The sequence below is a fragment of the Calonectris borealis genome, chromosome 13, assembly GCF_964195595.1.
Source record: "Calonectris borealis chromosome 13, bCalBor7.hap1.2, whole genome shotgun sequence".
NCBI lineage: Eukaryota > Metazoa > Chordata > Aves > Procellariiformes > Procellariidae > Calonectris > Calonectris borealis.
Genome location: NC_134324.1, coordinates 10,987,672 through 11,110,030, shown reverse-complemented (window position 1 = coordinate 11,110,030; position 122,359 = coordinate 10,987,672). Strand labels below are relative to the sequence as shown.

Here is a 122,359-nt window from a genome sequence, read left to right as displayed (position 1 = left end):
GATGAGCGCAGTGATAATGGAACCAGAACGGACCTCAGCATGTAACAGTCCAACACCACACACCATCTCTCTTGCCCTGAAAGACTGTTATGACAGATGGAACCCGAAGTCATGGACTAAATGAACTCAATGGACATTTTAGAGCGAGGGCCTATGGACAAAGGGAATGATATCTGTGTGTGTGTATATATATCAAAAGGCAGGAAAAGTGGTGATGATTAATTGGAATGTATTGGGAAATGTGAGACCTGGGCATGACATAGATGGTATAGAATAAGGGGTGGATACTGTCCTGGTTCCGGCTGGGACAGAGTTAACTTTCCTCCCAGTAGCTTGAGGGGTGTGCTGTGTTTCGGGTTTGGTATGAGAGAAGCATTGATGGCCCATTGATGCTTTGGTTGTTGCTGGGTGGTGCTTGCACTGGGGAGTTTTTGTTTCTCTTTTCGGCCTCCCATGCCCTGCCAAGTGCAGGGGAAGCTGGGGGAGGGGGGGAGCCTAGCCGGGGTGGTTGACCCAGCTGGATAGTGGGGTATTCTATACCATGTGACATGCTCAGTATAAAAACCAGGGGTGTGGGAGGGCTTGCCCCATTCGTGACACGTGGTTGGCGGTCAGTGAGCAGTTGCATTGTGCATTGCCTGCTTTGTTTATTCTGTTATTGTTGTTGTTGTTATTGTTATTATTACTGTTCTACTTCATTTTATTTCAATTATTAAACTGGTTTTATCTCAACCCACGAGTTTTCCTACTTGTGCCCTCCCAATTCTCTCGCCCATCCTACCGGGGCGGGGGGGTAAGCAAGCGGCTGCGTGGGGTTTATTTGCTGGCTAGGGTTAAACCACGACACAGGCAAATACATATATTTGAATAAAAGTCAGCACAAATCTCTTTGCAAAGGTTATGTTGAAAGAGGAACAGTGCACAGATTGCTAGCCGTGGTTTGGGACTTGCTGAAGTCTTCCTCCAGACCGAAGTGAGTGGGACAGGGAGGTCTGTGTAGAGCTGAAATCACAGTATCTTGCAAAAACAGGGACTGATGCCTTCTGCAGTCATAAAACAGCCCAGGCACCTGACTGAACAGATTTCTGCATGTTCTGTCACATACACAGGACTGATGTCAATAGGCCACACCAGGCTCTTCCAGGAGCAAACTGAAAGCTTGCCTTATCTTTCCCTACCTCAAACACAAGAGATTCCTTTGCTAATCCTAGAGTTTCATGGCTGATACCTCTCCCCATCTTCCTTAAGTTTTCCCATTTCCCTTCTGTGTTATCCCAGGCAATTATTCTGTCTGTAATTCATATTCTCCACAAGAGACCTCATGCTGATGCTGCTTTGCCAGGCTGGACAGAGGACTGCTTGTATTTTTCGCTCTTAAGTCCATGTCCTGCTCCTTTTCACTGCATCTCAGGGGCAGCCTGCATCACAGGCTTCTCAATGCTGTCATTGCTAAACCTGCTGAAGACTAAAGATGCAGTTCCTTCAAGTCCTGTGACAGTTGTACAGGCACAGCAACCTGACTTGCAAAACAAACAGGTAGGAGACATTTCAACAAACTAAATGTAACACCCCCTCCCGCTCAGTTATCAAGACTTCGGGGTAATGTGAGTGTTAAACTAATTTAAATTGTATGCCCAGTCTGCAAATGGGTGTGCAACAGTTTCTATTATCTTGGATGAGATAATGCATGAAAAATCATGCTTAGGCATTACTGGGCAGGGAGCAGCTGCTACTATTTACATAATACAAACAGGATTTTCAGACAGAATTTAACTTGTTCAATGGAACTACCTGCTCTAGCTGAGAGGTTCTTGGGGACAGATCAGAAAGGGTTTTCATCTCCTCTGGTCCCCTGTTCAGACCCTAAGAACAGGTTAGAAAGCATCAGCCATGCTCTTCTTAAAATGGGAAGAATGCCTGTCATAAACACAGGGAAGGGAGTTCCTGGTTCCTTCCTCTCTGAAGTGCACACTGGGCCTTTGTTTTGCTTTATACACTCCTCCGATTGTGGAACAGGTGACAGAATAGGGAAAGTTCTCCTAGAACCTGCTGAAGTGAAACATAAGGACTTGTCTTAGAGCAGCCGTACACTTTATAAGCAACTTCCTTCTGACATCAGTCATCAGCTATTGCAAAACGGAAGAGGAGGAAAAGCCAGCACCAAGATGGAAGCCAAGAGAAACACGGCAAGACTTGTGCCGCTTTTTAAGTGTCCATCTTTGTGTTTGCAAGTGACAGCAGCTTTAAGACACCAACAGGAGATATTCCCCCACAGTTCGTGTCATAGAGTGAGTGGTTTTGATGCACAAACTGCAAAAGGTACAGGACTCTCTGTTGTTGTGGGTTGACCTTGGCTGGATGCCAGGTGCCCACCAAGCCGTTCTATCACTCCCCTTCTCAGCAGAATGGGGGAGAGAAAATAAGATGGAAAAGAACTCGTGGGTCAAGATAAAGACAGTTAAATAAAGCAAAAGCAAGGCCGCGCGTGGAAGCAAAGGAAAACTAAAGATTTATTCTCTGCTTCCCATCAGCAGGCGATGTCTGGCCACTTCCCGGGAAGTAGGGCTTCAGTAGGTGTCGCAGTTGTTCCAGAAGACAAATGCCGTAATAATGAATACCCCTCCCCCTCCTCCTTTCTTTTAGCTTTTATTGCTGAGCTGACGTCATATGGTATGGAATATCCCTTAGGTCAGTTTGGGTCAGCTGTCCTGGCTCTGTCCCCTCCCAAGATCTTGGAGGGTGTGTGGGGGAAACATTGGAGAGACAGCCTATTCCATACCATTTGCATCATGCTTAGGTCCCACATAATTTAAAACATATATATATCTTCTAACCATCCCATTGATTTTAATTCTTATTACTGAAATCCCTTCTTACCAGCACTTACAACTGATACTACATACTTAAACCATCTTTATACCCAACATACAGATTTATACATTCTCATTAACTACTATCCCCTGTCCTTTGACAGATAGGTATTATTCTCCAATTTCATGGGCTTCCTCCATTTCTCACCGATTGCCCTCTTGTGTCTCTAGAGAAAAAAGCTGACAACCTTCTTGGGTGGCTCCTTCTTAACAGCGGTCTTCCCTCTCAGGTCGCATACACGGGCTTCCAACTTAAAGGTGGGTTCACCATCCCACTTCCTCATGTCCTCCCCCTGGTCACGCAGGTAGAACCAGAGCGTGCCACATGGCATGCACCTGAAGCTCCCTTTCCCTCTGATGGGAGCAGGAGGGGACTGACTTCTTGGGAAGCCCCTGACAGCCAAGGCACTGGCCTGCAGGGATGAGGAGGGACAGAGATTTTCCTCAAAGTTTTGGAGCCAAGAAGACACTCTCTCTACAGTTGGTGTATCCATATCCGGGCAAAACATTGTTGACAAGCTGTTAGAATATGACGCTGGGGCACTTTGAATCACCTTCCTCCACAGGGCCCATGTGCACAGGACATCCTCTGGATCTTTGGAGACCTCATCATTGTCTAGATCACTGTAGATGACTTCCAGCACCGCTAAATCTCTCAGGTACTGGATGCCTTCATCTGCGGTAGTCCACTTGCCTGGGGAGTTCACAAGATCTTCCTTGAATGGTTATCTTGCCCTCACACTTGAGAGGAGCTGTCTCCAGAGACTGCAAAATGCTGCCTCTTTTCCAATTCCTCTCTCAATTCCCTGGTTTCTAGCAAAGGATCCCAGCTGTTGGGCTTCCCTACCTTCCAATTGCTGACTGTCGGCCCCATTATCCCAGCATTGGAACAGCCAGGCAGCAATCCACTCACCTGGCTGGCGGCTGCAATCTTTCCACATCTCGAAGTTCTGATGAGGTCAGAGACCAGCTAGTTCCGCTTCTTGACTGAATTCCCTCACGCCTTCCTCCAATTTCTTTGCCAAAGGACCAGCTTCTTGATCAAACCCTCTTCTTCCTCCTGCCTTACTAATTGATGATATGGACCCCTCCTTGTCCACTGTTTCTTTTTCACTGTACTTTTTCATTACTGTAGTTGTTGTTTGGGTCCCTATCTCAACCATGGTGTCCTCAGATGTAGTTTGGGTTCCTATCTCTACTATCATGTCCTCAGATGTAGTTTGCACCCTGGTCTCAGTCAAGGTATTCTCAGAGGTGGTTTGGGTCCCTGCCTTAACCACAGTCCTCTGATAGTACTGATCTGTGGCTCGGTAGTCACAGGCCAAGCCCCAGTACAGTCTAGAAGCTGCTGGTTTTCATTGGTGTAGACAAGGCACCCTTCTATCAGGTGGTGCATCAGTTTGCCAGGGTTACTTGCCTATTCAAGTGTAAAGTCCCAGGCTATGGGAAGTGAAAACCGCCCTAGGCACCTGCCCAAATCCTTCCACAGACCCTGCCACCCAGGGACCGGCCGCCTCAGGGCACATTTCAGTATCGCCTCACCCAAAAGTTGTCTTCTCTTACACCACGACGACACCAGATTCCACAAACCCCATAATATGCCAACAGTATTAAACAGCTTGTATCAGGGTGAAAAAGGATCTCAGGAGCCTGCATAATAAAACCACCCACATCAGTCCCGGCTAGGAAGATGTATTCCCTCATCCTCTCCACAAGATAGCTCCCTCAGCACAGCAAGGCCATCAATGCCAGGGCAAAGCACGTAGCCATTGTGTGTACTAACATGTTCCCAAGCTCAGCAAAATAAAGAGGTAAGCAGTGCAGCCAACAAACTCCGTGACTCGCACAGAAGCTTGCTACTTAATAACTACTGTAGCTGTATCATGCTTAATACAAAACTGCTGTTGTCTTGTGCCTCATGTTGGGCGCCAAAAAAGACTGTTGTGGGTTGACCTTGGCTGGATGCCAGGTGCCCACCAAGCCGCTCTATCACTCCCCTCCTCAGCAGGACAGTGGGGGAGAAAGTAAGACGGAAAAGAACTCGTGGGTCAAGATAAAGGCAGTTAAATAAAGCAAAAGCAAGGCTGTGCGGAAGCAAAGGAAAACAAAAGATTTATTCTCTACTTCCCATCAGCAGGCCGTGTCTGGTCACTTCCTGGGAAGTAGGGCTTTAGTAGGCATAGCAGTTGCTCCAGAAGACAAATGTCATAATAACAAATGCCTCCCGCCTCTTTCTCTTAGCTTTTATTGCTGAGCAGATGTCATATGGTATGGAATATCCCTTAGGTCAGTTTGGGTCAGCTGTCCTGGCTCTGTCCCCTCCCAAGATCTTGCCTACCCTCAGGCTACTGGGTGAAGGGGTGGAATGCTGGAGACAGCCTTGATGCTGTGGGAGCACTGATCAGCAGTAGCCAAAACACCGGTGTGTTATCAATACCTTTCTAGCCAATACAAAGCATAGCACTATAAGGGCTGCTAGGGGGAAAATTAACTCCATCTCAACCAGACCCAATACAACTGTTTATTTAAAAAATTAAAAGAAACTTTTAACAAAATCACGCCGAACAGTGAGGATCTGAAAAGCCAGGCAGCACTGGGGGCATCATAAAGAGAAATGCTCTGCAGGCCCTGACCAACCCAAGGGCTAGATGTGCACACAAGCACCTCCAAGTGGATGATAAGACCTTGTTCCACTTCTTTCATCCAAACAGCAACACTGCTTTGTAAGCAGATAAGGTTGTAAATTAGAAACTTGAATGTCTTGTGCATCCCCACAAGGTGCCCAGGCACCTGGATAGCTCTGATGGTGGTAAGCTTTTAAGAAGTTCCATTTGAGAGCAACCACGCCTGCAGTCGCAGCTTGGAGGACGCCACCCGCTTAGCTGCAATGTGAAGAATATGTCACAGCACAAGGTGCGTGTGACATGCTGCATTTCTTCTTACCCAGAATCCTGCAGAGCTGTCCATTTTTTTTTTCCCTTGTTGCCCTGTATCAGCACAGAACATCCTCTCTAGCCCAGAAGGAAGGGGAAATGAATACTTGTATATCCACAGTCTAAGGAGGGTCACCTTTTGCTGGAACGTGGATCTCACTCCCTACCCCAATCCAAAATGCAAGAACAGGGCTAGCTCTGGAAGGACAGAGCCCTCTATGAGCTAGGACCCACAAGGCAATTAATAGATCGCAGGCTGATGATTTGCCTTCTGCATCTGAATGATCTTGCCAAAGCCACCTCTTCCCACATCGTAGTCTGTCCGGTACTCATCTCGCACCTGGGGCACAGCAGTAACACAGATATTAGTACCCTGCACTGCCTGTCTCCTGCTAGACTTCAGAATCATCATTCCCTCCTTGCTCAGTTTGTTGGGAACTGAAGTTCAGGTTAGAAGCACTTTGACTCGTTTGAAATCTCTTCAAATAATCCACCAGAAAGGTGGTAATGGTGGTGAAAATGACAAATGAGGATATATCTGATGGCTGAGGTCTTTTTAGACAAGAAGCAAAATATTTTCACTCAGCTTTGCAGTCCAGCTTTCTGAATTGCCAGGCTTGGCCTCCAGAACATTTTCTCCCCTCCACGCCGGAAATCTGCAAAGGAACCTCACCTTCACACTGGGGCAAACTGCTGTGTTACGAGATTGGCCTAGCAGCTACACTGTCCCCCTCCATTCAAATTTTGCATCATTTTAAGAGTACTAGCTTGGATTACAGAACATTCTGCTTGCATTGCAGGAAGACAGAAATGGCCTTAAGTTCTATTTCTAGCTTTTAACACCAGGCATCAGTTACCAAAACAATCTGGGAGTGGCTAAAGTTCATTATCAGGTCTTTACAGTCTACACATTGTTCTGCATGACAAAAAACTAGCAAAGCAGTACAGCCTTAGGGGGATCAAATTCAAGGTATGAACTGGTATTGCTTTTACCTGTCCTCCAGTCTTTCCTCTTCCATACTGTCGCCCCTCCTTAAACCCTGCATCCCAGTCAGTTCGAATGATGCGGTCGTCTAGTCGTGTGCCGTTGATAAATCGCATTGCGTGTTCAGCGTCTGTTCTTGTGTAGTATCTAAAGCATACTGTAAGGAGAATGAAGTGTGCCATTTTGTTGGGTACAGGGAAAATAAAAAAGAGAACTATTGTATTTGAGAAGCACAAAACCCCTGCTTTCCAGCCTTTTCTACTCTTCCTGCTCTTCTCTATGGGATCAAAAACTGCATTCATATAAATGCAAGCTAAAAACTTTCCTTCAGAAAGGATTCTGAACTTTAATGTTAGTACCTGCACAGACAAGAAGTAGCTTTGGATCACTTATTTCATAAGTAGATGAAACAAACACGTTAAAGCCTTGCTAAGGGCAAGAAATCTGTAATATGCTTTTTTATACTACCTGAAACTTGACTGAATTTGAACAAGAGGGGCAGGCCTCACAGGAGAGCTTTGCAAAGACAGTTCATGGTACAACTTGTACAAGCGTGTACCCCGTGCTTGGGAATACCGCCATGGCTTATTCTGCTACTTCATTCAGGTGTAAAGTTAAGGTGAGAAAGTGAACACGTGCTCTGGCCACGCAAGAGCTCAGACTGACAATTGTAACAGTTCTCATTTTGGCCCTAAAGTAATTAAAAAATTTTAAAAATTAAAGGAGCTCTCTGCCACCTCCAGAAAGTACAGCAGCAGTAGCACTTTTCACCTACGGCACCGCTGTACAGTCTGTCTCTCAATTAAGGTGGTGGTGGGGAAGTAGCAAGGTTGGAAGGAAAGCGCCTGGTAGAAAGCACTTGACTATCACTTCTTTTCAGGTTTTCCACAGCACTACAGCTAAGCTTGCTGTGCAAAGGTGGCAACCACACACGGGCTGACAGTAGCAGAGAACCAGAAAGGATACTCGACAAAGCAGAAACCGCAGGGGGTTTTCTTGATCTTGTCCAGCCCCATTACAATCCTCTTGACGTCTCCGCACTTGGAGAAGAGCTCCTGGATCTGCTCCTCGGTAGTGTAGAAGGACAGGTTGCCAACATACAACGTAGAGGAAATTTTCAAGGATTTCTCCTGCAGCTGCCTGCTACCCTGAGGGCAGAGGGGAGCACGCAGCGGGGTCAGCACGCCTGCCGCCCCGCTCCAGGCGCCAGATACCGGTGGGCACCTCCCGCCGCCCCGGAGATGCGGTACCCTCCCGCTCGCCGGCTCCTCGCACGGCCTTGCCCCGGCAACAGCCCTCCCCCTCGGGCGCTGCTCCACCTCCCCGCCCCGGCCGGGCCCCGCCGCCTCGGGCCCCGCCGCCCCCAACCCCGCGCCTCAGGCCCCGCCGCCGGGCGCACCCGGAAGTGCTGGTCGCGGTACTGGCTGATCTCGCAGTAGGAGTCGCTGTTGAGCCCGCTCAGCGTGGTGTGGAGCAGCCCCGACATCTCGCTTGCGCCCGGCCCGGCCCTGCTCCCGGGATCCTTCCAGAACCGCTGCGGCGCCCACCGCACGGCAAGCGGGAGAGCCGGTCCGCCGCCCCGTCCGATTGGTCCCAGCCCCTGTCGCTCGGGGTGGGAAGGCGGGGCGGTAGCGCCGAAAAGCCAATCGGCGCGCGGATCCACTGGGAGCGCTGGGTTCGGCGCGGCAGGGGCGCCGGGCCCGGCATGCTCCGCGGGCGGTGCGCATGCGCAAGCGGCGCCTTTTCCTCGCCGCCGGTCCCCTCACAGTGCGCGGGCGGCACTGTGGGGCGGTTTTGGTCATGGCGGGGGCGTGGCTGGTGGCGGTGGAAGTGGAAGGTACCAGCTGCCGCGGGGCGAGGGCTCCCTTCCCGATAGGGGCCTGGGAGCTGCCGCCTGTTGTTGGGCTGTATCTCTCGCCCTTCTCTCGTCCTGTCTTACAGGGCTGGTGCGAGAGCTGCTGAGGGAGGAGGCGCCGTCCCGCATCGCCGCCCTCACCGAGGAGCTCTTTCAGGCGGCGGGGAGCATCTCTGAGGAGGATGGGAGCGCGGATGAGGTAGAGCCTCAGGCTCCCGGCCCGGTGCCCCTCTCCAGCCCGCCTGAAGAAATGGGGGTTTCACGTGCTTCACACCACGCAGCAGCGCTTGCCCAGGTTGGTGGCTGCGGTTCCTGCAGCTCTGCGAGCACGTGCTCGTTTCCCATCTTTTGCGCTGATGCTAAACATTTAACTCTAGCGCTATTGGAATGTAAACAAAACAGTTTATTTTTTCATCTTTTATAGCATGAAAGTCCAAAATAAAGTGGAAAATGTTACATTTTAAAAGTCAATGCAAAATGTTGATCCTAAATGTAAAAGTGTGCATCCTAATGGGAAAAGATACTGGTGTCTTAGTGGTGCTAAAGTTTTTATTATTTCAATTGTCAATCTAATTGTAATTTCAAGTGAAAATGCAAGCATAGAGTGCTGATGCATTAAAAATTTGGTACTGGTTCAGAGGAGAGATCCTCCTCATCCTGTCCATGGATTCCGATAATGATAGCAGATACTTGAGGAAGAAGAAAACAAGCAAGCATGTCGTTTTAACTGCCTGGTACACCTAGTACATAATATTAGAGTGGGAGTTACTCATTTTCATACATTATAAAAGTGAATTGTTGTTTATAATGTTTTTAATTTTAGTTTTTTTTCCTTCTGTATATTTCTTCTAGAGAAGTACTTATAAAGTAGTAAACGTCTACTTTAAAAGGTCTTTTTCAAAAAGAAGTCTGATGAGTAATACATGAATCTGGAATAAAAACAAGACCAGCCTAGATATTGTCCAACCTTTTCCTGCAGAATTATGTTTTGAAGGGAGATTTAACTCATAGCGATTATCATCTAAGGAAGACTGATTTTGAAAGTCCTAAATTTGAGACAGGGAGCAGGATAGGTTAGCAAGTGTCAAAACAGAAAGTATGCTTAGTGCAGTCTATGAAGAAATACAGGAGCATAAAACTGGTATCCTTCAGTTCTTCCTAAATCAGTTGGGCTAAATTATTTTTAAAGAAAGGAGAAATTAATTTGTAATCTGATCTCTTCAATAAAAGGGATCATAAAATGTCTCCTAGGTAGGCAAGAGTATATTTGTAGGCAAGATCTGCCATGGAAACTAGGATTTGAAGTGATGGAAAGTGCAACCCTTGAAGGTGGGTTGTTAAATGAGCTTATTGCCTTTATGTGGGACTGCATCATGTTTTTAATGAGTATCTAGCAAGTAGCCTTTGTTTGTTTGCTAATATCAGAAGATTCCTGATGTAGGTATTTAAAACAATTAAACTACTTAGTTTTCTTTTTGATAGGCAAAAAAGCTGAAGCCTTACTATAGATATGTTTTCAAACCTGATACAATTCTTAAAGCTCTTTTCCAATCCCTTGAAATTTTTCAACATCTGTTTAAAACGTACATAGTGTATTCTGAAAGCTGCCAGTGAATCAGTTGTATTTTGGACTTGATGATGTGCAGTTGCACAAATTTTGTATCTATGAGTGTTTGTGAGAAAATTTCATCCCAGATGGATAGGGTAAGTGAGGTCATGTTTTGCTAAGTTTGGAAATGGACTTGATAGAAACATAGGTTAGGACATTGCAGTAATATGACAGATTAATGGGATTTGTTTAGGAACGTATTTGAATGTTTCTGAAGTCCACCACTTCACTTACAGAATTCACTATAATGCATACTTTCAAATTGGAGCTGAAGGCAATGTAAATGATGGATGATGTGACATACATCATATTGGTCATATGATTAATTAGTTCTTTTTAGTTTCAGGTCTTGTCAGCCTCGGATTTACACAGTCATGTTCTTTCTTACCTTGCTTCGTCTTAGAAGTGCTCTCATGTTTTTAGAAAATGTGAAATAGTCTTTTATAAGACTGAATATATCTTATGAAATATACTTATGAAAAGAGCATGTGCTTCCTGCAAGCTGCTTACAATTGTTCTGAAATGATGGATCTATAGAAAAGAATGATCCATACTTTTAGCTGAAGAAGTGCTATGTGGTCCATTCAGCATGCCTGTTTTCAGGTCACTATCCCATATCTCCCTGTGGGATCATGTAACAGTTTCGTAGAAAACTCACACTTTTGACTCCAATATAAAAGGAAGTTGCACAAACATGTAGACAGGTCATTACTGTGTTACACATGAAGGATGGTTCCTTTTCCAATAGTAAATTTCAATGTGACCCAAATCCAGGACAAAATTAAATCTAATGGAATTCTCCTACTCAGGTTGAAGAGAGTGCAATAAGCCTGTGGAACTGGGCTGTGACTAAACACACGGGTTCTGTTGTCAATGATGAGCAAAGAGCTAAACGTACGTATGTGTTCTATACCTTCCTAAATGTGTCTTGTGTGCTGTAGCACAAAAAGGAAAAACTGCTGAGAGGTATATATGTAGTGCTGTAGATTTGTTTGGATCTTTGCAGATAGGGTGTAGATAGAGGAAAATACACAGCTAGGCTTGTATAAACTGTTCAGGAAAGAGCATCTTGGTGTAATAGTGATCTCGTGACACAGAATCAGTGTAGGCATTCTTATCACTCCCCCTTTCCGTGCCAGAGCATCAGTAAAGAGGTGGTGTGACCAAAGGAAGCTGTAATTTGCCTTCTAATGGTATGGTTTTAATCTAAAAATGTATGGAAATAACACAGATGTAATTTTTAGACTGTTGGTCACTTAATTTATATCAAGTGAGATAGTTACAATCTCATCAATGTTTACATACAGAAAAAACTCTAAATCCTCTCTTTACTAACCTGCTTTAGCCAGCTACACAGCTGGTGGGTTTGCTTGGAGCCAGGAGCAGGGCTGGGGGAAAGCAGAAGTGAGCTTTTGGTCTTTTCCCTCAACCTGTTCTTTATGTGGTTCTGCAGGATTGCAATATCTGGCCTACATTTTTGTCTTGAGGGATTATAGTCAAAATTATGTATAATCTGCATCATATAAATTACATCAGGTAAAGGGAGAAGGGTAAGTTTACACAAAATAAGTAGTAATTGTAGAGTGTAGCGTTCTCAGATCTTATATCACAGCTGAAGGGCCAGGGAGGGGCTATTTTAAATACATTAAATGCTGTTTTTTCCATCCCTGATGTATAAGGAAGGCCTGAAAATATTTTTGCTTTTTACTTTGAAAATGTAAAGATTATTAAACTTCATTTCCCTATTTTGCTGAAGGCTATTTTGAGGCTCTGAAGACATGTTACTGTAAGCATCTGCAATATAATTAAGTCTTTGAATACCATGTGTTTAACTTAAACTCTCTCTAAAGTGTTTAATAGGTATTTTGATGAGAATATCTTTTTTTTTTTTTTTCCTTACTGCCTAAAAAGCAGTTTTAAGCAGCTTGGCTAAAATTCCGACTGTTTTGACTCCTGAGGCTTTCAAATTTTTCTCTCTTGTAATTTAAAATGGCAAACAGTCTTTCAGATATGACAGGGCCTGCCTTTCAAAAAAAAAAAAAAAAAAAGAGAAAAGGGAACTGACGAATGTCTGCACTCTTTTCTTGCAGTACGGTTTGTTGCTTGCAGACTGGTGTGCCTTTGTGAAGGCAGTGATCCTCCAGAGGGAACTATTCGAAGACAGATTTTGGTAAGCCTAATGGTGGGTGAGCAATGAAGTACCGTTGATCATCAACGGAAACCTTCAAACCCTGTTATAGTTGCTTTGGAAAGGGAGTGAAATATACCTGTAGTTCTGGGGAATATACATGCTGAAGGGGGACCTGTATTATCACAGGGATACCTTGCTGAGCCAGTACAGTTAGGAATTTCTGGACAGTGTGGTTAGCATTACATCTTTGTCATATGGTAAAATGTTGTATGAGTAGCATATTCATTCAGTATCTTATAATATTGTCTAGTAGGGCACCATAAGTCTTATGCTGCATCTAAGTGTTAAGGACTTCATTCAGACGTGAAAGGTGCTTGTTGGAAATTGAAGAGCTGAAATATCCCTCTCCTATGTTAGATATGTGCATCAACGAGAGGAGAGCTAACATTCCTTTCTTGAAAGTGACTGTATTCTCACAAAGCACTCGCCATTTTCTCCTTCAGATGTGTATGAAAACTGGGAAAGGATGGATAGATATTGGAAAAGCTGATCTTGCAGATGGATTTCTAGAGATTGCAATGAGTGTAAGTTCTTTTCCAGTTTTAATTTCTTATAAGCACACCTATTTGTAAGTTCCATGGGTGATGCCTATGCTTTGTTTTCCAGAGTATAGAAAAACTATATGCGAAGTTACTTAAGGGGAGCGATGGTGAAGCAGATATTCATGTGCACAAAGCTGATGTGGAGAAGAACCTCTTCAAAGTACTTTCTTATCAGGCGGAATCAGTATGTGTTCTTCCCAGTTTTCCTTATAAGTCATTAGGGGTATAGAGGGAAACTCTGACCCGGTTACTAGATGTATGAATGCTTGGCATTGAAGACTTGCTGAGGGATATATTTCCTTTACTCAGATGTAAGATAGCAGCTGTTGTGTTTGCATTCAGTGTTGCAATCATTTAATGATTTTTAATTTGCCTAATTTATAGCAGTCATTTCTGCTGTGGTGTTTTATATCTTCTAGTTCAGATTTGTTGCCCTATGATTTGGCTAGCATGGCTGTTTCTAAAACAAACAGCTGCCTTTCTGAATCATAAATGTGTCAGTTCCAAAGGTGTCCTGTGCTTGACTGAGGAAGGGCGGTAGGACTGGTGTAGAGCCTGGGTCCCCCAAACTGCATTTATGTATTCATGTATATTCGTATACATAACAAGACTAGTCACTTTGGAACGTTCATCATACTGCGCTAGTATTTGCAGCTAGGCCGATTGAAAGTATATGAAGGTAGTATTCATCATGGCTGCAGATAGCCAAGGTTCATATCTAACAGGTATTATAAGCCACATGTGCAAAGTCTTCTGTAACTTACAACTTTCATGACTCTGCAAACTCATGAACATCATCAAAGCTATTATTATTATATACCATCACACGTACATGAATACCTTCTCTTCCATGCCCTCATACATGCTGCTTTCCACATATAAAGGCTTTAAACCTTGGGAGAATCAATATAAAATTACAAGATCTGGAAATAGTGAGTTCCATGACATTTGATATTTTCTTTAAAGTTTCAACCTCTGTCATCATACAACTGAAGTAAGAATCGTGGTGATAATTATAGAAAAAAAAGCCTAGTGCAATATGAGAGAAGTCTGAAAATGTGCTAAAGGTTTTCTAGGGGATCAACAACACAAATTACAATAATTCAAAGTATGTAATTTAGAAATACTAAGTTTTGTGAGGCATTGTTGTGCCTGACTGAAGTTTCTGAGTACTTTATCAATGCTATAGAGTATCACAGACATATGAGTGTAAATACGACAAAATGTAGTTGCCTGCATTTGTTGATAACACCACTGACCTCAGTATCTAGAAGGGGAGTACTATCTCCAAAATTCTCAAGAGCTTCCCTAAGCAGGCCAAAGGAGCGGCCAAAATTTTTAATTTGATCATGGAGACAAAAAAGGACCTTAAATTATTGCAGAGGTTGTTTAAGATTTGCTGAACTGTTGTATCATCTTAACATCTGAATGAACTTGTCCCATGTATCTGGCCTTTTCACACTACCTAAGGACTGCAGTGTTTTTCTGGATGTCTTTATCATCTGGCAATATAGAGAAATATACAGAATTATTGTAGCACTGTAAGGACAGATATCTAATTCCAAACCTAGCTTTACTGAATGGGGAAAAACCCAAGTCCTATTTTAGAGAATTAGCCTTTTAATGAATTTTAAGGACAAGTTGCTCACTAACAGTTTGTTGGCATGCTGTACTGCTTTTTTAGGCAGTTGCTCAAGGGGATTTTCAGAAAGCAGTGATGTGCGTGCAGCGCTGCAAAGATATGTTGATGAGATTGCCAAAAGAGGTAAGTGAAATCATCCCTTCTTTATTATTCCAAACTTTGAAAATGTGCTTTCCTCTCTATATATTAAAGAATGACATACACCATATAACATTTTGAAAAGTACTCTGAACTGTGTATCTCTTCTGTGGTTGGTTGCTTCTTTGAGATTTTCTTACTAAAAATTTTGCATGGAAACAACAGTTTTTTTCTTCAAAGTTCATTTTTTTTTTTTGTTTCTCATAGTTTATAATTTGAAATAGCATGATTAACTCTTCCTAAAGAATGAGAGAAGACAAATCGGCAAGCAAGGCAAAAAGATTTCTAAATTGAATATGCCACCTACTCTTCTGCAGAACCAGCTGCAATTTACATCTTGATCTTGTATATTGGTTCTTCACTTGTACCCATGTGAACTTTTGTTTGGAGACAGATGGAACAAGAGAAGAGCTGAGTTACTAAGTTTTTGATATGCAAGTCTGTCACTACCCTTAGTACTCATCTTCGTCTTCATGAAGCTGTAGAGCTATGAATGGAGGCTTCCCATCGCACTAAACTGTGTTTTTTGTAGTTCTTGTGTCATAGAACAATGTCCAAAGAAAACAAACTCTAGCATATGCAGACTAGTTCTTTCTTTGCAAAGATGAAAGTCTGATATGTTTATATCGGAATAAACTTTCCCACATTTATTTTCATCTGCTTACTTTAATGTTTTCCCAATATTTAAGAAATATTTTGTTCCTGTCTCTGTGGTACAGGTAATAAAATTCAAAGGGGTAGATGTGAATTCTGAAAGAGAAATATTGTTGGAATTTAATTGGGTTTTTAACCAATTAAACTCCAACCAATTTTAAATTGGTTTTTGTGATCTGCAGGCCTTGTTCAGTGCATCTGAGTGACTAAGTCAGTTGCAGGGGTCTAGCTTTGATTTGAATCATAAGAGCAGAGCTTCTCACTGTGAATTGTTGAAAATGCTCGCTGGGATCTTTGCATTTCATTTTAAATGAATTTCATCTCTTCATTTCATTTGAAATGAATTTCATGCTTTCTGCTTAAACTCCTGCATTAAATAATATTACACTTCTCATGATGAATGCCCTTCACAAACCAGGAGCACAAACAAGGACCAGACAAGGAGAAGGTTTCTGATCATGAGAGATACAATTTACTTCTGGTTTAAAGAGTGTTATTTAAACAATGGGAAAAAAGGAAAGAGCTGGTGATTGCTGAGTGACTTGGAAATTTTTGGGCCACTAGGTCGGTCCTTAACTCTTCCAGGGTCCCATTGTACCAGAGAGCACTTGCAGAGCATCACAAGGAGGTTGTTGCGTTATGGTAATGTATGGTAGCACGATCAGCTGGAGAGGATTTGCAGCTTGTGGATCATCAGCGGTCTATGAACCGTAACTGGGAACTCTTGCCCTACAGAGTGAAATGCCAAAATTGTTCCAAACACTTCTTGTTCAGAGAGGTGCCAGGTTTATGGGGATGTTTAGTGTTATGCTTGATGCCTGGAACATAGTCATTCACTGAAATAGTATTTTAATTATCCTTTGAAATACATCTTTTCCAAGCATGCAAATAAATGACTGGGGTATGCCACAGTATGCCTACTTTCCATGAAACCCTCTCAATACAGTAAACTTTATGTTCTGGAAAGAAAACGTTCACAAATGAACTTATGAAAAATAAGGGTTTCTCGTCTGAGAATGATTTTTTTGTTGTTGTTGTTGTTTTGTTTTCTTTTGTTCATGCATACTGAATCTCTGCTTTTGTCTCTGGATTGCAATGAGATAAACAATAAATTTGAAGCAAGGTGTTGGGTTACCTCTCTCATTCTTGCCTGAGGATTTGAAATGTGTAGTCACTTGCAAGAAACATCATTTATACTTGGAAAAGAAAGTTACTTCAGAGGCAAAATGGATGTAAATATTGGCAGCCTGTTAGCATATAAAATGGCTTTTCTGTCTCTTCTTTCGGTGACATATGACAGCTGCAAATCATTTCAAAGGAAAGACAAGTTTTTATGAACAGACATTGTTAGGGCTGACTGATAAAGCAGAAGACAACAGTGCTCTGAATAACTGAGCATTCAAAAACAGTTTTCTCCTAAAATTTGTAATGTGGATGATCCTTTTTTAACCCCAAAGAGACATGCTGGGAAGAAGCCTACCATGGAAGAGGTAGAGTCCTCTTCACTTAACTGTGTAAAACTTTTTTGTCATTTTTAAAAATGAAGTTGTAATATTCCAGTTTTTCCTCTCAAGTTTTAATTTCTGTTTGTTTACTTTACACAGTTCTAGTGCTTTCAGCATGATTACTTGAGGAACTATTCTACCTCATGTGTTTCAAGAATCCTGCTGTTTTGCGTGTCCTGGACTGGTTAATGATGCTTCACTTTCCCACACAATTATGATTCCATTTTAGTCATGTTCAATATCCCCTTGTATAAGGTCAGAAGTGATAACAGTGGATATATCTTTAAAGTAAAATGCATTTTAAAGAATCTGAGACTGGAGCGCAATAGATCTAATGGTGTTTCTACAAGAATATTATAGAAGCAGGAGTCTTGTATTGCAGACTTGTTACTTGTCAATCCTCTGTTACAATTTTGGAGTGGAAACCTATGAATGGAAGAGGTATGAACAGAGCTCCTTCTGGCTCAGGTAATGTGCAAAGGCAAACAAAATAAAATCCTGCTTTTGAGATATAAAAATATGTGTGAAGGGGGGGGAGGGGGGGGCAAGGGAAAGTAAAGGTTTAATTAAAAATGTGAGAATACAAAATTTTAGCTGAATCAAGTTAGCTGAGCAAATACTTAGTGACTGTCTTAACTCAGTTGCCTAACGTTTATGTCTCCTTTCCACATTGATTTTCATGTCATTAGAAGGAAAGTCGTCTTTCCATGGTTCTTGTCAATTCTCTCCCTAACACTTCTTCCGAAGAGATTATTTTTATGAAGAGGCTGTTCCCAGTTCTTGTGCAATTCATAAGTGATAGTGAAGGGATTTGAAAACTTTGGAAAAGAGTAGATGAATTCTTCTGACCAGTTTTAAATGGATTTGTTTTAAACAGTATTTGAATTTCTCATAAAGGAGGTGCTTCACTGAGAGCAAGTTCCTTGAGTGGTGAAAGACACAAACTTCAAGGTGGAAAAGGAATAGTTAGAGATAGTTTGGGTAGGATCCAAATAAGTAATGTGGTACTGCTAAGGAAGAAAAAATGTAGGCTATTGGGAAGAGTATCCTCATGCCAAGGTCACAGCCTCAGCTCAGAAAATTTGTTTTTATTTCTTCTTGTTCTTTTTCTTTTAAATAGTCAGAAGAAAACAAATGGCAACATGTAAAATTCAAAATAGTTATGGTCACAGTTGTCAAAAAGGATTTGTAGAAATGCTTAGAATTAATTACAGCTGGTGCTTTGGAGATTATTTTGTATTTTATTCTTGTGGAAAATTACCGAGTCCTGATGACAAAATTTGAGGAGGAAATAAACCTTTGCAAAGTGCAAATAATTATTTGGAGAAAGAGATGTAGCTCCATCTAGTGGGTTAAGATTTCCCTGTACTGAGAATATAATAGGTTAGGAAACAAATGCCTAGTTATTATTTTTCTTTCTAACAGTTCTTCATTCACAGCATTTGCAATTGAATCTGGTTTTGTAGAATTACCACTACGTTTTCTCCTGGGTGGTCCTTTGTACTGTCATTTGACTTTTAGAAAAAGAATGGGGAGTCATGACTCCCAGGTTCTGTTTCTGTCTCTGCTATTGATTTGCTGTGATCTTGAGACCAGGTCATGTATAACTTTTGTGTATGACTGTATTATATGTCAGGTGAGAATGACAACACTTGCTTCTTCAAAACCCCTGTGGTTAAAACTGATAAAGCCTACTGAAGTGTTTGAATAGAAGATATTATAGAAGGTGGTGTAACAGGTTGAAGAAAGTGATTGAGTGCAATTTTTAATGTGAGGATTTAGAAAGAAAACAAAATTTTCTGTTCTCTAGTAAGAATGTCTACTGAGATTAGTTTGTGTGATGTACGTGGTTTCTGACTGGTTAAGAAGTGGGAAAGGATAGGAATGTTGCACATATCGGAAGACTGGATGAATTTATCTCTGTCATCCCATTTAATTCTAACTTTCACTTATCATTGATAGCCAGAGTTATGACATTGGGAAGATGGACATGAAATATTCTGTTGGCAAAGAAATGCAGGTAAGAAATAGCGAAATTGTTGTTTACAAATAGGAGGATTTTGTTAACCTGGCTCCACTGTATCATCTGCCTCTGCTGTGCCAAACCTGATTAGTGATTCTTTGGCCTTCTCTTTAGTACTGTCTGCTATGAAGTTTGGCAAATCTGCAAGTTCAGTTGCTGAGTGTCAGTCTGAGAGTTCAGTCACTGATGGGTGCCCTTAAATCACATTTGAATCTACTATTTCACAGAAATTAAATTGTAGAAAATAAGGCTGAAGTAGACCCTGAAAGGCCATCTCTTCTTCTCTTCCCCCTCTTCTTTCAAGGCATCCTCAGTTACATCTGTACCATTTCTGATAGATGTTTGTCTGTCTCATTCATAAGCCTGTTACTCCTTTTACTACCCACAGTGGATATGGAGAAGATTTTAATCTCTTCCTCTTTATATAAATCATTTATATATTTGAAGGCCATTATCATGTATGTCTTCGTGTTGGTTTTTTTTTTCTCTCAGTGAAGTTTGTACCTCCTGTTCCTTCAATTTGTTCTTTCATTTTGTTTTTTCCAGATCTCTGACTTTCTTTGCTACCCTTCTGTTCTCCTCTGAACTCTAGTTGATTCATGTCCTGTGTGAATTGCAGTGCTGAGACTGGATACGCTTCAGAACTGAGCAATCACTTTATATGTCTGATACCAGGCAGGCATTCTTTTCACTCAAAGAGTTTTTATTTTTCATGACCTTAAATTTTAAGTCTTTTGTATTCACATGTATGTTCGTGTGTGGCTGGTTTTTTTTCTGCTCTTCAGATGGCATTTAAACTTCCAGTTTGTTTTTCTTTCCAGGCTAAAGTGCTGCGATTGTTAGCTACAGCCTATTTCGAGTGGGATTGCAATCTGTATCTTGACAAGGCATTGAAAGCTATAAGCTTGGCAAATCAGGTAGTAATGTGTTACTGTATTTATAGTGTATAACTATGTTTTGACGTTCCCAGCTTTTTTATAGAGAATTACTTCTTTGCATGTAGATGTACAGCTGTCTTGCTCCCTCATATCTATTAATAGTAAGGTCCTTTGATAGTGGTACAATTAAAATTTCTTTGGCACCTATTCATGAAAATTGTACAAACAGAATAAACTACAGTGTGATCCACCTGAGATTTATAGCAGCTGGCTTTTTATGCACCAGACCTTTTGTCTTGCTTTGGTTATAATGGATATGTCCATACTACATTTTGAGTTCCCATCTCATTATCTGTACAAATATTTGAGCAAGCGCCAGAGTTCGGTTTTGAAAGCTGTGTAGCCATGCTACATCAGTCTTATTTCAGACGATTAATTTAGCTATTACACTTTACTAACATGACTGTATTTCTTCTGGAACCTGAAAAATGAGCTGTATAAACATACCAGCTACCCTGAAGAAAGTTCATACCTCTCTAAGCAGTCACTATAGTGAGGTCTCTTGCTCTTGTACAAATTCCCTTTCCCATATAAAGACTTGAATTAATTTTGTGCTTCTATCTTTTCAGGTTAGTTACAGTGACTTAAATTTGAAAAATTTGTATTGGTCTTTGGTTGACCATTTTTAAATTTTCATTATCTGTTTCATATAAAACAAGTTTTAAGTATAAAATCCTGCTTAAATGAAAGCTCACATTCAGTTTTCTACATGCTGTTAAAACTTTCAGACAGATGATGATGCACGTGCTCTTGAGATCAGGATAAAAGGCAGTGTATTTTAATAATTCAATAACATGCCACCACAGTATCTAAGCTCTTTGCAGTTTTTATTGTATTTACTTTCGTAAAACCTTTTGAGGTGGAAAGTGTTTTTATCATCATTTTTGATAATGTACATTTTGATGTTGTATGAGGGTATGGAAAACTAGAAGAAAATTTTTATTCTAGAGTCTGAAATGTGCAGTGTTTTAGTGAGAACTCTAGTATACAGTCTTTGTTATTTCTATTTGCTCTTATTGTTGTTTTCTCCTAAATTTCGCATTATTATAAGCTACTTTGAATTCTGCTCATATTAATTCTGGTCTAATCCAGACAATTCACACATAGAAAAGCAGGAAATGTTTCTGTCATTCAGTGTTGTTCAGCTTCTATTTAAAAGTATCGGAAATGGGCCACAGCAAAATGAGAATCATGTATCTCTTGCTTTCGTTGTCCTTGTGGTCTTTTGGAAGTATAAGAATAAATAATAAAGATGCACATTGCATTTGAGAAGAAAATATTACCAGTTGCCTACCTATTGCTTCAGTCATTAAAATGGAACTGAAGAATACAGTGGAGTGTATGTGATTTCCTAATATTTGTCTGTGTTATGAATGTGCTGGGCTCTCACGAGATCTGTATTCTACAAATAGCTGTCCAAGTAATGTAGTATTTTTCATTGTGCAGGAGAATTTGCATCCAGCAGGGTTTTTTTTGAAAGTTAAAATTCTTCTAAGAAGTGGAGCATCAGATGAAGATATCAACTCAGGTATCACAGCTCTGTATATGTTTCATAGTAAGGTCATACTACTCCATATCCAAGAAGATGGCCTGAGTTGTAGATAGGGATTTATTTTTTTCTTTTCTTTCTCTTGTGTTTTGGATGAATCTTCATTAGCTAAATGTCATTCTGGTTTTAGAGTGTGAGACAGAGTAGTCAGTGCTAACAGAGGAGTTACCCAGGTGCTAATGTAAGTTTGAATTAAGCATTATTTTATTTTTGTTGAGAATGTAAATAGATTTGCTGGAAATAGGGAAGGGGGAAGACTGTGAAGCCTGTTAGAATGAAGACAGTGAAAATATAGCAATGTAAAGGTATGGTTTATTTTAGACATATGCCTAAGGTTACTCAAAAAAGGTGAAGGTGGATTGTCTCTTATGCAAGTCAGCATAGAAGAAAGGCTTGTGAAACATTGCTATTCTCTGTGTGTGATTTTGCAGATTTTGTCCAAGAAACATCAAGTGCTGATCAGTGTGTTGTTATAAACTTGTGTTACCAGAGTTTACTTAGTTTATCTAGGGCATATAAACTCTTTTCTCTTTATTCCTCAAACTTGTCATTTGAAGAGAACTGATTTTTCTGTTGGCATGAGAGAGAAGAAAGTTTTGGGGGGACTTTAATATAGGAAAGGAAATGTATCAGGAGAAATTTATTTCCATAAATAATTAAATCTTAAGGAAGAGAGGCTTTGTACTCTTCATGGTTGGAAATGAGTGGATGTCTGTCTTTTCTTGTATGACTGGCAGAAAAGAGTGATGTGAGCATGCACTGCAACTTCTCTTTCTTTTGAGTGAAGATTCCTGCTAAGTTTTAGGCATTTGACTAAAATCTTGTATTGTGCACTTGTACAGAAGTGCCTTAGAAATGCTTCCTTTAACAACCGTTACAGTCATGTCCCTATGTGTTTCTTCTCTGATCTCATCCAAGCTTCAAATGTATAAATCTTGTTATTAACCATCCAGCACAGTCTAGCAATTTTTAAACTTTATCTGAATGGTCTAAAACTTATACCTGTTTACCAGCACCAGCTGATGCTAAAGGCATTAGGCTTAAGTAGTTCCCATTGCAATGTGATACCACCACACAGCCTGTGCACTGACCTCAGTCTTAAGTGGTTCCTGCTGGATAAGGATAAGACATTTTGATACAAAGCAGCTTGAGGCAAAAATTTGTGCTACTAATGCCTATGCTGTTCCTGTTAAAGAGACAGAGGGCTAGAATTCCAGGGCTATCCGTCTGTCACCTTTCTGTAGTATTACATTAATTGTACAGCGAAAGGAAAGTCAAAGCACAATAGACATGTTTTATTCTTCCTTTTGTTTTAGAACTATCATATTGGGTTTGGTTTTTTTGTTTTTGGTTTGTTTTTGAAGCTGTAACAGGTAAATGGTAAATTGAGCAGTTAAGTGTCTAAGTTGATTAAATAATCTCAACTGCTTTGTGTTCTGTCTAGCTGTTGCAGAATTCCTGCACCGTGAGATGTCTTTAGACTTTTGTTTGAATACTGCCAAGCTGCTGCTGGAGCATGGAAGGTATGAAAGCATCGCTAAGTGGGGTGAACACAGTATTTGGGCTTTTTAGGTGTTCTTTTATAAGCAAAGAACATCTGTTATACAATGATGCTTTATTTTAAATAAAAACTCCCAGAGGTAGCTAAACAGTTTTGAGAGGGAGCCTGTCTTTTCTATAGCAAGGTGATGCAGATTATGGCAGCAGCAGAACAAGGTGTGAAAGAATGTCGGGTGGCAATTTGCAGTGCTGTAGCCTTACTTTGGAATGATTAAGATTCTCCCTATGTAGTTTTAATATATATATGGAATAATATATCTGGAATAATATATGTATGAGCCTGGAATTATCTGAAATCTTTCTTCCATATTAACTAACCAACCCTCAGAATGAAAGAGTTTGGAGTCCTAGAATCATTCTTGTGAAAAACAGTATAAGGATGAACAAGTTACTGCAAAATAAATTGAGGCATGAAATTTCACAGTGTTGAATGCTCCATCACGATTACCTATGTATATGCTTCTATCTTGCAGTAAATTCTTATTCTTTCATTGTAAGGAGTAAACTCTCCTGTGAATACTGTGGAACAAGCATGTGCTAATAGGAAGTTACTACTAAATAGGTGAACTGCAGTAAATTCATACCTTGGCTCACTCTGTCAGTGTGATTGTGTGCCAGTAATACTAATGAGAAACATGGTGTATGGTCTGAATATGTTATTCTTTAGAATGGAAAATTAACAGCTCTTCTTGTACAGCCTCTTAAAAATGCATCTGTGTGAATAGGGAATCAGTTGGTTTTGATTTTCTGAAATCTCTTCCTGAACGATTTGAATCTTCACCTGACCTTGGAAAAATTACCCTGCTCCACATCGAGTTCCTGTTGCAGAATAAGAGGGAGCTGCTTGCTAAGCAAAAGGTTGAAGAAATTATTATAGGTCTGTATCCATCTTTTGCTGCTGTTTACCGAAAGCTGGATTTAGTTGGCTAAAGTCTTGAGTTCTGATTTTCACTTTTTTGCTTATTCTCATCTTTCTTTCTATTTGTGTCTGTTTTCCCTTATGTTTCTTTTGCGTGGCAACTGTCAACTTCCATAATGAATGACAGTCATGATAAAGCTCAGGGTTAAATTCACAGTTCCTCCTCAGTGTAGACTGTGTGTGTCTGATACATGTGGGATTTGAAACATTTATCAGAAGTTCTGTGTAATGTTAATACTTTGTCCATCCAGCCCAATGTGTTTTTGTTTGTAAGTATTAAAACAGGTTGCATATCCTTGTTTGAGCAGCTGAATAAGTTTCTTTTTTTAAGGTCTGTTGCACCTGTAGCACTGTAGTTATTTTTTGACTGTCAGATTGCTAGAAGTCAGACCATATTTTACATAGCATCAAGCTAGGTGCAAAAGCCACATTTACATTGTTCAAGCATTAAAATATTTATTCTCTTACCCAGTGTTTTTTGGGGTTTTTGGTTGGTTTTTTTTTCAGAAGCAGAATATGAAACACTGGATCCTGGCTGAAACTATTGCTGCGTCAGTGTTTTTTGTTGTAGGCTATGGGACAGTCTTTCTCAGATAGTTCTTAGGTGCTTCTCAGTGTGCTGCTTAAAGTTCTTGTAAAGTGATGATTTGCAGTATCTTTTCAGGTCATTATACTGGGAAACAGCTGTTGCCTGAAGCCTTGAACCAACTGCACATCATCTTGTGGGACAGAGCTGCCAAACATTATGAGGTTTGGGACCAAAAAGCAGTGTTGTTATTTGTATCAATGAAAATGAAGGTCTGCTTTTTTTGACCTCTTTGGTATGTCTATTTTTGGTTAGAATGCAAGGTGCTACTAAGATCCCTGTTCCAGTTGGCACTAGTTTTATTTTCATCCAGCTGGGTGCTGTTTTCCATTGCAACATCAAGTTTCAGGTAGCCTCATCTCAAGGTTTGTACATGGGAACAGTTATGGCCAGAACAGATCAGCCAAGGAACCTGTGCAGCCCATCATTCTGGTTCTGTCCTGGGAAGGGTACAAAAAACTGAAAATACTCTTTACATTGAGCTGTTTATTTTACAATTCTTACCCTCTGATGGTCAGTTGTTGCTTTAAGGAGCATGAAATGTTATCATTTGTACATTGATTTTCTTTTTAGCCTATATAAAGTAGCTTTGGATGCTTACATTGTATCTTAGTTCATATACATTTGTACTGTGAGTATATATAAGTTCTATTATTCAAAACCAGACACCTTATTCTTTCCGTATTTGGAGAAAATGAGCTCATATTCTACTCTTGTATTTCTGTCATATGCTCGTTTCTTGAATATATAAAGAAAAACACGTGCCATTTTATTACCTCTCATCTGTGTAGGCAGGAAGGAATTTTGCTAATGATACAGCTTCTGTCCTCCTCATTTTAAAATAAATTCTCTGTCCAAATTGGAACTAGAGTAGGGAATAATATCTTCAGCGTAGTATCATCAAGGTTCATAGTCTAAATGGGATAAACACTTTTGTCTTTTTCTCTTAGTTTCAGTTGCTTTGTATCATGACGAGAGAGGTTTTTTGAAATAATATTTGTGTTTTGTATTTAGTCATAAGAATGTCCTTTCTGGATCAGATGAATGACCCATTTAGTCCAGTGTCCTATCTTTGATAATGGCTGTAAGAATAAGGGAAGAATAGGAATAGGTAAAGCGTCAGTTCTCCTAATAAGTATTATCTGCATTGTGGGACCAATGATTGCTCTTCTGGGGGAAAGATTACACTAGAGTATACTTGAGTATCTAAATCTGTCATTTCCTATGACCTTTTTTTTTAATTTGGGAAAACATAGGCAGTTTAATCACCCAAATAAGGGTGTGTTTGGGGTTTTTCTTTGTGTGTGTGGTGTGTTTTTTTTTTTTTAATTTCCTAGGCAAAAAGCTATTCTGAAGCTCTTCACTGGTACAATTACTCTGCCAGCTTCTACACACCTGGGCAGATAGATCAGAACTTGGCTAAGCTGCAAAGGAACATGGCCTCTTGCTATCTTCATTTGAAACAAGTTGACAAGGTATATATAATATATATGTATACACATTTATTTATTTATTTGCATTGTTTTTATTTTTGTAGCTATGTCATTGGGACTTAATTTACACCTTTGTTACTGTACCTCTTTTGCTTTGAGAGAGGGAACTGTCTTTGCCTATTTGCATCATTTGGCAGAGAGATGTTGTTCATCTTAGCTGCTGTGGGGGCCTCTTGTATCACCTATTATTCTAATGGGGGAAACAGTCCACAAATTGTGTGACCATGCCTCAGTATATCAGGTTTCCTCTCAGAGGTGGTCCTCTCTTCAGGGCAGATGAGCGCTGGCAGGAAAAATGTTTGATATGTCTCACTAGAACTTCCCACAACAGTGTGTTAGCTCTCACCTCTGCAGAGAAGTGCACCTGCTTTACCTGTCTAGGCCTTCTGGTTTGGGGGTGTTAAACTTCACAGTTCAAAATGGCAGAAGGGAGTTCAATTTTTCAGCATTCTGAGGGCTTCTCTTGCTTTCTGATTCTGTAGCACTAATTTTGGCTTTTTCCTCAGTCTGGTCATTGTCAGTCTTTGGTGCCATCTTCTGCTCTCATCGCTTTAGTTTTCTTTCCAGGGAAGACGTTGCCAAGCCAAACTTCTTGAGTCATTATGTAAATATCAACAATGTAACCATTAACATTTTGTGTATCTTTTTAGCTCTGTTCTATCACAAATTATATTACTGATTTCAAGATGTCATTGTACTGATTTCTTTTAATCTATTCTGTGAATAGGCTAAAGAGGCAGTTAAAGAAGCAGAGAGATGTGATCCAAACAGCATCTTTACTAAATTCAGTGTCTATAAGATTGCAGTGATGGAGAAAGATACTGATAAAGGTAGAACTTGAAAGATAAAGGGTCCACTACAAGGAGCAGAAGTGCTGAATATATTAGAAAATACTAAGCAGATTTGGACTGTTCATCTTGAGAAGGACACAATAGAGGGAAGCTAGAAGAAGGGTCTGTAAAGTCATTGAAAGTGTTGGGCTGTAGATTTAAACTGTTGGAGTGGGATGCTTTTTGCACACAATATGTAAGATGTGGAGTCCATTGCCATATCTGATATTGTCTGGATGGAGCCTCTGGCTAGGAAGTCTCTAATCTTTTCATGGGCAGAAGCTATAGTAGCATCCCAGGATGAGAATCATTGTATACTTACTGTTCTAATATTCTTTTGTATGCAGATACAATATAAAAAAAGGATACTGAGCTATTGAACCTTAATGGAACCATTATTGCTGCTCTTAATTTCTCTGTTACCTGAAGTTACCAGAAAATACATGAATTACTGAAATGACTTAAAGAATAACATATCTCTGTAGACTCTTTTCTTCTTTATAATGAGTTCTGCCATTTCATATTTTAATGAGAATCTTGGTTCAAGTAATAAAAATGGAGAAATACAGTCTATACTTACTTAGAATACAGAGTAACATGCAGAGCTTATTTTCTGATGAGTTCTGTGCCAATTAATTGTTCTCTGCACATCTTTTTAATGACAGCATAATTTGTTCACATAATATAGAGTGGGAACCACAGCACAATGTGAACATAAAAGCAGCAGCACCCTTAGCATAAGCTAAGATGTGGGAGCATTGGAATCATGCCCAGACAATGTATTAGAGAAAGTCTTCTGTCTTCGGTGACAAACAGTTATTTAGCAGAACAAAATTAAGGATGTGAGATAGAGTTTCATTTGTATGGCATCCTTGTTTCCTTAGATTAGTAACTTGGAAAGCCTTTCTAGGAAGAAATGCATAATTTTGGAGAAGTGCTGGTATGGTCAGGTTTTCTTGTCTTGTTTTTTCATATAAAAAAGAATTATAGCCTTTCATAAGTCGTTTCTAAAGCCTTGCTAAAACAGTAGAACTTTCCACCTTCCAATTGCTTCTATAAAAAACCCTGAATTTTTCCCTATGTGTATTTCAGCTGTGGGAGCAGTTATTGAAATGGGGAAGCTAGCAGAAAAGCCATCTCAGTATGAAGACAAGCTGAGAGTGGATGAAAATACAGGCACTAACCTCCTGAGTTTAGCTGCCCAAATTGCTTTAGAGGTAGAGCAGATAACGTCTTTACTTTGCTTTATTGATATAAGTAGGACAGCTGTAACCTCTGTAACCTGGCCTGCTTTTAATATTTCTATGTATTTCATGCATTTCTAAGTATTTCATGCTTCTATGACCAAGGTCTCACTGAAATGTGTTGTGTAATGCAAAGTAGAGATTAATTTCACATATAAAGAAATCGTATTTTTTAATATTTCTTCAGGAAGATAAAGGATTCTGAGTTATAAATGTTGCTATCTGGAAATGACATGGTGTATTTCTGTAAAATTCTCCTTAGCAAAATGTTACATCTTTTTCTGCCTCTGGGATTTGATCTTTGATGTGCTAAGGGGAACCTGTGTACAAAATACACATAAGTCAATGATGAAAGACTGAAAAGTCACTTGTCCCTCCTAATTTGCCTCTTGGTTGGTGACTTGAGTGATGTCTGAACTGGCTGATTACATTGGCATAATTAGAAGAGGCTTTTGGTTGCCTTTTAGGGCTTTGTTCATAGCACTGTAAAGTGCTGAAAACCTTGCCAACCTGTACTGATCTTGTTCTTGCCATAGCCTCTTTGCGCATGGAATCGTATGATCTCTCCTTATGGTTTTCTCTTGACTCTGAGGCTCTTCTGTGCAGAGTCCTTTGTTCTTTTTCCTGCTAGTAGACTGCGCAGACTTTTGGAATATGCTGTTGCTTTGGGGTTTTTTTGGTGTAACTGAGGTAGTGCAGTTTATACAAATCATGTTTTAATTTCTTTTCAGAATGAACAACAAGTTGTGGCTATCAAAGCTTTGAAGTATTTGTCTGAACATTTACAAGACTGCCGACAATTATTTGCAGCTTTAAAGTGAGAATTCAATATATTTACAAGGAAAGAGAAATCTTTCTGGTTTCTTTTTCAAAAAGAATTTATTATATTGAGGAAGGTGGAAAACAGAGTAGATGAAAGATTAGTTAGCGGTCTTTTTGGTGCTGCAGATGTACCTCAAGCCTGAACTCTTAATATCTACAGATGTTCCAAGTCTCTCCCAAGCAAATAGTATTAGTTGGTCTGAATTTCATGATTACATTGTGATTTGAACAGATGACCAATAGCAACTCTAATGAAATTGCCACAATACATTTGGTGAAAATACCAGTTTGTTTGTATCCTCTGATGAAGCGGTATCTTCTTATTGAAATATTCCATCATGTTTATAAAAACAAATATTGTGAGACAGATGTATTTATTCCAATATTTGCTTAAAGCCTTTGTTAAAGTACATTTATTTACTTACTATTACATGATTTAACAAGGTGATATATAAAATAAGGCAGTAGGATGGGAATTAGTGTGATCTTACTCTCAGTTTGACTTCTGTGAGTTCCATGGGCTGATAGTGTAAGGAAAGTGGGATCCTTTCTGGAAAATAAGGACAAAGTACACCGTTAGAAAAAAATTTCTTGCTTCTTCATTGCTTGTTTTTCTCATATTTAGATGTTTGGTTCGTCTTATGTTGTCAAAGGTCATGGCAGAAAATGAAGAGAAAAGGTGAGTCCATTTGCAAAACCATTTTCTTATGGTGGATATGTTGGACAACTGGTGTAATATTTTCTTGCTGGGCATATTTTCTTGCAGAGTAATCAAGAGATTAATTTTTATGCTAGTAAAAAGTCTACCCAGATCACATAGGAACATCTTTTCTACTTCTACCTTTCCTTTAAATATTTGCTCTTTGCCTTCCTCTTTTATTAATGCATAAGACTGTCAGGTGTTTTTGATGGGGAATGTGAGCTAAGCAACCTCTTTAACTTTGACAGTAGGATGTGATATCTTTCAGAAGTTCTGAGTGAGAACTTCAGAGTGCGACCTCCCTTGCTGAAGACTAGCCACTTCACAAATGGTGTGTTGGCTTAGAAGTAGAACTGTACTGCTGGATTTTGACTGTCAAGAAAACAGTGTAGTGTCCGTGGGGTTTGAAGTTTAACTTGCAGCCCCACAACTGAGAAAATCTCCCGCTGCACTTCTACAATGACCTTCGCTGCTGCAGATCAATAAAAATTTTTACAGGCCTTCAATATTCCTTCTGCTTCTTCAAATGCTAGAAGTTTCTAATGCCCGAGATGTTTGTCAGGGGAAGAATGATTATATCCATAATTACGGAGATGATGTATTCCAACATAAATAATGTCTTCTGTTGTAAGAAAGTTAATCAAACACTTTCTAAAACTTAATTTTTTTGCCATTCTAGAGATGAAGATATCAACTCAATGCTGACTTACTTGACTTTGGGTATGCTTTTGTTTTATTTACATTTTCTGTAGTTCTTCCATCTGTGAACATTTTATTATATGATTAGGTCCATACCAACCAAATGTTTAGACTTCTTATTTCAGTCTAGGTTCCCAACTTCCCACTGAAATCAGTGAAAATTAAAACTGGAGATTCAACAGTGTTGTGAAGTTGGATCTCAGTGCTACAGGTTTTTGCTATGGAAAGCTTGCAGGCTAGTGTTGGGAAAACTGTTTCTAGTAAAGCCTGTACTTGGGAACTTCTCTCAGACAAAGGGGCGGTTTCTTCTAGGCGGTTTTCCTTTAATCCTTCATAAGGCCATGCATGCAAACAACAGATATTTGAGTACAAGCCACAGCCTGGGTGGCCTCAAGTGACAGTCTCCTACTCTGCATTGGCAGGAACAAAGTTAGTATCTTTAGTAGCAGGGTTACCACAAAAGGAAGAAGTTTGGTTTTGTAAACTGAATTAACAGTGTAACTTTCTGCTGGCATTAATTAAATGTCAATGGTGGTCTTTGCTGTTCTAGCTGTTGAAAAGGGAACGTTTTTTAAATTAAGTTAATGCTATTTTTTTTGCCCTGTAAGGCTTAGAAAACTGCAAGAAAATAGCAAATTGCTGAAAGACGGGAGAGGCTTGTCAAAATTGGTTCCCACTTTTAAGTTGTGCTGTCCTTTGAAAAAGAATTGTCTTGTTTGCATTGGAAAAGGTAAAGGAGTTTTACAGAGGACTTTTCTCCATCAGAAGAAATACTTATTTTCGCTAAATCTTTTTTACCCCTCTCTTCCTATCTTGGGCAAGAAAGTTAATGAGATTGTAGAACTTTTTCTGCACTAGCCATTCTTACTGCAACTAGGAGAAGAGATGAAGACTAAAATTAAATTAATTAAAGGTTCCTTGAAGAAAGGCCTCAAACCTGTTATTAAATTTAAAAACCCTCCACTTTTTGTGATATTAAGTAAAACTCCTCTGCATTAGACTACAGTGTCAGTAAACTTTGAAGAGGCAGTACTTGTTGCAGCCTTATATATCTTATCTAAAATGCTGTTTGAGGCACCTTTTATGTTTTTTATAAGCCTCTCTGGTCAAGCATATTAGATTTCAGTTGTGAGAATAGCTCTTCATCAGGAATTATATGGAAGTTTTGGAAACCTCTGTTTTGTAGTGGTGTTATTAGACTTGGAAATATTTTTATTCTGCTCAGAAAGCGTTACTTATGTATTGGAACAACATATTTTCTGCAGCTCACAAGAGACTTGCTGAGTCTTTCACAGAAGAGAAATTCACAGGGGAAATGAGGATCCTTGAAGCTCACTGGTTTAGAAAAGTTGGTAGGTTGCACTCTCAAAATCTAAACTGAATCCCCTCCACCTCCACTTAGCCAGACTTTAAGGAAGAAACAAGTGTTTAAAGATGTAGTAGATTTATAAAACTTGTCATCTTTGGCAGTCGCTGCCTTAACTAGTCTTAAAGTTCTGCTGCATTTTCTGTTTTCTGATTATCTGATTCTGTTATCTGATACGGCTCATGTTTTAAGTCAGTTATCAAGACAAATACTCACACAACGTCTATTTGACTGATGGGATAGCTGATACATTATTCCTTTCACGACAGGAATTGTTGTATGTGTCCATGATACAACTCTTCAGAGTTCACCATTTTTCTCTTAGCCCTTCACTACCAAGACTCTGTTACAGAAGTAAAATTTAAGATCAAGCAAATAGAAAGAATAATGGTTTTCTTCAATGTCTGAAAAAAAATGCTACTAAGAGCAATAAAAAAACCTTACTGCCGATCCTGAGTATGCATATTCTCATGTAGGCAAAATAAAAATTAGGAAGTTCAGATGGGCGTACTGGTGTGGTTGGTGCAGGATGAGCTTACCTCTGCCACTCAGATAGACTGTCTTCATTAGTCGCTTAAATCAGCAGTCCTGGAGTTTGCCTTAAACTACAGTATATGAAATCTGAACAGCAAACATTATCATAGATAAAGTGTTTCCTAGTGGGAAATGCAGCTCCCATGGAGCTGTCCTAAGCACTAACTGTAGCGTGTCTCTGGATCCTCATTTAGTAGTCTTTGTCACACTGTTTTGGTAAAGGAGTCAGTGCATCTGCTGTTCATAGATAAAAATATAAGCGTAGGGTAATGGGTTGAAAGAATTTTTTAGATTCTTGCTTCTGCCAGAGCATACAGGAGAGAAGATAGTTGAAATCAATAACAGAAGACATCTGCCATGATTTTGCACACATCCTCACAATGTAGCAATGCTCCAATAAAGAGTAGCAAAGGAGGGAGAGAAGCAGCAGAGGTCAAATACAGTAACACAAGTGTGAATGGAATCTGTGGTGACCATGACCTTTCCAAGGCAACATTCTCACTCACAGAATAAACAATTCGGAGACTACAAAAACATGTCCTAGGGAGTAAATTAACATGAAAGTTAGAATCTGCAAAGTCACTGTAGAATCTAAACACTTAATTGGGTCAGATTCTCATACATACATCATTTGATTGTCTTTAGATGGCTCATCCACTTACTAATCAGAATTGTGTGCTTAATTGCCGTGTACTTGACCCTGCTGGGGTAAAATGGAGAATGTTTCAAATTCTTGTGGATTTTTTTCCTTTTTTTTTTAATTTGTCTTGGGAACATTCAACACTTTTATTCAGATACTAGTTTTGTTTACTAATGTAAGAAAATGCTTCTTCCAATTCATGCTCTTGTGGGTAAGGTATGTGGTAGAATGGATACTTGGTTGTGATGAAATTATTAAGACAAAATTTGAAAGCATGAATAAGATATTTTAACAAATCACTAATAACGGTATTTCTTGCTGTTGTTAAATGAGCTGTTGATGGTATTTTGATTAAGAAATTGAATTGTAGAATGTGAACTGCTTTATTACTAGAGATTAGATGGGCATACCTGTAATGTTGAAGATTTTTATTCTAGTCTCCATTTTTTTATGGCTTTGTTAGCTTGGAACTTAGCTGTACAGTTCAGGGGCTGCCCTGAAAAGATGAGGGATTTTTTTCTACTCTCTTTCAAGGTACGTACTCTTGCTAATAGTATCTCTGATTGAGGAATATTGTCATCTGTCTAGTTGTGTTAGAAGTTACATCCATGTGTCAGGTATCTCCTTGGAGACATGCGTGTATGCTCTGAAGATGGAGCACTTCTGTCAGAAGGAGATTGACTTGTAATACAAAATGTAAGCATTATTGTCACACTTTACATTCTGTTGCTTAAAAATGTCATAAGAAACTTAGACTTCAGTGAGGACTTTCTAAAATAAATGGATTCTGATGTTTGCAAACTGTATCATTAATACAAACATGTTAAGTACTGGAATCCTAATCTCCATACAGAATTTCTACCAACACTGTCAGTCTTGTATGTGTTTGTAGAGAGGGAACTCCAACACTGCTTTACACTTAAGTAATCTTCTTGTGTAATTGTACAAGTAAAATTGCAATATGAATATATACTATTCATGACTGATTATTAAAAGTGTCACAGAGGAGACGCAGCAATCATCTGTTCATGAGCAAATTGATTTATAGGGGCAGAATTCTCATTACCTTTTCCTATTTTTGGTGTCAGCTGTCCCAGTTTTGTCCTTCTGACAAAGCTGTTCTAATTGCTCAGAAGACGTGCCTGTTAATGGCAGCTGCAGTTGATCTGGAAATGGGGAGACAACAAGTAACACCTTCTAAACAGGTGGGGCATTGCTCTGTTAACTGATTCTGTATGTATCAGTGTAGCATTTTTTTTCTTTTGATTTTGAAGTCTTAGTTGTTTCACTCAGAACAGGATATTGAGAATGTAAGCATGGGAACCTTTCATAGTTAATTAGAATCAATGCACCTAGTGTTTTCCAGACAATTGTAAATGTTGGATTTCTATAAATTAGTTCTGTTGACTTCCGTGGATTTGAACAGATATATGTCAGCAAAGGGTCATGGCAGTACCTTCTCTTAGAGGAATTTCAGTCTACCTTATATATTATGTAAGGAGTCTGCTGCTAAACATGGGTTGGTCCGGCAGATAATTACTGCATCTTTAGGATTATGCCGTTGCTGAAAGTAGTAACCACTATGGTTGTGATAAAGCTCACATTTTTTTTGTTTTGTTTTTTATGCATATATCCTTTTTTTTTGGGTGTTGTATTTACTGTGGTAAGAAGATTAAGGAAAATGTACAGTTGTTATGAAGAAAGTACGGAAGTCTGCTGTACAGTGATTGTTGTAGAAAGTTACTTTTGTGGAGAGCAATGCAGAGCAATTTGTGTTGTGCGATTTAGTGGTTTGTCAGTCTCAATAGCACTATTTTATGCTTGGAAGCTAAAATAAATGATGTCCCATAGGAACCCATATGTTTTTTTCTGGACCAATGGAACATTCAGTGTGAAGAGGCTTTGTCTGAGATGTGGAGGTCTTTGAAAAAGAGAGAGAACCTCCCCCCCCCCCCCCCCAACAATAACTGGTGTAGATGATGTACTAATTAGGCTGATTCTTAATTTCATTTATAGTTAGGTATGAAGATCCTGTTAGTTGTGACATGTATATTCCTTTTGCTTTTAAAACTATGACAAAAATAACTTCTTAAATTTTGTAAAATAGACAGAGCTTTTGACTCAGGCCCTTCAACATCTTCAGGCATGCAAGGAGATATGGGAAGTTCTGAAATTAACAGGTAAGCTACAAAATGTGTCTGTTCAGCACATGTAACTCTTAGACTTAGTCACTGTATTAATGAAAAGTAGAATGGAATTGCTGTCTCAGCTGAAGTGTGTTGAAGCAGATACATAGCAATATGATAAAAGAATTGGCAAAGCCAACTATTGTTTTTTGTATGTCGTTGCAGGCTTTTTATTGTATAGGTGCTGTGAAATATGGAACAATCTTTCAGAGTGAAGTTGGGTTGATTGTTCTGTTTTAAAAATTAAGAAACTCCAGGCTTTTTGCTCTAGAGTGGAGTTGCTCTTGCACTGTTTTAATAGTTTTACTAGCCTCTTCCCATATAAGGCATTTCAGAATACAGAAAGTCCTGCTACCATACTTCAAAGTGCCAAAACCCATCCTGTGTTCCCTGACTATTCCATGTCAAGTTAGATCAGATATTACTGGAGACTGGCATGCTTTCAGCTGACAGCTGAGATGCTGAGTGACTGTTAGCCTAGAGGATGCATGCTTCACTTTTTTGGTAGTATATTGGTAGAAAAATTCCATTAGGCATTCCTTGTCTGGCCTATGGTCTGGTTTCTTTTCAGTTATAGGTTTGGGACACAGTGGAGTTTGCGCTGTAAGATGCACTAGTATTAAACTTTTGTCAAGAAATGTACTTGCTATTTTTTTTTCCCCTTAAGATTTCAGAATGAAAGGTTCATTATATGGCCTGGATTTGGGATTCTCTGCCCTTGTACACTGAAGGCAAGATAACTCAGGAAGACTTCTTCCCTTTTAATTTTCCATCTTTAAAATCCCAAGGGGTTAATTATCTCAAGACAGGGACATATTAGAGTTTCTCCTGCAGAGGTTTGTGGAATGCTAGCCTGGTGCTTCCTTCGCTTCTTCACTAGACCTTGGCCAACATGTGGACAAGTCTGTTGCCCTCAAGGAAGCTGAGAATGTCTTTTAGATGTAAAAACAAAGGTCTTTGTGATAGTTCAGTAAAGAATTGTTTGGCATTTGTATCAGGTTTATACCTTCCTAGCAGTTCTACTGTTCTCCCACCCTTCTTCTGTGTTTAAGGATTTTCTGAGGGCTTTTTTACAAGAAAGGGAACAAGTCCTATAGAAAATTTCAAAGTTGATGATAGTTTCTTTTATAAGCTGACCTTCTGAGCTGGTGGCAGCCTGTTATCTCTTTTACCTGTCTAAGAAAATGGCTTCCCTAGTAGCTATTACATTGCCTAAGAGGGTTGCATGAATTTAGCCAATTACAGACAATCCAGATTATGGGGGGGGGGAGCGGGGGGGGGGGGGGAGGCATGGTGGTTGGTGGGGTTGTGCTTTGGCCATCTGAGGTTCCTGTCCAAGACTGCTTCAGGGTTCCACTTGCTCTACTGTTAAATCTGAGTACCTTAATGGTTTTCCTGCCTGTTGAAAGCAAAATTTATACCTTATGGTACACCATGTGGCTTTAGGAAAATGAATCATTACATACAGGCAATTCTGTCTTTTCTGTAGGAGATTTTGCTAAAGACCCAACAGACACATTGCTTCTGCTTTATGAATTTGAAGCAAGATCCAAACTGAATGATCCAACACTCCACAACCTTATGGAGTCAGTATGGGAGCAACCACAAATAGAGGTCAAGACGCTAGAAATCATTGCATGTAAGGACTTTCATATTCTTCAAGTCAAGAAAAACAGCTTTTGTTGCTCTTTCCTGTTCATTTGGGGTGACCAGGATTATCATGTACTGTGGAGAAAATGGGTCTAACCATATATATTTTGTCCTGAAGCAAAGATGCTTAGGATCTCAGCAACATTAGGAGATCTGTATTTTGAAATACTGTATTACATGGAGGATGAACCAGGAATTTGCGACATCCTTCCATTTAGACCCTGAGACATTTGTATAGGTTGTGAGTCTGGAAAAGATTATTCAGATACACTTTTACAAGCTCCAAACTGGCAAAGGCCAGAGAATGACCTTACCTGATTCATACCCCAATACAGAAGTTTTAGAATGTGGACTTTGGAAAGATATGCAGTTTCAACTTAAAGTTAGTATAGTTAATTTGTAAATAGCACCTCTCTATACTGTACCATACTTTTATCAGAAAATTCTACTCATGCCTCCTTGAAAATCTAGAGTAGGATCCAAGGAAGATGAGTAAAATTTAGAATTACCATGGCAAGTCTTTGGAGGGGATTCTGTAGGATTGCATGAACACCTACTTATCTCCCTTGTCTTGAGGGAGTACACACCTGGGCTTGGAAACGCCATACTGACATCCCGCTCCTGCCTAATTTTTTCCATCCAGATTTTCATTTTCAAGGAGACAAACGTAACAATACTCTTTACTTTAGATCCGCCCCCCCACCCCAGTATTTTTGGGTTACTGCACCAGAAGTAAACAGCAGTGAGAGTACTTGTAAATTATTTAATCTGCTGTGCTTCTGCCTTGTAGTCCTCATTGATGATGTGCACAGAAAGAAAGTAGTAGAGAAGGACTAGCTTGTGACCAGCCCAGGCATTAAGCAAATATCTTTTCAGTTGTTTATCACAAGGGATTTGGCAACATGCTGTAGTTTATTTTAGTGATCAATGAGATTAAAGTCTGGCTCCAGTAATTTCTTTCTTCTTCTTCTCTATTTTCTTTTGCTTTTAAGCATTAGCAATGGAATCTCCAGCTTGGTATCCTGTACTGTGTAAGAAAGCTCTCAAGAGTGCACTAAACCTTCACAGAAAGCAGACTGTCATTGATGCTGTGAAATTTAGGTTAGTGTTATCACATAGCTTTGCCATGAACCTGTGACTGGAAATGCTGACAAGGAATAAAGCCTGCAATTTGAAAAAAGTGGATTTTAGCTTATATGCAAGGTTCCACTTCTTGCTGGCAACCAATGTACCTCTCAAGTATGACTGTCTAATAGATGTGTTAACTGCAATTTGTTTACTTGGCATATTTTCTAAAACAGTCGTATTTCCAATAAATTAATCTATTGAGGAAGGAAAATGAAAATTGGATCCAGAAGAGGTCTCTGGCTGTTTCTTATAAGGAAGGTGTTCATTTCAAATGTTACCCTACAGTAGTGAACTAGGTATTTCAAAGATAATGAAGTGAAGAGAAATTAAGGGCTGAGAAGAAAGCCATGAGTTGTAAGTTAGTGATATGATGCCATAGTACGTAACGTGATTTATTTTGCTGGGTAACTGGCTCTCTAACAACTGTTAACTTACGGAATCCGAAAAACAACCTGGTGTGTGTCCTTCTCTCTCACTTGTATCCCATAAAGAATTTTTTTCCTCCTTTCTGGGTTCCTTGCAGTAACCACTGGGCAAAGGCAACTGTTAATATTGTCTTTCTCACTTCACAATGAGAAACAGACCTGTTTTCAGAAACCATGTATTTGTTACTGATTTTCTGAGGATGCTGACTACTTAGTTCTTGTTGGTGAAGTTAGAAAAGGTACTTTTTCCTTGCTGTCATGCGTAGCACTCTAGAAAATATTATGTCTTTCCTTCTGTCTGTGTTACTTTAGAGCCCAGCAATGAAAATAACGAAGTACTTGCTGCTCTTGGTTCTCTTTTTGCATAGTTTGTGTGAATGAGATCTGATACTAGGAAAATGTATATTTCTGCTGTAAGAATGTGAGTGTGGTAAGCACCAAGGTGGACATGTCTGTCTGACAATCATAGAGACATAAGTTAATGTGCTGCTGATACTAAAAAGTAGCTGTTTGTGCACGTGGTATTTAATGTTTCCTCTTTTGCTCTTTCAATTCTCAGCAAATGCTTACATAGTTTGATTAATCTTTCTTTGCCGACTGGATTAACAGACTTGAATGCCTGTGTACTGCAGGAGGTGTGGGACTACTTTGAAGATGCTCTGAGCGTAGTCAGCAGCACAGTAAGTTGAACAGGAAAACAAGAGATTGGGAGATTATCCTGAGCACATTTAAAAAAAATTCTCATGAGATTCAGAATAATTAGTAGACTAGTGTTATATAGTGTTATATGTGGAGCAGCTAAGATTACTTCAGTAAAAGATACACTGAAATTACCTCAAAAGAAATGCCTCTTGGATATTTATGACTGAATTATGAATTTCCCTGGATTTTGTAAGGGCTTTTTTAGAGACATTTAAGGCCAAATTTTCAGTGCCTATTTTAGAAACATCTTGAGCTAGAACATCCATCTTTCCTCCTTGTGCTTTCTACATTGTTACGCTGAATGTGGTTTTTTAAATGCAGATTACTTTTCCAGATCAGTTTAAAGCCGGCTAAAATTTGGATACCAGTCCTGCTTTTTTCTCAGCTCCGTTTTGTTAAATGTATTTGGGAACTTACCACATTACTATTTTCTCCAGATGACCTAGAACTAGATTCCTGTGCTATCAGTACTTGTGGCACTACGTGCCTTGTTTCTCTGAGGACAGGTACATGGAGAGTAAAATCCTTCTTTCAGTAAGCTGCTCCTTTCAGGCCTGAAGCATAATGCTGTACAGTGAAGGCAGTTGCGCTGAGGACGTCAGGTATTTCTACTTAGAATTTCATAGGTAAAAATCAGTTAAGGAGTATTCCTGATGAGGACTAATGAAACCAATACTATGTTTCATAGCTTCATTCCATTGAATGGCTGTTTCTTTAGTCAGGTTTGAATGTCTCTTCTTTTATAAAAGTGGCATAAAGATATGCTTGTTCCTGACTTCCCAAAAAACCCAATGTGTGCCTGCAGCAAGTTCAGCCTGTCTGCAGATAGGCTGTTGGAAAGCATAATTCCATTCTAGCATCATTCTCAGTCCCACAGAATTGTATTTTCTGACCTACCAATAGGTAATTGCAACATGACTTACCCATGTTGGAAACAAGCTGTTTGACTGTAGTGCACATGAACTGTGAAGTACAGGATGGCTCTGAAGGAATTGCCCTTTGCTTAGGGGAAAAAAAAAAACCCCACTCTAAAACTAAACTCTAATGCACTCTTGACTTGTCAGGTTTGAAGGGAAGAGTCTATTTTCTGATGAGCTGCTGCTTCTTGTTTGCTACTTCAGGATGCTTACCCAGAAATGGAGATCCTTTGGTTGATGACAAGAGCCTGGAATACAGGAATATTTCAGTATACCATTGGTAAATATAAGGAAGCTGAGCAGTGGTGTGGATTAGGAATGCGTTTCCTCAATCACTTAGGATCTCTGAAGAAAAGCTATGAAGGCCATGTAAGTGTAAGCAGATGGATTTGAGGATGTGGGATTGCGTGTCTGGCCTGAATTTGAGATATGGATCTGGGTGAAGAAACCACTACCGATGATCTTTTTAAAGAGTTTCAGGAGAAGCATAGTACCTAAATATTTTGGGGGAGCTTGATGCTAAAAGATTTTTTCAAAGTGAGGCTGGAAAAGTTTTGATAGACAATAGAAAGAGTAGTGTAGTATCCTTTTACTGGAAGGATCATGTAAGTGGCTGACTGGAAATAAACTTCTGACTATTTGTGGTCATAGGAGAACCCTTGTACCTTGCCTGCTTTCACTAAAGTCAAGGTGCTGTACCAGTTTACTTAAATCAGCTGTTGTATGAATACTTTCAAGCTTTGTTTCTAGTATAATCTAATGTCTTATAAATAGGGTTTAAGGTGATATGAATAAAATCATTAAAGCTCGTCTTTTCAGGTGTAGCTTAGCCACTTCCTCTGAGTGAGAAATATCAGGGCTAGTACCTCTGTAGAAAGCAATGACGCTTTTTCTTACTCTGTCATAAGTAAGCTTCTCTCTACAGTTTTTGGCTGGTGCTCCTTCCTTGATTGCAACACAGTGTAGCCTGGCTAATGTATGCAGTCATCATTCATTCTCTTACGAATGAGCTGGGCAATCGAGCTCGTTGCAACTTTTATACCATTTTAAGTACATCAGTTAAGACCATAAGAATTGAGATCACTCCCTTCTAACCTCAACTGTTCTGTGATTCTGTGAATAGGTTTATTCACTGATGTAAGACTCAGCTATAAACTATGCTTTATGTCAGCATAAATTAAAGCGCCTTTGTTAGGTTGCACTGATTTAAGTATTTTTTTCTTAAACCACTGTATTTAAATCTGTGCCAATATCTTTACATCAATCTGAAATTTTAGGTTTAGAAGCTGGTGGTAGTCTCCCTCCTATTCCCTTGCTTCTGTTCCCTGTCACTTTGTTGTATTATCTAGTTGAATGATACAACTTTATCCATCCTTGTTGACCACTGTGGTGCTTATATTCTCCAGATGATTGGTCTTTATAGTGAGGTTCTGGACAAATTGGACAGAGCAAAAGGGTTTCTTCCAAATGAAGAGGAATAATGACAGCCACAACTGCAAAAAAGGAGGACAGCAGTCCTCCAACAGTCTCTTTTGAAAATGTTCTGCTGAATGAAAGAGGCCGGTAGCTTTGCGAAGGCATGGCGTCATGGGAGCAGTGGAAAAGAAACCAGGATCTCCTTCTTGTTGGCAGTTAAGTTATGTACTTTTTAGGAAGTGTTCATTGAATAAATGTAATTATTTTTCTCTAAGGAATAACTTTGATTCTCTGGAGCTATATAACAGTTAGAAATAAATACTTAACTTTTTCATGAGATGTGTCTGCTGTTGTGTAATAGGTTGGTTTAAATACCTGATTTTAGTAGTAGAAGCGGCAATGAGAACAATAAAAGTATTCCAAGACCAGGCATCTCCTCTGGATGTCATAGCTGCCTTGCTACATAAATATTTATCAGATTGTTTAGTTTTCAGTCCATTTCAGTATGGACAAGAATTCAGAGCAGTTTGCCAGTTTCACAATTTAGTTAGAATAAAAAGGAGCAGGTACTATTTAGTTCACAGAAAAAGCTAAAGCTTTGACTAGGTACTGCTGTTTATAGACTACTGTGATGGATGCACTCCTCCTGTTTGAACTAACTGAACTTTAGTCCAGGCAGGTGCTCAGCAAGTAGGCCTAATCAAAGTTAATCCTATTGTGTAAGGCTATCGGTGAGAACTCAGCACCAAACCCAAAAAAAAACCCGGTTTGGCTGGAGACTGTGCTGTTAAGCGGCCGAAACTGCATTAACACAGCAGAAAATCTGACTACAAATCAACCACTTTACGCTATAAATATCTGCGGCCATCAGGGTCCGTTGAGATCTCGCTCCATCATAGCAGCTGGCTGTGCGGCGGTGATCTCCCCTTGAGTAGGGATGCCTTTCAAGGTTACCCCTCGAGGCTGAGAGGTCCCTTACCTGACACCAGACATCGATGGGTTGGTAAGTGACGTTTTTTGCATGCATGTAACATTTAAAATATGTATAGTAAGCTTAAGCGATAACCTTTGTATCCCATACTAACTTTAAGTGTAATAAATAGTAGAGTATTGACTGCAAATCCATCTGTACTTATTAAATATTTTACATACCTAAATTTACTGATTAGAACTCAATAAACTAACTACTAGATCAGATCTGTCTGAGTGATCTCTGACTCTTCTCCTGTGACAACTACTGACTGTAACACACCAGTAACAGTTCAGCATGAAATCCCCCCAAATCCACATAAAAACACAGGGCTGGTAAATGGATGGATTTTACTGCAGCTGGATTGAAGAGATACCTCACACCTGAAATTCAGTGTGGATAGTGAGGAGTGTGGAGAGGTGGAGTGGGGTTAAGAAACATAGTTAGTTCTATACAACTGTTGTGTTTCACTGGCAGGTTCAGAAGTCAGAAAAAACCATGGCCTGAGTGTTGTCTTCTGTACTGTAGCACAGATGTGCTCCATGACACCTCTTGGTGTCCTAAGTCCAGGGGACAAATTGTGGTTGCATTCTACCTGCATATGAGCACAAGGCCATGCATCTTCTAATGTGCCCAGCTCTTCTCTGGAAGGAAATAAAGGTGACTGGGGTGGGAGGGAGCAACAGTGCACTCCAATAAAGCCCTCTGAGTGCTTGGGGACCAGTACTGTGGGTTCTAGCAGAGCCTAGATATGCTTAGTATAGGAGTTTTTCTTTTTTTTTTTTAAAAAAAAAAAAAGAAAAGCTGATAGGATGCTAGAGCAAAAAGCACAGATTGAGGCTATCAGTTGCTTGCTTAGAAGATGATACAGGTATCATAGCTGGTAGATGTATACTGATTGCTTTTCAGTTAGGGCTGCTGCACTCTACTAAGCAAGTACAAGGCAGGTCGAAGTAAAGATGGTATATTGTGTCTTTTGTGTGATAGACCACATATACGTTTGCATGATCTATAACCGGGCATACATCTGTAAGTGGATTCTTTTGCTGTTTCTTTAAGAGGATATTCAAGGACTCTGAGGAACACTGTAACAGTCATTTCAGGTTCTCTGGTTTGCTTACTAGAGAGCTAAAAGTGCTTTCTGCTTATTCTTTACAAACATTACACAGAAGGCAGCGCTGATGGACAGCAGTATCTTTCAGCTATAAAATCATCTGGTTTGAGATTAAGACTTATTTAAACTTGTTTTTAAAATTTAAAAATGTATTTTACTTAGAACCAGATTATTAAAGCCTATTCAGACAGGACCACTAACAGCAGGATGGTGGCTATAGAAAACAAGACATTGCATTAGTCATAGTCCATTCTGAAAGCTTGACATGCTCTGGAAGAAGAGCTTAGTAGTGTGCTTAGTGCAGTGGTCAGGGCCAAGAAGTGATTAAAAAAGTCAGCTGCATTGCAGTCTCTATCAATGCTCCATGTCTGTCGTCTTTTCATAATCTGAGTAAACCAAATATTAGTGATTTCTGCTTTTTGTGTGCACCAGGCACTGCTTTGTGTCCTACGGCTGAAGCTAGAAACCAGCCCTTTAGCATAGCTGCCACATCCTCATGTCTGTTGTGCAGTTGGATACAGGGTCGTTTCCTGAAGGCAGGTACATGGCAGACACATAAGTCAGTGTGGCATTTACAGCAACATTAAGTAGGAACATACTGTACTAGATGCTTTGCAGTACTGCACAGGTTAGTATCCGCTTCTGGATAATAGTGCATGAATGGGACTCCCTAAAGGAGTGAATTATATTGAAGGTGGCAACCAGGGATATATTGGGAAGTTTATAGGATCTGGTGCCTGTGATAGCAAGATACTGGATGCTATAGCTGAGAGTGGTGCTGCCGGAGCTGTACCCCTGCTAGAGAGTTTGTTGTGAAGTGTCTTGTTGCTCTTCGGGCTCAGCTGAATAGAATTATGTATTGGTAGGAACAGGAAGGTACCTTGGTGGAAATCGTCAAGCAGGATGCAAAGATAAAAGCAAAAATAATTATGTTCAACTGGAGGTTATGTACGTGTTCTTATTCCTGAGGTCTACCACAGGGCCTTTATTCTTCAGGCTGAGGTAGTATAAGCAGTGGAAGCCACTTCCACTGAACTTTAGTGGCATTCTGTTTATGGTACCCAGACAAATCACCGAGGCTGCCTGATGCAGATGGCTCCTGTGAGACATAGGAGGATGGATCTGTTCAGAGTAAATTCTCTACCTACTGTGCTCAGTTCACCAGGTCTAATTTGGATCTCTGTGAGCTGCTGCTTTCAGATCTTTAATGCACAATGTGCTGTCTAACTAAGAAACACCTTTGAACTCATAAAAAGCCAGGCCACAGAAAATTCTTTTGGAGTCATAGTTTTGGAGATGTATGATGCATCACATTAATGCAGGGACTGTAAACGATGCCATACAGTCAAAGGTATCCACTGATGCCTGTAGTATCTCCTTGGTGCCTGCTGGGCCAGCTTAAATTATTGTTCTCAGTTCTGACTTGCACAAACACATCAACAGGTAAAGGTGTCACACTGTACCAGATGAGAAGGTAGCAGGCAATTACATACAGCCACAGAAGACAGCAAGTATTAAATGTGTTTTTGCCTACAGCCAGAATTGTTTGAATTTTTTCCTTGGAAATGTTCAGTTTGATTTCTTTTATGCTACAGACTTTACTAAGGAGCCCAGATCAGATCAGTTACAGACTCTGCCAATAGTACTTCTCACCTCTTCTCTGCACATTTTTGCATTGTACATTTTTTTCCAGGTTTAGTATTTATCATAGGTTTTAAGTAGGGCAAGAATTCCTCTCCTAGTTGAATCAGACCTTAATTAGCTGGATTTCCAGTCACCATTCCCAGGTTGCGTGCACTCACTCTGCTTTGCAGAGTAGATGCTGGCTGCTCCAGTGTTTATTTTACTAGTCTAAATGTTGCTTTATAGTTCAGGAGCACAGCTAGGATGATTTGGGATATAAATCTTTTTAAACCAGCAACAGCTGACCTGGAAAAAAAAATCAGTGCTGCTCATTCCTCTCCCAGTCGTCTTTTCTTACTGATCACTGGTTTGTTGCAGCATCGTTTCAGCTTAGAGAGTCTGGGTGCTTATCCTGAGATGTTAACAGATTGCTCCAGGGGGTGGCATTGCAGCAGTAGTTTCTGATTTACACATCATTGTGGAAGCTACAGCGTGTGCTGGACACTTGCTCTGCAACTGCAGAGTTCCTCCTTTGCTTCTGAGAACACAAATGTATCCTCTAGGGCAGTAGGTCACAAATTTCCCCCTAAAGGTCAGGGGGGTACTTAAGGTTTCTTCAAGGAAAGAGACACCTTTAACATGATGATAAATACGTGCTTCACAGCAGATGCTTTAGTGCCATGAATCCTGCTGTGGCAGCTTGCAGAAAGCAGAGAGTAGCAGTCCTTGATGGTTATGCTGCCAAGCATCATTAGCAAGAAAAAATGTAAGACAGCTGTCCAGGTGCCTGCATCTCAGGCACCAACGGAGAGAAAATGTTTGAGAAAACTATTACGAAATTCGTTTTAAAACCCCTCTTCCAGTAGGCTCACAGATCCTGTGCTTCTCTGCTTTACAAGGTCCAAGACAGTTGATTAACCAGAGCTGCAGACAGAAGCATAGACACGTTTCTCTATAGCACAAGCAGCTTATGGTCTAATTTTCTAGAAGTGTCTTAGCGCAGATTAGTTTCATGCCTGTTGCAGGCATCTGGGAGAGAAAAGAACCACCCTGCTACATTTCGCAATGAGACAGGACCATTAACAGGACAATGCTCTGCTATTGTATGGTCCAGAAGGACTTTACTAAGGCCCTGGTAGACAGAGCAATTTGTCCTTGGCCAGAAAAATAGCTCATTAAAAAGCTTCAAAAGAGCAACTTCTTCTTTCCCTTCATGCCACCCTCATTCTCTTAGCATGTGGGTTACTCTTGCAGTGGTTGTCTCCACCTTACAGTAATGGCATGATTTATTTGAGAACATAACCCCACATTTCTCTCCCCACTGGAACCTTAATGTTTCACTGTCAGAGCAGATCAAGATGACACATCAGCTCAGGACACATCATGGATTGTCTAGGGAGGAGTGTCTGCAGATCCACATACTGCAACTCAGAGTTACTGGATAACTTTGCAGACTGGACAGAGAAGCCTGGTAGCTACCATGGGAGCCGTTAATGGACAATGTTACTGTGATGCTTTATATCAACAACTTCATCATTCCAAATCCATCACTATGTAAGGAAACAGTTTGATTTTCGGGAGTGGTAATGCCAGCATTACATCTGCTTAGCAACTGTTTAAATATTCCAGTGTTTTATGGACAACCACCACCACAAGACTGTTGATCTGATCAGTTAAAGGAGTTTCTAAACTGTGTTTTATTTGTCCAATGAGCTTCATAAACTGTGAATTGTCTGCGGACTGTATGCCCATGCTCAGTACAACACCCCTGTTCCCCTGAAATCTCACTTTACTTCTCTTGTGTGCACTTAAAGGTACTAGAAAAAGATACTAGTTGCCTTTACCACTTCCTCCTTCTTCTCTCTGATGTCTAAACAGCATGTTAAACTGTAAAAAGATGCTCTATATTAGCTGGACCATATATTTACTTTGCTGTCTTTATATGCAATACAGGAACAATTATGTAGCAGCATATAAACCCTATTATTTGATCTGCATTTGTAAAGCAAACCCCCCACAATTCAAGCCATGACCCAAAATATGTTTATGGTGTCATCAGACCAGAGTCAACCTGTGTTACAACCACCCAACCAAAAGAGCTTTTCAGTGCCTGGTTACAGCTGTAAATAAGCCCACTTCCTTTCTTTCCTTTTTTTTTTTTTCTTTTAAATTTCCTTTTTCTTTTAGGCAAGTTCTCAGTGACCACCTTATACTAAAAAAAAGCAATTTTTTTTTTAACCACTGTCAACACTTAAATTTGCCGTGGAGAGACCATCTCAATAGTTGCTAAGATCAGCACCAAAAATCAGATCTGGCACACAATGAAGGACTCCACAAGAAGGTCTCAAAGACAGAGTTCTTTGCAACTCTCTGTTTATTAAAAATATATGTCTCCTTGGAAGAAACACTGGTAACCAACTAGTGTTGTCATGATCGATTCGATACTGTCAGCTATGCCATGGAGTACATCATCTTTTTCTCCATGTGACTTGATGAGAGGGAGACAGGCTATTGGGGGGGGGGGGAAGAGACAGGAATGGTGTGACTAGCATCTTAAGGACTTTTGTTTCACTTACTCCACTTCTCCAGGGACTGATGTTTATAGCATCTGGAGCAGGACCAGCAGGGCAGGGGGCTAGATGCCGAACAGGAATCCATTGCCAAAGTTTGCTCCTTCAGGGTTGGTCTCACTGACAGCAGAATCCTTCCTGTCCTCTACAGCGCTAGTGGCCGCATCCCTGCTGTGGCACTGCTTTCTGTCCCAGGAAGCTGCTCGGTCCCTGCAGGGCTCCTTGTGACGCAGGACGAGTAAAGATAACTTCTCACCCGACAGTACATGTACAGTCTTACAGCACTTCTGTTCACACTGAAAACCGTGGCCTGTGCGCGCCATGCACCGACGGACACACAGATAACTGTTACCTTCAGGAAAGGGGACCAGCACCCTGCGCGTTCACTTATCCCTATAAAATAGGGGGAGGGAGAATAGGCCAAGACTTACCTGCTCATGCTCGGTATGGTGACCTCCTTTGTTCTGATGCTTGGCACTGTGGCTGAGAAACAGCATTCGCCAGTTCTTGTAAGGTGGCAGCGCTTTTCTACCTGTACTATGAATACCCAGCAACATACCTCCTTCTCAAAGGCTGTGCGAGTTTTGCCCCAGCTTCACACAAGGCTCTTTTCCCATGATGGAGCCCCATTCAAGTGTGGAAGTCAAAGTGTCCTCAAAGACAGACATTTCTCAGCTTAGGGCCAACTGTCTCAGCACCAATGGTCGCCTCACTTGAAAAATCCCAGTGCACAGCAGATGAGTGCAGCTCTGCATCCCCTTGCCCCACAGACCTGCAAGCACAGGGCACTCAGTTTGGTTTTCTAAGGTGACCTTGAGAGAGGGAGCAGAGCCCAGTTTCAGAAAGAGGATTTATGCGGAGATGTCAGAGACAGAACCAGGCAAGGCGGCCGCATGTTCACCTGCCAAGCCCCAGCTCCCAGAGCAGCAGGCAAGGTCCCTGCTGTGCTTCCCTTTCTCTGGGAAGGCCACCACCACCACCTGCATGCAGCAGGGCTGAGAATTTAGCATGGAGCAGGGAAGAGAGGGAGGAAGTTTTTCAATTCTGTTACTGATTTGGAAAAGTATGAGTGTCCATCCAAGGCACAGCTGGGGGCTTTTCCTGCCAGTGGCTAATGCAGAAGGGAATGGCAGCATGCTGCCACAAGCTAGAATGGGTCATTTCACCTGCGCCCACAGGTACAGGGCCAGCCCAACATCCCAGGTTTTCCACAGGACACAGGACAACAAGTACATTTGTTCCATGTGGCCGGTAGAGCACTTCTTAACTAAACACCGCAGATCTAGATTCTATTTACAATAGAGCCAGCTTAAAAAATAAGTTAAAAAACTGGATTTCGTACCCATTCAGTTCATTATTAACAAGAGAAAAATGGAATAATGAAAAAAAAAAAGCCAACACAGCAACACAATATGGTTTTGGTTTAAAATCAGCTTAAAAAAATAGAACCAAAAGGAAACCTCTCATGCAAACACATAAGGTGGTGTGTAAAACAATGTGCAATTTAATATGTGGTATCATCCATTCTCTTGCTCTGCAGCTTGCTGCTCAGTCTCTGTCTGCCAGCCTCACTCAGATCAGCTGCTGCTCCTTGCTGTGTTACTCTGGAGCTCTGGTCCCTTCTGCACAGGCAGTGTACAAGTCTCTGCTCTGTCTCATAGACCCGGGGCAGCTGGCAGGAGGCTGGCGCCAATGGGAGACGCTTCCGAAGCACCTGGTACCGTTTTGAGCTCTTCCTGCCCAAGTGGACTCCCTACGCCCAGCAGTTGGGACAGAGAAACTAAAAGATCCTTGCAGTAATACAATACCTTTTAAGAGAGGTCCCTCAGGTTTCCTCGTCCACATACATATATATATATATAATATATATATAATATCTCTCTATATATTATATATAAATTACATATACAGATAAATAAAATGCTTTCTGCTGCCTTTCTGTCGCACTGTTCAGAGATGCTAGACAGTCACACTTGGAAAAATGCCCCTGGAGCTCTGATACTAGCTCGTATGCTCAGAGTCCATTGTTTCACTTGTTTCTTACATTAGTCCTTAGCCGCCTCCTCCCATCTTGATTCTTGGTTTAGTTAATAATAATAATAATAATAATAATAAAAAATGACCTTGAATGGGTTCTCATCTGTCTCTAATGGAGCAGTGGGAAGGTCCATGCAGGATCGGTGGGAACAGTCACGTGATGAATGAGATGAGTTCATCCCAACAAAAGAAACAGAACTAGAAAACTCAATTTTGCGACGATCTAAAAAAGGGGGCAGGAATAGTTTTCATATCCCCCCCCCTTGGGGCAGAGGGCTTGGGTGGGGTGGGACTTCGGAGATCTTCTGCTCCCAGGGAAGCAGGTGGGGGACATCTTCAGAGTTTCTCTGGGGACGAGACCCAGATGTAGTGCCCAGACTGGTCCTCAATGATCTGTTTGATTTTGCTGTAAATCTCTTCAAGAGAGTCTCCTTGTACGATGGCTGGAAGAGGAGAGAACAAGCAAGACCTTGAGCATCAGGCAGCACTGCGCCTTCCCCGCCATGAGCTATAGAAAAGGCCTTCACTCTGCACCAAAGGGGCCGGTGTGATGTGGCCAACAATTAATGAACGAGACAACCCGTGTCAAAGGAGCTGCAACAGGCGCATGATGACCCACTGGTTAACCCAGCGTGTCCAAGGGGATTAGCGAGAGCTGATCCCGCGCTGGCAGAGCTCCTCGCTTGTGCGAAGTGTCGGCCGGGTTCTCCACAACGGACTGCTAATCAGCTTTGCAAACTGTGTCACACCACTGTGCCGAGGCTCCGGGCAGCTGGCCCCAGCACTGCAGCTACTCTGCCACGGTGAACAGGGGGGCCTCCCACGCATTAGCCAGTGTGCGCCGAGCGCGTACCCCAAGGTGCCGGATTTGTCCATCCCCTCTCATTGGCTTCTGAGGGCTCCTCGTGTTTGTTGCTTCCTCTGCTGCGGGGTGGGAATCGCAGCGCTGTCAGGCTGGAAAAGGCCAGCTTATGGCTGTCGCTCCCAGCAGTAACTCTCGCCTAAAGACCAGCGATAGTCTCACTGCTTAGTACAGATACAACACGAAGCACTTCACTGTGCTTCCTACATCAGAGAAGGAAGATGCACATGGAGGGCCAAAGCTTTCTGGTAATTCAGCCTGCCTCTGCAGCCCAGCCAGGACTATCCTCCACCTTCTATGTTCCCTCATTAATAAGTTCCTGGCACAGAACTTGCTACAGCGACCATCTCTCTGCCCATTACCCACTTCTTTCAACAATGGGTTTCAGCCAAGAGCGTTCCTTCCCCAGGTCAACTTCAAACTCACCGTCCAAGTGCACAATGGCATGCCGAGGGTCTGGCAAAACTGTAGTGTATGCTTCCTTTGCGCTCTTCCTGGAAGAGCAGCCAGCAGCTCTGGAACTGCTGCCTGGGACAGGAGGTCTGAGGAAAGCTTTTACCCTGTTTGTACCCATACATTTGCTCAGCTGAGATCCATTTTTGGAAAATTTTCTGCTTGGGATTTTTCCCAATAGCTGTTAGGTGGGTAATACAGGGTTTGGCAGGATTATCACTCCTCAACTTTAGAAGAAACAGTTACTGCACTGGAGGAAAGATGGAAGACTAGTTTCTCTGCCTCTTCGCCTGCATGACTTTCCAGAATTAATCATGTTAATGCACAAGAATGCCTGTGTCACAAGCAGCTCATCTCTGCAGGCACAAAGTGCCAGGCTGCCCCTGACGGGTTCTTCAGCAAAGACTACTTAGGAAGCCAGCCAAACTTCCAGTCTTTTTTTGGGAGATGTTTTGTAATAACTCAGGACAGTCTCCACCATTTAAGTCACTGATTTTTTATCTTTCCTCTTTAAAATGACTCTTTCCTCTTTTTGAAAACATTCCCCTTTCCCCCGTGCAGGGAGTTTCATTTCCTGTAGCCTTGTAGCACCCTGAATTTATGCTGTGCTTCCCCTGCCTGGGGATTTTTTTTTTATTTATTATTATTAAAGTTGGCGATAAGCTTTCACAAACTCAGAAAATCCTGCCTGATAACTTGTCTTCTTCTCTAGAGCTGGTTTACTCTTACCCACTGATCTTGGAGCAGTCCCTTTGCAGAGCCCTGCTGGCAAAGTGCCATTTCTTTTTTGCTTCGACAAAGCTGGACGTTGTCCCATGACTCTGCAGTAAGACAGTGCTGGTAGAGAGGTCACAGCTGCCAGCCGGAAAAATAAAATAAATCAGATACAAGCCTGCTCAGGACACTCACCTGTAAAATACTCTCCAAATTCTTGCTCAAGTTTCATGGCTTTGTCAAAGACCTTGTTGGCCTGTTCGTACGTCTGTCTCCGGTTCATCTCCCTGCCATGTACAAAAAATAGAAACTTGGCTCTTTTTCTTAGCAATGAACAGAAGCAAAAATAGCCCACGGAGCCGGGGTGCCTGGGAAGCCTCTGCACATCAAGAATGGAAGCTGTGCAGGACCCAGCTCTCAAAGGCAGGACCCTTCCCCACATGCTCTTTGCTACCTTGGCACTTCATCTCAACTTCCAACAGTTCTTCCCATTGCCACCACCCCGCCCCTTTCACCATAGCACAGAAATGGACTCAAATCCAGACAATCCTCTGAATTTGCAAGACTGCCGCAGAAGTCTCCCTGCTTTTCCACAGCCTGTCACCACCGTCCTTGCCTAGGTTCCCTCCTCTTCATAAAACACCCAAATAAGCAATTCGACCCCTTCTGGCTTGAGAAGGGGTTTTTCCAGTCCCCTCGACACCAGCAGAGTCCCTTCTCATCTCAGAGTCCATCTCTAGCTACTGAATCTCCTCACAGATAATATTCTCTGCTGCTGCTCGGAAGAGCTGGAAGTCCTTTCAAGCCTGCGCTCCCCAGGGCCAGGAGCAGCAGGACAAGCAGAAGGTCCCCCTTAGGGACGTCTCCTCTCTGCTCCCCAGGGCTGTCCTGGCTCAGCCACCATCCAGCTGTGATCCATCCACGGGCCATCGGCAGCTCTCCTGGCTGGACTCAGGGCCCAGGTGAGCAGGTTACATCAGGCACATCGGGAGCATTTTTAGATTTCCCATGGATAATCCTCTTTGGGGCAAATGAAGGGCTTTAAGCCAGAGCAATCCATGGAGCCTAGATGCACCATGGCTGTGATGTGGAGGGACACCACAGAGACAGCACTGGGCCCAGGTCCTCTTAACAAGGGACAAGTTCAGCACCAGCAGCAACCTCCGCTGCTTTCTAAAAAGCAGAGGCAGCAGACATTCAAACCCCCGACATGCTAGAGCTGCTCACCCTGGAGAGGCACAGAACATGGCATGGCGTTGCACTTACATGAGAGCTTCAATGGATTTTGGTTTGATGAAAATGGCAATGGGATAAAGTTGTGCTTGTTGCAACCTCTTGATAGCATTGCCAGACACATCCAGGATGCAGTGTTTCCCCTGGAAAAGAGACGATCGGGGTCAGACCTACCCACACAGTCTACTCCGTGCAGAAAACAGCTTGCTCATACAGATGTGCTTACAAAAGAGAGGGGCCAGAGAGATGAAACACCAGTCCCGAGACACAAGCCAACTCCCAGTGGCCTTACGTTCCCACCTGCTTAAGGCAGGACAGCAGCACTGTAAAGGGACTGAATCTTTCTCTGCGCATGTGAAACAATTTACAAGCCATCGGTACACTCCAGTGCTCCTGTGGAGAAAATGCCACTGCTTTGAGGAGGGCAGCTGGGCACCTTTGCCCTGCAAGCTCCCGAGCACGAGGCTGGTGCTGCCAGTGCCGGGCTTTCAGGTGGAGTTTGGATGACAGAGGTATGACACCGAGGTGGAGTAACGTGGCTGAGAGAAGTAGCCACATGGCTTGGCAGAACTCCAGAGGGAGGAGAGGGTCGTGTCACGCTTGCTTAATGTGGTTACAGCCCTTCATTAACAACACGGGGAGAGGAGGGGAACTGCTGAACGCATCTGGGTTTGGGCTGGATGCGCCCCGGTCCCAGGAATGCCACCCAACACTCACCCTCTCCGCCACTGCCCGCACTGACTGAATGCTGGTCCCGTAGAGATTGTCATTGAACTGCCCAGCCTCTATGAACTTATTGTCCTGGATGTCTTTCTCCATCTGTTCACGGGATACAACGAAGTGGTAGTCTTGTCCGTCCACCTCGTTCTCGCGCCGAGGCCGGGTAGTGTCTGGAGGAGAGCGGGCATTATGAGCGAACCCGAAGTGATGCACACCAAACCTCCTGGGAGGGACAAAATCCACCCATGCTCCCGGCCCCCTCCCCACGCCACAGGCTGGACCTTGCAAGTAGCACCCCTCTCCTCTCCCTCCAGCAAGGACACTGAGCGCCAGCTGGGACTTACGTGGCACACAGGAACCAAACTTGTGTGGGAATTCGGAGATGAGGTCATCATTAATTCGGTCCTTTGTCGGTCCCAGGATGATCACCGGCCTCGCATAGTGAACTGCAAACAAGAGCCACAACCTGAGGCCCTGTCTGCGCTGCGGGCAGCTGACCTACTGCCACTTTTGGCATCAGGTCTTCTTCCTGCTGGCAGTGGGTGCTCCTGCTCACATGGGCACCCAAAGGGGCCTCCTCTGTGTGAGTTTATCTCCACCTGGTCACAGTCAACATCTCCTTCCCATCTGACCCAAACCATCTGCACGGCCCCGGGGAAGGTGCTGCAAGTCTCCGGGGTCACGGATCAGCAAAGCTGCTCCTTCGCGCGGGGCAGGAGCCAGACAACCGGGACAGCTGGGCGAGGATGCCATGGAGCTGGGGGAGTGACGGGAGCCTAAGAATCTGATCCAGCTTCTGGCAAGGAGAGACCACCAAGGCTGGGACTATTCAGCCAGCAGAAGGGTCTGCAGGGATTGAGCATCGAGCAGGGTTAAACGCTGAGGGCTTGGGGGGGTTGCTCTGCAGCAGGGACCTGGTTGAGGATAATCCTGTTCTCAGCTGGGGCCTAAACCCCAGCTCAGTTTTAGCTCTGGATCTCTCCCTTGGTCTTGCAGACCAGGTCACAAGTCTTTTCTGTTGATTAAAAATGGCCGATCAAGGCCAGGGAAAGCCCTGCAAGGCGGCGTACAGGCCTGGCTCCCCTGCTGCATGCAACAGACAAGAAACTTCACTTGTGTTCACCTGGCATCGTGCTGTACAGCAGAGGAGGGGAGGAGGTCACACCGGTCGCCCTGGCTGTGCCAGGGACACAGGTGCCCACGCTGGAGTGGGCACAGGGCAGCTTAGTGCCAGGACTTACTTTCTTGCCGCGTCACCGGCTCGTACGACAGGATGGTGTCCTCTTGTCCTTCTGCAACAGAGCCAGGGAGAGGCAGGTGAGCACTCGCAGCAGCTTTCCAGCCCCTCCTCCCAGAGGAGCTGGCTCCTGCCCCCGCCAGCCTCCTGCAGCCCTGGGGACACCTCCAGGCTGCCCCTGTCACACCGCCAGCTGATGTGAAGCGTGACAGGCATGCCATTACCAGCCCTTGATCCACGTTAATTATTCACGTCCCAGCTCTGGGTCAAGCCTTCTCTTTCCCTCCCCACTGCTGGGGGCTCGGGGCCCATTGGGACACACCATCCTCCCTGTGAAGTGGACGGCAGATGTGCTGCAGATATGTAGAGGACCCACCAGGGATAAAGGGAGCATTTGTTGCAGCTGGACCCCCATGCTCTTGTACAGATTTGGGCTCCAGGAGCCACCTATGCTACAGACTTGGCCTCTGGTCATTGCTTCCCACAGCCGGCACCGAGGATGGGGGATCACCATGGACTGGGAACCTACCTCCCAGGCTTGGAGCAGAGTCCTGCAGCCAGGAGAGAGTGTGCAAGCAGGCAGGCTCGCTCCTGCCCCCCAGCCCCTGCTCCCCCCGGCCCCAAGGTGGGAGCTGGCTGCAGCATCTCGGTGTCACCAGCAGGAAGGCCCAGCCTCTGAACAGAACCACCACCGGGACAAGACAAGATGGAAGCGCCAAAACGTGCACACACATACACACGTGCACAGGGGTAGGAGAGCAGGCAAGACGCACACTTACTGGAACTGCTCTCACTGTCACTGGTGTTTGATGTCACGCCCTCTGCAAAGCAACCAGAGAGACCCCCCTTCAGAAGGAGCACAGGCGAAGGCATGGGGGCACCCCGGCTGTCACCCAGCACTACTGACCCAGGGCCTCCCGAAAAATCCGTGCCCCAGCACCCACTGGGACACGCCTGCGCCACATGGGCAGGGCGGCACCTCTGGCCCGTTGCTGGGAAACTGGGGACATGCAGAGGGACGCTTGGCTACTCCAGGAGAAAGCAGGGATGCCAGGAGGAGGCTGCCTGGCAGGTGTGGGCAGGCATGTGTGGGTGCTGGGCCTCCCAGGCCGAGGGAGGGAAGGTGGAGTGCATGGGGAGGAGGGTGCTGGCGGGAGGAGTGCGCCTAGCATGCACACGGGGGCAGGGGAAGGCACGGCTCCACGCCAGCACAGGGGAGGGGGGGTCTACCTCTGGGGACGGGGCTGGGACTCACAGAGACAAGACAGTGACAGGATGGGACAGAGTTTGGGGCCTTGCTTGCTCAGGCTGATCCCAGTGCTGCGACCGCCCCACAGAGGCTTGCTGGCCGCTGCCTGCCCTGAGCCAGGCTCTGCACTGGTCAGGGCAGGTGCAGAGCTCAGCAGGGGACTCAGGCCCAGCTGGGAGGGCCGAGGGGGCTCCTGCCATCGTTTTGCAGCTCTGGGTACGTGGTGCCCCAGAGGAAGGTGGCAACACTTCAAAACACTGTCACCTACCCCACTCAGAGGGGACCCATCGTGGTCATGGCCACCTCCCACCCGCACTGGCTCAGAGTCTCCGAGCGCTAAACCAGCAGCCAGCCCAGCTAGGAGCAGGAGGAAGAGGAGGATGAGGAGGTACAGCTCACCCTGGGTGCAGCAGGCAGCCCTCAGCTGGGCATGCTTAGGGTACGGCCAACATCCCCAGCAAAATCCCCCGTCCCCTCCCACGTGCAGCAGCAGCACCTCCTCAAGCCCAGCAGCCTCCGCCGGCAGATGCGGCATTCCCCGGCAGAAGAGCAGCGCCCGCAGGGCTCCTCCTTCCCTGCACCCAGAGAAGCACAGCTGCCCTGGCCGGAGCCCAGCTGTTCCCCAGGCACCACCAGGCATGCCAGCGACGGAAAGTGAATGATGCACATCGAAATTCAACTTACTCAGGTTCTTTGCTCCATAATAATCGTCACTTAACCCAGGGAAGTCCTGATTTCACAGACAGCAAGAGGGGGAAGAGGGGGGAGAGAAGAGAGCGCAGGAGAGGGCAGTCAGAGGGATGGGGGAGACAGAGCCAGACTGGCATTAGTGACAAGAGTGCAGAACGGCCCAGAGCTGCAACTGCAAGTGAGGTTAAATGTTTTCAGAGCTGACGCCATCAGCCCGCTCCCAACATCTCGCCTTGTGCGGCTGGACCCCCCCACCGAGCTCATCCTCTCTGCCAAAGAGCCCCCAGGGGCCACCCTGGGTCTGAAGGGCAGGGCGGCCACGGGAGCATCTGCTGGCACCAAGCGGTTGCAGCCCCGAGCTGCTGGCAAGCGGGGCTGAGGTGTTTCCCCATGATGCCTCGCAGGGGTGTACTAGCAGGGCACAGCGGCTCTGCGCTCCCCTGGAACAGCCCAGCCGCTCTGGGGGCAGACATAGCACAGCCAGTCCTCTAACATGCGGCAGGGGGGCACGTTTTCCCCACCTGCATGTGTTAGCTGCCCACGCCCCAGTGCTTGCATGGGCTGTGGAAACATGAAGGAAGGACCCCCCACTGCAAGCTGGGATGGACAGTGGCAGAGCATGGGGAGGGAGCTGGCTGCTGGTCTGTGACATGGGCTGGCGAAGAGCATTGCCTGCCCCATCCCCGTGCCATACGTCACCGCACTGCAGGGCTGAGCAGCGCCCCAGCGAGTCCCTAGCTCCAGCATGGAGCTGACTGGAGCCCAGCCACATCCAGGCACTATGAGAGATACCCAGACACACAGACTTAACCTTCACTGCAGGCCAGAGGCTTGTGCTGGCTAAGCTTACTGGAAGCTGGCGCCAGCCTGGCACAGGCAGCAGAGGGATGCGGGCAGCCCCCGGAGCAGTCCAGCATTCAACCTCCTGCCTCTGCATCGTGCCCAGGAGAGCCATCGGAGGCTAGGGGGATGTGCTCGCTGCGCTGGCACCAGGGCAGAGACACTGCTCTGCCTCGCCCACCTCCTCTTCCCCGAGGTGCGAGGACTGCAGCTCTGTCTAGATGCTTGCCGAAGGAGTGGATGCAGTTTAGCATCTGGAAGGAGGAGGGGCTGGGTTCGGCAAGCAGCTCCAGTGCTGCCCACGTCAGGATTTGGGGCAACAAGCTGAAAGCCCTGCCTTCACTGGGAGCCCCAGTGTGCTGCCAGGTGACAGCTGGGGACCCCCTCAATGTCTGCCTACCAAAGATGTGCCTCAGTCACGGATGGGCAGCTCCTCCACCAGCAAGGGCATGGCTCCTCTGTGCCCACAGGGTTTAACCTGCAGGAAGGGCTCTCAGACGGGAGTACGTAGCTGCGAGTCACTTCTAGGGGAGATGGGGAGTGCATCTGGGACCTCCCCAGCCCCTCAGCCCTGACAGGGACAGGAAAGGCTCTGCAGGAGGTGGTCAGCCCCTCGCTTGGAGGGGAGCAGCTCTCGGCAGGCGGAGGAAAGGAGCAGAGCCCACAGCAGAGAGGGGAGAGCAGGGGGAGGCAGAGCAGGGGGTCAGGCAGGTGTAAAGTTGGATGAAAGGATGAAGACATTGAACATGAGAGAGAGAAAGAGAGCGCCAGCCTGCAGCTGTTGCTTTCATTTCAAGCTCCGGTTTCTCCCTAGCTGCTGGCAGGACTGTGGAGCACAGACCCGAACACGGGCAGATGCCAGGACCCCTGGCTACGGAAATGTGCCGAATCTCTCCTCCCAAGGCAGGGGACCTGAGGGTCGCACGCTTGCCCTCTCTGGCCAGCTGCTACTTACGTTCCTGTCCGCTGCTCTCCTGGGCCAGGTTCTCTTTGCTCTTGTAAAATGGAAACTTTCGAGAGAGGCGGAAACTCTTTTTACGTTTCGTTTTGATCGACTGAAGAACATGGAGATGGAAGGGAGGACAGAAAAAACAATGGTGTTTAACACATGTGGGAAAAATTAAAATGAAGAGACAATGAGGAGCTGTGTCAGGGCAGTTATCCTCAAATGAAGTCATGGAGATTACATGAAAACTGTAATGCAGGAAAAAAATTAAGCGTGGAAAAAAACATGTGGTAGGGATGCTGGGAAGCTGACGGGGCAATCAGCAGCTCTGCATGGGTAGCCAGGCCGTTCTCCCTTCCTTGTCTGCTCATTAAGCGCTCTGTGTGAGGGGTGAGGGCAGCTACCTTCACCTGCATGAGCTGCCTGCAGTCAGCTCCCAGCCACGGGCCGCAGTGGTACAGGCTCCGCTCCCCCACCACTCCAACCAGGGGTCCTTCCCCAGCACTTCCGCACCATTCTGGGCTCCTCTGCTCAGCCCCTGCACAGTCACGGAGGATTCATGCTGAGCAGATACGGGCCTGGGGCAGGTCCAGTCATGCTGCTCTTTGCTTTGGGATTGCTCCAGCCGCCCCACCGGGAGCTCTGGCTGCTGGAACTCATCCTGCCCCCACTAGCTACTGTCTCCAGGCGCCTCGCTGAGCCCCAGCTTGGCACTTACCCTGTTGGACTCAATCATGCCAGTCCTGGCGTGGAACTTCACCGTTTTCAACCGCGCTCTCTCCTTCTTTTCCACCCTGATTGGAAGTAAAAGGGGAGAAAGAGCTGCTAGTCCTGGGCACGCGTCCTTTATGCCACCCACTTGGCTCCCCAGGTGGCTCCGTGCACCCTCGGGTAGTGGCCCCGTTGGCAAAAGGCAGCTCCTTCCCAGAGAGTGATGGAGGTGAAGCCACCTGCCCAGGGTCTGGCCAAGGCTAGCGCCCGCAGGAGCAGAAGAGGGGACAAGTCAGCCTTCCCGGGAGAGGAGGGATGGAGAAGAGAGATGGGGCTGGCTCTGCAGACCTAAAGGCAGTGGCAGCCAGCTCCTCTTCTCCCTGCAACTTCCCATCTCATGGGACCCGGCTCGCAGAGCTGGGCAGGTTGTCAGAGGACACAAGGAGCAGCCCGCAGTCACTGCTGTGACTCTGCTCTCACTTGGAGCCCCAGACTGGCTAACACCACCTCCCCATCCCCACAGGGACACAGAGGGGGCTGAGCGCTCCCCTCCTCACCTGGAGTCTCACCCTGCTTTGGAGAAGATCTCCCCAGGGAGACCTGCACACAGCCCCAGCTTGCAACAAGGGTGCCCTTCACGCTGCACAGCCATGCAGGGGCAGGTGGGCTGGGACCACAAGGAGATCCCACCCTGAGCAGACCCCCGAGGGCTGCAGGGCTCGCAGAGGCTGGGGAGCTCCAGGAGGCACCACGCATGACAGCTCCTGCTGAGGGACACTCACCTTTTTTTGCTGGGGATGACCCCGATCTGCTCGCTCTCGCCGTGGGGCGTGACAAGCCTGGCTTGCCACCACTCATCGTCAGAAGCATTGATGACGTGCAGGATGTCCCCGTAGGAAAAGCTGAGCCCCTGGCTGGGCAAGCAACTGTCCCGGGTCCGGTCGTAGTCAAACAGGGCTCTGTGGAGGAGCAGAGAGAGGAGCGGTGCCTTCCCTGAACATGGCCAGGCAGTGAGGGCAGCAGCACTGCCAACCTCCTGGGGCACTGCCACCTTCATACTTTAAAGGATTTAAACCCAAACTTTGGGGAAGCTTCCTGCCAAGGCGAGCAGCGCTGCACAGCCACTAGCACACCCCTCTCATTGGCAGGCTCAGCACAAGCCCTGAAGCGTGCAACGCAGGAATAACAGTGCTGGACCAAAACAACTCGCTCTTGACCTTAGCTGCGAGAGGTACGTGAACCACAGACGCATTGAAGGCAGCTGTGGTTAGTGAGCAGGCAAAGCTCACGCGGCCTCAAGAAACCAACAGCGTGCAGGAGGGCAGTGGGGAGCCGGGATGTAGGGCTGCTACCCAGCATCCCTCCCCAGCGGCCATGGGGCCAAGGAGCGGGATGGGGAATGTCAGATCCCACTGCTGGTGGTCGCACAGGCAGAGACCACGGGGCGCTTTGAGCATGCACTTTATTTACGTACAGGGGTACGTTAGTCCAGAGCCTATGAATTAGGAACGCATCTGAGGGTATATATATCTGCTTCCACAAGTGATCCTTTTCAGACTCCTAAATACTTCCCCTGAGAAATTTATTTAGTTTAAAATTATCTTCAATATTAAGCTAACCAGCTACAGAAAAGATTTTTTTTTTTAAAACTAGAGGAGCACAAATACCCTTCCTGCGCACACTTTATCGCACATAGCACTACAGTCCGTACCCACAAGCTGTTCTCAGTGGCTTCACGTGCAACTCATTCTACTAATGTCAGATCTCAAACCGTATCTGCTTTGATATATCCACTTTGCATCAAACCAAACCAAGGGGAACAGTCACTAAAAGCACCACTGCTGGCAGTACAACCCCTGTGTTCACTCCCGGGACATCGGCCCCGCTCACCCCCCAGCCCGACACGAGCCCAAGCACTGCAAACACTGGCTGGCTGCTGGTTTAATCCTGGCACTAACAAGCCTTCCTCAACCAGGGGAGACACCCTCTGCCCTGCTCATTAGCCCCTTCCACTGTAGCGACTTCTAAGGGGGTCTGAAAGCACAGGGTGCTAATGGCAGGGCCGAGGCACCATGCAGCAGGTCCCCGTGGAGCAGCAGAGCTGGGAGGGCACTTCTTCAGCCAGATCCCTGCTCCAGCGCTGCCAGGGGAGCACTGGGCGATGAAACCTTTTGGGTTATTTGGGACTGGGCCAAGGCAGCCGGTCTCGAATGGGAAGGAGGAGAAGAGGGGCTGCCCTATGGCTCGGGGAGGGGTCTTTGGGACAAGACCCGATGTAGCCCTATGCATCTAGATGCATCCAGCCACCACGCCACTCCCCCTTTCTCAGCTTGCTCAGGGCTAGGGCAGCTCTCATGCTCTGTCCCTCTGCATCCAAGCGCGGCCCCTGGCATGCTGGAGCCAGCAGCAAAGCACCACAGGGTGCTTTGGCTGGAGGCAGCAACCCTCGCAGGCAGCTCCTAGCCAAAAGATAAGGCCGCGCGTGGCCGGCAGGCCCCTGCGAGGCCAGTGCCGTCAGGAGCAAAGCACGAGCCAAGGCCCCGGGGAACTGGTCAGGCCGGTTCCCGAACTGAGGCGGGCTGCGGGGCGCCCTGCCCACTCCCTGCCCTGCAGGGCAGCACTGGCCCCGCAGCTCCCTGCCTCCTCCCGCAGCAGCCACTGGCATCCCAGGGCAGACACAGCAAGATTTGTACAAGGGCCGGACACCTGTGAAGCAGAGGCACGAGACATTTGCTTCCCCAAGGTGTGATGCTCCTGGAGATCAGCCCCTGGCCGTGTCGGCACCCAGGACCCACCATGACTGGGTGCTCCCTGGGACACACAAGGTGCAGGGTTCAGATGGCAGCATGGTTGCTCCCCGGGCCGACTCACAGCACATGGCTAGAGCAGCCAGGAGAGCAGATGGCTTGGCTGGAGGGCAGGGGAGCAGTGCCAGGGACTTCGCACAGCCTCCTCCCCGTGCCCAGGCACAATGCCCGCCTGACCCCCATCCCCGCCTGGCACGGCCCCAGTGCCGGTGGACTTTGCCCTGCAGGAACGCAGGCAGGCAGCAGGCAGCGCACGAACCTGCCTTGCCCCTGCCTGTGCTGCGCAGCTGCAGCTCTGAAATACGTGGCGAATGCCGGCACCCCCAAATCGGCTCCGGCACGCACTCAGGTGTCCGGCTCTGGCTCCATCGAGAGCACGCAGGGTGCAATGCAGCCTCACAGGGCTGACTCAAGTAGTTGGGTAGCAAGTCCTGTAATTGATGTTCTGTCCGCAGCGTAGCAGCTCAGCTGGTTTCGGGTAAACTGTGCTCGAAACTACCCCGCCCAGAAGGGCTGGGGCAGCCTGAGCGCCCGGTGACTCTCACAAGCACATTCGCGAGGTGTGTGGCTGCCAGAGCTGGGGAGGGTCGGGAGGGGCCATGCTCTCCCAGGAGGGGGAAAGCTCTCCCCTGGGATCACCCTCGCAGCAAGGCACTACCCAGCCCCCATCTGAAGCCACCTGGGTGTATGTGAGGGGACACAGCGCTGCGGAGGCCACCAAAGCCACGTGGAGGGATGCATCAAGAGGCAGCAGGGAGCTCTCTGGCTTGCAGGCATGCCCCGATACGTGCAGCACCTATCCAGGCAGGGAACAGGAGTCTCACAGGCTCAACTGAAGCTGGACCCAGCCTAAACCCTGCTCCGCCCACAAGGGTGTCCATGGGACAGCAGGGGAGCAAGGGCAGGACTAGCCAGAAAATATTTATTCAACACGGCGCCTGGCTCATTGCACACCCCCAGCACAGAGCCCCAAGATGCTAAATCAAGCAAGATGCCTGCAGAGCTTCACGGGAAGGCGTGAATTGCACCCAGAGCTGCAGCTCTCCCCTCCTGCCAGGCCAGGTTTGCACCGGGTCCAGCAACAGCCTGAAGCCCCTTTGCATGGAGCAGCCATGCAGTGGGAGATGCAGGTTGAGGATGATGCAGCCTCAGCCCTTGTCATCCTTCCCACAGGGAAAGAGAAGCATCCCCTGTTCCTGCTAGCCCCTGCCTGCAACAGGCTGTGCAGGGAGAGGATTTACAGGATTATTTTAATTACCAAGTTAAAATTACTCATTAGCTGTCACCCACTCGTGCTGTGGCAGGCAGGAGGTGGCAGGAGGCAGGCAGCGAGCAGAGACTGCCCTGGCGGCGCAGGACTTGCAGCAGTTAGAGCTGCATGGCTGCTTAACCCCTGCCTGCCTCGTGCCTGGCTCCGGACCAAAAGCACATCGAGGGCTCAGAGCAATAATCCTCCTAAGAGCTCATCTCCCCTCCAGCCAGATCCTGCCACAGGAATGGCGGGAGGAGACAGGGAGAAGCCTGTTAGCAGGGAGTGGTTCGAGGAGAGTGCCCTGAATGCTGCCCTGAGCTGCCCGGGGCAGAAGCGGCGCTGGATGCCTGGCATTTCCCTGTTTCCCAGTGGTCCCCAGTGGGTTGGCCTGGCCAGCAGCCGCCCAGGGCTCTGCAGAGACACCAGCGCTTTCCAAAGCAGCCCTCAGAAGAGGCACTCGAGTGCAGAGCACCCAGCCCTGGCAAACCAGTGCAAAAGCTGGGGCTTCATGATGCATCCATCACACTTGCTTCCTCGGCCTCCAAAACACCCATCCACAGAGGTGCTGCATGGCCCTGGCTGAACCGTCCTACCCTGACCTGTCCCACCCTGCGTCCCGCACTAGGGGGATATACCCATCCCACCCGCCTCTGGCTGCCTGGAGCAAGGGGGCAGGCAGGGAAGGCTGAGCCTTACCGGACATACAGAGATCTCTTCTCGCTTGTCCGAAGTGAGCCGGAGCCAGAGCTCATGCTGCTGTTCATCATCTGCTCTCTCAGGTCGTGGATCTTTGACTCGAAGCGGCTGTATTCTGCGGGGGGAGAGGTGGTCAGTGCAGGTAGGAGCTGCCCCCAAGCCACTCCCCCGCACCGAGCAGGGCGCAACTGGTAAGCACTGAGAGAGGCAATGACAGCCTGTCTGTGGGGCGTCTTGTCCATGAGCCTGTCCGTCCCTGCACACGAGGGAGGACGAAGCCGAAGAGGCTGCAGCACCCTGTGGGAGTCCAGGCAGGGCATCTGGAGCAGACAGGGCACCAGCTGCTCCCAAACCCACCTCAAGCCCCGGCACAGGCAGCTCAGGCAAGGGCTGCTGAGACCTCCACCGCTACTGAGCTGCAGCTCAGCAAGGGAACGGCTGGGCAGGGCTCAGCAAACTGCTGACCTACAGAGCAGTTCAAAATGTGCAGAGAAAGAGAACCCCTCCAGCAGACCATCACCCACCAGCTGGAGCAACAAGGCACAACCGCAGCCATCGGGGGGTCCCCACCCGCCGCTCTGCTGGCAGCAGAGCCCCCTCTCCCCAGCAGACATGGGGAAGGGGGAGGCAAAGCACAGCCCCCGCTCATGGAAGGGGAGCAGGGAGGAGGAATTCACCTTCCACTTATACATCCCGGCAGCAGAGACCCGCAGGAGGAGCTCGGGGACCCTCCAGAAGCCGCCGCCGCTGCCACCCCCCTGCCAGGTGGCTGGACGAGAGCAGCCGCCACCCTGGAGCCTGCCGCTGCACCAGCCCGACCTTCAGCCGGGTGTAAAGGTCGGGCCGGCAAGCAGAGGGTGGAGGCACCGGCCTTGCTTACCCAGGGCCGACCGGGGAAGATTTGCCGGGCAGTGAGCAACTGTGGCACTGTGGCACCAGGGAAGCTGCCAGCACCGCCACAGCCCACCCCGGCAGTTCTCACCTGGTACCCTTGATTTTGCCCCCTGGGCACACCCTGCAGTTACATCCCCGCATCCCAGTGAGAGGGAACCAGTCTCATCTCTGCTGTAAGACTTGCCTAGAAAGCTTTCTCCACAACCCAGCAGTTTAGATGTGGTTTGGGTTGGTTTTTTGTGAAGTGGAATACAGCAGCTCAGCAGCAGAGGCAAGCGCTCGCTGCAGAGCAGAGCCCCAGCAGTGTGGGGGATTGTGCAGGCTGCTGCCTGGCCTGCAAAGCTGCATCGCACAGCGGTAGTGGAACCAACACACTGCTAAGAAATGCACTGCAGGCTGCATTTGAGAGCCAGCCCTTCACTGTGCAAGGGGAGAGGCAACTCTCAGTGCAGACACGTGGGGCTGGGGTTATGCAGCTGCAGCTTGGCATTTCCTGACTCTCCAGTGCTTCACTCTGCAGCCAGACCTGCCTGGGCATCTTCCTCCTGCACCCAGCTGCCAAAGGTGCATTTTTACTTAAAGACTGAAAAAAAGGCGATACACACAAAAACTGCTAAGCGGCACACAGAAACTCCACATGAAGCCCCTTCCCCTGCCATGGGACATCAAAAGGTGCCGCACGCCAGGCAAGGTCAGCCACTTAATGCAGAGGTCACCAGACTCCTGCTAACCCCACGCCAAGGGGCACCCACTGCCCCCTGCCTGCCTTCCTGCTAGCAGATGGAAACACAGAAGCAGCCAGGCATAGGCAAGGCTTATTTTATAAGTAAACTGAATTCTGACACCAAAGCAGCACTTTTGCATTTGCCAACCTACAGGGCTCCTGGCAGAGGGAGGTGAGCTTCATCCCACTCTGCACCTCTTGCCCCACACCAGGTGGGCCACAGCATCTCTGGTGCAGCTCATTCTGCCCCAGGATGCCCACGAGCTCTTATATCCCAGAAGAGCATCCATAAGAAGTGGGTACAGCTGCTCTGTAAACCCTCTTTGGTATGGAATGGCTATTTCCCCTGGAAAGCTGCTGAGCTGGGCGCTACAACCCCTGTCCCCAGCCGAGTCATCCCAAACCCCACTGGGGGCACAGACTCCCTGCACTCCCCACACTGAGAGGACCGCTGCTCCCTGCCACATGGGCTTGCATCCCTGCCGTGACACCCTTCTCCACGAGAAGTCCGGCATGGACGACACACCGCCCAGGATCGGGCAGGCAGCGAAGGGCAAAAGCAGGTTTAGCTGCCACTGGCATCAGGGCAGGGATGTCGGGAAGGCAACCTTTGGGTGCCACCGCCCTGCCAGCAACTGTGTCCCCTGCATGCAACCCAAGGGCAGAGCTCTCAAACGCCCCCACCTCGGCCAGGGCACTCCCTGGAAAGGGACTTTCCAAATTTTGCTGGAGCAGCCACGCTGCTTGGAGGGGCTGGGAAAAGCCTGCTGGCACAACAAGAAGCACAAGCCAGGCTGGATGCAGCAAACTGAAGAAGGACACAGGGGCTGTTCTGGCTTTATCCCCTGGAGAGTGAACACAATCCCATCCTAGGAAGGGTCTCCCAACGAGCCACCAACCCGTGGTCGCTCTGACTGCAGGAGGGTGCAAGGCCGGGGAGCAGCCAACCCCAAAAGCAAACCTACCGCATCCTTCCCAGCGCAGGGGAGGCAAGGTTACCCTGGGATCAAGCACGGGATGCTCCCAGCTGCCACTGCCGGCCCCCCCCCCCATGCGCTGGAGCAGCCTCCAAGACAACTACCGGCGGATAACCCCCAGCAAGCAGCACTCCTGCTTTTGCTCTCTGGCTCACAGCCATCTTGCCTCCACATCCTGGAAGGAGATCTCCCATGCAGCCAAAACTTGCCTGGGAAGCTTGCCCATAGCACAGTGAGCCACAGCTGATCTCCACCTCCCCGGCATTTCCATGGGACCCTGGTGCCAGACACGTTCAGGACACACTTATCAAGACTGAAAAATATGCAACAGGTGACCTGGCGCCTCTTGCTGTGAGTGCCACCACGGCGCTGCGCCATGCGCCAGGAGGGGCAGGACGTTTGCTATTCCCACTTAGCAACTCGATAAAAACACTTCTCCACCCTCCCGCTGCTCTTCCCTTCCCGGGGTGCGGGTGCCCCTGGAGCTGGGCCTGATCCTGCATGGCGGGGCGAGCTCGGCGCCAGGAGCAGGATGTGGTCCTGCATGCCCGAGCGCGCGCAGATCGCAGACTATTAAGATCAGGCAGGGATTGCCTGCCTGCACTGAGGATCACCAGCACCGGCACACGCTCGTGTAGTGCAGCTGCAATTATATTCAGCAGAGCCAACAAGACGGTGGGTCTGCAGTAGATTTCTGGGTGCCAGGAGACAGTGCAAGGGGAGAAGGCGCTGGCAGAGAGGGGAGCTGCATTGGAAAGCAACCCCTGAGCATGCATAAAGCCTCATGCATGTGCCCTGCTCTCTCCGGCACGCAAACCCGCCAGCCAGGGCCAAGCTGTCTCTGCCGAGCCATCAGCAGAGCCCAGGGATGCTCAGCCCAGCCACCTGCAAAAACTACCCCCAGCTCCATCCTTCCCCTCCAGCCCAGCATTTTATTGCCCTGACCCCACACACCTTCCAGGTGCAGGGTTAAAGTACAGACACTTCCCTGCACAGGGCACACATGCCGCAGGCTCAGGTGAGTGGAGGGGAGCACGGCCATGGGGAAAGCTTGGAGGCTTTTGAGAGACACCGCATGGCCCTGGCACTTCCCTTTGAGCGGCCAGCTCAGAGGAATGCCGTCATGTGACTTTTTGTATTTTCAGGTGAGGAATATCAAGGTTTTGTTACATGGGGCACGAGAAGAGGGAATTGCCAAACCCAAGTGCTGGTGACAGTGGCAGGCAAAGGTCAGGGGAGAAGTGCTCAAAGAGAAGGGACCTCACAAACAGCTCAGAGGCAGGACCACAGGAAGCAGCCTCCTTCTCCTTGAATGGCATGCAGCAGTGGTCAGAGGCGCTGCGCCAGGCACAGGTGCTCAGAAGAAAGGCAGGACAGCAGCTCCTCTTTCTATCCTTCCCTGGTTTTGTCTTTGCTTCTTTCGATTCCTGGCAGGACCCCACTGGGAGAGCACCTTGTCCCCTGAGACCTGCACAAGCAGCCTCTCTGCTCCCTCGGAGCCCCAGCGAGGTCAGATGCAGAGCACGCATGCGCTCATCCAGCATCCCACAGGCAAGCCCTACCCGTGCTCACATACAAGAGAGAAGTGCCATCCTCTGCCTCTGCTAGCAGGGAGGAACTTCTCAAAGCTCCTTTCCACCAGCATCTCCTCCTTTGGGCCTCCTACAACCCAGCTCTCCCACTCTTTCCACAGCCATGATGCACATAGAAAAGGCAAACATTTGGGAGCACACATCCCCTCAAGGGGACCCAACCTCACCCGCACCTGGGCTTTCTCCTTGGCTCCCAAGCCTTCAAGCCTCCAAAGCGCTGAGGTTAACTCCCAAGATACAACAGTCTGTGTTTCACAGCAGCAACACTGCCTCCCAGAAAGGCTGCAGCCTGTGTGCCGGGTGCTGCTGCCCGCACGTGCCAGGAGCCATCGCGGACCCGGAAAGCCACCGGCTACAAAGCACTGACATTTCGGCCTTGGTCTAAAAGGGTTTCAAAACATTTTGTCCTGTTTGACATTTAGGAACCACTCTTGGTTGGCATCTTTGCCAAATCTCAAGTGGCAAAAGGAGCCAGAAATACAAGAACATTAAGTGCTTCCTGGAAAAAAAGAAAGAAAAAAAAAAGCCAAAACAAACAAACCCCACACCCACAGCACACCCCTGAGCACCACTAACGGCTCCACGCCCCAATAGCCTCTGCCATGGTACGGAGGAGGAACAGTGGGGACAGGGACCTGCAGGGCACTGCCCAGCGATACCATCGAGGAGGCACAAGGCGAAGGGCAGGCGAGGGGCGGCACGCTGGCCTTGGCAGAGACGACCAGAGCTGCTGGGGGAGAAAACCAGCAGGCCCCGGGAGAGACACCTTCCTCAGGGGATATGAATTGCTGTGTCCTGGCACTGGCACGGTGCAGCTCGGACACGGTAACAGCGTGGCAGCAGCCCCGGGAGCTGCTCCCAGCCCCTCGCCCATCGGCGGGATGGCCTCCCCAGCGCTCGCCCTTCAGCCCACAGGTGACGCTTCAGCCCTGCCAGCCCAGGCACGGTTTCGGTAGGCAGCTGCCAGCTCCCTTCCCGCAGCGGCCAGCCACTGGCTGCCCCACGCAGGACCCGGCCACCTCACGCGGGACCACAACCTCCCGACACCTTTGCCGAGGGAATTAAAGGCCAGCGCTAATGAAAGGCAGTCGTTGGGGTAGCACGGCAGGCGGGATGCTCCGAGTCGGGGACGAGTCCCCACCCAGCACCGAGGCCCCGGTTCCAGCCCCGCCGGCCCGGTGGTCGCAGGGGGGGTCCCCGGAGCCCACTGGGCTGGGGCGGAAGGGAGCCGCCCCCCAGGACGAGGGCCGACCGCCGCACCCGTGAGCCCCGCCGAAGCACCCCCTCGGTCCCGGGCCCCCCAGCAAGGCCCACAGGACCCCACGGAGCGGGGCCTCGCGGCGACGCCCTCCGGCAAACAGACCCCCCACACCGGAGACGACCACCCTCCCAGCGAGGCCTCCCGCCGGCCCAGGCCCAGAGGGGGTGGGGCGGCCCGGCCCGTGTCGCTGGGCCAGCCGCAGGGCCGGGGAGGCGCGGGCGAGGTCGGCGGAGCCCCGCTCACCTGCAGGCCGGTGGGGGGCGGCGGCGCCCCCGGCAGCAGCCCCGGAGCCGCCCGGCCCGCACACAAAGCCGCGCAGGCACCGCCGGCGGGACGCCGCCGCCCCGCCCCCCCCGCCGCGCCGACCAATCGGCGCCTGCACCTCCCCCCCGGGCCTCGCCCCGCGCCAATCGGCGCCTCGCCGGCCGGCCCCCACCCCGGCCTCCCGGCCCGCCCGATGAGCGCGCCAGCCGCCGCACCGCCCCCCTCATCTGCATGGGACGCCCCGCCCCCGTTCCCGTTCCCGGCCCCGCCCCCGTTCCCCGTTCCAGTTCCCGGTTCCCGGTTCCCGGTGGCGGTACCTTCGGGCCGGTACTGCGCGATGATGGTCACCGTCTGCCCCGCCCGCTTCAGCGCCGCCGCTGCCTGCTCGTGGGTGGCGTTGCGGAGATTCACGCCGTTCACCTGCCGGGACAGAGAGGCTCCGCTGGACCGGACCGACTGGGGCTCGCACCGACTGGGTCTGCCCTGCGTCCCGGCCCTCGGCACCGCTGCCCCCGCCCCTGCACCGGTACCCGCGGTACCCACACTATCAGTGCCCCGTCACCCAGTCCCTGTGCCCCCAGTACCACCCCCCCGTACCGGCATCTCTAGTACTGGCATCCCCAGTACCCGCCCCCGGCCGGCCTGGGCATCGGGGGTGCCCTCCGCCGGCAGGCGGGCAAGGCCCCGGCCAGCCCCCGCTCCACTGCAGGACAGATCCCGGGCAGGCCGCTGCTCCGATCCTATGCACAGAGGGGCCACGTCCACACCGGCCCTGGGGATGGACCCTGCCAAACCATGTCCCGGGTGGCACAGGACAGGTGTCCTGTGGGCACCCGCCCGGGGCTGTGGTAAGCCGTGCAGGAGCCCTGCCGACTCACCGAGAGGATGCGGTCTCCCCTCCGCAGCTCCCCGCTGAGATCAGCAGGGCCTCCAGCCAGGATGAAGGACACGAAGATCCCCTCACCATCTTCCCCCCCAACGATGTTGAAGCCCAGGCCAGTGGAGCCTTTGTGCAGGATGATTTTCCGGGGCTCCCTGGAAGGACAGACGGAACAGGGAGACATCAGGGTGAGGAGCAGCGAAGCTGGTGACAGGGTCAGCCATGCCCAGGCTTCCCAGCACACTATCGGGGCTGGAGCCACCCTGAGTGTGACCTGGCACCGAGGAGGCTGGTAAACCGAGAGAGGTGTGGGCAGTTGCACGTGACATGAGACAGAGCACGGATGGAGACAGAGCATCTGCCGTGAAATCATACACAGAAACATTGGACTGCGAGGTGGCATCAGATGTTGCGAGCCTGGACATCGAGGACGGTGCAGCAGTGCCAGGAGAGGAGGATCAAGCCCCTCCACACCCATGCAGCACAGCAAGTGTGCCTGCAACCCCACACAACCCCATGCCACAGGCCCTGCATGGTTCAACAGAAGTCCTAAATTTTTTGATGATGACTCAATTCTTTTGCAGCTCAAACAATAGGCAGGCAAAGGCAGAAAGACTGCCTGGCATCACAAAAATCCTGCATCAATTTTCGTCTGGGAGAAAAACCCAAGTCTGATGGGAATGACAGCAGCTCCAAGCTCAAGCGCTGGATTAAAATAAGAAAGAATAAATGACACCAGACAATTAGTACAGGCTGGTGGCGATTGTCAGCCAACAACACGACAGTGAGGACCATCAGGGCATCCACTGCGGTGACCAGCTGGATCCCAGGTGCTCCGGCACGTACCGCAAGGACCGTACTGCCAGTGAGCTCAGCAGCCTGATCAACCCCACGCTTGCTGGGGAGCAGTGGGAGATCTCTGGGACACAGGAGGAGAGATGCTGGAGTCCCAAGCACAGCACTGGCTGAGTGCACCCGTGGCAGACTCTAAAATTCTGGCAGACTTGTGCTAAGGCACCCTGGGGCACCGGGGGGGCTGGCCCAGTGGGCCCCCTTGGCTGCTGGCGACAGCCAGGGAAGGAGCAGGGCTCAGGCGGCATGAGCGGAGCGGGGACCCATGGGAATAAAGTTTGGCTGAGCAGACAGCATGAAGCCCTGCAGCCGGGCAGCATGCTCCCAGGCCACTCTTGCAAGAAAACACTTTTCAGCCCCCTGGGCCAGGCTGGAGCATCACTGCCATCACCTGGGCAGATGGGGGAGGTTTTGGTGCTTTCACGGATACAGGCAACAGGATTTACCTTCAGGGACATGTGCCAGCACCCCAGGAAAAGTCTCCCACTATCCTTCCCCGTGGGGGAATCCTGGTGGGTTGAATGTCACTTAGCTCCAAGCAACCACCTTATAAGGAGCAATAGGAGCAGGAGACAGACAGACAAGTGCAGGACGCCCTGCAAGAAGGTCTTGGTGGGCTCCTGCCCTGCCCAGACCCCGGGCTCAGCACAGCCCGACCCTCCCGGCTCTCCCAGCCGCTCCTCTCCCCGTCCCCGCACCTCCCACCAGGCACAGCAGCATCCCGGTCCCCTACCTCTGGTCATACTTGCTCCTGTGGCCTCGCCGCTGCTTGGAAGGGGACAGGGACGGCTGTCCCCTGTAGGACATGGACGACGAGACATTGACGGTGAACATTGCGGCGTGGCAGGCTCTGCTGGCGGCGCCGGCCAGGAGGCGCAAGGGGCAGGAATGTTCTGAACGCTCCGCGCCACGGCCGCTCCGCATTGCCTGTCTCTGCCTCTCGCTGGCTGTGGGGCCAGCGGCTTCCTCGACCCCCACACAAGTTTTTTTTATGGAAGCGCTGAAAGGACGCAGCCGTCGCTCTGCTAGACTCTACAGACTTAACTCCTTCCTGCCCCTGCAGGCACGGACAGCATGGCCCCGACTGGGCGGAGCACCCAAGCGAGGGCAAATTTGCAGCCGGGCCCCCGTGCCTGCAGCTATACACACACCATGCATCGCCGCAGCCCCTTGCCTTCAAACGCAGAGGTATGGCAGAGTTGTAACGCATTTCTGATGGGGCAGAGGCTGAATCTACCTTGTGATCTCCAGAAAATACCTGCTTTATCCTTATGGCCTTTGGATGCATTCGAGCTCTGAGCTAAGCGGGGCTCAGGACTCGGCACACCATAGCGCAGGGCCGGGATGCACTGGGACCAGGAGGACACCAGGGAAACACCATGGAAACGCCACTGGGGTCAAAAAAGGCTCAACCCCAAAGCCTCAGGATGCCACCAGTGTTTGGCTCAGGGGCTGTTGTGAGGGGGCAGGGAGGACTGCAGCCATTAGTACCTCTGCAGCAAAGCTATGCCTGGGGCTAGAGCTTTCCCAGGGGAAGAAATAGGTCAGATTTCTGGGTCTGCAAACCCTGCCTCCAACCAGCTGATGAACTTGCTCTGCCCCTTGGGTTTTGCTGCTGACCAAGCAGAGTGCAGGAACCACCACCCCAACTCAGCCCGGTGGGAGGCATCCCCAGCACCCATGAGGACCAGATGGTTTGGTGGAAGGTAGAGAGACACTACAGGAACCAAGGAGAGGAAATGAAGCCCCAGACAGATACATCCCAGGTCTCAGTCATGACACGCATTCTCCGCTTCCATCCTCATCCTGGGAGGCAGGACATGGATCCTCAGGCAGATCCCATGCTGGATGTTGCAGCGTTAACACTGGGACTGTTAACACAGCGTTAACACAGCATTAACACAGAGTGACTGCGGGGATCCTGTGGGGCTGTGCCGGGTGTGGGTTGCAGTGGTGGAGCTCACTGGAAAACAGATGCTCTGGTCCACGGCCCTGGGTGCTGCAGGACACAAGGGTCACTGGAGCCACGTCCACATCTGCAGCAGCACTTGTGCCCACGGGAGGGGAAGAGGCTTGATATTGGATCCAGGCCAGGACCTCTGCTTCTCCTGAGGAATGGCTGGCAGAAGCCTCCTGGGAGACAGCTGATTTTTCAAGGGAGTCCTCACACCAGTAAGATGCATTTGGACCACACTAGTCCCAGTGCACAATCTTGGTGATGCATGAGCCAACAGACCAGCGGCAATGAAGCTGTCCTGGGGGTGGTTGGTGATGCACACAAGGTTTTCAGCGCTGCCCTGGGATGGATGAGGGAGGTGCTGAGCCTACCGCAGGCTGCGAATCTGGCAGGGAGCAGGGGGCTGTGGCTGGGGACAGTGGCCAAGCGGTGCCAGCTTGTCTGCAGCGGGGCCCTCCGCAAGGCAGCACCATCCTCTAGCGGCCACCAGCACGTGCTGCACCAGGGCCACTGCAAGCCACCGCTGAGTTACTGCCAAGCCATTGCCACTGGGCCATGTCCAGCCCGGGCTGGGCTGCTCTCTCCACTCTCTGGCCTGCAAATAAGGACGTCAGTGCACGTAGGAAGGGACACTCTGGTGGGACCGGGGTCCCTGGCGAGAGACAGATGGTGCGTTTTCCGAGCGCTGGGACTCAGTCCCTTCTGTGGTGCAATGTAATGGCAGAAAGCACTGCTCCTACATGTGGCATCATCCCCCAGTGCCCTGACAGCACAGAAGTTGCTACACCCAGTGAGGACGCAATGCCGGGAACAGGCTGTAGAACCGGCATTGTTGGTGCTGACACCAGGCGGGAGAGATGGGGCACAGGCGGAGGCCAGTGCTACACAGGTCAAGGAGCACAGAGGCACCTGGCCACAGACAAGCACCAAGAAGTGAGAAATCCCCATGACGAAGGTGAGTGCAGCCACTCTCCAGCAGGACGGTGGACCTGGTGCCGGATTGCGAGTCAGGGTCTCCTGCTCCGGTATCCACCAGCGCCCCACAGAACGGGACAATCCCAGCCAAGGCTGTAGCATCTTCCACTGCAGACGCAACCCCGAAACCAGCCTGTGACCTCTCTCCTAACCACAAAGCCAGCCCTAAGCCTAACCCTAGTGTCAGTCCTAAGAATACAGCCTGAGCCCTACAGCCCTGGCCCTGGGGATACCAAACCCAGAGCAGGCTCAGCACTGGCCCCGAGGCTGTTGCAACCAGAGGGAAAGCTGTGAGCCTGGGCAAGCAGAGGAGGACCAGCCAGGTCTCGCTCTCCCATCCTCAGCATGAGGCTTTGGAGGAGTTTTACACCACATTTAGACTCAGAGCAACATCTCCTTTGTGCTCCTCTTTATTTCCTGGGTTCAGGAAACAAACCTGCTCATACAACGTAAATGATGCTCGTGGGGAAAAGGGGGCTGAGCCAGGGCTGTACGGGAGGCTGTCAACCCCGGGGCTGGCAGCCAGTGAAATGGCACCCAGGTGCAGGTGGTTTGGGATGCCGAGCTCAGGGAGCGTGGGAGGAAGAGCCCTACTTGTACACAGAGCTGTGCCCTCCCCCAGCCCCTCACCCCCAGCACAGCTCCACTCGGGGACAGCCTGCTTGCAGCCTGGGAGCCTGTGGCACTGCCGGCACTGGATGGCACCGTAAGGGCAGGGAACACCTTGTACTCCAGGTATTGTAAAACAAGTAAGAGAATGAAGCTGAAATGCAGACGTATAAGGCTTGAGAATGAGCAGGAGGGGGTCGGGGAGCCAGGGAGCCACACAGCAGGGCTGGTCTCGGGGGGGTGAGCATGGGGCTCACTGCACCATGCACCCACAAACAGGCTTTCGGCCTCGGCTCTGCACTGGCAGTGGGGATGAGGTCAAGCAGCCAGAGAAGGAAAGAGAGGGAAGGAGAAGGAGCAGGGATTAGGGATGCTCATGCCTGGTACTCACCTGGTGAAGTCCTCGTCCCCAATCATGTGCCGAGGGATGGGCGAGTACCGGGATGGAGTCACCTGGGGAGGGACGGGGTAGGCAGGCTTGCTCTCAACGCTGCCCAGGTAGCCCAAACTGGAGTTATGGCTTATGTGGTTGTCAGCCAAGGCTGAGAAGGCTGCAGGAAAGGAGAAGGGCATCAGGAGCAGAAACCCATCCACAGTACAGACGTGGAGACCAGCCCAGCGTTGCCCGTCGCCCCAGCACGCTCTGTCCCCCCTAGCCCTGCAGTGCCATGCCGGTGGCATACGTACTGCTGGCGTAGTCGGGGGGCGCGTACATGTCGTTGAGGTGGATGTTGCCAGGCTTGGCCACTTTCAGGTACACCATGTCGGAGGTGTTCTTCAGGGCGGCCACCGCTTCCTCGTGCCGCACGTCCTGCAGGTTCGTGTTATTCACCTGCCGGAGGGAAGGGGCTGGATGACACAGTCGCAGGCAGGATGGCAGGGGCTGCTGCAGCTCTGCGGGAGCAGAGTGGTTTCCCGCAGGGTAGGTGCTGCAGTAGCTCTGGAGACAGGGTCCCATCTCCATGGGTTTGGCCCTCCAGCCTGCAGCCGGTGCTGTGCCTGCTCCTCCCACAGCACCATCCCAGCAGGGACCCCAGGGAAGGGGTGCGGGGCTGCCGGTGGGAGGCGCGCTGGGGTTCAGGATCAGCACTGCGGCATGGCGGAGACTGCCTGGCTTTGCCTCGCAGCCAGCTGTGGGCACGGGACTTACCGCGAGCAGCCGGTCCCCGATCTGCAGGCGCCCGTCCTTCTGGGCAGCGCCTCCCTCGATGATCTTGGTGATGTAGATGCTGTTGTCCCCGGGGATGTGCTGGTTCCCAATGCCCCCTGCGATGCTGAACCCCAGGCCTGAAGGGGAGTGAGAGGGCAGGTGAGGGGTGAGGGACAGATGGATGGACGGAGCCCTGGGCTGGCACCATGGCCCCTCTGCCTCACTGGGCTTCTCACCCTCCCCCAAACCCAGCAGGCAATGGGTCACCCCGCTGCTGCACAAGCCTAGCCACTGCGCAATGCACCGTGGGGCTGTCCCACGCCCCATGCCCCATAGCATCCCATGCTGTGGGGCCACCGAGGCATCCTGCACCGTGGCGGTGCCACCTCGCATCTCACATTCCCCGTGATGCTGCCTTGCACCCTGTGGCATCCCACACCAAGGGGTCACCCCACACCATCCCATGGGGCAGCGGGGCACCCCAGTCCTGTGAGCAGAGTGAGGGGTTTACCTTTGGGGCCCTTCATCAGATTGACCTCCATGATGGTCTCCGGTGGGGGCTGCCGGCGGCGTACCACAAGCCGCACCACGGGACCCGCTTCCTTCAGGGCCTCCACAGCTTTGCTGTGCACCACCTCAGAGACATCCACGTCGTTCACCCGCAGCACGCAGTCATTCACCCTGCGGGCACAGGGTGGCCCTGAGCTCCCCTAGGTAACTGCCAGCCCATGCCACTCTCCTCTGGACACCTCTGCCACCCTCCTTCAGCCGCGCAGACCCTTGCGTGAAGGAGAGCTGCTCAAGCTGGCTGGATCCTGCCCTGCCGGGGTGAGAGTGGGGTCCCTCCCGAAGGGGGAGGCAGTGGGGGCTGGTCCCCACGGTGTGACCCTGGTGGAGATGGCAGATGAGGGGAAAGGCTGGATCCTGCCCCGGGCTGCAGGGGGAAGGATGGGAGCTGGCGCTTGGGACAGGGAGGGGAGGAGGGGTGGCTGCAGACGGAGGCTGCTGGCAGGGGACTGCTTGCATCCCTGCGCTGAAGGGACCTGGCTGTGGCAAAGGGACTGGGGAGGGGGTGGGGACCATGGCAGGGGGACAGGAGCTGCCTAGAGGGTCCCTGGATAGATCCTAGGTGTTACCCTGATGGATCTGTACACTCACCCCAGACGGCCGTCCATGGCTGCCGCTCCCCCGGGGATGATTTTGGTGATGAAGATACCTGGATCATCTGGAATGTGGGGGTTGTCGATTCCTCCTGCTATGCTAAAGCCGAGGCCGGAGTTACCCTGTGGGAAACCAAACACCGCGTCTTTCCCCCGAGGGTAAATGCTTGCTGCCGGCCCTCCCGAAGCAGTTCCCCCCCAGCCGTGGCTGCCCGGGGTGCAGAAGCCCTTACAGCATCTGTTGCACTCCAGGGTGTCCGGCTCAGGGGACAGAGGGCTGTGTGGCTGGAGGGGAGGCCGCCGCTCATCAGCCGAGGCGCTCGGTGCAGCAGCACGAAGCACTGAACAGATGGAGCGGGAGAGTGGGAGCCGCCGAGGACCTCCCTCGCCGCCGCGTCTCCGCTGAGAGACTCTGAGGCAGGCGGCGAGCTACGGGAAGAGGGGGTGGTCCTTGGCAGAGAAAACCTCCCCTTGCTGGCTGCTCCCCCGGAGGAGACACGGCTGCTGAAGCCTGGACGGAGCAGCGGGGCTTGTGCCAGTCACTGCATCCCACCCCTGCCCCCCTGCACCCTGGGATGCAGCCCCGGCACAGAGCCAACCCAGGGACCAGCAGTGCTGATGCCAAAATTTGCAGGATTGGGTGGAGGGGGCTGTCCGGATGGAGTGGGGTCTCCAGTTCTGTCTCCTCTTCCTCCCGGACATGCTTGGAGCATCACTTGGGCTTCGTCCTGCTGAATTCTGCGTGGGGGGAATGCAGGGGCTGTGCCGCGTCTCCAGCCCCATCCCAGCAGTATCCCAGGATAAGCAGTGGTGGCCCTGCGCCGCCTCTCCCGCTTACAGGATCCCCATTAGTGACACACTCACAGGCGCTGCTTCCAGCTCCGTGCCTGATGCAAGTGGACAATTCCTGCTTTTTCAGCTCTGCCTTGAAAATCAGATGGCTCCTCGCCTTGTTTTCTCATGCGGAAGAGCTGACACTTAGTCACATCCTATCGTGCCCGCCTCTCTTGTACACAAACGGGCTTGGACCAAGCACTCTCCCAGCTGCCCACGGCCCCAGTGTTCAGCGTTAGGCGATGGGGAGATCTGCCCTTCTGGGGGACCTGTGGCCAGGAGGGCTACACCAGAGCTCAGGCTCCCTGGGATCATCTAGCGCTGGGGCTCACTTTTCTCCCCAGCAATTTGGGCTCAGCATCAGCTCTTGTGGCCACGCAGAGGTCTCTGCTCTGACTTTATGCCATTCATGACACAGCACGTGGCATCTCTGGGAGCCACCCATGCCTCTCACTATGCAATGCTCCCGGATGCTCTCCTGCCGGCTGGGATTTGGCTGGCACATGACAAGAGGCACTCAACGGTGAAAGGTCTGAGGCTGCTCTCCTTTCTCTAAGCTGGATTCTGGTTACCCTGTGCCCAGCTGAAAAAAGCTGCTTACTGCCACTGGAGATGCAGCCTGGCCCCAGCAAGGCAGGTGAGACTATGAAAAATGGTCTCCAGACATTCATTGTGCCTGTATATGGAAGGGTGCACTCCGATGCTAGCTACAAAACCTGGAAATTATCTGGGAGGTGTTTATTTTTATTTTAATAAACCTTGAAATAGAGTTCAAGGGATTTCTTAGCTGGCATCGGGGTTGATGTAGACACAGGGGCAGCTCCTGCTGCGGATGCATGTATGGTGGGTAAACCCAAAGCCACATCCCTCTGGGGATGGTGTTTCTTCAGTTATTGCCCCCAAAACACTGCTGCATTTATCCTTGTCTTTACAACAAGGACAAGGGTTAATAACAGTGACAGACCAGCAATTCTAGGGTACACTGAGGTCATCTCTGGGAGCCAAACACCCCAGCAAGGGACAGCCTCACCCACAGGCACAAGGGTGCTTCTCCTGCAGTAAGACGGGGCTGTTGGATCCCACTGGGGAGCAGTGAAAGGGAAGGACCTGGGTATGGTCCATGCTGGCCCTGGCTGCTAAGTACTGAAATTCCCTCATGGTTTCTGATGCTGGAGAGGGAATTGCTGCCTGGTGCTTTGAAATGGGGGCAGCAACGAGTGCTGCCTCTCCATGCAACCCTGCCAGCTCCCTCCCTGCTCCTGCTGTGGGATCAGGACAGAGGATGCTCTGAAGAATCTGAAAACAAGGATTTTGCCTCTCAATTGGGCCCGGAGCGAGAAGCGCTCAGCCCAAAAAGGAAGCATTTCCTGGGCTGGTTTCGTCAGGCATGCCAGGGAAGCAGTGGGTGAGGCGGCAGCCCCAGATAACCTTCCGTCCACCCACCTCTGTGATGCAGAGCCAAGGGGAGGAGGGAGATGACTAAAGGCAGAGGAACAGAATAACGAGTGATGCGTCTTCCCCTGCGACGCCAGCCACGCGGCAAGGCTGAGCCACCCAGCGTGGCAGTGAAGAGGAGGCAAGGTGTGCCATGGAGCACCGCGGGCAGCCTCCCGCCCCGGCCATCCCCACTCAGCAGGGCCGTGCCCATCTCTCGGAGCAAACCTTGGGCCAGCTTTTCCTGCTCCCTCTCCATCTGTCCAACCCTGCTGCTTCCTGGGTGCCAGGGGAAAGCCCTCCCTGCCCTGTGCAGTGCTGGCTTGCCTCTGGATAAGCCCCATCTATGGGGGGAGCTAGGTTTAGCCACGGTCGGTGTGGTGCACGCCATCAGCTCTGTGTTGCCAAGAGACAAGAAAAGGCTCGAGCAGAAACTCCCCCTGTTGCAGTCCGGTTTACTCGAAAACCTGTCCTTGCTGCTTAGCATCCCCGGGCTGTGTACCCCAGAGTGATGGGGAGTCCGGTGGCGGGGAGGCATCGGTCCCTCGTGCCTGGCTGTGGGGTGTACCTGCCCGCGCGCCTGCCCGAGCAGAGCTCCCTGCACCTCCATTTTCTGGCAAAGGTGGTGACAAAGAGCCTCCCCCACCCCGGCTCCATGCTGGCGGGTTTGTGGGGGTGAGGCTGTGAACGAGGGAGGTGAGGGAGAAGCCCTCCTCCCTCCCTTCTGGAGAGGTCTGCGGGGTGGGGAGCAGCAAGCCCACCTCTCCACACACCGTGGGGGCTGTGCAGGGAAAGCAAGTGTGACACCCCCTAAAGCCTCCAGAGAGAGTGGGGAGTGGAGACCGACCTCTCCCCATCAGCTGGCACAGGGATGCAGGGGGTGCCGGCTGTGCTGGTGGGAGGGCGAGTGGAAAGAGGCAGCAAAGGCTGCTGGCGGACGAGTAAAGAGCACTTACCCTTTCCAAGACGATCTCCTCGTATTTGAACATCCCATCACTGCCATTCACCTGGGGATAGGGAGACAGGGCATTATGGCTCTGTGCCGCTCCCAGGGGGATTTGCTTTTCCCCTCTGATAGCTGAACATTGAGAATCCAACCTAAAAGCTGCGCCATCACCGCTGAAAAAAACTTAAATGCAATCGTTCGAGCCTGCCCTGGAATTAAACTGCGCTGCTTTTCTTTCTGGGCATGAGCCAAAGCCCACTGACTTTAATGCACTTCAGTGCAAAGTCTTTATTCTCCTGGCTCATTTCTCCAGCCATGAAAAGGAACACAACCGAAGGCACAAAAAGAAATAACGCCTTTGTTACGCAGTATGTAATTAACCTTGGGAATTCACTGCTGCAGGAAGGAAAGAAAGGGGGTGGGTCCATTTAAAGGAAAAAAAAATTAATGTCTGTACATAATAACATAATAAACACCTTTAGCAGCTTATATCTTTTAAATCTTTTAGTAGCTTGACTGTGTTAATGGGGAATTCAGAATGATTTATTCTACCAAATTAGTTGGGTGCAAAGGAAATGAGGTGCGAGTGTGGAGCACAGTAAGAGAGGAAAACATTCTGATGCCCTTATGTAAAAAAATGGCGTAGCCTGTCTCAATGCTGTACACCATACTGATCCCCAAGCTTAAAAATCTCCCATACCCAGAGTGTCAAAGCACGGCTCTGGGAAATGTAATGGCTTGAAATAAAAGGGATGCAACTGTAGGCTCTAAAGTAAGAAATGGTAAATGTACAGGTCAAAAACTTCCATTTTCCCCATAAGCAACAATGCACAGGAAAATAAGGCAGCAGTTTCACTCCAAGTCATCAGGATCAGGCCATAAACAGCTGCCGAGGTCTAAAATTTTGCAAGATTTGCAAAGCAATTGACTGTTGGAATATCCAGAGCCATTACACTCAATACAACAGTTTTGGAAGGGACTGGACTCAACCTCACAATTTGAGTCACTCTGGGAAACAAGGGATGGGATGCAGGCAGGTCTGCATGGCATGGCAGAGGCAGCAGGATCCAGGCCTCAGCAGGCAAATGCCTCTCCCATCATGCAGCCCTGCCTCTGCCTGCAGCCCCTGGACAACATGTGGGGTTCCTCATGTGGATTTTACATCCACCATTAATTGATGGCTTGTAGATCATATGGAGCCACTTTCTGTATGCACTTCATAGCCCAAACCGGAGCTGCCGTGGCTTTGTTTGGACACAGGTCCCCTTATCCAGCGCCAGCACGCTGGTTGTGTTCTGCTTGCCCTGCGCTCCTCCCCAGGGGCCATTTCAGTGCTATGGGCGTGGTGGGGAGGTGCCTGTCTCCATTGCCCCCGGGCAGGGAAAGCACACCCCATCCTGTTCCCACCTCCCCATGTAATGCCTACAGAGCTGTCGGGGGTGTCGGGGGCTAATTAGCTGTCCCCGGGGTATCCCAATGCTAAGCACCGTCTGATTTCTCGTGGAAAAGAGTAAGGGTATTTTTTTCCAATAGCTCCCTACTATCTGCCCCCACGGAGGCACAGCCCCGCCATGCTCCAAAACCCCACAGTGCTAGGTCATTAGATGGAGGGAGCAGCAAACACGCTAAAGCCATCATCTGACACCATGGAAGGAAACTCAGCAAGGCAGCTGTGAGGCCCTACTTATAGGTAGGAAGAGGAAACAGGAGTTTTTCTAGGTGGGAATAATCAGGTGCCCAAGTGGAAGAGCAGTTCTGCATGCCAGGATCTGGGATGGGGCTGTGCCACCTGGGACACACGCACCCTAATCACCTGCCTGGTTCAGCCCTAGTGAGGCCAAAGCAATCCCACACCCTGTTGTGGGTATCGTGCTTCAAGAAGGATGAGGTTGGGGAGAGTCTGGAGCAGAGAGATGGGATGGGATGGGCTGAGAGGGTTGTCCCTCTTCGGATGTGCTCCGTGTCTGGTGCCTCTCAGTCATGGGAAGATTTCAGGGCATGGTTCGGGGTTGGGACATCCAGATGCTCCAATATTAGGATGCTCTGATCCTCCCAGCACATTGGGAAAGTCTTTGGTCAGCTCTTGAACAGGACTCCTCTGCAGAAAAGCACCAGGAATGGTGGGATTAACCCACAGCAGGATCTCTGACAGCCTCAGAGCGACAGGGACTTGTGGCCGGTGCCACCTCCTGCCACAGCACTGCCCTGGGCCGTGCTCCTGCAGGCAGGGGAGCATCACTTCCCTCGCCACAGGCTCTCCCTCTGCCATGGGCTGCCTTTCCCTCCTCGCATCCCACCGTACTGACTAATCCTGAGTGGGGCCAGCTCACTGGCCTGTGCCACCCTCACAGCCTCCCTCGCCTCAGCCTCCGGGCTCATCTCATCTCCACAGTTGGTAGCCTGGCGCGTGGGGCGCGGTGTCGCCTCTCCTGGCTTTCCAGCAACTCAGATTCCTGGCATCCTTCACTACTACACACATTGTCCTCTCTGCTTTGGCATTCAACACAGTTGCCACACAGCCAGCCATATGCACACCCACGGCCACAGAGGAACAGCACATACATACCTACAGGATGGGATGTGCAGAAAACTTTGACAATCTGTGAGCCGTGGAGAGAGCCAGCAGTGCGCAAGCCCCACCAAGCGATCGGCTGCTGCCGGCAAGTGCCTGGGGCGCAGAGACATCCCAGCATGCAACCCCATCAGGCACCCCACTGCCAGGCAGGTGAGTTTGGGGTATCCCTGCTCCCCAAATCTCGGGCTGCCAATGCTGAGTGGTGTTTTGCCTCGCTCCCTGAAAGCGAGCGGTGTCGGCGCTCACCCGGCGTGACACGTGCTGGGAGCAGACTGCTCTGGCTGGGCATGCCAGGGCCAGCCAGGCCTGACCATGAAGTTTTAGCTCCGATTATGTTTCTAAAATCCATGCAACAGAACGCCAGTTAATTGCATAAAGAAGCCAAATAGAGAACTTAATATATATCACGTAACCAAGGGAACGAGCCAACAAAGCAAACATTCCAGCGTCAGAAAATTGAATACCAGTCACACACTGATGGCAAAACCTCCCTGCGGCACCCACCGGAGCTGCCGTGACCTGGCTCTGCCGCAGGCTGTACCCCTTCTCTTTTGCTGGTGCCCTGCGCTCCTCCCCAGGGGCCATCTCAGTGCTATGGGCGTGGTGGGGAGGTGCCTGTCTCCATTGCCCCCGGGGCAGGGAACGCACACCCCATCCTGCTCCCACCTCCCCATGTAATGCCTACAGAGCTGACGGGGGTATCGGGGGCTAATTAGCTGTCCCCAGGGTATCCCAATGCTAAGCACCATCTGATTTCTCGTGGAAAAGAGTAAGGGTATTTTTTTCCAAGCCCTTCCCATGCAGCAAGCCCACCTGAGGGCTCAGGAAGAGGCCTCCTTCACTGGCCTTCGTGTTCCTTTCATGTTTTGAGCAGCAGGGAAATAGTTAGCGATGATGACATTTAAATCATCAACAGAAGGCTGCAGAGTTAACACTCATTTGATAAACAGAAGAGCACACACCTTCCAGAGCTACTGCAAGCTGTCTGCAGGCTCCACTGGCCAACACTGCACCAGCGCACATGGAACGCGCTTTGCAATTTGCTAGAAAGTCAGGATTTGTTTTGTTTTGTTTTGTTTTGTTTTTTAAATAAAAAAGAAGGCCAAATTTAGAAGACTAAGATGGGGTTCCTTAAACCCAATCCAAAAAGCCCACCAGGCTGCAAGAGGAAATAACCTGCATGAAGGATAATGCTGCCTACAGCCACTTTTGGAACAGGATCTGGCCCATAACCTATGGTTAGGACGCAATGGGGTTAAGCACTGGGACCTGGTGGTGGAGCAGCCGTGTACCAACATAATGAAGAGAGTCTGAAGGCTGGAGGATCAGCCCTCGGCGGTGCCAGCCAGACCTGGGGATGGAGCATGCCTGGTGATGCTCCATGCCTGCCCCAGCAAGGGGAAAGGAGAGCAGCCCCGTGCCAGGGCAGCGGCTGCGATGGGCACCTCCCCGCTGGCACTGGCACCGGCAGCGCTGGCGAGGGAGAGCTCTCCCTGCCTGCACATGGCAGGGGGCCCAGAGAAAATAGGTCAAGAGCTCCCTCCCTTCACCTCCCCGCATCCACGTGTCCTGCCGCAGCACCGAGACCTACTGACTCGCTTCCAGCTAACCCCTGGCCTCAACCCCCTTGCGTGCGTTGCCCACGGTGTTGGCCTTGTGCACAGAGTAAATAAACACTGTATTTCTGGTGGCCTTTTACCAGAGGGCCATGGGGACGAGCTTGCTGAGCTCGGGCAGAGGGAAGGGGTTTGAAGCCTGACAGCCCCAGCACACAGCTGGGAGGGCTCCGCAGCAGGATATGCCACCAGCAGAGCTTGAGACCAAAGAGTGAGGGTGGCAGTTTAATTTTGATTTTTTCTGTTTTTTCAGGCTTACAAGCAAGTTTTGCCCTGATCAAAGGCACTGGACCGTGGTGGCCATCTCTGCTGCCCCCCACCCTGCAGCGACTGCAGCTGGGGACCCTGGCAGCAGAGTCAGTGCTGCAGAAGGAGGTTGCCTCTCTGGTCACCAGTGGCAGAGCTTGCTGGCCGGGTGCTTGCTGGCTGGGATCAGGCCTGGGAAGCACTTGGCTTCCTCAGACCTGGCTTTTAGACATCGAGGGCGTCGTGGCACCTCACTGCTGGGCACTGGGGCACCAAAGGAGGGCTCCAAGGACCCAGGCTATGAAACCTTCAACACCTCAAGGGCTTTGGAGTGACCTTCCCTGCTCACTTTGGGACTTCCTGGCAGCAGTCGCCATGCACCATGGGCAGCAAGAAGTTGTTTCAGCTTCAGAGAGGCAGCTCTGAAATGCAGAGACCCCGTCTGCCATGGGAACTGGGCTTCTGATGCTCCGTCTCCCCACTATGCACCTGCTGGGCAAAATAGACCAAGGGGTGAAACTGTGAGCAATGACCTGGAGCTGGCACAGGTGATCCCCCCCAGCACCTGTCCTTACCCTTCAAGGGATGCTTTTAATACAGCAGGAATTTTATAAAGATTTATTTGGGTTTTTACAACCTGGGGGTGCTGGGCTCCGCACAAGCCGCCGGCAACAGAGCTGAGCCCTGGCCCCGGTGATGAGTGGGACCTAGTGCTGCAGCTCGTACCTTACGGTGCTGCTGGTGCCACATGCTCTTGGGGATGGAGGTGGGTGGACAGAGAGATTGAAATGTGGAGCAGACTTCTTGATAAACAGCCGGGGCCAAATTCAGCCCAACAGCTAGTCCAATGCAATCAATGGAGCTAGAACAGGAAGGAACTAGACTACATCCATCTGTTTATCATTAAGGAAAGCATTGAACAGTTAAGTAATTAAAGACTGGAAGATGTGACTTTAACCCTTCCAAATACATACTGTACCAACAGGCTTCAGCTTTTGGGTTTGTAAAAAAACATGCTTCCAGATTTGCCATTTTGGTGTGCTCTTCTGCAGCAAGCCCCTGGTGTGGCTCCTTTGCTGACCTGGGAAACTGCCGAACGGGAGGTTTTGGGGTGTGTTTTCCCTGGAGCCTGAGGAGCCCAGCACCCTGGAGAAGGAAAGGATGGAGCAGGGCTCGTTTCTGTGCTGGTATGACATGAAGTAGAAGGCAAGAGGGTTTCCAGGCTGGAGGCTGAGAGGAATCAAAGTGAGATGTCTCTCCTGTCCTGGGCACAGGCTCCTCCGGGCACCCCACAGGTGGCACATGCCTGGGCACAGGGCTGGTGGTCCCCACTCTGCCCAGCAGACAACAGCCACAACGTGCCCCTTCCTTTTGACCACCACAGGGCAGTTCCCCCCCGGGCATGTGTGTGGGGGTTGGATGGATGGGGTAGGTGACTGCCATCCCCAGGATGATGCTGGTGCCTGCCAGGGGTGCAGAGTGGCCGCCAAAACCCAGCCAAACCCACCCTAGGGGCTGCAGGAAGGGAGCTGCCATCCAGCACGGCAAGAAGGAGCTGCGGCCAAGATGCAGGGAGAAGGGTTGGATGGGGATATGGAGCTAACGAGGTGGAGGGAGAGGGGGCAGGAGGGATACAGAGTTAATGAGATGGAGTCGGGGGAGGCAGCCAGGAGGGCAGGAAAGTGGAGTGCACTGTGGTGGGAGGAGGCGGCCACTGGCCCCATGGGCGGGCTCCCTGTTGCTGGCTTCTGCAGGGCTCAGGAGCCTGCCTGTCCTTGGCCCTCGGGCTCACCTCTCGCTGCCCTTGGGCACACAGGCAGGGAGGAGAGACAGGCACAGCTGGACCCTGGCGAAGGATGTGGTGCTGGTGGCGGCAATGGCGAGCAGGCAATGTTCCTCCAAGGGAGGGAGGGTACGAAACAGACGTCAGAGCAGACTTTCCATCCAGGAATACCTCCCTGCCCTGCCCACGGCACACCCCTCACTCACCCCAGTTCAACCTTGTGGTGTGTCCTTCCCCTCCAGGAGACATCATCCTTTTTCCAAGTTCCCTGTAGAATGGCACCAGCCGGGTAAGCGCAGAGAGCAGGCTGCAACACAGCACTGCCCTGCAGCCGGGGTGCCCAGCACGCTGCAAGAAGCCTCCAACCCCACAAACACCCTGCTATGCCATGTGTTTGGAGAAAGAAACCTTTGGGGACAACAACTCTCTTCTGCCACATTCATACAAGGCTACTGGACCCAAGACCACCACACTGAGAGAGGCACCATTGCCTTCCTCCCCAATGCCAGATGGCTTCGGTTCAGCACCCGAGGCATAATTAAACCATACAGCCAGGGTTGCAAAGGTCACAGCTGGACTTCCCTTCCTTTTTGTAGCCCTGCCCAACGAGCCCAGCACAGCTCTGATGCACACTGACCCCACCACAGGCTGTGGGCTGAAATCTGCAGTTCTTTACAAGAAAGGTTCAACCACCAGCAGTCACCTGCAGCCCTCCACCGTGACTCCAAAGACAAACCAAACCCAGCTCTGAGTCCTGGTGTTTCTTCATTAATATGGAAGGTAGCTGAAATTTCCTGCATCAGAAGAAAACCAGGTGCAAAGCACCCAGTCCTGGCAAGCTGTCCACTGAGCTCTCTTTGGGGAAACAAATGGGAGCACCCCAAGAGCATGGAGCCAGTGCTGCAGAAATCCATGCTGGCCACCCTGCTCCCTCCATCCCCCTGGCAGGAATGATTCGCAAATGTTCTGGGAAGGGATGCAGCAGCGCGCAAACCCTCTCTGCAACAAAAAGGGGATGATAATCTTTACACTATGCCAAGAGTGCCAAATGCACTGTGGCTGCAAACACTCACAGTCATCAAGCACTGCTCAGCTGCTGGCAGCCTTCACTGGGAAAGGAGCAGCATCTGATGGGTCCTGCTGCCCTGAGGACCAGTGGGTGCAATGCCAGCGAGCGCCCAAAGAGCCCTGCCTTCCTCCTGAGGGGCTGGGGCTGCCAAAGGAGGCTGAGGCAGGGCTGGAAGGTAAGGGATGCAGAGCCTCGCAGCCACCCTGCATAGGAGGCTGAGGAAATGGCTGTGTGGTGTGGGTAACCCTGAACGCAGCCAGCCCAGGTCCCCCTGCTCCTCTGATGCCTGCTTACCCCACAGTGTGGCCCTTTGAGTGCCTCCTGCCTTGTACCCTCCCTGTGCTGGAGTCCCCAGCATCGCTTGCTGCTAGCCTTGGCTCTGCTCAGCATCACCCAGCCCCAGTGAGGTTTGGGGGTGGGATGTGCTGTGGGGACATGGAGCAGGTACCAGGCTCCTCTGCCACCTTGCTGGGGCCTCCTTGGGCTGGAGGAGCCTTTCCTGCACCACCAAGCAGGGAAAACGCACCGCTTGTTCAAAGGAAGTGAAACAAAACCACGAGACTTACAGAAAGCCCTTGTTCCAGCGAGTCTGTGTTCACGATAATGGGAGCAGGGTTGGCCTGTGAGGAGACAAAAGTGGTATGTCACCAAGCTGAGCGATGAAGCCAGCCCTTCGCGGTGTACTGCCTCTCCCCTGGCCATGCCACCACAGGCAGAAGAGAGCAATTCACAAAGGGCTCTGCTCTTGTCCCTCCTCCAGGTGCCCAACAGCCCTGGGACAGGAGCAGGGCCACAGCTGGGCATCGGTCCCCTCCTCAGGCTTGGTGTGTCCCCAACACCCCATAGCCTTGGCTGCTGGGAAGGAGACAGGGAAGACTCCCAGTCGCAGGCCAGAATCCCACCAGTACCAAAATTTACTTGAAATCCACATTACTGAGGATTAAGAAATAGGAGGGGTAGGGAAGGAAGTCCTTCTGAGGGAGGGATATATTGCCAGCAGACCAGCCCTGAGGCCTTCATGCACCTTCCAGCAGCTGATGCTGCCCCTCCTAAGCACAGGGCCACCATGCCCTGGGAGAGGTGGCAGCGTTTGGTCCCTCATCTTCGTTAGCCCTGGAGTAAATCCTCTGCTCGGCAGCCTCGGCATGCCACATGCATCCCCCCTCTCTTGCAGGGCTCCCCATAAAGCTCTCTCCGGGTCCCCCTCCTCCCGGGCTGCCCTCTGCCCATTAGCTCGTTGCACATCGTAGGAGAGACACGCACAGAGGGCAAGTGCAGGCAGGAGAAGGCAGGAACGAGGCCCTAAAGGGAGGGAGGCTCTCCCGGGAGGAGGGTACGGGGGAAGCTGCAGCGCCGGTGGCCGGAGGGTCGGGGGCGGACATGGCCCCCGAACACCGCCCGCGGGCTCCCGCCGCGCCGGAGCTGTCCAGCGCCGCAACCTCCTGAAGGCGCGGTGCCCCGCGGAGACCGCAACGCAGCCCCTTCCCCCTGGAGCAGCCCCTGCCGGCGCGGCTGCTGGGGCAAGCGAGCTGGGGAAGCGAGCATGAGGGAAAAGCAGCAAAAAGTGAGAAACTTAAAATTAATTACAAGGCTGACATTCCTTGCCGGCATGCAACAGCAAGTGGTGCAAAATCTGGAAGGTCAGGGGTGAGTCAGGATTCACATCATCATTCCAAGGCTCATGTGGAGAACAGCCAGAGCAAGACGGGGAACGGGGAAACACTAAGAGACATGAGCTACAAGGGGAGGTGAACTCTCTGCCTTAGGGCATCAGAAACTTCAGAGTCAGGGTCAGGAGCAAGCAACTCAAGCTGTGGGCTAATGCAACAATTACAGGAACCACTGTCTGTCCCGTAACGTGGGTGGTTGGCTTGCACAGCCCAATGACCTCTGTGAGTCTGTGATAATTTCCAAGAAGCAGGCAACCTCCTCATTGCCCTCCTCTGGGTTTATATGTCCCTGACAGAGACCAACCTCCTCACGTAACGCAGCATAGCAGTCCCCACCATCTCCTGCTTTAGTTGATCGTATTTCTGGACTTTTCACTCTCCTCATTTTGTAGGTGGGAGAGTTAGGGGTCAACCAGGTTATGGTTTAAATCTTGCCCTGAAAGGTTCTGCTTTCATATGGATGGAGCAGGAGATAGTTAATTTGATTTATTCAGATGCTTTCTGATCTTTCCTGCAGCTGTAACTATTGGTTACAAAACCATAGTTTATATGGCAATTTATTCTCTAGCTCAGGCAAATATGACCACTTCCAAGCACTCCTGCCAAACCCCTCCCACACACATAAGAGAATCGCAATTTTCAGGTCCAATGTCTTGGGATCTCCATGGCCCAGAAGCAATGTTAAGCTGGGAATATCCCCACTCTGGCAGTATACAGTCCTTGTATTTAATCCAGATAATTTGTGAGATAGCATATATTAAACCTGGCACTGGCTTTTATTAGTCCCCAGTGCAATTCTAGGAAGGGATTCCACATTTCAAGGCAAAAAAGAAGCACTTCTACTGCCAGCAATTAACAGACGATGGATATGTGAACCTTGATGTGCTAGAGGCCAGCTCTTATTAGATGAGTTTCCAGGAAGGATGCAGAAGAGGCAGCCTAAGTGAATGTAGTCTGTCACGTGCCCCATGATTTATGACATGACTTCAACCCCACAAATGATGCTTTGGATCCCTCCCAGGGAGAAGTGCTCTGTATGATAATGTTATAGAAGCTTTTGCAGGTCCAGCCTGAGTCCTCCACTGAGCCCCACTGCAGTCTCTTCATTGAATTACTAATAGCCCACAAATCACACATCACATTGGTTCACTCACACAGTGGTGAGCCCTAAGGACATATTTTGTCTAGCCTGCTCACTGCACACTGAGCATCCTTCGCAGCCATTCCACACTAGTGATTTTTACATCTCAAAATACTGCTAGGAGCACAATTTCCCACTCAGGCTCCAGATGGGACCCAGGAAATGCCGAATGTGAGTGGCTGCTTAAAACAAAGTTACACATGGTCAGGCGGAATTCAGACCAGGAAATCCCCGCTTGCCTCCTGGGGCCAGCTATTCTACTACAAGAAAGGTGTTTGGACATTAGCTCTGACTTCCACTTGCAAATATTCCAACATTTGTACCTTGCCTGTTCTACTGCAGAGTCAGACAAGACCTAAGACTCAGAAATAAGCAAAGGGCCTGAAAATGAAAAGCCTCTGCCTCTCTCCATCAGGCGAGCCCTCTGCTAGCCAGGGGAGGAGAGAGAACATCATCATTTTTTGCTGGGCAGCAGGAATGTGCTGGTGAATTAACCATGCCCTGAATTCTATAGGGAACGGTAAGTAATTTATGCCCTAAGGAGCAGGGGGTTCCTGCATGCAGGGAAGAGAGGGAACAGGGCTGTGCATTCAGGTCACATTCAATGGGGGCTGTCAGATCTCTTCCATCTAAACCGCTTCATCACACTATTATTATTTACCAAGCCCTGTTTGTGCTTGGGGGCTTTACAAATGGAAAGAGAAGAGGTCCAAGCCCTACTGTGCTCACCCCATGGCAGCAAGGATCACCAAAGTCCAGCGGAGCTGGAGGTGCCCCGAACTCCCTCCATCAGGCAGAGGCACAGGGAGCTGCACAGATCCTTGGGCTCAGGGGCTGGAGGCTGCGTGGAAGGTGGGACTCAAGGAGGACCTCGGGGAGCTAGCTGGGTCACTGCACAGATGCAGAAAGATTGATCTAGGTGCAAAGCCAGCGAGGCAGAGGACAGCTGTTGGGAAAATCTGGGCAGTAACAAGAGTCAAAGGGAATAGCGGTGAAGGGGGATAAGGTTTGAAGGTCAGGATTCAATAGCTCTCTGGTCTCATGGGGGCTGAGAGAAGCAGAGCCTTGCATTCATCTGTGTTGAGGCACCAGTGCTCGAGCACTACACAACAGTCCTGGTGGCAGCCACAGCCCAGGCGCTAATGGAGGGAGCTGCGACCAGCCCCATGCAGCCCCCAGCAAGGGGCTGGCTCCCTGCAGAGGCCCCGGGAGAGCCCAGAGCCCGTCTGGGGGCAGCTGCCTCCGTGGCTAAAGCCAGGAGGAGGCTGCGGGTCTGTATGCAGGGCAGGAGGGATGTCTCCTCCCTGACAGCCTGCAGCCCCCCTGGGCTGGAGCGCTTCCATTGCAGCATGCGCAGGGAGCAGCCAGACAGCCGGCAGCTCTCAGACACACCTCAGGCGCAGGATGCGGCCTTTCAGAAACACCTTTAGATATCACCTCCGGGCAGTCATCTGAGAGAGATCGCTGCTGTTTGGGCTGTATTTCTGATGGGTGACTTGCCTCAGCAGCCCAAGGGCACTAACACAGTCACCTTGGGGGCAGCCAAACCCCAAACATATCAGTCTTCACCTCCATTTCTATTGCTGTCATCTGCTGGGGCAAAGGTAGGAATTGCAAAACATGATGATTTTCCAAAACTTCCAAACAAAAGAAAAGCTGCAATTAAATGCAAATGGAGGAGGTTCGTTAGCTTGCTTCCGAGGGCCGAGCCTTGCCCCGTGGCATTTCCCCAAGGACTGCTCTCAGGCCTGGCATACCGGAGCCAAGCCGGGAGACTCTGAAGAAAGTTCAAGGTATTCTCTCTAGAGCTGAAATACCGAAGCTTTGCAACAGTTTCACATCCTCCACAGAGCCAGCACGGGGGTCAGCCCACAGAGGTCAGGAATTACATACTTCCTCCAGACAAAATAAATGCACTGCAGATGCAGTGCCAGGCCAATGGCAACTGGCTTGTGCCCACATATAAACCCATTTCCATCTTAACCAGCAACAGGACTCAAATAGGAGCCTCCAGAGCTGACAAATACCAAGCCTAATGCACAAAGCTGGTCTCTGCAGGAGGCTGGTGTGCCCCATGTGTCACACACCGAGGGATGTGAGGGACAGGGTGACTATTTGTGACACTGGGCTAGTGCATGAGAAGCAAAGTACTAACTTAACTTCTTTATTTCTGCAACTTTCCCGATTGGATCAGAGTGATCATCTCCCTTTTAATATCCTTTGCTTCATACCATCTGAGGTATAATAATAACACTCAAAAGGAGATGGCTCTGGAGGTAAGTGAAATTCAGTCTTTACATCCTTTTAAAGGCTCTCAGGGGCAGAGGCCATGTGGGGAGATGCCCAACAGAAGCATCTAAACAGGGTGGACACACTGGGCTGCTTGTAGCCCAGCTCCATCTGCTTTGATTTTTTTTTTTAAAGGGTGTTAAATCATGGAGAAAGCTGTGCATTTACAGCTACGAAAGCACCTGCTCTGTGGCAGGACCCCACAGTGCCAGGCGCTATCTGTGAACACGCAGGTACCGGCTCGGGGACACCGAGGAGCAGTGCGATGCTGCCGTGGCAGCGGGGTCGGCTACGGGATGCCCGGCCACTGACAGGCTCCCGCTGCTGGGGGGAGCGGGTTCACACCAAACTAATGAATTAATTTCACAGGACCGAGCCCAGGTCCTGCTGGCACAGCACACACGGCAAGCCCGCGCTCACCGCCACTCACTCTGATAAGCACCGACACACTCATCTGCTTGGCGCCAGACTTCCCTGCCCTTCGCACAGACGCTGGTTTTCCCAATGCCAGGGCTGCCTCCTGCACCAATCCAGAGCCCAACTTGTAGCTGCAAAAAACATCACCTCCCAAAGCACCTGAGATGACACAGCTCCTCCACAGCAACCTGTGGGCACTTCTGAGGTCGAGGCAGGACAGAAACCCGCTCCTGAGGCTCCCTGTGCCCAAGGCGAGGGAGGGGATGAGCCCCAGCTCTGCCCCTGCCAGAGGGCAGGTGCGTGGAGCAGAGAGGTGCTGGCACCGTCCCTCCAGGCTGCTCCAAGCCCCCCCAATGCCTGCACAGCTACAGACCCCCTTGGCTTTCACCTGGCAGTGCCCAGGGAAGCCACCTCACAGACCTCCTGTTAAAAAATGATGCATGGCACATCCCTTCCCAGACCGAAGCCTGGCTCCCGGATGGCCTACAAGATGTAAGGCTTTTCCTACATCTCAATACCAAATCCATGCTTTGGCTTTCCTATCCCTTCCCTTCTCAAGGGGAGAGGTACCATTCTGCTGCCAGAGGCTGGTCCCCTTCTCACAGCTCCCTGTGCTCACCTCTTTTTGCCTTCATGGGCTCTTTACATGGTGGCCAGAGCCCTGAGGGAGAACTGCATCCCTCTGGGCTCCCACGGGCTGGGATGGGGAAAGGGAGCAAAAGAAAAAGAAGGCTGGAAATTTTGGAGGCTGAAGAATTTCATGACCAGAGATAAGTCTCCCTTCCCTTTAACTGGGCTGGACAAAATAACTCTCTTTGCATTTTCTCTCACGCACTGCAAGAGCGACCTGTTGGCTGACACCATTTGTGCAGGGGGAGGCACACACCACCCGACAGTGGTGCATGAAGGGGAGCGACAGGCTGAGCCTGACCGCATGCCCTCCTTCTGCACAGCTTGAAATGTGGCATAAACGACATCGGCCCTGGCATCATTTCCTACTATGGAGCTTGCAGGTGCCTAGACCCCCTGTGTCAGCCCCAGCTAACCAGGCACTGGCTGCTGCCCATGCCCCCATGCCTGGCTCCCAGCCAGCGTGGTGGCCCATGGGACAAGAGCAGCCCTCCTCTCCAGGCTGCCCCTGGGAGACACCAGAGCTGTGCCGTTTCGGCGGTGTGAGCAGGCTCTGAGGCCGTGGTGGCAGAGCCCCCGTCCCGCGGCTGCACCTCGGCACCAGCTCAAAGCACTGCAGCCATCCGGAAACGGGGAACGCAAGACTTGAAAGGTCCCTGGTCACAAGGATCTTTGGCAAAGTGTAATGCGAACACAAGCAGCTACTGAGGGTTTAATCTTTGTTTTGGTGCCTTTTTTTTTTAAAGAGTAAGCTTAAATAGGGACTGGAAAAAGCCTTCACTCAGCGGGGAAGGAAGAAAGCTCCTCCAAACAGAAGCTCTGTGGAGTCTAAGTTTCCATTCAGAAACCATTAAGGCCAGCGTGTTTATACTTCAAAGTTAGACATCCTGTTCCAGGCTCAGCCCGCTAAAATAAGTGACCCAATTTGCAGAGGTGCTGGGCTCCAGTAGCTTCCCTCTGACCTGGTGGTACCAAATAAAATTGACTCAGTTCCTTTTTTCACAGGAAGAGTTATTATAACCTGAAAGACTCACATGCTTTTTTTCCCCCTCTCAGACAAATACATATGTACAGGGAAAAAAAAAGAGTGAATAAGGAATGGTGTTAAAATAAAGATTTCTTTGGTCCCTGGGATTCAAATATCCTGTTTTCTTCTCTTCAGTAAGTTCCAGTGCACACCTAGTAGGTTACAAAGTGTTAAGAAAGATGTTTCTATGGGACAAAAGCAAACGAAGATCCATCAACAGAGCCTCAAACTAAATCCCAGTTAATATGAAGGTGACAAGAGGGTATTTAGGGCCTGGTCCAGGGTGCTCCGAAGCACCACATGTCCCCAAAAATAATTACACCCTCTGAGCAGTCCTTTGGCTAGTGCCATCCAAGTGAGCTTCTGCAGACTAAACTGTGAACTTCATTTCAAATTCAGGTATTCTGAACTTGTTAAATGCTGTATTAAAAGTTTTTATCTCCAAGTCCCTGATATATGTTCATTGCACATTGTTGGATTTGCAACGAGGGCCCTTGAGGGATCCCTGTATCATCCCATCTTTGCATGTGTTAAAACCAGCTGCGAGCATTAGCACAGCCCATTGCACCCGCAGCACTGGCATGACCTTGCAGCAAGGGTTACGCCCGTTCCTGAATCACAGCTACGATGCTGAGCCAGAGATGCACCATCCCTCCCGCCAATGCGTGGGGTTGGGGATGGCAGGCAGAGCCCCCACATCCCAACCACACCAGGCTCCTCACGGCCCAGCGCAGACCAGTGCTGGACCTGCTCTCCCCCAGGACCCAGAGACCACGGTCTCCTCAGAGAGCATCCGGCATGTGGCTGTGCGTCGCGGGCGCCCAGCAAATAGCCATGGCTGTGGCTGATTATGGCCTGATTAGTCTTAATGACTTCCTCTCTCTAAATGAGCATCCGCAGCTAAGGAAGGAGCAGAAGCTCCTCTCCTCCCATCAAGGCATACGACGCACCGAGAGGCTTACCCAAACGAGGCAACTCTCCAGGGATGGCAATGGCTTCTGCTTCACTTCCACTTCCCACCTACCTCCACACCCAGGGTACCCAGACAGGACCTCTGGTACGGCCGTCCCCTGGGTTTCCCTCATGCAACCCCCCACGGGACCCTCCTCCCTCGAGCACACCCTGAGGACAGCTGGCAGAGCCCCACTGAATCCGCAGCACCAGTCAGGACTGGGCTCAGGCAGGTCCCAGCCATGTACCACCCAAAACCATGGGGGAAGAGCCAGGTGGAAAGCGCAGCCACGGAGACATGGGGCGCATCCCTCCAGCAGGGGCAAGAGCAGGTGCTGCCATGGTGGAGGCTGAAGGTCTTCCACCGCCAGGTTCTTCACGAGGAGCCACCTCCTCCACATTGGCTACATCCCTGCTGAAACCTGCCCGTGTTTGGCCCTGGCTGCCTCACCAATGCGCTCTCCTCCTCCTCCTCCGGCAATGTGGCAGGGTCACATCCTCCCATTTTCCACAAGTACTTTCCTCTTCTTCCACATGTTACGCTGATGGGGTCTCTCCCACCTATGTGGCTTCAGATGCTGCCTTTACAGCAGCAGCTACATCTCTACTACAGCCAGTGTAGACACCAGCTCCAGCACCTCTCCCAGGGTCCCACTGGCAGCTCGACACCCCAAAACCAGCAGCAGGATGCAGCTCTGGAGCTGCGGTCTGTGCATCTGGGCTGGCTGGCAGGCAGCAGCTGGTAATCCGGCTGGAGAGGAGCTAAGCTCAGTCCTTCAACTCCCCTCACTAGTTCCAACATTATCCCTTACTATATTAATGTGTCAGAAGGGTCAGCAAGCACAAGTGCATGGCCCCTGTCCGAGGGATTCACGCACTCAAGGGAAGGGGGAAAAGTCTCACAGGTGAATAAAGAAACTAAGGAGACAAATGTCGCCAGTTGTCCACTCCTAAATGAACTCAATATGTTTTGGGAAGGAGCACTAAGAACATCTGACCCTCCTCAGCCTGGTCCAGGGGATGGGTGACAGCAGGATATGGGATGCTCCATGGTGGGCGAGGAGAAGTGGCTCAGCCAGCATCTGGGTGTTAAGGCATAAGTTTCCCCAGGAGACACACAGGGAGGGGGAATGACTTTATAAAGCATTAACTGGGCCTTGGTTCCAGTTGAGCGTCAGGAAAGGAAGGTCAAGACCATCAGAAATAGCTGCCTCCCAGGCCTGCGGGGCAAGGGGCCGAGGGCGGGTGCGAGGCTCGGTTTGGGGGAAGGAGAGCAGCTCAGTGCCTGGTTATAGCAACTCAGCTGGGTGATGACAGCAGGATCACCAGACGGAGATGCCCAAGAAACAAGCTGAGAGGTGAAATCAGATGGAGGGAGATATATTAGGAACAGACACGCAGATTTACACATCATGAGTGAGGAGGTGACAAACAGGTCTGTGGGATGGAATCAAACTCTCACAATGAGGGAGTGGAGTGTGATGAGAAGTGGTGGAGAGGAAAGACCCTTCCGGGACTCCGGCTGGTGGGAGGACACGCTGGAAGAGATGCTGGAGGTGGAGGGAGGGCAGGGAGACCACCAGCGACCGCAGAGCGGGAGCCAAGCAGATGGACAGGGTCAGGAACAGACAAGCACTGCGTTCAGCGATGGAGCCAGACTCAAAGGACAAGTTTCACTACAGTTGTATCTACATTTAGGTTGCCAAAAATACCTTTCACAGATTGGCTGTCTTTAATTAAAAGGATGTCTCCTGTGCTCCTGGCATGATGCAGAGCTTGTCCTGCCACGTGGGGCTCTGCATGGATGCTCTGTGGGGGAGCTTTCCCACGGGGCAGCTCCTCTCTGCCCGTGTCCTCCCACGCCCTGCCAGCGGTGGGCAGGTCTGGCAGCAGCACTTCCCCCAAATGCCCCTCCATGGTGCAGGCACAGAGCAAAGGAGGAAAACTTCACTCCTTTCCTGTTTTGGCTTCTCTCCTTCCCTCCAAATGCGGAGAATGCCTTCCTCCTCTCTCCTCCTCCACCTTCCAGTGCAAAGATTTAGCTAATTTCTTCTATGAATAGCACAGGAGTAGCCATAGCAACATCACCCTGCCAACCTCACCACCTCCACTGCCTCCGTGTCCCCGGCACCCCGTTCCTCTCACCCTCCCTCGCACCTCCCCAGGGAACATCTGGGGCTTCAGTCATTTCCCACGAAGCAACCTGTGTTTGGATTCCCGCCTGCCCCCTCGGTGCTCTCCCTCCTTCCTTCCAGCCATGACTGCCCATCGCTCAGAAATCCAGCTCAGACCCCAACAGCCTCCTCAAGGCTCTTTCCTTGCCCCATCACCTATGCCCCAAGAGGCAGGAGCCCCAAATCCAGCAGCATCCGAAGGCTCGGTGAAGGCTGGTGCTTCCACCAAGATATGCTGCCCTGTGCCCACTTGCTCCAGGTAATTCCCCAGTGCACGGGAGGAACTATAACAAGCAATGCTTGTGCGTGGAAAAACATCACCTTTGGTGAAACACTAACTGCCAAAGACAGGCAGGGAGGACCTGTCCCCCTCCTTCACCTTCCTGGCCATGAAACGCCTCTGCCGGGGGGGGCCACGCAAGCCTGGTGAGCCCTGGGCCCTTGCAGGCAGTCAGGGACTCATTGCAATGCTGCTCTAACCCCCCTCTGCATCCTCCTGACCCCCTAAGAGGGAGAAAGGGGCTGCAGGAAGGGGAGGCAGCAGGACATCGCAAGCAGGGCCAGCAAACCTTCCCAACCACGTGCTAGGGAACTGCACTGCCCCGGATCCCTTTGCCAGCCATGAGAGGAGATGCCCATGCCCCATCCACCCCAAATTCACATGAAAAGGCTGGTGAGACCCTTGGGAGCCTCATGGGGGGCCCCACTCTGGCCACCTGGGACCATGCCCAGCACCAGGGACCTCGGGGCAAACTAAGCCACAGGGCTGGACCTTCCCTGTGGGAAGGAAAGGTGCCGGCTGCTGCCGTACCCTCAGTGCAGGGACCAGCGCTGGAGAAGGGGCCTGGGCACAGCCAGGCAGCTCAGCGTTCCTCTGCTGAGAGCCCGTGGGTGTCACTGTGCAAGGCAGAGGAGGGGTTTGAACGCTCTGCTCCTCTAGTGCTGCGCATCAGGGATGCTTCCTTGGATCGCGCTGCCATTCCTCCCCCAAAGCCGTGAGTCCTCCTCTCACCCCAGTCTGGCAGGGGAGGACTCAAGTCCCCTATCAGCAAGTGACGGGGGACCAGGAGGGTGCAGGGCCAGCCGGAGGGACAGCAATAGGAACAATGGAGGACAGCACTGAGGAGCAAGCACAGGGAGCGGGGACTAATGAACAGGGAACATGGATAGATAAGGGAGAAGAAATGAAAGAGATCTCAGAGGGGAGAAGAAAAGCAAAGCAAAAAGCAATGAGAAACCCAGAGCTCAGAGATTTCCTTCCTCCCTACGGTCAGGATTAGGGGTTCTCAGTTACTGGCATTGCTTGAGATAGCTAATTTGTGTCCTAGAGAAGGGAAGAGGCAGGAGGAGAGAACCGACAGGGCACAGGAGGTGGGAGGAAGTGCGGGTTGATGTTGGGACCATGCCGTGTGTTGGGCAGCACGTGTGGGCACGTCTCACATGCTGCGGAGCTGCGCACAGGGTCTACGAGTACGCATGATGTCAGAGAACATACAGTACCATATGCAATCGTGAGCACGTTTGCGATGTCAGAGCATCCGCGCACGTGGCCGCAACAGCGCACACAGGCAGAGCACACTCTCTTCTGCTTGCATGAAGAAGCAAGGGGAGAAAAAAAGGCTTAAATGAGAGGTGGTGAAGCTCCCCGGGAGGTGAAGAGATCTCTGCTTTCCCGGGGAAGCCTCCTGGCATGCACACCCTTTCCCATGTCTGCTGCTGGAAGTGCTTCCAGGGACAGGGAACTCATTTAAAGGGGCAGCCTTGAAAAATGGCAGCCCTGCCTTTAGCAGAGGCTCTCAAAGACATGGAGGCTGCTGCCTCCTCAGCTCCTGCAAAGGAGACCAGCTTCGCATCCGCAGCATCCAGCCAAATCTACCCAGAGTCCAACATCTCCCGGCCTCCCAGAGCCAAACCCATCTGCCTGGGCACAAGCCATACCCAGCTGTTTCCATTTTACCACTTTTTGTCCCTCTGCCCACCACTGGACTGGGAAGAACATGGATTCCTGATGGCTCAGGCACTTTCCACACTCGGATCAGAAAAGGAGCATTGCTGAGGTATTTGCTGCAAAGCTTTACTCATTGCATACATTTGCTACACACCAGGGAGCAATCCTGCCTGCTCTGATACAGGCAGTGCACATACCACACACGTCATATTCTACATGCAGACCCCGCTATGCTCACGTAGCCTCACACACTGGCATCCTCTGTCGCTTGCAATGCCACAAGGAGCTTTTGATTTTTTTTTTTTCATCTTCAGAAAGGCTAAGGCCGAGCAGAGATTCCCAACGTGGACTTTCAGAGCAGCCCAAGCCCCAGGGCTCCATAGCAGCACCACAAAGAGACAATGATTTCTCTTCCACCATTGCAAAAACATGAAAGGCTCCCCTGCCCAGCCTGCCACAGCAGCAATGCAGCTGGCATCGCTTCCTTTCCAGCGTACTTGCAATCGTCTTACCAGGAACCCTGGGCCAGACCTTTCATGCAAGCAGGAGTGGAAAGGAGGGAACAGACATGCTTCAATTCCCTGCTCCCACCCAGCTCCCCGAGCTTGCTGCTCTGGATGGAGGGAAGGAAAGAGAGAGCAAAGGAAAGATGGAAGAATGCTTGCCAGGAATCAGCAGATGAGAGAGCCGAGGCTGATTTTGATGTGAAGAGCGGCAGAGAAAGAGACAGAAAGCAGGACCAGGCTGATAGGAAAGTGGCTGGGTTTTTGGGTGCTTTCTGTAGACATCATCAGAGCGTATCAGCTTTGAATCTAATTATTTCAACCAGAGCTACAGACTGAGACAGTAATGAGGAAAAAACAGGGGAAGGGAAAAAGAGGGTTGTATTTTCCGAGGGGAAAGGAGGAGAGAATTCCCATTGATTCCCGTGTGTTTGCCTGCTACAGTGCCTTGAAATAATTAGAAGGATCAATAAGAAATCATGTGAGGCTTGAAGATAATGAATGAAAGAGGCAGAAGAAGCAAATTGAAATGCCTTTCTCTAAAGCAGGGTAAATTGTTTTTCAGGCAGGGTCTAGCCTCCATTTTAATGCTTTCCAAACAGCTCCAACCATTTTCTAAGCTAGCTTGTGGGTTCAAAACAAGACTGGTCTCTCCATTTAGGGGAGAAAGAGAGAGACTGCCTGAGAATGGGTCCTGGAGGAGAACACTAATAAAATGAATGTGTGTGGGAAGAAATGGAGGCAGTGAAATGGGGCAGAATGCACAGCGACCAGAGCAGGGTTACGTAATAATCTCGGGGAGCAGGGACGTAGCAGCAGAGTGAGGAAACCACAACTCAAGGAAGAGCAGGTGCCAGTTTGGGAGCACTGGCAAGCAGCACCGCAAGCCCACGAGGCTGCCCAATGGGCAGCATGCCCCACGCCTGCTAAACACAGTATGATGGGATGCCCTCGACACTGCCAGGGCTTCAGGCAATGGCATCGTAAGCGGCGAGGACCTCGGGTCGGGTGTCCGAAAAACATCACGCCCGACGCCCGCTTTGTGCCGAGCAAGACCCAGCTGGCCCAGCTTGGCCCCGGGGAGGCTGCTCCAATGCAGAGCTCCTACGCTGGGCAGGACCGCGGTGGCCAGCCCGAGCAATGACAATGCCAACATGAGCGACGCCGGCGTCCAGCCCGAGTGACAATGATGGTCAACCGCAACAACGCCAGCATCCACCCTGACTGCCCGCGATGCCCCGGGATGACGCTGCACCCTGCCGCTCTCCCCGGGTTACCCCCCATCAGCCACCCGCCCTGTCCCATCCCATCCCGCACCGGGGAGCCGCTGCCCGGGGCTGGCCCGTACCTGCTCGTACCAGTCGCGGCTCGAACACGTGCACTCAGGCCACCAGCCCGGGCCGCTCCCGTTCACCTTGGGCGCACTCTTCGCCGGCGGCGGCGGCGGCGGCTTCAGCGCGGCGGGGTCGCGGGTGGGGGGCCCCAGCTTGGCCTTGCCGCGGGCGGCGGGCGCGGCCCCCCCGGGCGCGGGCAGGGTCTGCGAGCCGTACCCGCCGTAGCCGTACTGCTCGTGCTGCCACTCGCCGTAGGAGGGGGGCTCCATGCGCCGCAGGGCCGCCATCCGCGTCACCTCGTAGCACTCAGGGCACTTGCAGCAGTGGTGGTGCTTGTGCATCGCTGCCCTCACACCATAGAGCCGGCAGGGAGGGAGGGAGGGAAGAAGGGAGGGAGGCGGCGCTGAGGGAAGGAAAGAGGGAAGGAGGGAGGGATGCTCGGGGGGCGGCCGCGGCCCCCGCCCCGCGCAAGGCGCGCCTACCGCCTCCTCGCCCGCTGGGCGCCCCCAGCCCCGCGGGCGAGAGCGGGCGGAGGAGGAGAAGGAAGGGGAGGAGGGTTACAGCGCGGTGATCTCCGCGGGGGCGCGCCGCGGCATCGCCCGCAGCGCCACTCAGTCCTGGGGCCGCTCACGGCGCGGGGCGCGGGGCAGCGGCTCCGCCCCGCTCCGCTGCATGGGGCAGCTCAGCCTGGTCCGGCTCGGCTAGGCTCAGCTTAGCTCGGTCCGGCTTGGCTCGGCTCGGCTCGGCTCAGCCCGGTCCGGCGCGGCGCGGCTCGGGAGCGCGGAGCGCGGCACCTGCGGCGGCGCGAGGCATCCCCCGCCTCCCCCCCCGACGGCCAATCCGCGCCGGCGGAGCCTCCGCGCCCCGCCCCGCCCCGCCCCGGCGATGAGCGCGGGGGCTGGGGGGACGCCGCTCGCCGTGCGCCGCGGCCGCGCTTACCCCCGCCGAACGAGGCAGTTCCCGGGCAGCAGTTCCAAAACTCGCCTGGGAGCAGCGGGCCCCGGGGGAGTGCCCGTGCTGCCCCCGCCGCTCCCCGGCAGCCTGAGCTGGCGGCATCCAGAAGAAACAGAAATCCTCCGCTCAACAGCCTCATGCATCACTTGCGGCTGCCCTCGCCCCGTCCCCATCCCCAGACGCACCAGGCATCTCTGTGCAGCTCCGTTCCTCTAGCCCCAACACGGCGCTGGGTAGCCCTGCCAGCTTTGTGGTTGACACCAAGAGGGGTTCACTTTGCATCAGCTGTGATCCGCACTGGAGTACGAAATCGTTTTTCCGGACCTGAACTATGATCGCTAGCCCGGCAGCAGCATCTGTGTTGCATCCCCACGTCAGCTCTCATCCTGCTTTGCTGGAAGTATTACCATGTGCACCAGCACAGCACCCTGCCATTGCCTAGTGAGCCACGGGTGCTTTGGGGGTGTAGAAACACCAAGGGCCTTTGCTGAGCCTTCCACCTACTGCCAAAAAGCAGAGCAGAAATGCGCACTGGTGCAGCAGGGCAAGGGCGCTGCTCCCAGTGCAGCTCAGGCAGTCCCTCACGTCTTGCACAAAAGTGCTAGACTGGAAGAGGTTCAGAAGAAAGTCACCCAGACAAATTGAAGGGCAGAAAGAAACACCATTACAAAAAACCACATCTGGCCAGTTAGAACCTGAACCCAGCCTCCTAATGCTTAAGGGTTGTAATAAACACTAGGGTGGGTGAAGAATTATTTGATAAAATGGTACATAAATATGTAGAAGAGCAAAGAAAGGTGCGCAACAGGGCTTCCACAGGATACAGGTAAAGGAATGAGACAGAAGCGGGAGGGGGCCGCAAGTTGGGCCACAAGACACGGTGGTTCAACACCCCAATTCAGGCTGCAAGATCTGCAGGCTCCTACTGGCCTCATGCAGCCGGTGCAATATGGCCCTGCTCACAAGCAGGGCTGTGGGAGGAGGAAGTGTGTGATGGCTGGTCAGACAAACGCCCCTGCCCACTCCTTGTTTCTTTAGCTCTTTAAACTGCAATACAAAATTACTTCTGCACTTGACCACTGCAGACAGAGGTGCTCCTGCAGTGTTTGCTCCCAAGTGGTCAAGTGAAACGGTTGCTTCTGGGCGAAAGGGAGAAGGGGAGAAGACACCCCAGAATCAGGATCCACATTGTCCCCAAGCCCCACAGTCCCCACTGCGTGGTGCAGAGCCTGTCCTCTCCAGCACTGCCTGCACTGCATTGCCTCTGGGCAGCTCAGGTTACCTCCATCACAGGATGGATGCTACAATCATGTGCTGCACCATGCTTAATGCCATGAAGCAGTGTGGTGTCTCAGATACATTACACTGAAATTTCCCCAGCTGCAAGCTTAGGACAGTCATAATGTTCCTGGACAAGCAAGTCTAGAGAGCCTGTCCCCACCATGCTGGCCTCGAGTGGCCGAGCACAGCACTGCTGCTGAGCCCTTGGAAACAGCTCTGCAGGTGAGCCTCACCCTGCTGCTCCCAGGGGCTCTTGCTGATGAACAGTCCATTATGGGACCTGGTTGCACTGTGGCACTGACCCAGAGATGCAGCAAGATGAAGCCAACAGCTGCACATAAGAAAGTACTTCTACCCTGCAGAGCTCAGTGCCACAGGACACTGCAGACCCCAGGAGCTCACTAAGGCAAGGAAGGATTGTATGCCTGCATGCAATGCAAGCTTGTCCGAGTTATTTTAATCAATGAAAAACTGTGTTTGTGTGCGTGGAGGGAAAGCATGCAGTGTTGGCATTAACAGAGAACTTTACACTTCAGGCTTTAAGAAATTACAATCATCTCCACATTTTCTACTACTCCTTGTGCCACCTCCCAGAGCACATGGTGCTGGCCCTGCAGGAGGATGCTGGGCTGATGAGCCCTGTGCTCAGTGGAGATGCTGTACCTCCTTAACAGGCAGGGTGGACCAGGGGGCTGGGGGATGTCATCTGTGAGGAGAGGGCATCGTGCAGCAATGAGGGCAGAGGTGGGAACGAGGGGAGGGACTAGGGTAGGAATGAAGCTGAGGTAGGGGATTGCTGCACCAAAGCAGAGCAATAAGCCTTGGAGAAACAGGCAGGTGGCCAGTGTCTCCCACATGAGAGTAAAAGGACATGAACTCCATCTTGGCTACCCACCGTCTCCCACCCTGTGGCACCTCTGAGATCTGAGTCACTTCATCAATGAGATGTGCCCAGAACCTGGAACACAACCATAACTAATTACTGCTCCAGCCCAGCTGCAAACCTCCCATCACAGTTCCCACCCTAGGATGGCACGATTCAGCTGCAGGGACCATGCAGTGTGCAGAGCCCCACTGGCCACCCAGTGAGGCCCCCTCCACTACCATGAGCCTCCACCAAAGCCATCTTTGGGCCAAGGTCAGGCAGGAGACCCATGTCTGGAAGAGGCTGACTTGGGTGGGAGGAGAGCACCAGGGAAGGGCACATATGCAGTTTGTAACCCCAACTGCTCGCACCTGCCCCACTCCAAACATGTCTCCTCCTTTCACTCAGTCGTGTGGGGGGGGCAGGCAGGGACATGGGCATTCACTTAGGCGGGAAGTGCAAAAGCAAAGGACCAGACCTCTTAGGGAAAAATGCTTTAATAAGGAGTTGAGTGAACAATTAAGAGAAGCATTTAATTTCACCCCCCCTGCATGGCAGACTGGAGTGTGTGCTCTACAAGGAAGGTCTCTGGTCCTCTCCTCGCTTGGTCTCCGGCAGCCCTACAGATGAGGCAGCCATGCATGCAATGGGCATCCCCACATGGGAAACACCCTCACCGCCAGCCCTGGAGTGCCAGCATCACTGCCTCCACCCCACTCCACTTGCCAGCTTGCAAACTCAAGGATGGCTCCATGATCTAAAACCTGCTGCTGCTTCCCCCAGCTCTGTTATCTGCTAGTGCCTCATCGCCACTTGCAAAAGGAGGGGCCTTGAGCCTCAGCCGCTGCAGCTCTAACGGAGCCCTTCCCTACCCACTTGCAGCTCTCCTCCTGAAAACCTGCATTTAGTTCCCATTTTAGCTGCCACAAGAGTTGTTTAATTCCTACTCATTTGTAGTGAACTGCATGTGCTGCCAGCTAGCCCCAATTAAAAGGAAAAAAAATCCCTGCTTGCTGCTGCCTGCTTGCAATGCTCCCTAATGCTTTGCGGGGCTCAGGACATGTTATCGAGCTCAAGAGGAGCTCAAGAGGCTGGGCAGGGGCATCCGCATCCTGCACTTCTCCAGCTTGCTTCTGTGAGTAGTGGCATTTTAGCTACTGGGAGTGGCACTGCCGGAGCCCAAACGGGGCAGGCACCTGCACTGGTGTGCCCAGACCTGGATCTGGCAGGGCAGGCACAGTGCCCAGCGCCTTCAGGCAGCTGGGGGCATCTTGCCCCAGTGTTGTGGGCATCTTGCCCCAGTGTTGTGAGCATTGAGCAGGGCTAAAGGAGCTGGGAGCTGATTTGCAGGGAGGTGCCTTCATGGAGGGAAGCGATTCAAGGAAACCAAGAGCTCTCTCATCCTCTACCCTCTTCCTACCAGAAGCCTGCCCGTCTTATTTAAATTCAGCTTTGGCAGCTGCTCTTTTTACAGGTGCTAATTTCAGCAAAGTGTCAAGAAATCCCCGGAGATGGTGCTATTTACACGGCATGAAGGCGGCACGGAGCTAGGTTTTATCTGGCGTTGCCGGCCTTTCAGCCCCTGTTGTCACTTCTTTCCTCTCACATGAAGTCCTGTGGGAAGAGGAAGGCAAGTGTGAGGGACCAGAAGCTGGGGGTTTGTTGCACCTACAGCCTTTCTAGGAGCAGAAGATGGGGCAGGCTGAAGGCAGCCAGCTCCTTGCAGAGACGGCAGTCACAGGAGCGCTGTCACACTGCTCCTTGCCTGTAGCCCAAGCGGGATCTGGGTCGTGCCAGGGGAACCGAAGCCATGCGTTAGCTCTGAGCCTGGGTGCAGATAGGGAAGGTGTCATCTTTGTAGTGCTGGGGAAGGAGGCGGGGGACTGTTTTGCATGGGGGAGGTACCTTTCTCGACTGCAATCACCTGCAAAAAGCTACCCAACGTCCAAAGTGCAGGGGAGGCAGCAGAGTCTACAGCCACCCAGCTGAGAACTGGCGGCAAGAAGCACCCACGGGGGTATGAGTAGCAAAGGGAGGAACCAACCGAATTCGGCTCAGTCCGTCAGTTGGTTCCTTAGCACTACCGCAGACCCCCATCCAGCAGGGATTTGCAATTTGCCGTGTCTGGGGCTTGTCAAATGAAACTTGAACAGGCACTCTGCAGAGTCAGCTGCACAGCTAGTGGGCAAACAGGGCCTGCGGGTCCCGTGAGTGTTGGAGGGTTTGCGCAGTCACGGGTGAGTGGGAAAGGGCAGGATAACGAACACCTCATGCTGAGACTGTTCCTCCCTGCCACCGGCAGCAATTCACGCCGGGAAATGTGCAGCTGGGATAATAATAACCAGAAGTACCAAGGGACCGATAGCTCTCAGCGCTTTCAGGGCAGTTGCCAAAGAAATTATTCTCCTCCAGGGCAAAACCATTTTCATTCTATTAATGATCCCTGATACGTTGCCCAGTGCCACTACGCAGTTCCCGTATCCTCACTTGTGGCAGCAACGGCGCGAAGGTCTTCAATAAACACTACTGGCCGCTTTCTGCAATTGGAATTATGGCCAACTAAATGTTTTCCATGGCTGCGCTGGCGGGGGAGAGGAGCAATGGAGACCTGCGGCAGGTCCCTGCAGCAGAGGCCAGGCTCCTTGCCTGTAAAGGAGAGCCTGGAGGCTCTATTTAATAGCAATCAACTGCTGCAGGCTTTATGGATTTCCTGACAGCCTCACAACGCCCACAGCCACTCTCCTGATCACCCGGCAGAGAGGCTCCTGCCTTGTGCGGGAGCACTTGAAGCATGGGCTGGCCATGGACTGCCTTCCTGCAGCACCTCCCTGGGCACAAGGGGGGAGCCTTGCTGCTGCATGGGCATGGCAATTACAGCACTGCTGTGTCTTGCAGTCTGTGGGTGCCCAGTCCTTGTGTGTGCCTCATTTTCTTTAGAATAAAGCACATTTCCAGCCTGATGGAGCAGAGGGAAGGTTTGAAAATATGACCAGGGCACAACTTCACCACTCCAAGCCAGAGTCAGAGCAAGGTACTTCAAAGTCTCATGTCTTTAAGAGAATTGGTTGATATGTTTTTTGGCCCTGTACCTTGATCTCCAGCCGGTTGTGCCTAGTGTGACCCCACCAGACATCCTGTTTCCCTGCATCTTTCACTAGTCCCAAGCTGCCCCTGGGTGTGCTTACATACTCAGACTTAGCAGCCGAACACACCCCGCTGTACAAGGCTATTGGAGGTCGTCTGGCTGGCCCTGCCTAAGCCAATGTGTCCTTGGGGCCACAAAGCCCCACGAGTCAGCTCTCATGGGCTCCCCACTCAGAGCCACCCCTGCAGGAACCAGTCCCATCCTTGGAGTGGGTCAACATGTGGCTCTGAAAGTGCTGCAAGGGCTTAGCACCACTCTGCTCAGATCTGGGGCTACCCTGGGCAGCACAGACCTGTTCAGAGGGACCTTTCCCCACCTCCAGGGCCCAGGGATACCTTTTCCTTGATTATTCCCACCCTGCGTGGGGGACGAGAAGGGGAGCTCTGTGGGTCCACACTTTCTCTCTTTCACCTGGCCAGCCCTGCTCCAGTCTGCCCCTTCCAGCAAAGCCCATTCAGCAGCTCCCACTGCCCCCAGCCAGTGCCTCGTGGGGATACTGGCACTTCGTCCAGGCTGTGCTGCCCCAGGACATGCTTTCCGGCATGGGAACCTGCTCAACCTCGGGGAAAAAAATGAAGGCTGATGTCTCTGGGAGCCCCGGGCACCCGCGGTGGACGGGAGGTGGGCGTCCAGCTGGCCCTCGCCGTCCCTGCCGCCACTGCCCTGTCCCCTTTAAGGGAGAAAGTGCTGCTCGAAAATTTCTGAATGGCCGTCCCCGCCCCCGGCCCGTCTGCCGGCCGCTCGGCCAATCAGCGCGCGTGCCGCAGGGCCGCAGCCGGCTCACGGGCCTCTCTTAAAGGCGCACTGTCGTCACCCGCCCGTCCCCTCAGCTGCCTGCACGCCAGGAGAAGAGTCGCCCGTTTCGGAAGCCCCGAGGTGGCCTTCACACCGGGTCCCAGCCGTGGGGTGAGGAGGTGTTCCCGAGGCACAGGCGCAGGCACACCCGTACCCATGTGTTCCTCAGGAGCACCACAACAGCAACACAAGCCCTGAGTGACGGATGATGTTGAGGAATGACGTGCCGCTTCCCTCACCCTAGCTTCAGGGCTTGGTTTGGACAAGCGATGGTTGGGTCCCAGGGACTGGGCATCCACAGGGGCCAGAGCGCACAGCTGGGTTGAGTTTCACCCCAAAGGAAGCAAGGCCATGAGCTCTGCCACCGAGCCACGGTGCAGTGAGAGCCGGCAGCTGGGAGAGCTGTTTCATCACCATGCTCTTGTTCTGAACCATAGCAGTAATGCGGGAGTGCTCCCACAGCAGCAGAGCCCCAAAGCTTACAAAACCTCCCTGCAAAAACACGCTGTGAGATTCAGCTATGCAAAATCTACCACTGTGCAGAGGGGAAATAGCTGCGCAGTTTGGCAGGGAGCGGGAATGAACAGTGCAGCAACGGGACTGCAACACGCACAGCAGCGGGCAGAGCTTGCCCCTGGCTTCAGCAATGAATCCAGCTCCAGGACCAGCCTGGGTCTCCCCCTTGCACTGCAGCGCAGTGCCCCCTTGCTTGCTCTGCCACAGTTTCTCCTGCAGTCTGCTGTAGTCCAGGCTGTGAAATGATCTGGTCTAAAAATACCCCTTAAAAGAGGGGGGACAGCCTGGCAGGACATTGCCACATTTCCTGGACACGCGCAGGTGGGAAGCTGGTTGTGAGGCTGGGGAAGCGACGCCGTCCAGGCATGATGCTCTCCATGCCAGTGCTTTGGGCACAGATGCTGGTGTGCCTGAGTGGTGCCAGCCCTGAGAGCTATCTAGGCCACAGACTGCAGGAGGCCTTTGCCTGAATCTCAGTACTTGGAATAATGTTTAGGTGCAATGCCAGTGAAGCTCCTGCAAGGTGCTTTGTACCTGCAGGCTGCAGGGCTCTGGCGGGCGCCGCCCTGGAGTAAACTCTCGCTTCTTGCAGCAGGGCACGAGGTTGGCTTGAAACACTTGCACTGCTTCAGCCACGCATGGTCTAATCCCCCAGAGCAGGCAGAGCAAAGCAAAAGAAGGCAACACAGAGAAGAGAGCACCTTTCAAACGGCTCACACTCGGATTCACAAGAGGGATGATTCCCAAACCCACACTCATCCACTGTCCTTCCCTTGCAATTCCCCTAGCTCCTACCAATGCCGAGGATAATGGATCTCTCAGCATAGCTTGATACTGATCCTCCCAATCCTAAAGACTAAAAACCTTCATGAGCAGTTATCATGACTGCTCTATTTATAACAGTGCCGGTATTGCCTCTGCCACCAGAATCCTGATTTCCGTCCAGCCTGATGCCATTAAGATGCAGTGACGTTCCCCCAGCTCCAGCACTCCAGATAGAGAGCAGCTGGCCTGTCAGGCTCTGCCTTCAAGCTTGGTTTGTTCCTTTAAAAAGTGGTGAGGAGAGCCCATTTGTTTTGCAGAAAGGCACCCAGGAGATTTGTCCTCAGCCTCCCAAGATGCTGTGGTGGCTGTGAAGGGGAGCAGAGCGTGGATGGGTGGAGGTCAGGGCAGCACATCCTGTGCTGTGGGCAGGGAGGCTCCGCACTTTGGGAGCCCCTGGTTAGTTTGTGCTAGGGGCGACGGGCTCCAACGCTTCACTTCAGTTGCAGCAGGAATGTGGTCAGTCACGCGACAAGGCAAAGCAGGAAAGGAGGGACCTGGGTGCTGCTGTGGGGACCCTGCACCGAGGCTGCACCAGCTTATTTTGGAAACTTGATGAGCAAAGCAGACAGAGACCCAGCAGGGACAGCGCAGCTGTCCTGGCCAAGCTGGCCAAGTCACTGATGGGGCTGGCCCCTGTTCAATCCCCATCCCGCTGAGATGCCTGTGAATGGTCTCAGTTCTTGCTTTCAGAGCTACACATGAAACCCATCAGTGTGAATCTCAGTGTGCGAGTTGCCCCAGCACCTGTGTTCCCCTGGGGATGGGCAGACACATGCAGATGGAGGCAAACAAAGCTGAAGCATGAATCTGGAGGCAGAATGGATGGACTCCAGGCTCATCTGGATGACTCTGGAGCGTGGCCATCTGCGGGACACTCCCCAAAGCCTCCCCCTCACTGTCCCCTTTCCACCACTGAACAGGGAGCGCTGCACACACTCGTACCATCACAAAATAACTTCAAAACAGTGACGATGACTTGGATGAACAGATGGACACACAGCCCTATGTCCGGCAGGGCTTTCCTACACTGCGCAGCCAGAAAAGCCTTGGGGTCTGCCGAGGATCTTCCTTTTGCCACTGGTTTTAGACAGAAAGTCCCCAAATAGAGTAGGAACAGGTGGCCACGCGTGAGCCTTCGGTTTGACAGCCTGGTGGCTTTACTGACTTCTTCATCCTTTGCTGAAGTTGTATGTTGAGCTGGGAGAACTGAGGTCTAAGCATCTCCTTGTTCATCTCTGCAGCAGGAATAGCAAGAGCATCTAGTAAAGCTGAGGCCATTCAACCCCAAAACGTCTACTGAAGTGACAGCTCTTACTGACACAGCCCGTGCTGACCCCGCTTTGAGCAGCAGCATCCTTGGGACACAGGCAGCCAGCTGCCCAGCCGGGTGTCCGTGCCATGCAGAGCTGATGTATGGTTCAGTCTGAGCGCGTTATGGCAGACAGACACCCTCTTGGCTTCAGCGCTTTGGCTTTCTGCAATGTCGAAACACAAAACTGCTGGAGAGCATCTGAATGCAGAGCCCTGAAGTGACCTCCAGGCACAAAGCGGCTCAAGTGACACCGGGGCAGCAGCTGGGGCCTCTGGGCTGTGGGTTGCTGCTTTTCTTCTCTGCTTCTCCTAAAATTAAACATGCTCTCAAAGGTGCATGGAGATGCAATGGGGAGGGGTGTCCCTCTGGGAGCTGGTTGCTCTTCTGCTCCCATTACTTGAGCGTTAGCCACTTCCCAGGATTTTGCAGTCGCAGGGCTGATGCTGCTGGGCTCGAGCTGAGATAAAGCAGTGGCGAGTCTGGCTTGCAGCGATGGCTTCGGCTACCTGCCCAGCCAGCACACAGAGAGGACACGGCATGGCGGGGGTAGCAGGGCATGTGCAACCAAGCAACCTCATGGGGGGCTCCTTGGGGTGGCTGCATTCATTGTTAGACATCCGCCCGCATCAGGGACCTGCTTAATTTTCCTGAAGCTCCTTGCAATAGCAAACAGCTACTTGGTGCTTCCCCTCTCACACACCTTGCAGAGAAAATGAAGAGCGGTGGGGCTGCAGCCAGGGCAGGGGGGAACAGGGAGCTCAGAGCGGGCATTTCTGCAGCTGTAGCATCTGCCACATGCCGTTCTCATCCCAACCCGTTGTGGGTGCCCAGAGCTGCTCCTGCCAGGCCAAGGCACAGAGCACGGGAACGCCCTTCTCTTTGGCCAAAGGCAAATCAGGAAAAAGGAAAAAGCACTTGAGAGAAGGACGAGGAAGCAGACAGCTGGTCGCCACACGGGCGGCACAGCCTGCCTTTCTCTGCCAAATCCCCCAGGGAGCTCCACGAACCTTTTTGACGCTTGAGCTGTGGGTTATAGGGCAGATGGATGCATCTTCTTCAGTGGCAGGTGCAGCAGGGAGGGCTCCTAACACCCTGCCAGGGCGTTTCTGCAGAGCTGGGCCGTGTCCTCCCTGGGATGCAGGGAGGGAAGGGGACATTTTTGGCCTCAGCCCAGCAGGGCTAAAGCACAGCCTGCACCTGGCATGCTGCGGGCACGCTCAGTGGCATCCCACGCACCCACAGCCTGCGAGAGCAGCAGCACCCCCTGCCAGCCAGGTTTCCTATTCACCGGCGATTTCAGAGCATGCATCGAATGTGTCCTCTGAGGCAGTCTTGTTCACTCTCTCCATCACGTTAAGACCTGCTGTTGCTCAGTGTCGGCTGTTGGGCTGAGCAAGGACAGAGCTGCGGCATTAGCGTCGGGCAGCGAAGCAATGAAACCCTTGGCAGGCAGGAGGAAGGGAGGGAGGGATGCACGGGCAGGCGACCACGGGAGGGGCGACACCGCACTGGCGTGATGACAGAGATGAAGTCAGAGTGGCTGCAGAGCTGTGCTGGGAGGCAGGAGAGGGTGGCAGGGGAAGAGCAGCGCTTCCTCGCAGGCGCAGAGTTTCTGCTCATCAGCGGCATTGTTCCTTTTTCATTTATCTTTACAGCCGGCTGCTCTTTGCTCCCCACACAGAGGGTGAGAACAGCGTTTACCCAGAGAAGCAGCCTTCCTGCCGGCCTATGAGTGCAGGGGAGCGGCACTGGCCACGGGAGCATCCTTGTGGGTCCTCCCGCTGTGGATGCACACAAGCCCTGAGCAGCCCTGCTAAGGCAACCACGGGGCTCAGTGAAAGGTTGAAATGGAGGATTTGGCAAATAAAACCCCACAAATCGCAGAGCTCAGGCAGGATTGTGCCTCTGAGCGCCTCAACAGGTCATTTCAGCTGGCCAAGTCCCTTTGCTCTTGCCCCGTTGAAGGCTGAACATCCACTTTCCCATGGAGGGCTGGTTTCAGCCCACTAAGCCTCACCGTCAGGAAGCACATGTTGCTGCTCTGTTTACCGGTCCCACTTCCTTTGCAGCAGCCATTTGCACGCTGCAGGGCTACTCGGAGTGCACACGCATCCTTGCCAGCAGACAGAAAATTTCCTGTTCCTGGAAGCATTTGTGCGGAGAGGCAATTTATTTCTCATGCGTCTTCCTGGCTAAAGTAGGTTTTTGCTCTGCTATCACCACTGGGGATAGCTGCAGGCAGGGGAGAGGACAAAGCCAGGACAACAGAAAACTTATTTACATTGGTGGATGCAATAAGAGAATTGCACTTACTTCAGGCAGGACAAGCCAGTTCATCATCTTGCCTTTTATCAGTGGCAGGGTGTCCGCTAGAGCTCTTGTTCCTGGGCTGATAGCACCAGGGGGGCAACTGCTCTGCCCTGCAGCTGGTGTCCTCCTGCTCTAGCATTAAATATCACCTATTATAAAAGCTTCCCTGGTTCTTCCAAGTGCCATTTGCCACCTCAAGTGTTTTCCTGAAACCCACTTTGGAAACGCCCACGGCAAAAACCACGCACCGAAGGCTGGGGAGCAAGAAGTCACCGTGGAGGTGGGCAGGAGCTGGGTGTGTAGGTGATATCCAGCCCCAACGCTGTCCTGCACGCTGGGGCTGTTGAGAACCGACACGGGAGGTGATGCTGGGCAGGACCTGAGGTGTCCTCTGTGCCTTCATGCAGGGCAGGGTCCACGCTGCAGTTCATCAGCACAGTCTGCCCCCAGGCATGGCTGATCCTGTGTCATGGTCCAGATCGCTGACATGGGGGGCTCCTGGAAATGCTCCCGCTCCACTGGGGCAAGGCTTGTGTTCAGCAATGAAGAAGACATCTCAGGGAACAGGCTCACCGCCGTGTCAAAGGTCCCCGTATCCCAGCACAGGGGCTACTGCAGAGGAGCAGCACTCGAACCTGCAGCTCTCCAGCACCCCTTGGTCCCAGTTTCCAGGAAAGCTGCTGGGTCTCCACAGAAAGCCGAGTTTCAGGCAGGACTACAGGCATGGATAAGCCCAGCTCTGAACACCACCATCCTGATGGTTTTTCAGGTCCCTGCTCTGCCTGCGGCCAGGCTGTGAAGTGGCCATCCTCTGGGATGAAAGAAGCTGCAGTTGAGAGAGCCCTGCCAGAGCACAGCCCTCCCAGAGACCTGTCCTGCCCACGCGGGTCCCCACTGCCCCCTCCCTCTCAGGCCAGTGACCCCATGCTCTGGGCTGGCAGCTGTGGTCCCCACGGACGGGTGACCCTGAAAGCACCAGCACCTGGCACCGAGGACCCATACCGACACAGGGTAGGAAAGGAGGAGGCTGAGAATAAAAAAAGCTTCAGAAAAGAATGACAGGAATTATTTCAGGGCTGGAACAACCTGCCTCACACTGAGCGAGTGAAGAAGCCAATCTGTTTAGTTTATCTAAGGGAAAGTTAAGAGGGAACTTAGACGCATCTATAAATACCTACATGTTGGGAACATTTCTGATTGCCGCGGTCCTTTATCCTAGCAAACAAAGGCAGCAAAATTTCCTGGGGCTGGGAGCTAAAGCGAGAGAAATCCAGGCTAACAGCAAAGTGTAGATTTTTAATGGGGAGGATAAATAACCATCAGGCCAGCCAGGCTAGGGACACAGCAGATTGCCCATAGCATGAAGTCTTAAAATCAAAGTTAGGTGGCTGCTGTTAAAGGAGACATTGCAACTCAGCCAGACATTTGGGGCTGGATGCAAGAGCCACTGCACTCCACAGCCTGGGACAGTTAGGAAGAAAATCCCTTAAAATCTGACTGTTTTAGATTGATCAGGCTCTCACCCCTTGCAGGTTGTGCCCTGTGACTCCCCATCTGCAGTCGTGGTTCCCTCCCACCGGCAAACAGATACCGGCAGCTGAGCACATCCTCCTGTTCTGTTCAGAAAACCACTGTCCCGCCCTTCCAAAACTGGTAAAGATTTGGTGAATGTTTGGAAAAGTAGAGAGTAGCAAAAGGAAAAGGAGAAATTAAACAGCAAGGGAAAAAAATGGGGTGTTACCCATTTTATTGCAGACCAGAATAAGAAGGGAAACATTTAAAAAGGAGAGAAAAGAAGCAGTGCAATTTTTGTATTTAAGTATTTCAGAAGACGACTTTGACTTAGCAAACAAGCATTATTTCAAACTATGTCAAGGAAAACAGCATTTTCATATAATTTTAAATCTGTGGTGAGATCCATCCATCCTGGCCACTTCATCCTTCCCAAAAGTGCATTTTGCCCTTCACTTGTCTCTAAAACTCCCCCCAAATGCATAGTCCAAATGATGTACTCGCACCAGGAGGAAGCTGAGATTTACAATGCACATCCAAATAAACAGCGTTTCCAAGTAAATAAGACAGCAGAGAAAAGCTCCTGGTAAGCTGAGGAATGGACCTGCCATTTAAGAGCTCAGAGAAAAAAATACGGAAATCTGCAACGTGGGAGTATGCCAGCACTGGGTGCGAGAGGGACGGAGCTGGGAGGATTTCCAGCTCCACGCAGCCTCTTTATTTCTGCGCCATATCCACCTGCCCTCCAAGCCCTGAGGGCTGACACCAGGTCATGGTAAATGCAAGGGGATGATTTTGGTGTCATCCAAAATGCCACTGGCACAGATGATTGCTAGATTTCCTAGCCTGAGCGTCACCAGAATAGCCATGAGGAAACACTGCCAGCCCCAGGGGAGGAAAACGCCTCCCCGGCACCATCCTCCCGGTGCTAAGGGCACACGGCCCCAGTGCTGTCCCCTCAGTGCCAGCTGCTGGCCGGGCTGTCAGGGTGGGACGCGGTGTGGGGCGCACGGAGGCTCACCTGGGGCAGGGCGCTGCGAGAGCCAAGCACCAGGCTGCAGATGCTGGCTGGTGCCTCTGTCCTCCGTGCCGTCACCCTCACCAGCCGCGGTGGCGTCACCGGCGCGCTGTCCCTAGCCCCTGTGGGAAGCCTCCGCTCACTGTCCCGGGACGGATCCTGAAACGAGACAGGGAGTACATGCAGGTAGGGCAGGCCAGCTGCCTCCAGGCCCCACCACCACTTCTGGAAGGGCCAAAATGAGCTTTCCCCCATGCAGGGGGTTCATACTGCCTTCGGTGAGCATCCCACCGCCTGTGACAGCCTGCCCTGGCACTGGCCCCATGGGCAGCGGGGTCACTGCAGGCGATGGTGGAGGCTTGTAGGCAGGGGATTCCAGGGCTGTCCTGCTGCCGAGCAGGGGCAGCTCCCTGTTGCATTTCATGTTTCAGCAACAAGGTGCCTCAAACACATTTTTTGGAGAAAGAAGGAGGGATTTGATGGCGTCAATGGGCTTGGGCTGCGTTCAGTGCAGGGAAGCCCTGAGACCGGCTGCTTTGCTTGTCCCCGCTGTGCGCAGGGCACTGTGGGGGGAGCAGAAGCACCTCTCATGCCAGCTGTGCCAGGCCCATGGCTGCATCCCCACTTGTTTCCACATTGATTTTTAAATGTCCTTATTGACTGTCACATCTCCTCAGGGCCCCATAGACTGGCCTGGCCACAGAGACCCGAAAAACCGACGCGGGATCCCTCTGCCTACGGTATAACATCACTAAAAATACGTTCATAAACACAGACTAGATCTGCAGGTTTGCCTTTAACTAGAGGGATTGTCAATGTGAAGGGGGTCAAGAAAAAATGGGACTAAAGTGGTTCCTGAGTCAGAGGGACACAGATATCTCCCGCACTGATTGTGGGCAGTTTTGTCTTGATCATCAAACTTCTTTAAAGTGTTCCTGCTTAGGAGACATCATTCAGCTCCATCGTCCCTGTGTGCCATGCAAATTTGGTGCCCCCACAGATATATGATGGGAAGCCAGTTCACTCCGTGAGGCAGAAATATGGTGTTTATCTGACAGGATTATTTCACTGAAAGGAAGAATCCCTGAATTTTTGCATTTCTGCACAAATGTTCCTGTATCCCCAGTTCAGGGGGATCCCACAGCACTCCTTGGCAGGACACGAGGCAGAGAGAGGGGAATGGGAAGAGGGCCTGCAAAGACACGAGGCAATTTTATTTACCTTGGTGCCTTTGAGATAACCGAGACCCTACTGCTCAATTCCTGCCTCCCCACCTAGTGCCATATCTTTTAAAAGGCTGTTGAAAATTAAAGAGAATGCAAATAAGAGAGATAGAAGTTATCTGAGAACTGGAAAAAAATCCTGAAAAGAGAAACTTAAAAGACTCAACCTACTTATCAAAAGCAGCCCGCGAGATGGCTGGATCAGAGAGCTGAAATGCCTTCACGGGAGACAGCATCAGACAGGAGCAACTAATCCAGCTGCAACAGCAAAGCAGGAACCAGAGCTAGAGCTGAAGCTATTTGCATTAGGAGTAATTCAATTAACATGTGTGAATCAGAGAAGTTGCCTCATTAATGAGACGAGCTATGACAGAAGAGGTGTGGAAACACCCTGGGTATGAGCTGCTGGGCTGCAGTGGCCTGCAGCCTCCTGTGCCCCTTGCCTCTCCCTCGGTGTAGAAGCGTGCAGAGTCTGGCTCTGCAGCATTGTGCCGGAGCAGCTCTTACCTCTGGCAGGTTTTGGGGCTCTCTGGGTGTGACTGCGGAGCTGGGCTCGCTGGCCTCATGCTGCTGCCTGGCTGTGCTGCGACGTGTGTCTGGGCTGGGAGGCTGCAGGGGTGCAGAGCGCAGTGTGAGGTCGTAGAATTCATGGATATCTGCAAAACAGCATGAGAAACATCCACAGGACCAGGGAGGCAGCCCGATGCCAGCGTCCTGCATGGGGTGCAGCACCTGTGCCCACCCGCTCTGCCCCCAGAGCGTCATAAGTCTAAGCCCTCTGTGAGAGGCTGGCACCTGGATGTTGGGCTGCGACAGGGCTCTGCTGGCTCCGCACCCTTGCTGCGCTGCCCGCTGTGCCCCTCCCTGCAAGGCAAGAGGTGCAATGCCTGGCTCAGCACCCCATGGCTGTGGAAGGCACAGGCATTTCCATGGAGCAGTGACCACACGCTTCACAGGGACTAAGAGCAAACTGTGCTCAGCAACATCAATCATAAACCCACCCCATCCTGCTCTCCTCCAGGTTGTGGCAGCCCCATGCGTAGTCCCATGTCCCTTCTGCTCCGAGTAGCCTCCTGCACTAGGCAGCCCCTGCCTGCCTGCCCTGACACTGCCAGGCTTTTCCCTCCCCATTGCTGCTCCCCAGTGCCCCTGGCCCACGGAGGGGCTCCCTTCCCATGGGGACAGGCAGACAGGGCACAGGGCATTAGGACAGCAGGCTCACAGTGTACAAGCTCTAAAGCTGAGGGTTACAGCTGTGTTATCTCCAGCTCCTTTCCCGATAAATTCCCTCTTCCCACCTGGCATGATACTACTTGTGCACTGCCATAAGCAGATGCCAGGTATCCTCACTCTGGGCTCCAAGGAACTGAGTCTGCTGCTGTAAATCGTAGTGGCTCCAGAAAGATGTGTGAGAATGGGGTGTCCCAGCCCTCGCTGCTCCAGAGACAGTTATGGGGTGACAGCGGGACCTGACAGCAGCTGCTGCCCGGGTATAGCTCCAGAGGGGCTGTGGGAGCCCAGATCTGCTCCTATCCCTGCCAGGAGCATTTTACCCTCTCCCAGTCGCATCTGGAGGATTGCAGTGGGCTTTGCTCCTCCCTCAGGAAGCCCCCACTGCCATGCACTCAGGCAGCTGCCATCCCCCAGCAGCCCCCAGCTCATCTCCAGAGCCAGGTCAGACACGGACCTCCAGATCCAGCAGCTCTGTAGGAGCAATGAAGGCCACTATACCCATTGCAGAAGTGTTTAATTTCAGAAAGGAAACTACATCAAAAGTGAGAAGCTTTTTTATGAAGAAACTGAAAGGGGTAACAAACAGAGTAAAATATTTGTGGGAAGAACTGATCCTATTTAGAGAGATGTCCCCACTGGGACATCAGAGCAAATGCACAGTGCCTCGCCGGAGGATACCGTAAAGGCAAAAGGGAGGAAAGCAAGGCTGGACCACAGGAGAAGGGAGGCTATTAAAAGCGAGAAGACATTCATCTAAACAGCTGAAGCTGTGTCCAAATGAGAAAACCAGAAAGGATGGTAAATGCTGCCAGGTTAAACGTAAAGCTCCAAGAGGTCGGCCAAAAGAGTTTGGTAAATGCCTTGCAGAAGGCATAAAAAGGTAATAAATTCCTTCAAGCACCTGGGAAACAGGAAGCCTAGCAGAGTCGGCAGGGCCAAAAAATCAGGGCAGCATAAATAAGCACTTGGAGCACGGAAAGCCGCAACAGGAACCCGAGTTCATTTTCTGTATCTGCGCCTGCTGCGGCGAAGGCTGGAGAGCCCCTCTTCTTTGAGTGACCCCAAGGGCAAGCGGTGGGTCTCAGCTTGAGGGTGCCATGGCGATTCCCCCGCGCTGCCTGGGAGCTCAGGGATGACATGGCTGCGCCAGTCCTTCAGTGTGCGATTTCTCACCTGAAACTATGCCACACCGAAGCACCACAGGGTATTAAATGCCCGCTTTATAAAGATTTCCAAAGGAAATCTGGTGACCGCTGGGCAGTGTATGCAGGGACATGCTGAGCACTGCCCGAGGCTATTTCAGGGAGGCTTTCACAAAGCAGGATTGCACGCCCAGACACAAGTCCCCATCCTCTCCCGGTGCTTAACCACATGCCCATACTCTGCAGCAGCACATCCATGTTGCAGATGGGACCGGGAGCAGCATCGACCCCCATCATCCAGTTCCCAGGGGCCGCCTGGTGACCTCCCAGCCACAAGGAAAAAGCTATTATAAGTCTCAGCTGCTGGCGGAGAGGCTTTGTGCCCATGGGGAGTCCAGCCAGGCCATGTGGCTGCCCGAGTCCAGGGGGCACCGTGCCACTACCTGGTGTTGATGCCGCTTTTGGAGCTGCTGCTTCGTGCTGCATCACTGCCAGGCTCTGTCCTGTGCCCTGGGAGAAATGGGGCAGCTGGCAATGATGGGAGGAGTGGGAGTCTCCAGATCCACCCATTGCTCCTGGGGCATCCCCTCCGCAGCCCCCCAGGTGCTGAGCATGTTGCTGGCAGCCCCTGAAGCCCTCCCAAATCAGACATGAGGTCACGGCAAGTAGTCATCGCACAGCCAGACAAACGGGACTTTGTTTTCGTGCAAAAACATCTCTCCCTCTGGTTATAAAAATAGTCATTGCATAATGGGATAGCAGAGGCTCCTGGCTGCGTGGATTACGCTTGGAACGCACAAAACTTTGCAAAAATGAAAACAGGATTTGAACAGCCCTGTCGCGGGGGTGCACCGCTGCCGGCATCCCTGTTTGTCACCCATCTGCTGCAGGAACACAGCCTTGGGCAGCCAAGCTGGCAAGGCGCCTGTGGAGCGGGAAGCTTGTCCTCTGAAGCAGTCGCTCTCCACCTCCAAAACCCTCAGCCCATTTTAGATGCTTGCCAGGAGAGGGAATTGTTGCTGCCGCAGGGATTAGAGGAGTTTCAGGATCGGAGGACGAGGTTCAGGGAGTGAAGGGCATCGTCATGACAGGTGTACATTTTAGGGCACGTGTATGTGGCATTAATAATAATTTAAATACGCTCTGGTTTCCTTCATTTCTTATGGGCATCACAAGTTGCACACAAGTCTGCCTCACCTGCACACTTTAAGAGCAGGGCTACCTGAAAAACCTCAGTAAGACAACGTTGTGGTAGCAAAAGATGATGCTGCATGTTCGTCTTACAGCCCAATTTCTGTTTGATGACACTGTAAATCCGCTCTGATCTAATAAGGAATAGTAACTCAAGATTTGCAGACATTAGAATTTGTCTAACAATCTTCTCCTAAGGTCAATACACCAAATAAATGTAATTAAATATTTCTATAGCACTAGCATCCGAGGGCTAATGCAGTGCCCTTGTGCCAGCCGGCATGCGCACTTCTAGAAAACGACATTTCTTCTCCGATGCGTGCACTGTTATCAGCTGCATCACCGCAGATTTACCCCAAGCAGAAACTCCAGCCTCACACCAGCCTCCCAGCCACGGCCCTGCTGCCGTAGGGAGGATTCACACAGCAGAGCTTTCAAGCAAGCTACAAGTTTCCATCCTTGGCTATGGGCTAATTTGCTAGAGGAGTTGTCCTCAGGGCTGTCCTCCCAGTTCGTCCAGTTTTCCACACTGACTCCTGCAGCCACCCAGTGACGCCGTGACCGCCATCCCAGCAGTGCTGCTGGTGAGCTGAGTTCCTGACTGGAGTTTTGCACCCAGGAGAGCACCGTGGGTTGGCAACAGCCTGCCTCTCCTCGTGCCTCCGCAGCAGCAGGGCTCTCTGGGAGGAACCTTTTTTGGGGTAAAAAGAGCCACAGGAGAGGGCTGGGGGCCCAAGCAGCCAGCAGGACCTCACTGAGGTCTGTGCCAGCCACTGCTCAAGGCACAGGAGAGGAGCTGAGCCCCAGAGGACTTTTGGGAGGAGCGCTGCCCTTTGGGCTGCTGGCAGCCAGGGTGGCCGAGCGTGCACAAACCCTGCCTGTCCGCCCAGCTTCACCCGCTGCAAAGGGCACAACGGCCCCTTTCAGCCCCAGCTCCGGGAAGGAAAGGTCAGGGAGCTGCTTCTGCGTGCGAGCCCCATCCTCCCCAGTGGCACAAGATGAGGCCAAGCATCAACCCGAGGGGCTCCGGGGAGCAGAGGGAAGGAAGGGCCACAATCGCCCCAGCCCAGCCGCAGCATCCCCGAGCCCAGGCTCCTTGAGCGCCCTTTTGCCAGGCTGTTTCCCTACAAATCATGCACTTGGCTCCATGGCCTCAGACACAGCGAAAGAGGGGCCAGGA

General features: G+C 50.3%; 3 protein-coding genes across 4 annotated transcripts; 1 reads left to right on the top strand and 2 right to left on the bottom strand.

Annotated features, from left to right (window-relative positions):
- Positions 1-5,377: 5,377 nt before the first annotated feature.
- On the bottom strand, positions 5,378-8,367 carry LOC142087660 (nuclear cap-binding protein subunit 2). The gene is made up of 4 exons (XM_075162111.1): positions 8,188-8,367; positions 7,755-7,936; positions 6,797-6,935; positions 5,378-6,143 (listed from the first exon to the last, which is right to left on the bottom strand). The coding sequence occupies exons 1-4, from the start codon at positions 8,272-8,274 to the stop codon at positions 6,045-6,047; spliced, it is 507 nt and encodes a 168-aa protein (XP_075018212.1). The 5' UTR covers positions 8,275-8,367; the 3' UTR covers positions 5,378-6,044.
- A 164-nt stretch (positions 8,368-8,531) lies between these two features.
- Positions 8,532-41,588, top strand: TEX11 (testis expressed 11). Its single transcript, XM_075162106.1, has 29 exons — positions 8,532-8,625; positions 8,730-8,938; positions 11,062-11,146; positions 12,343-12,422; positions 12,887-12,967; positions 13,050-13,169; positions 14,670-14,750; positions 17,307-17,392; positions 18,887-18,944; positions 19,769-19,864; positions 21,332-21,413; positions 22,879-22,957; positions 23,720-23,871; positions 24,578-24,663; positions 25,837-25,974; positions 26,720-26,822; positions 27,915-28,039; positions 28,798-28,883; positions 29,514-29,567; positions 30,268-30,308; positions 31,553-31,639; positions 33,291-33,361; positions 33,916-34,032; positions 34,971-35,007; positions 36,503-36,652; positions 37,656-37,764; positions 38,776-38,896; positions 40,040-40,204; positions 41,242-41,588. Exons 1-29 carry the CDS (start codon positions 8,589-8,591, stop codon positions 41,314-41,316), a joined length of 2,811 nt encoding a protein of 936 aa, XP_075018207.1. The 5' UTR covers positions 8,532-8,588; the 3' UTR covers positions 41,317-41,588.
- An 8,237-nt stretch (positions 41,589-49,825) lies between these two features.
- DLG3 (discs large MAGUK scaffold protein 3) lies at positions 49,826-102,209 on the bottom strand. 2 transcript variants are annotated; one of them, XM_075162104.1, is made up of 21 exons: positions 101,872-102,209; positions 88,340-88,393; positions 80,495-80,545; positions 77,269-77,393; positions 76,622-76,791; positions 76,111-76,247; positions 75,648-75,792; positions 75,352-75,511; positions 70,566-70,722; positions 70,005-70,107; positions 63,976-64,090; positions 60,003-60,179; positions 59,228-59,303; positions 58,519-58,618; positions 55,564-55,605; positions 54,789-54,839; positions 53,892-53,993; positions 53,545-53,717; positions 52,861-52,970; positions 51,790-51,881; positions 49,826-50,008 (listed from the first exon to the last, which is right to left on the bottom strand). In XM_075162104.1, exons 1-21 carry the CDS (start codon positions 102,196-102,198, stop codon positions 49,902-49,904), a joined length of 2,574 nt encoding a protein of 857 aa, XP_075018205.1. In that variant the 5' UTR covers positions 102,199-102,209; the 3' UTR covers positions 49,826-49,901. The 2 variants fall into 2 exon arrangements, with proteins under 2 accessions (XP_075018205.1, XP_075018206.1); XM_075162105.1 differs by lacking the exon at positions 58,519-58,618 and adding an exon at positions 56,718-56,763.
- Between the last annotated feature and the right edge of the window lie 20,150 nt (positions 102,210-122,359).

What these genes read in the sequence shown, in the direction of transcription:
- TEX11 (XM_075162106.1), top strand. Translation starts at nt 8,589, where the DNA reads ATGGCGGGGGCGTGGCTGGTGGCGGTGGAAGTGGAAG. An exon ending in CTATAAGCTTGGCAAATCAG is followed by an intron (nt 19,865 to 21,331) that starts GTAGTAATGTGT and finishes TTCATTGTGCAG; the next exon opens with GAGAATTTGCATCCAGCAGG. An exon ending in AGAAAAGCTATGAAGGCCAT is followed by an intron (nt 40,205 to 41,241) that starts GTAAGTGTAAGC and finishes TATATTCTCCAG; the next exon opens with ATGATTGGTCTTTATAGTGA.
- LOC142087660 (XM_075162111.1), bottom strand. Translation starts at nt 8,274, where the DNA reads ATGTCGGGGCTGCTCCACACCACGCTGAGCGGGCTCAACAGCGACTCC. An exon ending in TGCGGTTTCTGCTTTGTCGA is followed by an intron (nt 6,936 to 7,754) that starts GTATCCTTTCTG and finishes AGTATGCTTTAG; the next exon opens with ATACTACACAAGAACAGACG. An exon ending in GAGGAAAGACTGGAGGACAG is followed by an intron (nt 6,144 to 6,796) that starts GTAAAAGCAATA and finishes GCTGTGCCCCAG; the next exon opens with GTGCGAGATGAGTACCGGAC.
- DLG3 (XM_075162104.1), bottom strand. Translation starts at nt 102,198, where the DNA reads ATGCACAAGCACCACCACTGCTGCAAGTGCCCTGAGTGCTACGAGGTG. An exon ending in GGGGACGAGGACTTCACCAG is followed by an intron (nt 70,723 to 75,351) that starts GTGAGTACCAGG and finishes CTGTCCTTCCAG; the next exon opens with GGAGCCCCGGAAAATCATCC. An exon ending in ATTTGGAGAGTATTTTACAG is followed by an intron (nt 50,009 to 51,789) that starts GTGAGTGTCCTG and finishes CTCCTCTTCCAG; the next exon opens with CCATCGTACAAGGAGACTCT.